The 144179-nt window shown below is 36.8% G+C and overlaps 4 protein-coding genes across 9 annotated transcripts; 1 reads left to right on the plus strand and 3 right to left on the minus strand.

Annotated features, from left to right (window-relative positions):
* Window positions 1–2910: 2910 nt before the first annotated feature.
* LOC306842785 (secretory carrier-associated membrane protein 5-like) lies at window positions 2911–10686 on the minus strand. Of its 2 annotated transcripts, XM_079373849.1 has the most exons (8): window positions 10479–10660; window positions 9728–9747; window positions 9563–9611; window positions 9305–9424; window positions 6713–6869; window positions 6215–6316; window positions 6017–6134; window positions 2911–4637 (listed from the first exon to the last, which is right to left on the minus strand). In XM_079373849.1, the coding sequence occupies exons 3-8, from the start codon at window positions 9567–9569 to the stop codon at window positions 4461–4463; spliced, it is 681 nt and encodes a 226-aa protein (XP_079229975.1). In that variant the 5' UTR covers window positions 9570–9611; window positions 9728–9747; window positions 10479–10660; the 3' UTR covers window positions 2911–4460. The 2 variants fall into 2 exon arrangements, with proteins under 2 accessions (XP_079229975.1, XP_079229974.1); XM_079373848.1 differs by lacking the exon at window positions 9728–9747 and having other exon boundaries at window positions 10479–10686.
* Window positions 10687–11361: 675 nt separating this feature from the next.
* abcc8b (ATP-binding cassette, sub-family C (CFTR/MRP), member 8b) lies at window positions 11362–50372 on the plus strand (the record flags this gene model as incomplete). Its single annotated transcript, XM_079373587.1, has 40 exons — window positions 11362–11382; window positions 11786–11945; window positions 14040–14181; window positions 14980–15101; window positions 15245–15411; window positions 19227–19469; window positions 20760–20948; window positions 23123–23287; window positions 23431–23586; window positions 24500–24634; window positions 24814–24976; window positions 26885–26925; window positions 27031–27182; window positions 28067–28175; window positions 28969–29100; window positions 29249–29321; window positions 29403–29508; window positions 30165–30197; window positions 32651–32683; window positions 32771–32869; window positions 33740–33824; window positions 33928–34008; window positions 34096–34233; window positions 34475–34588; window positions 35320–35404; window positions 36734–36978; window positions 41981–42147; window positions 42480–42549; window positions 42672–42829; window positions 43825–43917; window positions 43998–44100; window positions 44911–45024; window positions 45110–45230; window positions 46920–47050; window positions 47136–47214; window positions 47305–47413; window positions 47538–47641; window positions 48631–48764; window positions 48846–48908; window positions 50121–50372. The coding sequence occupies 40 exons, from the start codon at window positions 11362–11364 to the stop codon at window positions 50256–50258; spliced, it is 4773 nt and encodes a 1590-aa protein (XP_079229713.1). The 3' UTR covers window positions 50259–50372.
* Window positions 50373–51422: 1050 nt separating this feature from the next.
* On the minus strand, window positions 51423–93962 carry mob2b (MOB kinase activator 2b). 5 transcript variants are annotated; one of them, XM_079374709.1, is made up of 5 exons: window positions 71687–71875; window positions 56838–56998; window positions 55655–55748; window positions 53318–53442; window positions 51423–52692 (listed from the first exon to the last, which is right to left on the minus strand). In XM_079374709.1, exons 1-5 carry the CDS (start codon window positions 71767–71769, stop codon window positions 52421–52423), a joined length of 735 nt encoding a protein of 244 aa, XP_079230835.1. In that variant the 5' UTR covers window positions 71770–71875; the 3' UTR covers window positions 51423–52420. The 5 variants fall into 5 exon arrangements, with proteins under 5 accessions (XP_079230835.1, XP_079230837.1, XP_079230838.1 ...); XM_079374711.1 differs by lacking the exon at window positions 71687–71875 and adding an exon at window positions 93560–93962 and having other exon boundaries at window positions 51426–52692; XM_079374712.1 differs by lacking the exon at window positions 71687–71875 and adding an exon at window positions 86868–87029 and having other exon boundaries at window positions 51426–52692.
* Window positions 93963–100704: 6742 nt separating this feature from the next.
* dusp8b (dual specificity phosphatase 8b) lies at window positions 100705–112444 on the minus strand. The gene is made up of 5 exons (XM_079374534.1): window positions 112212–112444; window positions 104782–104948; window positions 104090–104249; window positions 103721–103844; window positions 100705–102712 (listed from the first exon to the last, which is right to left on the minus strand). The coding sequence occupies exons 1-5, from the start codon at window positions 112318–112320 to the stop codon at window positions 101662–101664; spliced, it is 1611 nt and encodes a 536-aa protein (XP_079230660.1). The 5' UTR covers window positions 112321–112444; the 3' UTR covers window positions 100705–101661.
* Between the last annotated feature and the right edge of the window lie 31735 nt (window positions 112445–144179).

The following is a 144179-nucleotide window of genomic DNA, read 5'->3' on the forward strand; positions in this document are numbered from 1 at the left end:
CTTCAAATACACTTTATTCCTCGTCTCCCTCCGTTATCCAACCTCTCTGCACCCCCATCACGACCTAAAACCATATTTACCGTTCTTGAATTCCCTGCCATGTTCCCCCTGATAGTTTATCACAATATTGATAAGGTTCAGGCCACTGGGCCGGCCCAGAATGAAATCCTGTTCTTTTGAGTAATGGCTGTTGATTTTGGGGTAGTAATGCAGCATTCTGGAAGAGCCAGCTGTTGTCTCACACTTGCCATGGAGATCAGAAAACCAAAACAGACAGATGAAGTCATGTCCCAGCCACCATTACTTTATCATGCCTTCATGCCCAGGCCAAGAATACTACACCGAATGTCTAACGGACTTTCTCAAGGGTCAAAGAACCCTGCAGATGAACTATGTGAGTTGTGTATTTTATACACTGTGCTGCACCATGTCCTGTAATGAATAATACCTATAAACCCTTGTGCTTGTTAATTATAGATGCTTGGGCAAAGAATGAATGGCCAGAGATGGGCTGAGACTATAACTCTGGGACCTACTCTTATGAAACAGAAGTGTGCTTAACTGTATTGAATTTGCACTTGTAGTGTACTTCAAATTTAAGTAGGCTATATAAATATAGCCTACTTAAATTAAATTATATTATATTATCTACTTTTCTTGTAGATAATATAATATTGATGAAATAAAAGGCCACTTAAGTGACTTAAAGATAGACACATTCATGACTGTTTCTTAATACACTTAAGTAGACTTTTAAAAAGTGCCCTTTGTAAAAAATAAAATTAAAAGTTTTACTTAAAAATCATCTTTTATGTATCTTGTATGTGTTGACTAACATAGTAAAGCACATGAAAAGCTTGATTATTATTTTATTGTGTAATTTGATATTGCACAATTATTAACAATTGTTAGATACAATATGTTCTTATATGTGACCCCGGTCGCAGCAGCATAAATGGCTGCCCACTGCTCCGGGTGTGTGTTCACGGTGTGTGTGTGTTCTCTGCTGTGTGTGTGTGTGTGTGTGTGTGTTCACTGCTGTGTGTGTGTGTGTGTTCACCGCTGTGTTTGTGTGTTCACTGCTGTGTGTGTGTGTGTGTGTTCACTGCTGTGTGTGTGTGTGTGTTCACCGCTGTGTGTGTGTGTTCACTGCTGTGTGTGTGTGTGTGTGTTCACGGTGTGTGTGTGTGTTCACTGCTGTGTGTGTGTGTGTGTGTGTGTGTTCACTGCTGTGTGTGTGCACGTTGGATGGGTTAAATGCAGAGCACGAATTCCGAGTATGGGTCACCATACTTGGCCGAATGTCACTTCACTTTGTAGCAATAGCCAAAATTATTGTATGGGCCAAAATTATTATGCCAAAAATCATTAGGATATTAAGATCATGTTCCATGAAGATATTTTGTAAATTTCCTACTGTAAATATATCAAAACTTAATTTTTGACTAGTAATATGCATTGTTAAATTAACACTGAGTAACTTTCAATTTTAAGTCAGCGGAGTAATAAATTATTTTAAGTTGAAACAAGTTTTTGATTTTTTATTTTTTTTTACAGTGTTGCTTTAAAGCGGCAGAGATGTGAATCTTTAGTTATTGTTAATAGTGTTGTTATCACGTCGCCTATAGCTCGTTATACACTAATTTAACTTGAATGCTTTTCAGAATGACTTAATTCTCTTTTAATACAAGCAACAGAGGAGCAGTGTGGTATCACGGAGAAAAGGATATGCAGATATAAACCCTAAAGCAAATCTTACTGTAATTTCTCATCTGCACTCTAAGTGAATTTCCGTCTTTATGTTCACTTATACAGGAAATACCACCTACTGATTTGCAATACGGATAAAACTAATATATATGTTCAATATTTGATTAGAAATAGCGTTACATCAGTTCTTTTATGGCCATGTTCATTGTAGGCAACTAAAACAGTTATAAATGCACTAGGTTGTTATTCACAGAACTGTATCATATAAAGTGACATATGTGTTATTATTATGTGTTTCCTTGGGAATCCAATCCATGACCTTGACCTTTCCTGTGTCATTTACCAGTTGATCTATTGGTGCACTAAACACTCGGGCCCTTTGCTGTAAGTAATATAATGTAGCTACCTTTACAAGCCAATTTGAGCAGAGCCCGGGTTTGAGATGATATAATAGTCAGTATGCACTGATATAAGGAACATGTTTCACTGTGATGGCGCTGACTTTATGGGTTATACTGTATAAAACAATTTGATTTAAGCTGGGAAATATGCTCATCTTCGTTATATGATCTCTGAGTTTTATTACGTCGCCTCTGTCTTGGTGCACATCGTGTCTCTTCATGCTAAAGCAGAGGACGTCGCTGATGTTTATGGCGGTGGGTAGTGCTGTTGTCTTCTGGGATGCTCCGTGTGTCAAACTCTAATGCGAACGATTCCATCAATGCTGTGCAGGGAGATACAAATGATGAGAAAGAAAGGGAGCATGAGACAAATCCATGTGGTCTTCAGCAATCTAATCTGGGGGCAGACACATGTCCACGCTCAAAAGGCGCCTGCTTAAATTTGCAAGTGAGAATCAAGTTATTAGCCTGACTAAGTAGTGTTGTTGTCCATTTGCAATCTGCAAGTCAGGGCTGTTGGGTGATGTGTGTCTGGGGAATCCCAGGCTGCAAAGAGAGGGATGATAATCATATGGAAATATCTGAGCACAGAACAACACTGCGCCCTGCTGGACAAACACGCTTTGAATCCTTTATCCTTGCAGCATGCTGTATTTGAATGAGACTGATGACATTTTTAACAACGTTAAACCAAATATAGTTGGAGTTTTTAGCAAAATATACCTGATATAGTTACCATAAAATGCTCTTGGCATGAAAATAGCCACAGAAGCTGCCATGGCATTAAAAACAAACAAATAGATGTCGGTGCTTTATTTAAATTCAAATTATGAATCAGTAACATTTGCTTCATATCAAATGGAAAACAAATGTATAAAATGAACGGAAAGTTGGAGTCAATTCCCTTTTCACATACAGGTATAATAAAGACAAACATTAGCAGTGTATTTCAAACAGGACTGCTTCTTCTGCATTCTTCAACATCCATGTTTAAGTGACAGACAATACAAAGAGGCCTCTCATACTAAATATGTTCTACACATATCTCCAATAAAACAAGTCTAAGGGTCCATTTACACAACAATGACGCACTAAAAATAGACACATTTATTCTTTGCATTCTTGATAAGTTTTGTGTACAGATGACAACGTTATCAAAAATGGGAGCCGTGTAAACAACTAAAAACACTGTATTCTGGTGGCAATGTGCATGACATACTGTAACTGTTTTCAGAAATCCATGTTTTTGTAGTTTACATGGAGATACATTTATGCATTTAGCCAAAGCGACTTACATTCAAGTTACAGTTTTTACATTTTATCAGCTCTTGCTTTCCATGGGAATCGAACCCATGACCTTGGCATTGCTAGCGCCATGCTCTACTATTTGAGCTACAGGAAAGAGAAGTTTTCAGGCTTCTGAAATGCTGCTGTCGTGTAAATGAACAGCTAAACTCACCAAAACATTTACTATTTTTAGTTGAAAACGGTGTCATGTAAATTACTGAATACAGTCATCTAGTCGTTTATGAATACTAAAATATTTTTAGAAGTAAATTAAATGACTTTTTTAAATAACTAGGAAAATATATATTCATGACAAAAATGCACATAGATTTTTAGTCGTTTGTAAATAAAATATACAAACGTTTCTATCTTTTTAATTTCACAGACAATTTCTAGCTGAATTGATATTTTAAAAAAGACTTGATGTATTAAACATGGTATTACTGTAATTTCCATGACTAGAAATCCCATTTTTAAAATGCCCTGATATTTCCAACTTTTCCATGACCATGGGAACCCTGATTACACATTTTAATCTACATAAACTCCATTCATAATTTAATAAAATCACATAAGAGCCACCCAGCTAACAGGACATGTTCTCTGTTATGAACACACATTCTTCCAGTAACATTAATACAATGTTCATTCAAAGTTACAGTATCTGGTCTTGAATAGTGTTCTCAAAACATTAGCACACAAACGTTATTTATACGTTATTCATTGGAATGTTTAATTTATGAAACATTTTAGTTTGACATTTATCTATATTTATTCTAAATAAATCTTATTTCAGAATGTTCAGAGAACATTCAAATGTAACATTCATGGAATGTTTGGAAAATGATACAATTAAATGTTAAAAAAAAAGTTTTAAAAACTGGATGTTTTGAATGTTTTCATAACTCAATAGGAACGTTAGAAAAACGTTCTCAGAACATATTTTACTTAGCTGGGAGTAAATAGGCCAAAATAGACACAAAACATAAACCAAAAACACAAACATTTACAAAAACTAAAAAATCGCAAGCATCACTTGGTTGGTTCCACCTGGAGTGTGTTTCACAGGGTGTTGTCGGAGGAGGGAGTGGAGTAGGGTGGTGTCTGCGGTCCCTGCATCGCTCCGGCCGCTGCGCTCAGAGCCGCCTGCTGGACGTGAGGGTTCTTCCAGGCGCCGGAGACCCACTCCTCCTGCGCTTTACTCACGCTGCCGCCGCTGCCGCGGTAGAAGTTATGAACCTGACAAACACAAGCAATACTCAATTTAAACCAGGATACTTCAAAAAGAGTACTTATTACAGAAACAACGCTCTTTAAAAGAATAAGTGTGAACTGAATTAATGTTTTCAGACTCTTCATTACACTTAGTTAAATGGAAATATAGTATGTATGGTTTGTTATGATCGGACAATATTTGTCTGAGATACAACTATTTGAAAATCTGGAATCTGAGGGTGCAAAAAAATCTAAATATTGAGAAAATCACCTTTAAAGTTGTTCAAATGAAGCTCTTAGCAATGCATATTACTAATCAAAAATGAAGTTTTGATATATTTATGGTAGGAAATTTACAAAATATCTTCATGGAACATGATCTTAATATCCTAATGATTTTTGGCATGAAAGAAAAATGGATAATGTTTACCCATACAATATATTTTTGGGTATTGCTACAAATGCGACTTCAGACTGCTTTTGTGCTCCAGGGTCACATGTGGTTAAAGTTACGGCTGAATTTACTGAGAAGCATTTATGATCAACTAAAATATACTTTTTCATGTAATTTCCATTGAAACTTGTATGTCATATTTTCAATTACACGTGCAATGATGAAGTAAAAGTTTAGTAGATTTCAAATATATTAATTTTAAATGTAACATAAAACATAATTTAAAATGTACTTGAAATCACTTCAAAGTGCACTTTACAGTGTATTTAAGTGTTAAAAACAAAGTCATGAAGGTTTTTTTAAATATACTTTTAGGATTTGAAGTACACTACAAGTGCACATTTTTTTACAAAAGGGAAGCTGAGAATATCTTTATAATATAATAACTGTAACCGAAATGCAATAAGATATAAACAAAACTGAAACGTATTTCATTAATTGCCAAGGCAGCATTTCTAATTTTTATTAAGTTTAACTTTACATACTAAAATAACTACAATTGAAATAATGAATAAAAATAGTATAGACACATTTTTTTAAAACAAAAACTAAAAAATTAAAACATTAAATAAAACTAAATTTTTAAAATATAACATAATTAGAATAAAAAATACAACCAATTCAAAAAAAAAAAAAAAAATGCTAATTCAAAATATTAAACTATAACTGACTGCGGTCTCAATCATAATAAAATAACACTGGTAGGTGGATTATCACCCATTCTGCTTTTCAGGCACAGATACTAAGGTAAATGATTTATTTACTCTCACATCTAATTAACAAGCACTACATGCTCCAGCATCACATTTAATGACACGCCAGACAACAAAGCAGCCCCTCGTCTTCGATATACATGTCAGCTAAACGAGCTGTGACAGACGGGCCGACTGCGCAGGCAATGAGGCAAACCCAGGCCTGTCCCGCTTTAATAGATCAGAGAGGGCCGTACCTTCGTGAGCACCACGAATGAGATGACAGCGACTGCGGTGAACATGAGGGTGGGGATTAACATGATGATGGAGGCAAAGATACTCGTGCCAAAGAAGGAGATGGTGCCCAACCAGCCGCTGAAACACAGAGATCAGACCAGAGAAGAAAACAGAGAAGAGTGTTCATTCGTTACGCATAAATCTTAGCATAATCTTACCAAACACCCCATCCTGGTATGCCAATGGCCTGAATTATAGCAATGAACAGCTGTGCCATGAAGACAAAGAAGAACGCCATGAAGTAGAATGAGCTGTCGGTCCTGAAGAGAAACAAATAGTAAATGTGTAATGAACCCTAAATAATAATAATAACATTATGAATGCACTATATGATGATGATGATAATTAACAAATACTAATACATTTCATAAAATACAAAATAGTATTAATAATAAATATATTATTGGATTCATTACACATTTTCCATATTATTATTATGACAGTTGTATGATGGTGCTTATTATTATTACTTACAATTACTTATTATTGTTGTTGTTGTTTTTATTAACAAATATTAATACATTATATACATTATATAAAATTCAAATGATCAAATGATAATAATAAATATTTTTATATATATTTATATATTTATATATATATATATATATATATATATATATATATAAATAATAAACAGGTAGAGTGATGCTCACTTGAATGCATTGTAAATGGGTCTGAACCAACACACATAAGAGCAGGGGGTGAAGAGAACAACCCAGATGATGGACATGCCAAAGTTAGTCACTCCTCCACCTCCAAACATCCACACCATACAGCCGAAGAAATTCACCAGCAGCGTCACTCCATACACTGGAACAACAGCAGACTATTAAACCATCACAAACCCACCCGGATATCTGCACAGATGGATCTGTGTGAGAGAGTCAGAGATTAGAGAAACCCTTCTGTTACAGAGAGTGTACAAGAGAATAAAGCTCCTCCTTTCACCTTACACCACTTCAGAGAGAGAGAGAGAGAGGAGAGACAGAGAGAGAGAGCTTGCATTTGCAAGAAAATGCAGCTTTAACAAACAGAGTAACCAGAGGACCCACAATCCAGCATCTCAGCTACTGCACTGCATTTGAACAAAGCTTATGAATGTCATATAAGCTGAAGACACACACTTACTGCCAGAGCACTTTAGCCAATACGAGGTATCACTGTTCTCAGCATGACCCAAGGAATCTATTAATACCAGTCTCATTACAATAGGCAAAATTCACAGAAAGCTATTAGCATCTATTTGACATATCATTGTAACTTTTGACCACAAAGTGGCACTGTTTCAAAACTTTTTGAGTACTTTCAGGTCATGGTTTCAGTGGTACATATAAAGTTTCGTAATGGTACACCAATGCATTTGTAAAATATAGCATTTTATATCATAAAACTCCATTATAGTCAATTGCAATTTCATGTTTTGTTCACCAAACGTCACCACATTTTTTACATGTCCTTACGGTGTGCCCATACATATGTGTGTCAAATTTGGTGAAAATCTCATTTTGTTTTGGAGTTATAGACATATTTGTGTGTAAGTAGATGAAAAATGACTGACTGTTGACTTTGTTTGCATTTTTGTGCCACTTACTATCAAAATTTTGGCAATTGGGCATTAGTACACAGCCGGGACACCATGTTTTCGAATTTCCTACGGTGGTTTCGTGTCGATCGGAATAACGGTTTCTAAGATATTGGCAAATGTTTTTTTAAGCGCTAAAATGCAATGTAGCACAAACCATGAGGCAAAACCTGGCAAGTTGTGTATCGCTGAACTCGAAAAGAATTCAGGTGTCTAAAAATGTAAGTCTCCATAAAATAAGTCAACCACACTCAAAGTTATAAGCATGTGAAAATTAGATTTTACCACTAGATGATCGCTGCCTCAAAACTTTTCAGACTCCTTCAGGGCATCGTGCTGATGACCCATACCAAGTTTCGTAACGATATGTCAATGTGTTTGTAAAATATAGCATTTTACTACAAAATTCAACATGGCTGACGCCCACAATGGCTGACATGGGAAATCTGGATATGGTTAGACTTGGCATGATGCACTGAATCCAAAGAAACAAGTTTTATGATTTTTGGCCAAACCATTCACAAGCTAAAATTAGCATTTTTCATATATCCGGACCACTAGGTGGCACAGAACCGAAACACTGCAGGTAGCCTCAGGTCGTGCTTGTTATAGCACACACCAAGTTTTGTCTCAATCCGTCAAACCCTTTCGGAGATATAGCCTCAGATCCATTTTTGTGTGCTTTTCGGCAAATTCGTTAGTGTGGTATTCGAGAACGCTTGGACGAATCGACTTGAAGATGATCTGTAGATGATCTGAGCCAGTTTTGGTGAGAATCGGACGAACCGTCTAGGACGAGTTCAACAAACTAGGTTTTACGAACAACTGAAGATAGCGAAAAAACTAAACCTTACAATTTTTGAATTTTGGACTTGATTCCAAAGGAAAAATAATTTTCATTTTGTGACTTACGGTTCAAAAGTTATTAGCATAACAAAATGAAAATTTTGTACAAGTGGTGGTGCTAGAGAGTTTGAGTTAGAGACTCCAAGTTTGCTGTGGTTAGTATTGAGACTGTTCTCTATCAGTGTGCCAAATGTTACAACTTTCCCACAATCGGTTCTATGGGCTGCCATAGACTTCCACAGCAGAAGAAACGGAAGAATAACAATGCTAACTGATATACCTTCGGTGCTTGGTCCCTAATAATAAATAAGTATAATTTGTAGAAAAGCATGCCATTTCACTCAAAAACAACAAATAGAGGATACCTTTGGCAGGAGCAGCTACAAGTATAGCATCTACAGCAGGAGATGAGAATTATTCATGTATATGCAGCACAGCCTGATATGCTGTCATTCACAGCAGTTTGTCTGTAATATATAGGCCAGTGTTTCTCAACATTATTGGATCCCCATTATTTTTTAAACGAAAATATGCTTACTTATTTCATTAGTGCAGTGATTTTTTTGGTTTTTGATCGGCTTTTCAGGCAAAAAATACTTCAATAATTAAATATATGTAAAAATATACAAATACTTAATGAAATATTCTAATCTCAGACCTACATTGGTTTTAAGAGATGATTCCACGGACTCCATGCAATCACAGTTTACACCACTAGGGGTCCGAGACAGAAAATGAGTCGATATTTTCCCAGCAGAATCTCTGAATTAGCCCTGATTATTATTTTAGGTTGGTTTGGTGTGTTTTCCAGACTCACAGATCCACAGGTGGTAGAGTCTCTTGCACATGGTCCGGTGCTGGTCAGGAATCTCCTCAAAGTCCTGATAGAAGCACGGCTTCAGAGGAATAAAGCCAGGCAGAGGAGGAAAGTTGTTTTCTACAGGAAAAATAAACAGAATAATGCATAAATGTAAAATGCACTTTGTTATCGTTTATGTCTTTTGCAATGAATGAATGAATTATTATTCTCATTAAGAATTTATTTATTTATTTGGTTTTGATTTAGGGTCCTTACCAGCCATTGGGAAACTGGTGTTGGCTACTTGTTCTTAAGAGCTGTGAATCTATAAGTAAAAAACATGCATATGATCAGCCCAATGCACATCCTGAACATTTACAGAACAATGAGCACTGACCAACAGTAGGGAGTGTATGGGGCAAGTTGTCACATAGTTTGTACCTTTTTTTCTGCTCACAAGGCTGCATTTATTTGATCAAAAATACAGTAAAAATTGTGAAATATTATTACAATTTTAAACAGATGTTTTCTATGTGAAAATCTGTTAAACTGTAATGTATTTCTGTGATGCGCAGCTGTATTTTCAGCATCATTACTCCAGTCTTCAGAGTCACATGATCTTCAGAAATCATTATAATATACTGATTTACTGCTCAACAAACATTTCTGATAAATATAATAAATGAAGCTTTGTTAAGCAGACATTACAATATCTTATCTTAAACACATTAAACGATCTTAATGACTTCCAAACTGACACTGCAGCCTAACACAATATTATATATATAGTATGTGGGCATTTGAATATAGTCTTGGACAAACAGGAGTCAAAAAGAGCTCTGGAATCGTGTTATATTGAAAGTCCAGCTGAACAACTGTATGTTTTGTTTAAAGCTATGAAACAGTCTTGAAGCTAATAGTGTTTAATGTCTGGATGTCTGCAGGCTGTGTTAAGAGCTCCTGGATTAAGAGGCAGGATCACAGATAGGCTTTAAGTGTCTGTTTTCTATACTGGCACATTACAATATGCAACATTTATCCTCGGACTATTGTTTATATCCCTAATGCTGCATTTGTTTGTTTCTCGCCTATTTACTACAAACAGTGAGCAAATGAAATCCATCCATCATGTGAGCTCCAGCTAAGCTCGAGCATTAACAGAGACTGAATGGAGGGGAAATAATCTCCTTACCTTCTCCTGCACACCGAGCAGCCTACAGTAACATGACTTCTAGTGCATACTTAAACACTCATTCAACCCAATCAAACACCAGCACAAACTAAAGGAAGCAGAGGCGCTCGTTTCTTCGGATTCTTTCTAAAGTTTGTAATAATCTTCATTGAGTTAACATTCCTCGCAGATCCAGACGCATCAATGGCTACGCTGACGGATTTTAGCCAATAGGAGTGCAGTATTACGTTCTGAACACGCCCTCTTGCACCTCGTCGGCCAATCAGCGCGCTGGATGGCGGTTGCTCTCCGCGGTGCTGAAGTGGTTGTTGACTGACCTCATTATCATTATCAAGTATTTGATTAAGTATGTTCATACATATAAACGAATGCATGTTATAATCGTATTTTAATCACAAGACATTTTAAATAGGCTAACCTCAGAAAATGAGTTAACAAGTGCTAATAAATGCCCAAGTAAAGACTAATATCTTCGTTAAAAACAGATGCCTTCTGTTTCACATACTTTTATTGGCATTTCCTCACTGTAAAAAGTAATGTTATATTAAATGTGATGCTGTTTCTTTGTAGTTATTTGTGAAATTTACTTGCAATTGAGTGAAAATTGTATGTTGTAAAATTGTAATATCAATTGTAAATGATATTTTTCAGTGCTCGTGCATTTGCATAGTTTTACCACTAAGTGGCAGAGTTTCTGTGTCAGGTCATGTCTACTTTGTCGCTTCATTTCTTAGTTCTGTCATGCTTATAAATGAAAGGAGAGAGGATGAGGGTGGAGATTAATGACTGATAATCTCTGCTGTCAGTCAGATCAGAGCCCAGCATCACACTCTCCGTCTGCTTCAGTGCTGGAAGACCACCTGCTCTAGAACTGCTTCTGAAGATGATGCGAGGATACAGACCGGTGAGGAGCTGCATTTGCATTCATTTTTTTATTTATTTTTTTGCATTCAAAGTTGTAGTTTGAACAGTTATTCTGTGAATATCACGCATGTTTTGTTTGTTTGTTTGTTAGAATATGACAGATATGTCATATTCACATTCAGAGCAATACATGGTTTATATATTAAAGTGATATGATGTTTGTAGTAAGACTGAAGCTGCAGCTGTTGCAGAAGGATGATTTAAAGATGTACATATTGCAATATGGCTTTTTTATTCAAACCGTGGATCGGAGGATTACAGTAGCTTTACCTCAGGACACCCAGTGCTTCAGACACAACAAATCCTTTATAATGACTGGTCTGCTGCATTCATATTGTCTCAGAACTGATGAACAAACTTCTTTGTCTGTTTGGTCCCCACAGACTCCCGTCTCCAACTCGACTCTGTCCTTCTGTGGCTCTGATAACTCCTCAGCTTACAAGGTTGATAATGGCCTGCTGAATAACGGCTGTTTTCTGGATGCTCTCGGTGTCGTCCCTCATGTCTTCTTGCTGTTTAGCACCTTCCCCATCCTCTTCATCGGTGAGATGCTTTCTCAGATTTCACAAATAATGTTACAACATTATTTGAGATACGAATATTGTTCAAGTGCATTGAGCAAAACCACAGGAATACTCTTACAAATCATGTTTTCACAGCGATGCCTTAGAAGAACCCCAAAGAACCTTTCAATTAACTTTTTGTTTTAGCACGAAGAACCTTTTGTGCAATGGAAAGGTTGCATTGATGTTAAAGGAGTCATTGATGTGATTTCATGTTTTCCTTTCTCTTTGGAGTGTTACAAGCTGTTTGTGCATAAATAAGATCTGTTAAGACTCTGCCACGCCCTCCTAAAACGCCTCATTCAAACACGCCCCCACATGTCTACGTCACGATGTGGGAAGATTTGCATAACTCCGCCCAAACGTATGAGCAATGAAAGAAGGTGGAGCTATTATTCTGGCTGAAGTGTTGCTGCCGCCGGCACCATGTCCTGGAGACGCTGTGCTCTGCTGTGAAAGCAAAACTGCTTTGTTTGGGTTAATAAGTTAATACTTGTTCAAAACAATCACTTTAGCAAAGTGTACTGTTTTTGTACTGTTTTCTGCTTAATTTGAAAAAAAACAATAATAATAATAATAATTTTATGCAATAAATACACTGTCATTAAAATATGTTAATATAAAAATATATTTTAAAATACAGAAACAAAATAATTTCAATAAGTAAAGATTCTGAAAGTATTGAAAGAGAACCCATAAAAACTGACAAATATATTTAAACAAAATATATTTTATTATATGATATGATTAATATGTTTTTAAATCTGATGGTTTCATTCTGAACATGGTGATTATCTCTAATTGGGACACATAATATTTATGATATTTATAACAACATAATATATGATATTTACCATCTGAATCTAAAAATGTCATGTCAACAAATGGATAAGTCAGCGATCTATTAATTATGATGTTAATTACTGCGCCTTTAGCCCCAACAGCAGGGGCGCTTTTTACCCCAAATACCATACTTTTACAGATTCTTTCGTTATTTAAAAACTGTTGCTTTAATTATCTTTGTTTGGAGACCTTTGTCTCAAAATATATGCTACTTAAATCTACAACATTTGAAAAAACATAAATATTATCTCAAGTAAGCACAGAATCAGCTTTGAGCTGCTGCGCGCGATCACATCAAAGATCAGACAAATAAACACCTGCTTCTTGAAAAGCGATGTTTTGTAAAGTGCTAAGCCATGTTTATGTGCCATCTAGTGGTTTAGAGGAAAATAATATCAAAGGCGCCTATAGCCCCGTTGTACCCTACATAAAATCAGTGGTTAAGTTGTATTTACAACACTGTTCCAGAACAGTTCATCCCAAATATTGGAGTGTGTGCAGCGCATTTTACGGAGGACTGTTTCCTGATCCTGGGAGAGTAGCCTACAATGTGAACATTATAAAGTGGGGCAATTCCAACTTTGCAAGGACAGTCTGGCGCTTCTGACTCACAGCCTGTAAGTACGTTTCAATATCTAAAGAGTTACTGACGATTCAAACGCGAGTTGTGTAGAGTAGTGCTTTGGCGTTTCTACGATCACATATGCAGACATGGTGTTATGATTACCCGGCGTGGCGCAATGCATAAAAAAGACTGTATGAGTCATTATAATCAGTAATTATGTCCCCACTGGATGCAACAAATGCCTCGTTTATAATGGGTTTTATTGTTTCATCGCGCCAGGACACGGCATCACAGTACGGTAAGGGGCGTAACATTTCCGTCTCACGCTTGAGGTATTCGGCCAATCACAACGCACTGGATAGCTGGCCAATCAGAGCACACCTCGCTTCTCAGAACGATGAGCTTTGTAAAAATCAACGCATTTCAGAAAGACGGGGCATAGAGGAGCAACAATAATGTACAGTATGTGGAAAATAATGTGTTTTTTAACCTCGAACCATGTAAACACATTGCATTACACCAAATACACAAAATAATGTTCTTTTTAGCAACGTCATATGACCCCTTTAAAGATTCCTCTTGGAACCATCAATGCTGATAAAGAAGCTTTTATTTTTAAGTGTGTAAATGAATGAAGACGCTGTGGTTTTGTGGTTGTGTTTGTAGGTTGGGGCAGTCAGAGCTCTAAGGTTCACATTCATCACAGCACGTGGCTTCATTTCCCCGGTCATAACTTGCGCTGGCTGCTCACCACTGTCCTGCTCTTTGTGCTGGTGTGTGAGATCGCTGAGGGAATCGTGTCGGACGGGTGAGAACAACGACTAAATGATGGCTTCGCCTCAGTGATTATCAGCCCATTTGTGTTTGACAGTTTTACACAGTTATTTAGTCATGAGGAATCAAATAGATAGATGCAACATTTATATATATATATATATATATATATATATATATAAATAAATAAAATAAACCTGTATTTAATATTAAAATTGCTTTTAAAATTTTTAATTGAGATTTTTTTTTTATTCAGTTACAGGGCATTTAGTTGATCAAAAGTGACTGTAAAGACATGTATGTTACAAAATATTGATTTCTAGTTCAAATGTTGTTCTTTTGAACTTTCTATTCATCTGTGAATCCTGAAAAATAAAAAAAGTATCATGGTTTCCATAAAAATATTGTGCAGCACAACTGTGTTCAACATTGATAATAATCAGAAATGTTTGTTGAGCAGTAAATCAGTATATTATTATGATTTCTGAAGATCATGTGACACTGAAGACTGGAGTAATGATGCTGGAAATACAGCTGCAGATCACAGAAATACATTACAGTTTAACAGATATTCACATAGAAAACAGCCGTTTAAAAGTGTAATAATATTTCACAAATTTTCACTGTATTTTTGATCAAATTAATGCAGCCTTGCTGAACAGAAGAAATATGCATGTGTATATATATATATATATATATTTCTTAGTCATTTAAACGTTATCTGCATTGAGATAATAATAATTCATATGTAGTTAAAGCCCAGTTTTCATCCCAGATGAAACGAGTGTGATTCTTCTGCAGTATTTACTGACTGAGTGAAATTCTCCACCAGGTTCAATCAGTCCTGTCACCTCCACCTCTACATGCCGGCAGGACTCGGGATACTGGCTGCCATCACGTCCATCGTCTATTACCACAACATAGAGACCTCCAACTTCCCCAAACTGCTTATAGGTACAAACAGACCCTGACAGCATGATTTCACACGGGACTGATGATAAACGCTGAACGTAGTGGAGCTGCGGTGACCAGACAGTATGCAAACAGGGGAAAAACATCTCAAAATATCCTCATTAAATATTTCTCTTCTTATCCAGCGTTGCTGATCTATTGGACTTTGGCCTTTATCACCAAAACCATCAAGTTTGTGAAGTATGATGATCACGGCATCGGTCTGAGGCAGCTGCGTTTCTGCATCACAGGACTGCTGGCGCTTCTGTACGGCCTGCTGCTGGGAGTCGAGGTCAATGTGATAATGCGGAGGGTAAGTACGGGGTCAGTGGATTATTTATAGCGGGTGGGTTTGTGTAAAATAATGCATATCTGCCACACAGAGAGTGGATTAATGGAGACAGCGTTTAAAGGGACAGTTCACCCAAACATTAATTTACTCAGCCTCAGGCCATTCAAGATCTGACAATATATTCAGCAGCAGAGGTGGGTAGAGTACCCAAAAACTCTACTCAAGTAAAAGTAAAAGTACTTCTAGAAATATTTACTCAAGTAAAAGTAAAAGTATAGTCTGAATAGTTACTTGAGTAAGAGTAAAAAAGTATCGGATAAAAAAACTACTCAAGTAGTTAGTTACTAGTTACTTTGGATCATATATATACTGAATATAGTCTATTTTTATTTAGATATATAGATTACATTTATGTAATGTGTATACACACACACACACACACACACTGCCGTTCAAAAAAAATTTTTTTTTTTTTTTTATGTAATTTATTTCAGTGATGCAAATCAGAATTTTCATCAGCCTTTACCCCAGTCTTCAGAGTCACATAATCCGTCAGAAATCATGTTGATTTATTATCAGTGCTGCTCTTTTTAGCTTTTATTCATCAAAGAATACTGAACAAAATGTCACAGGTTCCAAAAAATATTAAGCAGCAAAACTGTTTCCAACCCTGGTAATAAATCGATATATTATAATGATTTCTGAAGGATCATATGACTCCGAAAACTGGAGTAACAGCTGATGAAAATTCTGATTTGCATCACTGAATTAAATTATATTTTAAAGTAAATTAATTATGTATTATCCTATAACCTCACTGTAACCTCTGAAAACGCCTCACATGACTGCTCTGAACATAACGAAACAAATGCATATTGACGGATCTTCTGTTCTGCAAAATGTAAACAAATGTAGCCTATATTTTTGCAAGCGTAAATATTGTAAAAATATGAATATTAATTGTGTCTAGAACAGGCCGCGCGCCGCTGCGCAGAGCTAACGCGGGTTCCGCGAGTGTTCATTTCATACTCTGTGACAGCTCATTTAATGTATAAATTATACATTGTATTTAATGTAAGGTACATGTACAACAAACTGGTAATGTCTTAGTGGTATCGTGTCCTATACCTGTGGAACAGTAGACAGCACACGCGGTGTTCATCTAATAAAAGATCTTTATATAGCTCAAGCAAACAAGCTTTTGCAGATTTGCTTTCAACTGACTGTAGATCCAAAGCCACGTCTTCAGCGCTCTTGATGTTCTTAAACTCTCTGTTATCTGAGAGAGAACCGCTTCAGAGACTCAGCGCGTGCGGCAGGGAACTGAACGAATCATTCAAACTGATTCGCGAACCGATTCACTGGTTTGCCAACTGGTTTGATAAAGCCTTTAAACAGAATCGACTCAAAAGAATGAATCATTCGCGAATGGGCATCGTTCATTGCCCAGAGAAAAGTAGACGGCGCGTTTGGAATAAACTGAAGCATTTTTAACTTGTATTGCATTCAGATACAGTAACGAGAGGAGAGTCGCCCACAGTAACGAAGTAAAAGTACCGTTTTTTCTCTAAAAATATACTTGAGTAAGAGTAAAAGTACCCATTTTAAAATATACTCTAAAAGTATTAGTTACCCAAAAAATGTACTCAAGTAAATGTAACGAAGTAAATGTAACTCGTTACTACCCACCTCTGTTCAGCAGGCACGTGCAGAAGGGGGGGGGGGGGGGGGGGGGGGGGGGGGCACTTTTTTATTCAAAAGTGCCCCTCTCAGACAAATAGCAATGATATTGTAGTAAATAAAACAAAATGCATTTGAATTATAATTAACATGACAATATGCACAAAACGGCAAATAATCGTTCCAAAGTCTGAAAATTCCTGTTTATTTTTACATATCAGTCAATCTGAGGCATTGCTATGGGTTGCGTGCGTTTTGCTCGACCGACTGATATTTCACAGTCTGTTCAGAAACCTAGGCTCTCAAGCCATATCTGACCCTGGAGAGCCTCAGATTCAAGATTTTCAAATAGTTGTATCTCAGCCAAAGTCAATTTTGAAAAAAAGTATGAAGCAGCTCAATGGTTTCCAACATTGATTATAAATCAGTATATTATTATGATTTCTGAAGATCATGTGACACTGAAGACTGCAGTAATGATGCTGAAAATACAGCTGCGCATCAGAAATAAATGATATTTTTGATCAAATAGATTCAGCCTTGATGAGCAGAAGAAACGTCTTTAAAAAACATTAACAATCTTACTGATCCCAAACATTTGAGCGGCAGTGTATATAAGAGAAAATATATATAAACATTGTGTGTGAAGTGCATTTCCTGAAAAACTACCTCGTTTCCATTTATTCCCTTCCATGTCAGACTATAAATTAAGCCATGAGGACATTGACATTTTACCATAATTATTGCAAACAATAAATAAAATAAAATAAAATATATGGTACTACTACTACTACTACAAATATAATAATAATAATAAACATGTACTTTATTTATTTATTTATTTTTACTGTGAGACAACTGAAATCTTCTGGGAAAAATATATATATATATATATATGCTTAGTAACATTCTCCTCAATGTCAGACAATAAATGACGGCATGAGGACACTGGCGCTTTAGGTACGGCATGATCCCCTCTGTGTGTTGCGTAATCGTGCTGCTCCGGGTCCATGTGAGATTAAAATACGGAGAACCTGTATCCAGCTGAATCAAATGGCACCGCAGCCCACAATGAACTTCTGTTTGTGTCTGACAGCTGTTCGCGAGCCGCTTCTCGCTGGGCGGGGGCAAATCCCTCACTTTCCGCTGGCTTTGCTAAGCTGTTTATCAGGATGGTTGTGTTCTTCTGAGGAGAACAGAGACTCAGTCCAGCTCTTGAATTTATGACTGCTTAGAGATTAATGTTCATAACTCATCACTGGGGATAATCCAGTCTCGTAATCGTTCCTCATTTGGCATCATGTTTTTAGGCTAAAGTTTCAGGTAATTAGCAGATGAATCAGGCTGTTTGGGGTGGAAGAACAGCTAGGCTACATGCTGATATATATAACTGGTGTCAAATTATAGTTTGTCAAGAAAATCATGCATCATCTGTTTTTGGACATAAACAGTAACATTAACTACTCTTTTCACAACATTTAAAATTCCAATGATTTTATTTTTTATTTTTTTATATAAAAGCTAATGAAAATGAGACATCTGACATTATAGCTCTATTTTATTATTAATTGTTTTTTTTTTTTTTTTTTTTTTTTGCAAAACAAATTTTTCTCATTGCTTCATATTTATTTTATGATTCTTCATTTTTGTTTGCAAAAAGCATGTTTATTTTTTGCTAAATACTTTTCTTTTGCAATGCTTCATTCTTTTACAAATATCTGTGGCATGGTTTTGACTCCATAATGAATGTGTTTTCCAACCCTAGTGATGCTCTTGTAAGAGGCAACGGCTTAAAAACACAAAATGTTGATTTGTGTGACTGAAGTACACTACATGGTCAAATATAATGGGTAATTCCTGTTATTGTAGAGAAGAAAAATATCAATGCTGTGAAATACAGAGTCTGGGGAGAGACATTTTTTGTGTTGTTTCAACATGTGGTCTTTTAAAAGATGTTTATATATATATATATATTTTTTTTTAAACCAAGCTCCACTGAGCACATCCATGTTCCAATATTAAAAGTAAAGCTTTCCAAAACAGTACAATCTGTTACAGCGGCAAAAGAGGGAATTAATGATGGTTTTGAATCCAAATTCACATTCGAGTGTGGTGTCGATGCTTGAATAATGATTGTGTTCTCGCTTCGGTTTCAGCGCTACATGTGGTTTCCGTATCCCACAGAGGTCAAGCCGCCGGATGACCTCCAGGACCTGGGCGTTCGCTTCCTGCAGCCGTTCGTTAATCTGCTGTCTAAGAGCACATACTGGTGGATGAACACCTTCATCACCTCCGCACACAAGCGGCCCATCGACCTGAAAACCATCGGCAAGCTGCCCATTTCCATGAGAGCTCTCACCAACTTCCAGCGGCTCCGCAAGGCCTTCGACGCACAAGCGGTACAGTAACTTCCATCACTGCGCTAGAGGGATCTGTACTACATTATGAGGATTTACCAATTCCGTCACTTTATTGTATTGGATGTCGGAGACATTTAGGATTTAATTCGGAGGATTAAATTAAATTAAATTAAATTAAATTAAATTAAATTAAATTAAATTAAATTAAATTAAATTAAATTAAATTAGTGATAATATGATTATAATTTGTTTGCATAATATATATAGTATATACAGTATATATTTTTTTAAATATTTACACGTATTTACATGTCTATATTTATATTATATTCATATTATAAATATATATATATATATATATATATATACTGTATATATATATATATATATATATATATATAATAATTTCAGGTTTTAATTTAAGTTAATGCCAATTTGAAAACGTAGTATTGTTCATTATTACATATTATTTTGGGGTTGGCAAGATTTTCTTTTAATGTTTTTGAGTCTTTTGTTCATATATGTGATCAAAGTAAAAATTGTGAAATATTATTACAATATAAAATAGTTGTTTTCTATGTGGATATCTGTTCAAATGTATTTTTATTTTATTAACATTATAAATGTCTTTACTGTCACTTTTGATCCATTTAATGTCTTTGCTGAACATTTCTGTACTTGTTGACCCTAAACTTTGAACAGTAATATATTTAGAAATGTTTAGTATATATATTATTATTATTTTATTTTATTTTATTGCATGAGTTATGTATTAAGTATGAGGTCAGTGCATTAAGGAACACAACAAAGTGCACTTGAAACTGAAAAAATAAGGAGTGAAAATAGACAATATCACTCAGAATTTGTGCAAACTGTTCATGAAAGGCCAACGATATGTAATCTGGATTCCAGGAAGAGCTGCATATAAGCAGATATTACATAAATTTAAACAGTTGGATCCTTTACTCTGCCAAATTCAGAGATCTGCAAACTCTCATTTTCTGAGTTTTCATGCATCTGTGTGTGTTTTTGGCTGATCCAACCTGTTTTGTGTTGACATCCACTTGTATAACCAGACTGCTTATGTCCTTAATACAGCAGAATAGTTTTTATCCCCTTTGTCCTGAAAAACAGAAGGGACTTCAGAAACACTTCAGATTAAAGCCCTTATGTAAGATACGCTAGAACATGTGTTTGGGTGTGTAATTTACACCATCAGTACATCAGTTACTAAATTGCCAGTTTAGAGATGATAAAATGAAATATAGTGACTGAATCTCATAGTCTGTCATAAACACAGTTTTTCACGCTGAGCTCTGTGTGGCGCAGGAGAACGGTCCGGTCCCTCTGAAGAGCTCGCGGTGGATCTGGCTCGCTCTGCGTCAAGCATTCGGCCGGCCGCTGGTGCTCAGCATCACCTTCCGCTTCATAGCTGACCTGCTGGGCTTCGCCGGGCCGCTCTGCATCTCGGGGATTGTTCATCACATCAGCAGTGACAATCACAGCGCTCTGCCTCCGGTACCATTGCAAATAACACAGTATATACAGTAGCTATTGTGACAGTTAAGATGTGCTTAAAGCGTTAGTTCAACCAAAAATGAAAATTTGCTGAAAATGTCCAAACCATCCCAGATGTAGATGAGTTTGTTTCTTCATCAGGTTTGTATAAATGTGTCTCTGCATCAGTGTCTCAGCAATGGATGCTCTGCAGTGAATGGGTGCCGTCAGAATGAGAGTCCAAACAGCTGATAAAAACATCACAATAATCCACACCACTCCAGTCCATCAGTTAACATCTGGAGAAGACAGAAGATGACACAAATCCTTCATTTTAACACAATTATGAGTCTATAATCCATAATAATGCTTCCTCCAGTGAAAAAGTCCATCTGCTGTTGTCTCTCACATCAAAATCCAGCCACATATATCTGTTTAGAGCTGTTTTGGCTTGTAAACGCTGCTTGATCTAGGGGCTCGTTCAGACTCGCACCGGTGTCCAATGTTTTGCTCCGGTTTCCGGGTTGAACGACATGTTTGCTGGAAACAGTGTGCAACCGGGTTTGAGATACGTTTTCTCTTGTTTGGTGGCTGTGTCAAAAATGTCCCAATCAGCAGCAACGTGTTTATAAACCACGAGGTATTAAAGAGACAGATCACAGTGGGTCCAAGTGAAGTCATTTAATATGTGTCCGCTGCAGCTCTGTATACATAACAATTGAAGATATTAGAAGACATGTTTGTCGTCAGAGTTTTATAGTAACATAGCATATCAACATGATGATGATGAATTTGTAAATAAATGTAATTATCATCTAAATAAATTCACAAGAGCATATTGTTTGCACATGCTTATTTACATTAAAGGCAAAATAACTGAAATAATAAGAGCACAATAGATCTGGAACTTCTTTAAGTCTGTCTAAATATGCAGTAATTGTAATGTCTTCTGGTCCATATCCTTTCCTCAGGAAGCTGTGCTAGACACTGATTAATGTAACATAAAAATACTATACATATTTATATATGTTGCTATTGTATTGTGGAGTGACACTTTCATAAACTTTTCTATGCTCCTCTGATTATATAATGGTAAATATTACAACAACAGTGATCAGCAATAATGATAAGCCTAATACTCATAATAAAAATATTAAGGTCATATAGATCATAACACAGTCTCAGAGTTAAGAAGTGGATTATCCTTCTCCTGAAATGTGAGGCAAATGTTGGATCACAATAATTAGGAACCACAGTTTCCACAAATCCCTTCACTCCACTGGGATGTTCTCTTTTATTCTGGACGGCAGTGACTGTAACATTGAGCATATTTTGCAGTATTAAACATGTATTTATACCGATTTTATCAGGCTCTGAAAATTCTTCAAAAAGCTGCCATAGTTGCAACTCTTGCGTCATCAGAACAGGGTGTTCAACGCATCACCCGTTTCCGTTTAATAAACATTTTGCACCATTTTTTCAGGGCTGAACGCAGCCCAGATGTTAAGTGATGGACTGGAGTGGTGTGGATTATTGTGATGTTTTTATCAGCTATTTGGACTCTCATTCTGACGGCACCCATTCACTGCAGAGCATCCATTGCTGAGACACTGATGCAGAGACACATTTCTACAAACCTGTAGTGTTACCGATTTGATGACCTAAAATTGCATAAAGATTCTTTAAAATTGTTCCTATGAAAAAATAACATTTGTATGCACGACTGAAGTGTCCGAATAACTTTATAAAGTTTAACCATGACATGTTTGAAAATCTATTCACATTTTAAAAGAGTGTGGATCAGCATTATTGCTGCAGAAGTCCTACTGCAACAGCTGGTAATGTGACATCTGTATCACTGCATCATTTTAAATTCTACTCAGATGCCACTCTGAATGTGTAATATATTCATGTTCCTGAACACTGAGTGCAGACAAACACTTAGGGGAACTGCTTAGTGATTCTGTTCATTAATTCAATCAGGTTGTGTGACGCTGCATAATATGCGTCACTTTATATGCAAGAACAACCAAAATGATTTATGACATTTTATCTGTATTTAACATATGCTATTTTCATTTAGTGGCTTTTTTTATTCTGTGATGAAAACAGGCTTCCACAGAAATGTGAGCTGGATGTGTTTTTGCAAGATTCTCCCACTGCTGGATATTTGACACGCTTGGCTCTGTTTGCAGGTGAAGCTGCTCGGAGAGCACTTCATCTCGTCAGAAGCGTTCCTCGCGAACGCTTATGTTCTGGCGGTGCTGCTGTTTCTGGCGCTGCTGCTGCAGAGAACCTTCCTTCAAGCGTCTTATTACGTGGCCATCGAGACCGGCATCAAACTCAGAGCAGCCATTCAGGTGAGATTCATTCTGCTTGTATGGTCAGTGTTCTGCTGAAGCTTGAGCTAACTGCTTGAATGGCTTCATTAGACATGTGTCTGGTAACCTGGAAACATTTATTTGTGTGTTTTTTTGTTTTTGTTTTGTTTTTTCCCGTACAGACTAAGATTTACCATAAGATCATGCGTCTGTGCACGTCTAACATGTCGATGGGTGACATGACCACGGCTCAGATCTGCAGTCTAGTGGCCCGAGACACAAACCACCTCATGTGGTTCTTCTTTCTCTGTCCCAACCTGTGGGCCATGCCGGTTCAGGTTAAGATCAACCATAGATCAATTATACCACGGGTTCCCAAACTCACTCAAGCCAAACACATTAGATGTAAAATGAAGAATGTGTTGAGTATAATTTGAACCAGCAGGCCTGAAAAGAAAGATCGAATTGGTTTAGAATGGGCCTGTAGAAATAACCTTTCTGTCATCATTTAATCATCCTCAAGTTATTCCAAACTCATATGACTTTCTGTTGGTTAATGGTCAAATCAGAAGCAGGTAAAGAAATAAAATATTGAATATTTTTTCAGTAAATATTTTATTTTGTTTTTATTTTAAAAATAAATTCTATATATGCTGCATAACTTTAAAATTATAAAACAAATATTTTGATATCTCTTTTTGGGTCATTATTATTATTATTATTATTATTAATATTAATATTATTTTAGCAGTGTGATTATAGTTTCAATAAAAGTAAAACTATAAAAATGGTGCTGCTTGAAATAAAGTAAATATATAAAAAATATATATATGTATAATAAACAAACTTTAAGTTTCAGTTAGTTCATTACTCATTATTAATTAAAAATGAAGTAACAGAATATATATACAAATAAAACCTAATTAAAAATATTAATATTAATAAAAACCATAATAGTTTCTCAGTGATTCTAAAATAACACTGATTATTAGTTTTAACTAAAAAAATACTGTTGTAAGTTGCACAACAAAAAATAAATATATAAATAAAATAAAATAATTGTATTATAAGTTACCAATATTTGTTTTATATTCTTCACTTTCAAGCATTCAAACGACCGAGCTTTGAACACCTCTAGCTTTTATTTTGGAGGAACACTGGTGTAATTTGGTAAACCCTGTATTATATATACAGCTAAGTAACTAGATGGTGAATGCATTGTAAGTTGTGTGGTGTTGCTGTGCTGTGTAGATTGTGATGGGGGTTTTGCTGCTGTATTATCTGCTGGGGGTCAGCGCTCTGATCGGTGCGACGGTCATCGTGGCTCTGGCTCCTCTGCAGTATTTTGTGGCCACTCGACTCTCACGGGCTCAGAAGAGCACGCTGGTGAGCAATTTACTGATATTGATTTACCATTGAGATATATAGATGCTGTCACTACACTGTAAATAGCTTAAATAGAATAGAAAGAAACCTGCAATGTTCTGTTTCTAACCCTGCTTATAATGAGATGTAAATCACCTTGATTGCATTCTAATATCAGTCAGATGCTGTACACGTTACAGGAGTACACCAGCGAGAGACTGAAGAAAACCAACGAGCTGCTGCGGGGAATCAAGCTGCTGAAGCTGTATGCGTGGGAGCACATCTTCAGATCCAGCGTGGAGGAGACGCGCAGACAGGAGCTAAAGAACCTGCGCACGTTTGCTCTCTACACGTCCCTCTCCAGTGAGCCGTCACACACACTTCACACAGAGCATGTGCTAGAGTTCAGTCGTCAACACAAATAAAACATATCATTCATATCTGGAAAACAGAGATTAATTATACTATAAAATATACAAATCAGAAAATTGCACACACAAAAAAAATGAAAATTAAAACAATTTAATTTAATTAGCATATTGTTTCAAAACACCTGCACAAGAACATGCTACAATTAAACTGAATTATTTAAATAATTTTATATATAAGTGTATCATATGTATACAGTATGTACTGTATATACAGGCGCATCTCAAAAAATAGAATAACGTAAAATTATTATTTTTTTTACTTATTTTCAAAAATGAAACCTTCATATATTCTAGATTAATTACATGTAAAATAAAACATTTAAAAAATTTTTTTTAATTTTGATGATTAGAGCTTACAGCTTACTCATGAAAGTCAAAAATCAGTATCTCAAAATATTAGAATATTTACGTTTGAGTTTCATTAAATGACCATCTCTACAGTATAAATTCCGGGTATCTCTTGTTCTTTGAAACCACAATAATGGAGAAGACTGCTGACTTGGCAATGATCCAGAAGATGAACATTGACGTCCTCCACAAAGAGGGTAAGTTACAGAGGGTCATTACTGAAAGCTGTGGCTGTTTACAGAGTGCTGTATCAAAGCATATTAAATGCAAAGTTGACTGAAAGGAAGAATTTGGGTAGGAAAAGGTGCACAAGCAACAGGGATGACCGCAAGCTTGAGAATACTGTCAAGCAAAGCTGATTCAAACACTTGGGAGAGCTTCACAAGGAGTGGACTGAAGCTGGAGTCAGTGCATCAAGAGTCTCCACGCTCAGACGTCTTCAGGAAAAGAGCTACCAAGCCACTTCTGAACCAGAGACAACATCAGAAGCATCTTACCTGGGCTGTGGAGAAAAAGAACTGGACTGTTGCTCAGTGCTCCAACGTCCTCTTTACAGATAAAAGTAAATTTTGCATTTCTTTGGAAATCAAGGTCCCAGAGTCTGGAGGAAGAGTGGAGAGGCACAGAATCCAAGCTGCTTGAAGTCCAGTATTAAGTTTCTGAAGTCAGAGATGATTTTGGGTGCCGTGATGTTTGCTGGTGTTGGTCCATTGTGTTTTATCAAGTCCAGAGTCAATGCAGCCGTCTACCAGGAGATTTTAGAGCGCTTTATGCTTCCATCTGCTGACAAGCTTTATGGAGATGCTGATTTGCTTTTCCAGCAGGACTTTAGCACCTGTCCACACTGCCAAAACCATTTCTAAGTGCATTGCTGACCATGATATTACTGTGATTGATTGACCAGCCAACATGCCTGACCTGAACCCCATATGGAATCTATGGGATATTTTCAAGAGAAAGATGAGAAACAGTGGATCCAACAATCCAGACGAGCTGAAGACTCAATAGTGCCTCAGCAGAGCCACAGGCTGATCGCTTCCATGCCATTCCTCACTGATGCTGGAGTTTGTGCTAAACGAGCCCCGACCAAGTATTGAGTGCAGAAATCAACATACTTTAAACAACTTCAACTTTTCTGCTTTGCAAATCCTTGTTTTTTTTTTTTTTTTGATTGATCTTAGGAAATATTCTAATATTTTCAGTTACTGGATTTTTTACTTTTTACTTACTAATTATATATTTACATTTGGATTAGTGCATATGTTATAAAATATCAAATACAATTGCTCAGAAAATTACAAAATTTCACAGTACATCTTATTTCAAAGCAGTTACAAAAAATGCTACAATCAATGTTATAATTGAATAATTTCATACATGAAAGTATAAATATATATTATAATATAAATACATTTAAATGATAATATTAATTTTATTGCATTTGTATGTAAATCAATTAAAAGTGCAGTTTTTCTTTTATTTGTGTCCTCAGTCTTCATGAATGCTGCCATCCCAATCGTTGCTGTTCTCACAGTGAGTCTCCCTCTTATGTAATGCTCTCTTTCTCTCAGCTCACTGGTTTGTAAATGCAGACACTTGTATGTCAGTGTGAGAGCTCAGTGTGTGTTTGGCTGGCAGATCTTTGCGGTTCACGTGCACGTGCACAGTGCCACAGACTTCGATCTGTCTCCCGCTGTGGCGTTCGGCTCGCTGTCGCTCTTCCACATCCTGGTGACGCCTCTCTTTCTGCTCTCCAGCGTCCTGCACTCCACCGTCAAAGCTCTCGTCAGGTGACCCACACCATTACCATGCATCTGACATCCATACACCTGAGCAACTAGGGCTGGGCCATTTGGCAAAAAAATATTTTTTTTCTTTGACCGATTCTCGATTTCTTGCGATTTTTAACTAGTCAACTTGAAAATGTAACTATAACATGATTCAAGTAACGTTTTCTTTAGTAAGCCTCGAGTTAAAGACAATTCTATTGAGGTTCTCAACATGATGTAAATGTTAAACAAATCACTTATTAAATATCTTTGCAGAAAAGATGTATGAACTACAGCTACATCTTTTACAAACTTGACTTATACATATAGTTTGTGAGCCTGGAGCACAAAAGCAGTCATAAGCAGCAACAGCCAACAATACATTGTATGGGTCAAAATTATCAATTTTTCTTATATGCCAAAAATCATTAGGATATTAATTAAAGATCATGTTCCATGAAGATATTTAGTAAATTTCTTACCGTAAATATATCAAAACTTAATTATTGATTAGTAATGTGCATTGCTAAGAACTTCATTTGAACAACTTTTAAGGAGATTTTCTCAATATTTAGATTTTTTTGCTCCCTCAGATTCCAGATTTTCTAATAGTTGTATCTCAGACAGATATTGTCCGATCATAACAAACCATACATCAATGGAAATATTATTTATGATTGGTTTTGTGGTCCAGGGTCACAAATGTTCAGAAATAATACGAAGAAACTACTTAAGTTCAAGTTTATTTGTATAGCGCTTTTTACGATACAAATCGTTGTAAAGCAGCTCTACAGGAAATTAAGTTTCCACAATATATTTATATATTGCAGAACCTTAATATATTTAACTTATGGCAAAATTAGGTAATTCTGTATGTTGTTGTCTCATCTTTGACCTCTTCTCAGTGTGCAGAAGCTGAGTGAATTTCTTGGCAGTACTGAGATCGAGATCGATCAGGATCCTGTAGTTCAAACTACAGCAACAGAAAACAACGACGGCAACATTAAGTCTGTGGTGAGTTCAGCTTCATGTCCTTCCCAACAAAAAATCCCAAAACAAAAGGATAGAGTTTAAGCAAGGATACAGTGTAGCTTTAAGTTAGAGGAAGATTGAGTATTGCATTTATGATTGTTTCAAAAGCATCTGCACTCAACACTAGGGCTGCATGATTAATTAAAATAAAACCAAAATCACTGCGATTTTTGTATTTTTTTTTAATTAAATAAAAAAAATATTTAAAGGCAGACAGAAATTACGACAGCCATAAATGTTAATATTGCAATTTTATTTTATTTAGATTTTTTCCTAAATACATGTTTTGTTTTTTTATATTACAGTCATAATATTTTTTATCTCGTTTTTATTTATACATTTTTATGTTTTCATTTAATAATAATAATTACAACAACAACAAAACAATTATTTATTCATTTTTTCGCTAGAGTTTTCAACCCTACAAACAAGCACAGCAAGCCATAAAATGGCATTTTAATTTTAATTACATTTTTTTATCATAGAAATCACAATTTGATTAATCTCCCCAAATGGTGCAGACCTACTCAACACTTTATTGACATGAATACCAGTTTTGCAATTTTATAGTTGTAATATGTAAAATAAAAATGATTATTTTACACTATTTTATTTTTTTTAAATATTTTTATATGACAAATTTCACATCTTTTTCATATATAAAATATTTTTATCCAATGATTTTTATTTAATCATTTATTATTATTATTATTATAGCTTGTTATGAATAATTCCGGCATTGCATGAATGGAGAGTTTTGTTTCTCTGCCCTCAGTATGCATTACAGCTCCAGGCCAAACTGGTCAACCGTAAGAATAAAGCCAAGCAGGACGTGAACAGGAACTTTGAGCAGCAGGACCAGGAGCTGGCGGCATCAGCCAATCAGGACGAGGACGTGTGCATAAAGGTCCAATTCATATGATACATGCTTTATTGAATACTGAATGTTTTGAATATTGAATGTCTAGAACATTGATAGATTCTGTTGATGTTGATTTTTTTTATAATCAAATTACTTAGTATAGTTTTCTGCGTATTAAACTTTTTTTCCCTAGATTGTGAACGGCTACTTCGCATGGACGCAGGGATGCCCGACTCTCACCAATATCGACATAAAGGTTCCTTTCGGTGAGGTTTTGTCTCTCAGTTGCTGTAGTGCTGTACTAGCGTCTTTTACAGAAGCACTGAGTGTGAGTCCGTGATCTGTAGGTCAGCTGACGATGATCGTAGGGCAGGTGGGATGCGGGAAATCCTCTCTTTTGCTGGCATCACTGGGAGAGATGCAGAAGATTTCTGGAAACATCACATGGAACAGGTAAAAATCAACATAATGCCGTATTATAATATAAGATTATGAGAGGCTGTGCTTTATTGTGAATGAAGTCATCATGTCAAAGGCATTAATACAATATAACGAAAGCCCTTCTTTCAGCTTGTTTATTTCATGGTTATTATTGTTAACTAATTTATAAATATTATGCTAAAATAAACTATACATAAGAATTAAATAAATAATTAATGAATTAATTGAAAATTGGGCAACAAAAACTGAAGGAAATAAGTTTGTTGAAGCACTTAAATTACTAAATAAATAAAATAACAGAATAGTAAATAAATAACAACTTAGAAATAAATGAAAGCTAAAACTGAAATAAAGATAAAACATAAATAATATTTAAAAAACTAATAAAAATGACAAAATCACAAAAAAAAATTAACCAAAAATTACACTAGAATTAAAACAAAAATTAATATAAGAAATTAATATAAAAAATGTAAAATATATATAAATAACCCTAAAATAACTATAACTATGGCTGGAACACTGTATTGACCAATCAGCATTTATGCATTTTATAATCTGTTTTTAATCCACTTAATAATTTTATATGACTTTGTTTTGTATTTTTAAATACTGGATCGGATTGTAATAATCAGATTTCATATGAATACTGCTTCATTTTCTCTCAGTTTACCCAAGAGTCATTCTGAATTAGATGCGAGGTATGTATTAAATGACACACATATATATATATATATATCAAATGTCAAAATGATTAATCACGATTAATCGCATCCAAAATAAAAGTTTTTGTTTATATAATATATATGTGTGTACTGAGTATATTTATTATGTATATATAAATACACACACATGCATGTAAATATTTAAGAAAAATATGTTACTTTTATATATTAAATATATTTATATATGATATAATTTATATGAATATAAATATATACATGTAAATATTTTCAAAATATATGCTATATATACATAATAAATATACAGAGTACACACATATATGTGACCCTGGAGCACAAAACCAGTCATAAATTGAGATTTATACATCATCTGAAATAATATTTCCATTGATGTATGGTTTGTTATGATAGGACAATATTTGGCTGAGATACAACTATTTGAAAATCTGGAATCTGAGGGAGCAAAAAAATCTAAATATTGAGAAAAAAAATCTAAATATTGAGAAAATCACCTTTAAAGTTGTCTAAATGAAGTTCGTAGCAATGCATATTACTAATCAAAATTGAAGTTTTTATATATTTACGGTAGGACATTTACAAAATTTCTTCATGGAACATGATCTTTATTTAATATCCTAATGATTTTTGACATAAAAGAAAAATGTATAATTTTGACCCATACAATGTATTTTTGGCTATTGCTACAAATATATCCAGCGACTTAAGACTGCTTTTGTGCTCCAGGGTCACACATATTATGTAAACAAAAACTTTTATTTTGGATGCAATTAATCGCGATACATTTTATATATACAGTGCCCTCCATAAGTACTGGAACAGTAAAGACAAAAGTGCTCTGTTGGCTGTGGAGTCAAGACATTTACAAATATGATTAAAAGATGAATATGAGACAAAACTACAGAATGTCACATTTTATTATTAGCCGTTTCAACACATAGATGTTTTACCAAATAAAAAGAACAGCACTTTTAGAGTTCATCCCTCTATCTGATGAGAGCATAAGTATTGGGACAGTTGCCTCTCAGGTCTTTCTAAGTGATCAGCTGTGTCCTGTTGCATTAATTCTTCAGATATTAAAAGCAGGGAATGTGTCGTATCAGTTATATCCATTACTTCTGTATTCTGAATCTTGCATTCGATGATGACACACAAACCAGGATGAAGACGAGGGAGCTGACTTTGAGAGAAAAGCAAGCAATTTGGATGCTAAAAGAAAAGAGGAAGTCAGTTAGAGCTCCAGCAGAAACAAAGGGCATGAAGAAATCAAGAGTTTGGAAACCACCAGCAACCAACAACGACCTGATCGGCTGAGAAAACAACAGTAGTTGATGACAGACAAATCATAAAAGCTGTGAAAATGAACCCTAAAAGACGTGTCTGTAAAATCAGCAACAACTTCCAGAAAGCTGGGTGATGCTCTGACAATCTACTGTCCTCAGGAGACTTTGACACAGAATTACAGATGCTACACAGCAAGATGCAAACCTCTGACCAGCACCAAACATAGAAAGACAAGATTAGAGTTTGCAAAAAAGCACAAAGGTGAGCCAGAAGAGTTTTGGACTGTGTTTATGGACCGATGAGACAAAGATGAACCTTTATCTAAGTGATGGGAAAGCACTAATGTGGAGAAACAAAGGGAACTGCAGTGATCCCAAGCATACAGCCTCATCTGTAAAGCATGGTGGAGGTGGTGTCATGGCATGGGCATGCATGGCTGTCTCTGGAACAGGCCCTCTCAACTTTACTGATGACTTAATGTATGATGACAGTAGCAGAATGAATTTGGAAGGGGACAAAACCATCTTGCCTACCAATATTCAAGAAAATGCCACTAGATTCATTGGGAAGTGCTTCATATTGCATCAGGACAATGACCCAAAACACCCTGCCAGTTCAGTCAAGGAGTTTATAAGAGCAAAGAAATGGAAAGTGTTAGATTGCCCAAGTCAATCTCCAGATTTAAATCTAATTGAACATGAATTTCAGCAGCTGGAGAGGAGAGGAAAGGCAGAAACTCCCCAAAACAAGCAACAATTGGGATTGTCTGCATTAAAGGCTGGGAAAAGTATTTGAAAGGATGAGAGCAAGAGTCTGGTGATGTCTATGGGTCACAGACTCACTGCTGTGATTGTGTGCAAGGGATCTGCAACTAAATAATAGCTTTCAATCTTTAATATCTGCCTTATGTTCAACTGTCCCAATACTTATGCTCTCATCAGATAGAGGGATGAACTCTAAAAGTGCTGTTCTCTTTATTTGGTAAAACATCTATGTGTTGAAACGGCTAATAATAAAATGTGACATTCTGTAGTTTTGTCTCATATTCATCTTTTAATCATATTTGTATATGTCTTGACTCCACAGCCAACAGAGCAATTTTGTCTTTACTGTATATATATAATTTCTGTATTTATTCATTTCAATCATTGATCTGTTTTGTGTTACAGAGCCCAGTCTACGAGTGGAAGACAGTCGCTCAAGTAATTAAATGATTATTTTAAATGCACTCTGATCTTCTGTTTTATAGTTGATCAGCTGCACAGTTTCCTCACTGCTTGTGTTTTCAGGAAGAGAGGTTCGGTGGCGTATGCTTCCCAGAGGCCGTGGCTCTTAAACGCTACGGTGGAGGAGAATATCTTGTTTGACATGGCCCCCAATGAGAAGAGGTAAAACGGCCCCGTGAGTCCCGTGTGTTCAGTCGTGTGAGAGATGCGTGCGGATGAGAGTCTGCACAAACACAATACTCCTGCTGCTGTCCAGAGGCCACAGCAAAATGCTTTTATCTGAGAAAAGAACCGGCCAGGAATAAACAGCGGCATCTCAATGGGATTCCCGGTGCTGTCAGTGGGAAACAAAACCCACAGCTCGTCCATGAGGCTTTGCTGTTATATAAGAGAAGCTGCAGATTCAGGATCTGTGTTTAATGCTGGCCATCACATTGCTGCATTCAGAAACATGCTGGTTTATGTGATTTGATGCAGTGCTATTTTACTACTCATTAACTAGTTTTTGTATTTTTTTTTTAATTCGAGTTTATTTGTATATTTCTATTTTAATTTTAGGTAAAGTTTTAGGAATTTTGTTGTCTTTTTTTGCCATTTTTAATATATATTTTTTTATATGTTCATACATTTTTCTTAGTTTTTAGATTATTTAGTCTTAGTTTTATTTACGTTACTGTTTACTACTGTTTTTATGTTAAGTTTACTACGTTAACTTAAACTTATTTTGTTTCAGCTAGTTGCCAAGGCAACATTTCTCATTTTTGTTTAGTTTAAGTTGCTATATATGCTTATTTCAATTAATTATTTTATTTTAAGTAATGCAAATGTTTGTATTTTACTTTAATTGATCTACTTTATTTTATTATTGATAGTTAACCAAAGACATCTTTTTATTATTATTTGTATTATTATAAACTTGGCAAAGAAAAATACTGTAATAATGATTCTGTTATTGCACAACTGTAACATTGCAATACTATATGTGTGGCTGCATTGAGGTTTCACAGGCTGTTGTTCCTGGTCTCTCCTCAGATATAAGGAGGTGATTGAGGTTTGTCAGCTGCGGCCGGACATCGACACGCTGCCGCAGGGAGACCAGACGGTGATCGGAGAGAGGGTATGTCACGTGAGTTATCATTATTACAGCACAAACTGAGCAGAGTGCATGTTCTGCGTGTCTGTGAGCGTCTCAGTCATCGCTGTGTGTCTCTGTGCTGCAGGGCATCATTCTGTCCGGCGGCCAGCGGCAGCGGATCAGCGTGGCTCGAGCTCTTTATCAGCAGACTAATGTGGTTTTCCTGGTGAGTTCAGACCCGTGTTGAGCTTCATCATCCACACGTTCAGCAGCTGTGTTCGTATAACATGAGCAGCTTCGTTTGTGCTTTCAGGACGACCCGTTTTCAGCTCTTGACATTCACCTCAGCGATCACCTCATGCATGAAGGAATCCTCAAGTTCCTCCGGCAGGAGAAGAGGACCGTGGTGTTGGTCACTCACAAACTGCAGTATTTACCTCATGCAGACTGGGTACGAGCTTTTAACACTGTGCAGTTATTTCACAAGTCGGCCTGCATGGGTCAAACTGGGTAGAGAAGTGGCTTGTCATACATTCACATTAATGCATCAACTATCTCAAACATTTTGTCAAAGCCATTTAAACAGCATCTACGGTGTTTATATTATTATTATGTGTGTTGGTTAGGGATCAAACTCGTGTCATTTGTTTGCCAGTCTTGTAAAATGTGCTTTTATTATATCGGTCCTGTAGATTATAGCCATGCGGGACGGGACGGTGCAGACACAAGGGACCTTAAAGGACATCCAGTGTGCCGAACCTGAACTGTTTGAACAGTGGAGAACCCTGATGAACAGACAGAACAAAGTAAAGGAAAAAAAAGAAGCTTATTTAATAAAATTTATAAATATTACATTTGATTTATTTATGAAAATTACTGTTTAATAGATGTTCTTTTAAAAATAAATAAATATATTTTAAAATATTTATGTATTTATAAAATTGATATGATGATATTGTAAAAGAAATACATTTATATATGTGACCCTGGAGCACAAAAGCAGTCTTAAGCCTCTGGGGTATATTTGTAGCAATAACCAACAATACATAGCATGGGTCAAAATTATTGATTTTTCTTTTATGCCAAAAATCATTAGGATATTAAGATCATGTTCCATGAAGATATTTAGTAAATTTCCTACCGTAAGTATATTAAAACAGATTTATTCAATGATGTATAAATCTCAATTTTGAAAAATTGACCCTTTATGGTCCGGGGTCACATATATAATTATTTATTTATTTATTTATATTTTTCTATGATATGATAATCTTCTAAAGTAAATTAATCATTAAATATATTTTTTTAATTATTTATAAAATCGCTTTGATATGATGTTATTCTAAAATAAACAAATACATGTATTTTTTTTTTTATTAATTAATAAACATACTCCTTTGCTATGACGTTCTTCAAAAATAAAAAAAATTATATATATATATATATATATATATATATATATATATATATATATATATATATATGATATTTTAGGGCTATATTTATGCAGTAATGCAGTATCACAACATGTCCACAGGAGAACTCCACAGAACTGAAGAGGAAGAGTTTCAGGCGGGCCATGTACTCTAGAGATACTCTGGCCACCGAGGACGAGGATGAAGGTAAAACATCTCTTTCATCCAAGCATGAAACTCAGTGTCAGTTCTAATAGAAATGTTAGCCATACAGGGTTATGCTCTATAACAGCTGACAGGTGGCTGTCCTGTAACAGTTGTGATACGTCGTTGTGTCTGTGATGCTGTGCGTTTGTCTTCAGTGCTGCAGTGTGACTCTGATGTTCTTGTCTTCATATCTATGATGGCTTCTCGTGTGTGGACTTCATCCAGCTGCTGATCTCACTGTTAGTGAAGTCAAAGGTCTGGACTCGACGGCATGAATCCTCTGATGAATAGCATGCAGCCCGAGGATGTTAGAAACACAGTGAAGCCATTATAACGCTAGTCTTATGTAACACATCCACAACAAAACAGCACACAAAACATTCACTACGCTCCTGCGAGCTAGAGTTATCACATCAGGTATTCAGTGTGTAGGGGGTCAGTAATGCAAAGTGTCTTATATCCACAGGAAATCACATTAGTGATAACTATTTAGCATTGTGAACGTAGAGCCGACCTGCATGATTTTCCTGCTCATTATAATGCACTGTGCTTGAGTCTCAGATGCATGAAATGCATGAAGCTTTCGGAGAAACTGATGCACTTTCTCCTCGTTTCTCTACCTGACGCCATACAATACAAGAGTGCATGGAAATTAATAAACCGCTGCAGTTATTCAGCATGTTTGTTTACTGATTATCCAAGCTGCCTTCTGATAAATTAACTCTGATTATTGTTTATCACAAACGTTTCATTCTTAAAGGTGAAGTGTGTTATATCTGTGCTACTACGAACAACCAGAACTGCAAAATAAAGTTTCAAGCAAGTTTAGAACAACATTAATATAATATAATATTATATAACTGCTATCTTTATGTTCAGGTTTTACTTTAATTTTAGTTAAAGTTTTAGTAACTTTGTTCAGTTAATTTTTAGTATATTTTTTGTTTAGTAATTTAGTTACTGTTTTATATATACATATGTACCATTTTTTACAAAAGATAAGACTGAATGTACATGAAAATGTCAAATGGTGTAACCGCCAAAGAATGAGAAATATTAAATATTTTATCTATAATATAGATAATAAGTAATATATTTAAAAAAATAAATAAATATGTGAAACTAAACTAAACTAAATAAAATAAAATTAAATTAAATTAGTCCCACACTCAGAACTACTCAAACAACAGAATGCATTTCCAAAATGACACGCTTCTCCTTCATGTAATTAATTCCGGCTGATCTGAGTGTGTTCAGTCGAATGAACAGGCTGAACTCTGCTTAACCTCCTCCAGAACGAGATTGGATGGTGTTTCGTTGTGTTTGCAGACAGCTCCACCAGCACTGATGAGGACAGCCTCAGGGCGGAGCTGCGTCACAGGACCACTATCCCCTGGAGCTCGTTCGCGACATACCTGCGCTCCGCGGGTCTGCTGCTGCTGCCGCTGCTCGTCCTCTCGCAGCTCTCCAAACACTCGCTGATGGTCGCCATCGACTTCTGGCTCGCGCACTGGACGTCCCGCGTCATCGCAGCGCAGATCGAGAGCGCCGAGAGGAACTGCACTGGCACAAAGGTCAGAACACTGAAACAGCAACTTGGACAAATTTGGAACATTTTTGGAATTCTTAGCTGCTTTTTAACTGAAGTGCTGTTGTGTGAATCCACAGAGACTGTGTCACATATGCTTGAGCATAAACACACGTACACACACACACACACACACACACATTTGTTTCTGTGAATTGTGGGGACTTTCCATAGACTTCTATTACTTTTGTACTGACCAAACAATGTTTTCTATCCCCTAACCCTAAACCTACCCCTTACAGAAAACCTGTTTGCATTGTTACTTTCAAATAAACATCATTCACAATTTTTAATAACCGCAGGCCACTCCCCACAATGTCAAAAATTTCAGATTTTACTATCCTTGTGGGGACCTTGTCCGGTACAAACAAGTACACACACACACACACACACACACACACGTATACTCTCTCTCTCACACACAGCCCCCCCCCCCACACACACACACGTATACTCTCTCTCTCACACACAGCCCCCCACCCCACACACACACACACACACAGACACAAACAGACAGAAGTGCACTGTTGAATTCTCGAGGGTTTGATCGCAGCTGTTGGAGTCTCAGTCTCAGTCCCAGCAGACCGTCAGTTCACTACAAACACTTTAGTCTTTAGTCTCAGCTGAATGACTGCTGTTTTTCTTTGGTGAAAGAGTCTTCATGTTTTCAGAGAATCAGTTTCATAGGGCAATTACCAGGAAACAATGCCAATATTTTAATTTCAAAGAAATACAGTACCATTCAGGACTTTGGGGACTGTAATATTTTCTGTTAGTTTTTCCAAAGAAATTAATACTTTTATTTAGTAAGAATGCATTAACTTGATCAAAATTGACAGTAAATATATTTATAATGTTACAAAAGATTGCTATTTCATATAAATGCTGTTCTTTTTAACTTTCTATTCATCTGTGAAAAAATAAAACTTATCACAGTTTCCAAAAAATATGAAACAGTCAGTGTTGTTTTAGAACCATATATATATATACACACACACATACAGTGCCCTCCAAAAGTATTGGAACAGTAAAGAAAAAATTGCAAAATTGCTCTGTTGGCTGTGGAGTCAAGACATTTACATTCGATGATGACACACAAACCAGGATGAAGACGAAGGAGCTGAATTTGAGAGAAAAGCAAGCAATTTGGATGCTAAAAGAAAAGAGGAAGTCAATTAGAGCTATAGCAGAAACAAAGGGCATGGAGAAATCAAGAGTTTGGAAACCACCAGCAACCAACAACGACCTGATCGGCTGAGAAAACAACAGTAGTTGATGACAGACAAATCATAAAAGCTGTGAAAATTAATCCTAAAAGACATGTCTGTAAAATCACCAACAACTTCCAGAAAGCTGGGGTGATGCTCTGACAATCTACTGTCCTCAGGAGACTTTGACAGAATTACAGATGCTACACAGCAAGATGCAAACCTCTGACCAGCACCAAACATAGAAAGACAAGATTAGAGTTTGCAAAAAAGCACAAAGGTGAGCCAGAAGAGTTTTGGACTGTGTTTATGGACCGATGAGACAAAGATGAACCTTTATCTAAGTGATGGGAAAGCACTAATGTGGAGAAAAAAAGGGAACTGCAATGATCCCAAGCATACAGCCTCATCTGTAAAGCATGGTGGAGGTGGTGTCATGGCATGGGCATGCATGGCTGTCTCTGGAACAGGCCCTCTCAACTTTACTGATGACTTAATGTATGATGACAGTAGCAGAATGAATTTGGAAGGGTACAAAACCATCTTGCCTACTGTTACTCAAGGAGCAGCAACATAAATGGAGAGGCCATACCACATGATCAAATTTGCACATAAGTCTTTTAATTATAAAACAGACACAACTACATTTAAAATAACAGAAAAAAAAACTACAAATACAAAAACCACAACATCAAGCCTTGGACTGGAGAGGAGGAAAAGTCAGCATGTCCACCAAGCCGCGAGACCAGCAGAGACCAAACCCAATTGTTCCCTTTCCTTTTTCCCCTCAGGGTGAAAAGCCAGCATCTTAAAAGCAGCCTGGTTAATCAACCAATTTTCCACACCTGTGACACAATTAACCTGGAGACACAAAAAGTGTTACCTAGAGACACCTGCTGGACAAAATAAAGTACCACAGCCCCTTGGATCATCTTGCCTACCAATATTCAAGAAAATGCCTCCAGATTCATTGGGAAGTGCTTCATATTGCATCAGGACAATGACCCAAAACACCCTGCCAGTTCAGTCAAGGAGTTTATAAGAGCAAAGAAATGGAAAGTCTTAGATTGCCCAAGTCTATCTCCAAATTTAAATCTGATTGAACATGAATTTCAGCAGCTGGAGAGGAGAGTAAACAAGCAACAATTGTGATTGGCTGCATTAAAGGCTGGGAAAAGTATTTGAAAGGATGAGAGCAAGAGTCTGGTGATGTCTATAGGTCACAGACTCACTGCTGTGATTGCGTGCAAGGGATCTGCAACTAAATAATAGCTTTTAATCTTTTATATCTGCCTTATGTTCAACTGTCCCAATACTTATGATCACATCAGATAGAGGGATGAACTCTAAAAGTGCTGCTCTTTTTATTTGGTAAAACATGTATGCGTTGAAACAGATAATAATAAAATGTGACATTCTGTACTTTTGTCTCATATTCATCTTTTAATCATATTTGTATATGTCTTGACTCCACAGCTAACAGAGCAATTTTGTCTTTACTGTTCCCATACTTATGGAGGGCACTGTATATGTATATATATATGCGTTTATGTAACTTCAATGCTGTATATCAGAGCACTGCCTTTGTACTTTTGACTGATGAACTTTTATCATGGCTGTTGTTGTTTATTACATATTATCAGTCAATAAATAATATTGTATATAAATAATAGTAGTATTTAGTATTAGGAAAATGTGTGAGTTCATGATGGTGATTTTAGTTTCATTGTTCCGCCATTAGGTGACAAGAGACTGTTTTACGAGTCAGCAGTAAAGACTTTTCAATTGAAAAATACTAAAGCACAGTTTTGAACAAAGAAGTATTTTTTTTCTTTCAAAAAGCCTATACTCAGCCAACAAATGCAGTGAGCAGCGCTATCACCGTTAACAGATGAAAGGATAGTATGACAAAGATATCGCTTCCTCAGCGGACATTCAAACTAATGTTTTATTGTGAATATGAGGTAGATCTGAAGAATGAATGCTGTATCAGATGCAGGCCACACTCGTTCAGTCTATCTCTCTCTCATAATACTGTAACTATACATAATACACCGCTTTTAATAAAGTAATACAATAATCTTTTAATGAAGCAACTCAGTGTTCCTCCGTTACAAGCTCTAAAGTGATGTTTTGGAATTAGTAACGGAGGCTCAGCTGTTAAACGGTCAACTTTAGATTTGAATCCGTGGCAGAAGGAAGTAGTTCTGCACAAAAGAGGGCTTTTAAAGACACTCTGTTGTTATTTTGTTATGTGTTTACACACTCGTGACGTCAAACTGTTGTATAAACGCCATATCACACTCTTAGACGTGAGATATGGCTGTATGTTGGCACGCTGTGATTACCTGCGGCCATAGACATATCTCATGTCTACGAGTGTGATATTGTCCATATATATAGATTTAATTGTGACGTTTTTCTATATAATTTAACATTTCATTAAAATTTAGGTTGTTTTAATATATTTATAGTTTTTATTAAGTTTTAGTTTTTTAGTACATTCAGTTAAACTAAATCAAAATGAAAAATGCAACTATCTGAAATAAAATAAGATAAATAATAAAATATTTTTAATTTATAATTTGTTTTGCAGTTTATGTTTTTTTCAAGTAATATATAATCACCATCCTATAATCACCCTGGAATATTTAAATGTTTCTCAGGCAGCAAATCAGTATATTAGAATGATTTCTGAAGATCATGTGACACTGAAGACCGTAATAATGATGCTGAAAATACAGCTTTGATCACAGACATAACTTACAGTTTAACATAGAATAACATAGAAAACAGCTGTTTTAAATTTCATATGCTTACTGTATTTTAATCAAATAAATGCAGCCTTGGTGAGCAGAAGAGACTTCTTTCAAAAACAATAAAAAATATTAAGACCCCAAGCTTTTTAATACGCTGTTGCAATTCCTTGATAACCAGTGACTGTTTTATATACTGTATATTAACCAGGACATTTTCACATTTACAGCAGTGGCCAAAATGATGAGAACACTAGTATTTTCAGCGGCTAAAATGGTATTAAGTCAGTTATTTCTATCTTTTGCTGTGAATTGTAATAATCCAGTGAGATTTGTGTCTACAACAGCCAGTGCTCCACACAGAGATCTGATCTGATCATCATCAGTCTGTCTGGAATGACATGAAGAAACAGAACAAACTGAGACTAAATCCAGAAGAACTGTGTCTCCAAGACGCTTCAGGAAACCTCCTGAGAAACTCTGCTCAAGAGCACCGAGGACAAAAGCTGATTTAAACACAAAGGATGCTCACAACAAATGTTGATTTAGTTAATAGAAGTTAACTGATAAAAAAAATAAATTAATCTATTTATTATTTTTAATCTAAAACTTTTAACAGTACTGTAGCTTTGCAGGTAGCTTTCACAGTTCTTCTGTCTCTAGTCTGTCTCAGTTTGTTCTGTTTCTTCATGTCATTCCAGACAGACTGATGATGATCAGATCAGATCTCTGTGTGGAGCAAATCATCTCACTGGATTATTACAATTCATAGCAAAATTAATGTTTGGAAATGTAAACTGATATTTCCCACTGACACACTACAGAAAAAGATTTAAAACCATTTTTCTAATAATGTGTTCTAATAATTTTGGCCACCACTGTACTAAAGAAGTGAAGAAGCCATGGTATGAGTATCATGTCTTGCTTCTTTCAAACATACTGCCCCCAGACTCTTGAACAGCACTGTATATTGGTCATTAGTGTGAGTGGAGCTGAGTGTTGTTGTGTTGTGCTTCTCTCTCAGGACTGTGAGTTCAGTCACTCGTCGTACCTGCAGGTTTTCTGCGGTCTGTGCGCTCTGGGAATCGTCCTGTGTCTCGTCACGTCTCTGGCGGTGGAGTGGACAGGTTTGCGTGTTTCCCAAGAGCTTCACTGCAGCCTCCTGCGCACCATCGTCCTCGCGCCCATGAGGTCTGTGTGAGTTCAGCAGCTCATGATCATCCTCTATAGTTGTTAGCCGCAACGTGTCGGTGCACTTGTGTGTTGTTTTTAATAATAATAATAATACATTTTATTTGTAATGCGCCTTTCTTAAACTCAAAGTGCTACAACATGTACAAACAAAATAACAAAAAACAAAAAAAAAACGCCATAATATCAAAATAAAATCACAGTAAATAATCACAAATTAAAAGCTTTACTAAAAAGATGTAAAGCCATATGAATAAAGGCTTTGTTCACTACCATTTCGAGTGCCTTTGATTCTAATTTTGAAATACATACTGATCTGTGTTTCCCACAAGGTTATTTGAGACGACGCCCCTGGGGAACATCCTAAACCGATTCTCAGCGGACACCAACACAATCGATCAGGTACTGGAGGATAAACAGACTTTACATTTGACAGGACACTTCATGCATTTCATGATTGGTTTGGTCAGTGCTTGACTAGGATGGATGTGTGTGTGTGTGTGTGTGTGTGTGTGTGATTGCAGCACATCCCTGTGACTCTGGAGTGTCTGAGCCGCTCGACTCTGCTCTGTATGTCTGCGCTGGGCGTTATCTCATACGTCACGCCGCTCTTCCTCATCGCTCTGCTGCCGCTGGCCGTCGCCTGCTACTTCATTCAGAAGTACTTCAGGGTGGCGTCCAGGTTAGTTGCAGAGTATTAAATAAAATAAAATAAATAAAAACAATGTCTGTGAAGTTTCACCACTGATGTCTGGAAAAATTCTAGCAGGTTACCTGAACTATAATTTTCTTTAAGTTGTAATATTTTGTATTATATTTCTTATTTCCCCAAAATGTTAAAAATGTTTTCAATTCAATGTTTCAATGTTTTTAATTATTAAAAATAATTTCAATTCAGTTATTATATTAAATATTTAATATTAATATATTATATTTTTATATATTTTATATGTAATGTTATGTTTTGTATTTTATATTATTTCTCAATGTTTTTTATATTATATATGTAGTATTGTATATTATATATTGTATTTATACATTTAGTTTAATTACATATTTAATTTTTATGATTAATTTTTTTAAATATGTTTTATATTAAATGTTATATTTCCTAATATTTCTCAAAATTTCTAAATATTTAATATTTTGATTTTTGTTAAATTTGTATTATTGTTTTATTTTACATTTTAGTTTTATATTTCTTATTATTATTGTATTCATTGTATTTAGATTTATTATATTTCCAAAATTTTACAAATGTTAAAAATGTTTTAATGATACAACATTAATTGAATTTATATTTAATTTCGTTAATGTAATTATTTCTCAAAACATATAAATGTTTAAATGATACAACATTTTTATAGTTAATGTTTATAAGTTGTTTGAAGACTTTTTTTATTTAAAAAAATTATTAAATGAAATTATAAACATTAACTAAACATGTTGTTAACTAACTAAAATTAACTAATGTTGTTAAATTTAATTTATTTAAAAATATATATATTTAATGTTGTTTTATGTAGTATATTTCCTATTATTTACCAAAATGTTTTAATGATACAAAATAGTAATATTAAATGTTCTAGTAATTGATTATTTTAGTGGTGCATCTCTTCTTTTATGATTATTTATCTTGCGTTATGAATGTTCTGTTTTCTCTCTGTTTGTGTGTAGAGATCTGCAGCAGCTGGAGGACAGCACTGAGATGCCGCTCCTGTCCCATTACTCACAGACCATAGAGGGCCTCACCACCATCAGAGCGTTCAGGTAACACTAACACACACACACACTAACACACACACTAACACACACACACACGCGACTGACTGGACTGTGTTTTGTCTCAGACACGAGCAGAGGTTTAAGAAGAAACTGCTGGAACACACAGATGCAAATAACATCTCCTCTCTCTTCCTGATGGCAGCCAATCGCTGGCTGGAGGTTCGCATGGTAATGAAAACCATTTCATTACTACTCTAGCACAGATTTAATTAACATATAAAGTTAAACCAAAATTTACTTAAATTTTTGAAATGTTTTACTAGTGGTGCAGGACACTATAGTTCATTTATGTAAGTGAGGATAGCAAAATAAAGTAAACTGTGACAGATTATACCCAAAAAATATTCATACAGTGGACTAGCAATAAAACTGATAAAAATTTGGGACCCAAAATTATTCAGACACTTTGACCTGACTATGTTTTGCTGAAGTGTTTTTCTTTAATTGCTAATGCAATCTTTTTACACCACAGACTGAACAAAATGAAGCATTGCTTGGTGATTGGTTGACCTAAATTGGTCTTATCTAATTGTGTACTTAAATTTAACAGCTCAGTTGTCACAGAAAAACAACCAGATTTTACCAGATTAGACTTTGTACCTAAAAGAAGAATTTCAGTTGTATCACTATTAAGTTTAAGGAAATTAGATGAAAACCAATTTTGACAATTTAACAGAGAGAAAGGAAATACAAAATTAGGCATAGAAGACATATGGAGCTGGGTGTCGTCGGCATAGCAATGGAAATAAATTCCAAACTTCCTAAAAATTTGACCAAGTGGCAGTAAATAAATGATGAATAGAAGAGGCCCCAAGACTGAGCCTTGGGGAACACCGTAAGTAACATGCGATAGCTCAGATCTGAAGTTTTTAAGTTGTACAAACTGAGTGCGACCAGAAAGATATGATCTTACCCAAGACCCAAGGTGTCCATAAATTGTTAATGAATGCATATTATTTTTGCATTGGCTGTGTGCAGGAGTACATCGGGGCATTTGTGGTGCTGATCGCGGCGGTGGCCTCTATAAGCAATGCTTTATACAGTCAGCTCTCAGCGGGACTGGTGGGTCTGGGACTCACTTACGCTCTCATGGTAAACTGCAGAAACAAACCTGCTGCTCATCAGTCTTCATTAGTGAGTGTTCAACTCTAACTGCCTCTGCTCTGCCTCTGTGAAGGTGTCCAACTATCTGAACTGGATCGTGCGTAATCTGGCAGACATGGAGGTGCAGCTGGGCTGCGTGAAGAGAGTCAGCGGTCTGATCTACACGCCGCCGGAGAACTATGAAGGACTCATGAGTGAGACACTGACACAACGCTGGGAAATAAGAGGGAACATTCCTAAAAACAAGAATAAGAGAGGGAAATTAAAAGGAATAACAACAATAAATATGTATATTTTTAAAAATTATAATAATAAAATATGAACATATGGATCAAATATCCGGAAAAGGGTGGAGTGCTCACTCCGGGTCAGGGATGAGATCCTTCCCCAAGTGGAGGAGTTTAAGTATCTCGGGGTCTTGTTCACGAGTGAGGGAAGGATGGAGCGGGAGATCGACAGACGGATTGGTGCGGTGTCAGCAGTGATGCGGGTGCTGCATCGATCTGTCGTGGTGAAGAAAGAGCTGAGCCGAAAGGCTAGGCTCTCGATTTACTGGTCGATCTACGTTCCCACGCTCACCTATGGTCACGAGCTGTGGGTAGTGATCGAAAGAATGAGATCGCGGATACAAGCGGCCGAAATTAGTTTCCTACGTAGGGTGGCTGGACTCTCCCTTAGAGATAGGGTGAGAAGTTCAGTCATCCGGGAGGAGCTCAGAGTAGAGCCGCTGCTCCTCCGCATTGAGAGGAGCCAGATGAGGTGGCTCGGGCATCTGGCTAGGATGCCTCCTGGACGCCTCCCTGGGGAGGTGTTCCGGGCATGTCCCACCGGGAAGATACCTCGGGGGAGACCCAGGACACGTTGGAGAGACTATGTCTCTCGGCTGGCCTGGGAACGCCTTGGGATCCCCCTGGAAGAGCTGGACGAAGTAGTCGGAGAGAGGGAAGTCTGGGTTTCCCTGCTTAGACTGTTGCCCCCATGACCCGATTCCAGATAAGCGGGAGATAATGGATGGATGGATCAAATATTAATTTCAAATTTCAGTGCATTTTTGCTGACATATATGCCAGTTCATATTCATTCAGAGAAACAAAAAACATAACAGCATTTTTTGGTAATATAAAAAAAATTATATATGAATTGAAATAATAAATATAAATTAATAATCCTGTTAAAATATTTTTATACATTAATATACATAATATAATTTAATCTATTGGATTATTATTATGTTGTTGTCATTGCTATTTATAATTTAACTTCATATATATATATATATATATATATATATATATATATATATATATATATATATATATATATATATATATATATATATAAACATTGTTGGAAGCATTAAATAAAAAAATAACATGTGAATTAAATATTAATTTCAAATTAATTTTGTAATCAGTTGTATTCTTAATTTTTTTTTAAATAGTAACAATTTCTATATTTTAAAGATTATCTGAAGCAATATAAATGAGTGATCTATATTCCGGGTATATACATTAGTAGTTAATATTTATTCAGAAATAATAATAGATAATAACATTTTATGAAAACAAATAGTAAAAATAATAAAACTGAATATTAATTTAAAATCTTAATCAAATTAAAATATTGATAATAATAATAATAATAATAATAAATCAAATATTAATTTAAAATCATAATCAAATTAAAATCTTGATTTTTTTAAACACCTAAATATTATATGCATATAAATCAAATTATTTTTTATTATTTGTTTTAATTTATAGCATTTCTAACAATTTGAATGCACATTTTATATTCTGCTTCACGGAACATCAATGCAATATTTTAATTATTTTTGAAAGTTCTTTAGAAAGTGTTCATCAGCAGAGGTGATGTGATTGCAGCTCCTGCTCAGGTTCCTGCCGGATGGCCAAAGTACGGTGAGATCCAGATCAAGAACCTGAGCGTTCGCTACGACAGCAGCCTGAAGCCCGTCCTGAGACACGTCAATGCTCACATCAGACCGGGACAGAAGGTCAGTCTGACCCTCTACACAAACACATTCACAGCTTTCGCTGGAAGAGCAAATTACACGTGAAGACTGAGTGTTTTATGGCTAGGTGGGAATCTGTGGACGGACGGGAAGCGGGAAATCCTCCTTTTCTCTGGCTCTCTTCAGAATACTGGACACGTTCGAAGGTAACAGGAGCTTCGTAATGATCAAACTCATCATGTGCTGACCTCTTCTGGGTCTTTGTGATTCCATGGATGTGTTTTGTTCTCACACAGGGCAAATAGTCATTGATGGGATTGATATCGCCAAGCTTCCTCTGCAGACTCTACGATCAAAGTTTTCCATCATCCTGCAGGATCCCATTTTATTCAGTGGAACGATTCGGTGAGGCTTTTCACGTTTCTCCAGCCTTTTATACTGTATTTTCAATCAGGTTCCCTGTACAAAGATGCATAAATCATCCAGTGCAGTCTGTTCTAGTCTTTCAGCATGCACTTGTGTTCCTCAGGTTTAATCTGGATCCGGAGAGAAAGGCCACTGATCAGATGCTTTGGGAGGCTCTTGAGATTGCTCAGCTCATGCCAGTTGTTAAAGCTTTACCTGGAGGACTAGGTGAGATCAATGAGGACCGGATGAGCAGAACAAAAATAAGCAGTAAATGCTACCGGTCAAACATTTGGAAGAATTAAGATTTTCAAAAAACAAAAATCTCTTCTGCTAAAGGCGATTTTCTCAATATTTAGATTTTTTTGCATCCTCAGAGTCCAGATTTTCAGATAGTTGTATCTCAGCCAAATATTGTCCTATCATAACAAACCATACATCAACGGAAAGCTATTTATTCCAACTTTCATTTATCTCAATTTATCTCAATTAAAAAAAAAAAAAAAAGACCTTATGACTGGTTTTGTGGTATAGGGTCACATATTACAACTTCAAATGGCTGTTTTCTGTGTTAATATCTGTTAAAATGTAATTTATTTCTGTGGTCAAAATTGAATTTTCAGCATCATTACTCCAGTCTTAAGTGTCACATGATCCTTCAGAAATCATTCTAATATGCTGATTTACGGTACACGAAACATTTCTGATTGTTATCAGTGTTGAAAACAGCTGTGCGGCCCAATATTTTTTGCAAAAAAAAAAAATCAGCAAACATATTTGTTATTTAGACATTTTCTAGTTTATTCATCAAAGAAGCCTGAAAAAAAGGATAATGATTTCTGCAAAAAAAGAAAAAAAATACGAAATATACTTAATAACTGAGCAAAAGTAATAGCTGATAATAAATAGGCATATTAGAATGATTTCTGAAGGATCATGTGACACTGAAGACTGGAGTAATGATGCTGAAAATTCAGCTGCGCATCACAGGAATAAATTACAGTTTAACACATATTTAAATAGAAAAGAGCTATTTTAAATTGCAAAAATATATCTTTTTTTTTCTGCATTTTTAATTACATAAATACAGCCTTGTTGATTTTTTTTTAAACATTAAATATCATAATTATTCCAATCGCTGGACTGGTCTTGTAAATATCTCATAAATCCATTAATTTGATTTAATAAGCGATTCACACAAATTCCCCGCTCCACAGATGCAATGGTGACAGAAGGAGGAGAGAACTTCAGTCAGGGCCAGCGGCAGCTCTTCTGTCTCGCTCGAGCCTTCGTGAGGAAGAGCAGCATCCTCATCATGGATGAAGCTACAGCGTCTATCGACATGGCCACAGTGAGAACAAGACCGAAGTTATACAGCGGCTTGTTTCTGTTGTATGTAAAGTTTGGTTAATCACTGTCTTTGTTCCTGTAGGAGAGTATTCTGCAGAAAGTAGTCATGACGGCGTTTGCAGACCGAACAGTGGTAACGATAGCTGTGAGTCCCTGCACCTCTTTAAACTATACTATACAAAACTACACAGCCGGGGTCTTCAACTCTGGCCATCGAGGTCCTCTTTCCTGCAGAGTTCAGCTCCAGTCCACAGGACAGTGGACCTCGAGGGCCAGAGTTTAGAACCCCTGCTATACAGCATAAACTAAACCTAAAGACTGTCATCTACTCATGCCAGTCCACAAAAACCTTAGCAACATTCACGGTAATATGCTCGATTATATGGAAGCTTATTTCTGCCACTGTATTATCTCATAATTCTGATTTTCCTCATTGCTGAGTTTATATCAAATACTGAATTTATATATTATAATTCTGACTTTCCTCAATGAGTGTATATCTTATAATTCTGACGTTCCTCAATGCTGAGTATATATCTCATAATTCTGACGCTCCTCAATGCTGAGTTTATATCAAAATTCTGAGTATTTTGAGATGAGTTTATCTCAGAATTATGATATAAACTCATTGAGGAAAGTCAAAATTATGAGAAACTAATCTCAAAATACTCAGAATTTTATATGAACTCAGCAATGACGAACGTCAGAATTATGAGATATATACTCAGAATTATGATATAAACTCCGCATTAAGGAGCGTCAGAATTATGAGATATATACTCAGAATTATGATATAAACTCTGCATTGAGGAGCGTCAGAATTACTCATAATTTTGCCTTTCCTTAACGAGTTTATATCATAATTCTGAGTATATATCTCAAACTCAGCATTGAGGAACGTCAGAAATATAATTCTGACTTTCCTCAATGAGTTTGAGATACATCATAATTCTGCGTATATATCTCATAATTCTGACTTTCCTCAATGCTGAGTTTACATCCCATAATTCTAAATTTCTCACAATTTTTTTCCCTCAGAATTCTGATTTTTTTTCCTCAAGCTTCAGTTTGTATCCCATAATTCTACATTTTTCCTTGAAATTCAGTTTATATCTCGTAATTGGCTTTTCTCACAATTCTGAGAGGAAAAGTCTAAAGGTTAGTGTTTTTTTTTGTTCCCAATTCTGACTTTATTCACAACTCTGAGTTTATTTCTCACAATTCGGCCTTGTTTGCCAGAATTGTGAAATAAAAAGCCACAATTACCTTTATTTTATTCTGCGGCAGAATCCAGCTTCCATAGGGTTAAAGGGTGAGGCTCACTGTGATCTGATGGCTGATGTTTTGTGTCGGACAGCATCGCGTTCACACCATCCTGGGCTCAGATGTGGTGATTGTGATGAAACACGGCGGCATCTTAGAATACGATGAACCGGACGTCCTGCTGGAGCAGAAGGACAGCATTTTCGCCGCGTTTGTGCGAGCGGACAAATAAAGATGGATGGATGGAGGCAGAATCATGCAAAATTCAGATGTGTATGGCTGTATCCGGTTTGTGTAATATTTGTACAATTCATATCCTGCAAACTAATAAAATGATGAATTCCACAATAGCCTATTGGAGATCTTAAGTGAGGCTCTGTTGTAAAAACATCAGGATGTGTGCTGTAAGTGAATTTTATTTTTTAAAGGAGAAAAAAAAAAGAAATTCACTCAGTTCTTTACATACCGATACCACAGTTGTGTTTGACCCTGTACTGCCATCTATCATCACGATTCAGCATGATCCACTGAGTTTCATGCAAATTGTACTGATACTAGTGCGTTTTAGAAAGTGCTTTACACAATAATTAATCATTTTCTTTAATAATAATTCCCTTACCTGTCCAACAAAGAAACAACAACATGGGCATCACTACTCAGGATTTTCTCCATCAAGTCTTTCCACCCATTTGCCATAGCAATCTTTATGCTTGTGTATTTTGTGTTTCCCATTAGGGAGTTATAAATCATGAACCGAACCAACCAGCTACGAGGAGAATCACATTACAAACTTTGATTTGAAGCAAGAGAATATCAGACAAGCAGGCTTTAATGAGGGAAAGAACTAATGATGAAATGAAAGAACTATACAAAAAAAAGAGATGGAGATATAAAACCATGATTCAAAGATGTCGATTAGATGTGTATAGAAAATATTTCACATATAATGCAAAATAAGCACTCAAATAAATAGTTTGAGCTCATAGGGAGAATGAACTGCGTCACTCGGAGCTCCTTTGGCATGATTTGCCTGTTTCTGTTCTCTGATTGGTGGAGATTTATTTGCAGAATCATGGGTAATGTAGTTTTCCCATCAGAGATTCTGCTGTTAAAAATATTACAATTGTTTAAAAATAAGGCTTTAATAGAACTACTGTGATGTGCAAGGTGTGCTTTTGTCTTTAAAAATGTATAAATAACTACTATGGAGAATATGAATGGGATTTTACTTCCATAACCTGATTGGCTGACGTGTGTATTGTGGGCGGGGTTATCATGACAACTAAAACCACTTACAGCACCTTCAAATAATCAAAACACATGAAATTGGAGTTGACACTTCTTGATAATCACAGATGAAAAAGGCAAAAAGAAAATAAAGACACCGCATGCAACTGTTTGTGACTTTTAAATATTTTATTAGGTTATAATTTGCAGAGCTTAAAATATTAAATCGCTTTTAACTTAAAGTATTATTAAAATACATAAAACAAAAGCCAGAACTGAGGAGCCCTGAAAAAACGTCAACTAAAACCGAAACGAAAAGGAAAAAGAAAACCGAGAAATAAATTAAAAGCAAAAAGTCAGATTCGCAACACAAACTCTCTGAACAGTGATGAAGGGAGAACTAAAACATCTGTCGCTCTCTCAGTCGCTCTAAGATAATAATCTTTGCAATCGATACGTAGAGACTAAGCGTTCATTCTCTTCCATTCACAAATCGTCTTTTCAGAATGAGGCTAGACATGATTACAAGCCGTTTCCAGAGCCTGGAGAGCAGGCGTTCGGGTTCAACAGCAGACAACACGAATGTCCTTGTCATTCTCGAGGGAGAACGCCTGAAACCCAGGCCCTGGAGCCAAAATGACCGCCCGAATCAACTCGGCTCTCCTCTACGGTGGTTAACATGCTAATATGCAACAAGTCTGTCCCATATAAGTAGAGGATGGGATTGCTATATGATGAGTAAAGTGACACCGAGAGGCTTGTGGGTGAGCAGGTAGCATTGACAGCTCTCTCAGTTCCTGAGTGCAAAAGCCTTGAACACACACACACACCCCTTTTACCCTATAAAAATGAAAAAGAAACCTTTATACCGTACACAAGGACCAGGCCGACACCCTTATGAAACCAAGAGAGGGGAAACTGCTGCTGCTAAGACGAGGGAAGACGCCAAAGAAAGCGCAAAACGGGAAGGAAACCGAAGCATGGTCAGGTTGTTCTTGGTTAAAGGGTTAGACGGCCGCGTCTGAGGTCATTCGGCGAGAGGCCTGGCTGAGCGCTCCTTACACTGGGTCCTAAAGAGAGCAATGTTCTGGGAGGGTGAAGGTCTGTGAGTCCCAGCAGTCCTTCTGAACCCTGGCTTGGCAGGCCAGAGATGGAGCGGCGCCGGACTCATCTCTCCGTCACGTGGTTCTGTGGCTGAGGGGGCAGCGGAGTGCACAGCGCCTCCGTCAGATCGTCCATCATGGACGTCTCCTTGGGGTCCATCAGATTGAATTCCCTTATAAAAACCATGAAATGCGTGTAGAGTGTGTTTAGGTGTCCGTGCAGGTCCATGGCCACCGTCTCCTTGTAGTGGGACCAGTAGATGTGGGCCAGAACGTGGAAGAGATACCTGCAGAATTTCTTGACCAGCGAGTCGAAGGTGTTGGGGAACTCTTTACCTGCAGACGAGCAGACAAACTACATCAGTGTCCACACATTTAGACCAGTGCATTTGATAAATACTCCAGCCATTTGTAGTGTAGTGCACACGTCATGTATGTTTTTGAAGGAAGTCTCGGTAACACTTTATTTTAAGGTGTCCTTGTTACACATTTTACATGTACTTACTATTATAATAACACAAAAATATGCATTATTACATGCAAGTAACTCTAATCCTAACCATATAGTAAGTACCAGAGGTGGGTAGTAAGATTTTGATATTAGGTCATATCGCCCAGATTCTATTATATTTTGTATTGACTATGTTAACAGAATACTGGAACAAATTTATTGTTAGTTAATATTAACTAATTAGTTAAATAGTTAACTAATGGACCTTATGGTGAAGTGTTAATGTTTAAATGTACAGAATGTTGCACAAAAGCTAGTAATTTATGCCCACATCCTTTGTCTTGCATCCAGGCTTTATTAGTGAAACATGGGTCCTTTGCTTTCAAATAAACGCAACACAAGTGAAATATATTAAGATTATATTTACATTTGCAATATCTCCATAAATGTTGGAAATGAAGTGGTGCGGTTTGCACATGCATCACCAGGTGGCGGCAGACACTCACTCACCGTATTTGGTGGGAAAGATGTCCTCATCGGTCACCAGCTTCTGGACTGAACTCATGACGAAATCCACGTACTGCGGCGCTGTGCATTTCGTCTTCTTCCCTTTTTCATCATACCAGTAGTATGTCCTGAGACAAATATTTTATTGAGAAAATGTCAGAATCAAGTTGATTTTGCTTTGATCTAGCAGTAGTCTGTGTTTCTATCTAAAACAGAAGTACAGCATCATCATCCTCATCGTTTCCTTCGTGCACTGCTCTTTCTTCCTACAGCTCACAGTAAATGATGTTCGTCCCTCCATCAATCGTCTGTCTGACACACTTTCTGCTCAGCGGTTGTTCATTAACCAAACGGTCTGATAGAGAATCTTCCCATAAACCTGACCAGGATTTATGACGTGTCAGTTATTCAATAAACGCTTCGGTAAACACTCAGTTATCATCAATGGCTCATTTAAACAGCACAGAATTTGTAATGGTTTTACTGGTTATAATAGGACTTGTATTGGTTTTAAATGGAAACTGTAATGCACTCTGTTGGTTTCTACTGGTAATTGTTCACCTTCTATTGGTGACTTGTTAAAACCAATAAACCCTAATGGAAAAACACTACAGGAAACCATTTGTGACCCGAGCTGGCAAAATGAGTCTCAATGAGCAAATTTTCCAAACTGAGTTACTTTTATTTTCTCATTGCCCATTAAAATGCCTTCAATAATGGATTTGTTGGAATCGGACGAGAAATGACTAAGCTACACCTGTTTGAAGTCGACAAAGTCAGTTTTGAGAAAAATCAAGTTCTAAAGGTTCCCAAGCAACATTGCATTGTTCCCTCCACTTCCTTTCTTAATATTACTTACTATATTAATAATATCAATATAGCTGTTTTTTATGGTATCTTCGTTATTAAAAATAAGAACAGATGCACAAAAACAAGAACAACAGTAGAACAAATATAAGAATCAAATAGGCAGTGCGTTACTTTTTTTTTTTTTACCATTTTACATCTAAAAAGCATTAATAAAAATAAAAATCCCTTCAGTGTGTTCATTACAAACACATCAACACTACAAAAGCAGTTTAATCAAAAGCCCTCCTCTCAGAAAATGTTCAAATAAAGATAGTTTTAGATGTTTAATCACTATTTGGAGCATTGGGATCACTAGAAGAGGGCTTAATGAATTACATTACTACTCATTTTGCCAATACGGGTCGCATTTTTTAATAGTTTTAATGGTTTTAAAATGTATGTTTTGTAATGTTTGTAAAGATATTTGTAGTGACAAGTATTATAATTTCTGTGATGGTTTCTATTGTTTTTTTCACTCAACCATTCCTCTGACATAACAGGAAGAACGAATCAAATAAAATCGGATTAAAAATTAGCGATGCACAATATTGAACTTTTGCCGATATTTTTCAACTCATTTTGACCGATACCAATATATTTCCTTGTGTTTGGCAACAACACCAAGTCTCTCTTGTGTGGAAGTTATAAGCAAATTATTATTTTAAAAAATTTGGTTAGTTTTAATAAGAACTTATTTGTTAGAATTAAATAAACAATAATGAAGTTATTTTATAATGACAATACATTTGAAAATAACTATAAATAAACTATATATCAATTACAGCATTTTAATTTTTTTTTCCCAGAAAGATGCAGTGATAGCCTTAACATTTTATTTTAAGATTTAACATTTAAAATACTGAAAATATTTTAGAGCTCATAATTTGTTTAAAAATTTAACAAATTAAATAATTTTATATATACTGATTTATTGTGTAATATAAGTGTCATGTTTGTGATTTTTTTTTTTTTTTTAATTAATACAAGCTATAGCTTCTGACCTTTGAATCAAAACATACTCATGATTTTATGGCATCAATTACTATATTTAATCAGAAACAGTCTAAATATTATTTGTGAATTTTGCTTTCATTTTATTAGAAGTAGGCCAACAGCGCCCCCTTACTGGACGTGATATAATCGCAAGCACACCCTGAGCACATGTGAATTAAATATATATTAAATATATTCCTCTTATCGGCAAGACATATTGGCATAATTTTTCATATCGGGCCAATGCCGATATTTACATTTAAAAAAGCCGTTATCAGATATTGATTCTGATATTGGTCCGATAATATCATGCATGCCTATTAGAAATGAGAACTTGTTCTTGTTTGATCACATCTCTCTCTGAGGTCGAGCTGGACTGCGGGTCGTGACCTGGTCCCCGGGTCGCGACCCCTGAGAGTCTAGTTTCCGCTCGGCGCGTCTCTGAGAGTCTGCAGGCTTAATAATGGATAAGAGGGTCAGGATGAAGACGACACTCACGTATTGCAGGCGGTCATGGCCGGACACGTCTCCCCCGTGCAGAACTCTGAGATTGTGCTGTACTGCAGGTTAATGAGATTGAAGAACGTCGTGGCTAGAAAAAAACAAATAAATAAAATAATCACACAGATAATGCAAAGATTAACGAATGATAAAACACAGCAATCCTTTAGTAATCAATCGTATGAGAAAGAATATACATTTCACAATATGTTCCAAGTCATTCTATAAAAACTAATGCCTTTGTGTAAAATATGCATAAACAACGATCAGGTGACGATAACTTATACCATGTATAATAACCATTTTTCAGCAAAAATCTTTACACCTTTTTCATTTTTATAAAATGGATGCAAATATGCACATTTAATACAATTCCGTATATAATTATTACAATGTTTTAATGATAATTTATGAACATTAGCTATTATTGTGTCTATTTATATTATGGCAATATATATAACTGTTTTCAACATCAGAAATGTTTGTTGAGCAGTAAATCAGTATATTATTATGATTTTTGAAGATCATGTGACACTGAAGACTGCAGTAATGATGCTGAAATAAATTAGTTTAACAGATATTCACATAGAAAACAGCTGTGATTTGGTTTAATAAGTGCTTGTGGAATTTGAAAGTTTCCTAAATTAAGCCATACTTAGTTTTTTTCTTCACGTTTTCTTTCAAGATAAAATGAAGGGAAATGCAAACAATGGTGTGATTCTTGGCTCTGGAATGTTATTCTGAGCTGATTTATCATACGGTTATATAACAGATGAAATCATGCATTCCTCCTCTGATGTTTTCAAAACACACCTAGTAACTAGACCCAACAACAGCAGACGGTCCGCCGCGGTCGGGGTCAAGGGTCGGCCGTGTGCCAGATTAAAAACAACCAACATTCCGCGACGTGAGAAAATTATACCTAAATTACACCATTTCTAAAATTCCTATGGCCAAGTAAAGCATACTAATTATTAAATTTCACAGATTAGAAATGCTGTTCTTAGATCACTTTTTGACTTTTAAAAGCATCTAAATATAACTAAACAGCATTCCGGACACAATCCTGGCTTCAGATGTGATCTTCTACCAAAGAGCATCAAAAACTGCATTGTGAATTTAATTTGGTCTTAATTCTATTGAAGGATTAATTCTATATGAGGTGCTGTGAGTCACTTACTGTTGCAAGCGAGCCATTCGTTCAGGTCGATCTCCCTCGGCAAAACCACCAGCTCCTTGAGGTCGAAGTCGACGACTCTTACTTTGGTGCATTCTGCTTCCAGGTAATGCTTCTTCTCCTCGATGGGCGGCTTCTTTCCATTGGGCTTCCCTTTGCCCTTCCTGTGCGGATGAAACAAGGGCAAACTGAGGTTACTTAACCTGATAGAGCTGTGAACAATGTCTTAAACTCTTCAGAGCAGCAAGAGGGCCTGAGCAAGAACAACTAAATAATAATAATAAATGTAATTCATCTATGTAATCGAATGGATGAATCATATAAATCATACCAAAAAACATGCATATCATATATTATAAATATATGTAATATTAGGGCTGCATGATAAATCGCATGTGATTGTCACGCGCATCTCATCAGTAAAGCCAGTTCTGTGATTAGTAGTAAATCTCCTTCACATGCTTTCAGATGGAGCGGCATTTAATACACAGAGCTGTAGATCACTGACAAACTACGCAATATCGTGTCCATAATCGCAGAAGAAACAGCTCTGTGTAGTAAATGCCGCTCCATCTGAAAGCAAGTGAAGGAGATTTACTACTAATCACAGAACTGGCTTTACTGATGAGATGCGCAGGACAATCACATGCGATTTATCATGCAGCCCTATGTAATATATAATTAACCAGTATCAAGGTCTTTTTTCCCCCACATCATAAAAAAAAACTAATATTTAATACACACACACACACACACACACACGCGCACGCATGCGCACTAGGGATGTGCATCTCATAACTGAGGACGATGCAATATACATCTCGATGCATTGCCAACGATACGATACAGTGAAAATATACAGTGCCCTCCATAAGTATTGGATCAGTAAAGACTAAATTGCTCTGTTGGCTGTGGAGTCAAGACATTTGCAAATATGATTAAAAGATGAATATGAGACAAAACTACAGAATGTCACATTTTATTATTAGCCGTTTCAACACATACATGTTTTACCAAATAAAAAGAGCAGCACTTTTAGAGTTCATCCCTCTATCTGATGAGAGCATAAGTATTGGGACAGTTGAACATAAGGCAGATATAAAAGATTAAAAGCTATTATTTAGTTGCAGATCCCTTGCACACAATCACAGCAGTGAGTCTGTGACCCATAGACATCACCAGACTCTTGCTCTCATCCTTTCAAATACTTTTCCCAGCCTTTAATGCAGCCAATCCCAATTGTTGCTTGTTTTGGGGAGTTTCTGCCTTTCCTCTCCTCTCCAGCTGCTGAAATTCATGTTCAATCAGATTTAAATCTGGAGATTGACTTGGGCAATCTAACACTTTCCATTTCTTTGCTCTTATAAACTCCAGTTTCTAAACAATAAAAGTGTAGCGCATCCACTAGTAATTATATATAAATAAATCGGTTTTTACCGATGCAAATATGTTAGAAACGATGCAAGTGCCAACTGTATCCGATGCACACCTCTTTAAATCGATGCATCGCATCGTTAACTTTTTTTGCCGATGCACTGGAATTGGTGAATCTTTCCATCCCTAACACACACACACACACACACACACACACACACACACACACAGAGAGAGATAGAGTACTGGGTAGTAACTGATTACATGTAATCTAGATAGATTACATCAGATTCCAAAAGTTAAGTACTTCTAATCAGATTATATTACATTTTAAAATGCACATAATCAGATTACAGTTACTTTTTATGCATTACATGATTACATATCCACACAATGCCAGCAAATTATTCATAATTTACAGACTCTCTCCTAATTCTTCTTTTATTCTCCACCGCAGTATGGAAAACCCTGATGTAATGTGATGTTTAATGCACATAATGTTGTTGATAAAGAATGGAACGTATTTTCTGTGTACGTTTTTTTTTTTTTGTGTGTGTGTTTGTTTCAGTATAGGATAAATGAGATAAAGAAAGTAATTGGAATACATTACCTAAAACTAACTAACTACAATTTCCCTCATGTAATCTGTACACAGTAACGGACTACAATGTGTAAGTAATCTACCCAGCACTGTATAGATAAGATATATCAAAAATATAATACAAATAAAATTAATTATATAAATTAAAAACACTTCTATATAAAATCCCAACACTGAAATGTCCAAAAATAATTATTTGAAAAATCATTGCATATATTCAGTATTGACTAGCTGACAGCCAGGAAGTGTATGTGCGGGGATAGTAGAAGATACGGAGTTATGTCGGCACATACGGACACCTCGTGCGTCGCAGCAAACTACGCAACAATCTGTGCACATCCATCTTTCCACTGCAGGTTTGCTCGGTTAACTTTGCTCTGTAATTAGCGCAGCAGACCACAGACATCCAGGCTTTTCCTTCCACATCTATTTTTAGCACAGGCGGGTTATATTACCATCAGACCCCGTCCTCACACCACACCCGTCCCAACATCAAACGCCTGCGCTAATACAGTAATAACACTCCACTCCAACACACAAGAGCTGCGTTCAGCTTCAAGAGCCAACAATTACCTCACAGCACCTTTAAAACGCAACGCTTCTGACAGGAGAGGCTTTGGAAATCAAGCTTTCATACAAAACCACTTTCACAAACTTTTACTGAGTCAAAGATGACCGAGTAGGCCAGGAAAATGTGCTAACAGAGCACAATTGTGTTCATGCCAGTTACCTTTAATCTGTGAGGAGTAGACAGACTTATGTCAACAACAAATTGGAGTGGAAATATAAGTATGTTACGAAACGAAAAATTAAACCAAAGTAAAAACTAAATTATCAGCACACTGAAAAATATAGCTCCAAAAATTGTTTGGGTCTTTTGGATGTGCACACCTTTTTGCAATTCTTCGTTATTAAAATGTTTATATAAATATATTTGATTAAATTTGATTAAGTAAATATATTTTTAGTTTGATAAAAATCCTGCAACAATATCAATACTATTATACAAATATATACTTTAAGTTTTGGTCTTCGGCCAAGTGCATCCAGAATTATGTCAGTGCATCATTAATAATAATAATAATACTTTTCTCTGTTAATATTTATTATTATTATCATTTTAAACACTTACAAATACTTTTACCACCCCAAAAAAATTAAATAATAATAATACTAGGTTACTAAGTTAATGTTAAGTGATCGCTGACGTTATTCTGTTATTACTGGCCATATTTGTTATATGGAAACATTTGCTTCATACATATATATTTTAGTATCTTGCTGAAATATATGAGCAGAACATGAAAACAACTCTCTTTAACTTTGACAGGGAGATTCTCATATCAGCTGTGTTTCTGATATCAAATGTGATGCCAAGCAGTTAGAAACAGTAAAGAGGTCTCATATCTCGTGGCCGTCCAATAACAGCAGCGCGATATAAAGCCACGTCTGTGTCCATCTGAAAGGACAAACCGGCCTGCTCTTTAGACAGCTGCTCCCATGTTGTTTGACTCCGGGGCCCGGGGCCAGTTCAGGCTCTCCACACAGAGAGTGGCCTTGTTGCTTTAATGAAGAGGCCTGACAGAAACCCTCAGCCAGAGGCCAGCGCTGCTAAACACACAGAGACTCACGTCCACACGCTGACCACTAACACACCAGCAACCTCCAGAAACCGGCCTGCAGTGACAGCAGACATGGTCTGGGGCCGTCTTCTGGAGGATTTCATTACCTGAAGCAATTTTATATGCGCAATAAAACAACATTTATATCTAAACAAATGTTGGGTATCATTTGTGACCCTGGAGACCAAAACCAGTCATAAGGGTCAATTTTAATAATTGAGGATAGGACAATATTTGTCTGAGATACAACTATTAGAAAATCTGGAATCTGAGGGTGCAAAAAAATCTAAATATTGAGAAAATCTCCTTTAAAGTTGTTCAAATGAAGTTCTTAGCAATACATATTACTAATCAAAAAATAAGTTTTGATATATTTAAAGTAGGAAATTTACAAAATATCTTCATGGAACATGATCTTTACTTAATATCCTAATGATTTTTGCCATAAAAAAAAGATGATAATTTTGACCCATACAGTGTATTGTTGGCTATTGCTACAGATATACCCCAGAGACTTCAGACTGCTTTTGTGCTCCAGGGACACACATATGAATTGATTTTCCAGTTTGCAGCATCCACAAATTCTCTCCGTCTCCATGCAAAGTCAGTCTTCTTGGATTCTTTTGTTCCCTTTTCAGCCCATTTAGACAAATCGTTCCTGATTCCTGGAAAAGCATGGCAGTAAAGCCAGGAAGTGCCCTCTGGAAACAGCCATCGTGAGGTGTTTAATGGTGCGTTTCATCTTGAACGGCACATAATGAACGTCAAGAGTTTGTGGATAAACACTGGGAGAAACCTCAAATCCTTTCTTTCAGGGTTTCACAAACTTTCTTTTTGTAAGCCAAACTTGACAAACTAAATTTTTAACTTAAATTAATATTTTAATAATTCACAAATTCATGTTCACGGTTCTCTTGATATAAAATAGTTATCTGTTTTGTTTTTATTTAAAATGCATTTATACTGAATATTGCTGCTGCTGAAACCTCTTTCAGGGTCTTTATTTTTATTTCAATGATTAAAATGAAGACAAATATATGTATGCTGCCTGTATAAAAATATTTCATGTTACACTCCAAGTTACCAAACTTTATATCTTCAATTCTGCACTTTCAAACGCTCAAACATTTTAAAATCCTTAAGCTTTTATTTTGTGGAATAACTGGTAAAATTCTGTAAAATTTGGGGAATTATGTAAATAAAGTCAATCAAGCACACGCTGTGTTTCCAAAATGCACTTTAAACTGAGCGTATTAGGCATGTAAGTGTATTAAACTTTCATATAACAATGCTATACGCTATTTTGCAACTTTATTTTGATAAATTGAGGATTTGATTTTTCAAATGATAAACAATTTGTGAAACCCTGCATTATTTGACAGTGATTTAAGGGCACTTTTGGTTTCCAGATTTGATATTGCATTCATTTCTTTTTTTAATGATACATTGCTCCTTGTATAAGCACATCTGTCTGCCATTCATGCAATCTTCTAAGAGATACAGAAACAAAGGGCGACTGAAACACTTGAACGTCTGGAAGCCGGCGAGAGAAGCTGCAGCCGTTCAGAGCAACTGCTGTCCAACGGTTAAAGAACGCAGCTTCATTCATTCTACGATCACAGAGTCACTTCAGATTGAAGAGACATCCCACTGTAGACGTTCAGTTTCACACTTAAAATAACTCATTTAAATTACTAAAACTCATTTATGTGATGCTACTTTATAGGACACATTATGCACTAAATATCTAAATATACTTGTAATATACCTTCAATATATATATATATATGTGTATGTGTGTATGTGTGTGTGTTTCACTGGAAGGGCTCAGGCACAAAATGATGCGATACGTTTTTTTTCCACTCCATTAAAAAGTAACATATTTCAGGTAAATTAATGAGCATAAAAGAAAGCTGTGTGTAGGTAAACTTTAACTTTTATTTTTTTTCTCTGAATTGCACATTAAACATTTTTATACGCTGCACTACCAAGTGAGACCGTACATGATCTGCTCTTGTTTTTCACACAAAAACAACTCAAACCTGTTCAACCTACAGAATAATCATAACTGTATATTTACAGTATTTTTATTTTTATTTTAATTGCCTTGCCATTTCCTGAAATTCATATACTGTACAGATCCAAGGTTGCCTGCATTCTTTTGAGATTACAGCGGGAGCTTTTTCATTCCTGCGCTTCCAGACAATGATAACCATCTTGACTGTTCCTCACGGAAGAAGCTCTGAAGCACTCAACATCTGGTGGCTTTTAACTTGCAACTACCAAAAGTACAAAAAAAGGTGCTGAAAATCATGATGTATTTTGCACCAACTGCTACTTTCCATGAAGTCTAGTAGGTTAGACTCGTGCGCGTTCAGAGCGTTCTTTCACTGCGTGATGCAGTCTATTAAAATACACTGATCACAAAATAAGGAGGCAGAAAAATTTATTTATATAATTTCATATAGTTAATATCACACAAAGAGTGCCATTTTCCCCCAAAAAAATCAGCATGATTATAAATCTGATATTGATTTTATACAACAGTTTAATAAACAAGTTAATATTAAGAGACTTACGTTTTAGACACCATATTGCCTGTTTTTTGCTCTATATCGCCAACAAAAATACCTCCAAACACAGCCACAGCATTGTTTCACGTCTCTGAGCAACATGACGATGAGGAGTTGGGTTCCTTAATAAATCAACCGTTAAAATGATTCGGTTCAATCGCAATGGCTCATTTATTTACAGTGACTTGCTGCCACCTACTGGCGGTTTTAATTTCACATTTAAAGTACCTTCTCATTTTCAAATATCAAAACATTATTTATGCATTTATAGCTGAACGTTGAATGCATTCATGTCGTGCATTAAACGGAGTAAATCAATTGTGTTGATACAGATTTAATTGGCCTTGTAACAGCCCAAATGTTGTATTATTCGTCTAATCGACTGATTAAAATGGACTTGACCAAAAAAAAAAAACAGCACTTTATACAGGTAAACATGCCCATTAAAAATGTACAAATCAATTAGATTTTATTGGAAAATATTATTTCTGTCACTGTAGTGAACCACCACACAGTGAACTGTCCACGGTAGTCCTTAAGATATCAGCACAATATCACACTCAGCTAAATATTGGTATTGTTAAAATCCCAGAAAATATGGAGATGTTTTTTTTTTGTCAATAATATCGCACACCCCTATAGTACACAGTCCAATTATGCATCCAAAGGCTGACTGTGCCACAGCCATTAGGCCAAGTACAAAACATACATGGAGTGACGACAGTCAACTATCGCAGATGACCGCTCACAGTGTGGTCTGATTGCTGACCTGCCTGCGTTTGACTCCATTTATGGTTAATAAAACAGGGAGGAGGACATCAGACTCTGGCATGTTTCTCTTCCTCAGAACAGTCTCTCAGTCATGCATGCATTTTCAGGAAAAAGTCAAATGATGCAATAGACGTTTCGGCTTAATCGCTGCACCACTTCCTTCCCGGGATCACAATCTAACAATGAACTACAGACTCCCACAAGGAGATGTAGATTGCAGACAGACGTGAAGTCTGAGAAGGCTTTTCTGATGCTCTCTGTGGGAACAAGACGAGCTCTGCTGTTATGAATGGCTGTGTAAGATACGATCAGAGACTGGTGTCGTTCTCAGACAGTGAAACGTGAAAAGTTTGTGCAATTAGGAACGTATGACAGGGCAGAATCGAGCCTATTTTTATTCTCAGGGCATGTTCTCTGGCAAATACTCAGAAGCTACATGCCTAGTCCATTATGGGCGAGACATGCTGAAAAACATTCCACTGACTCGCTGACGCATTTTCCTTCGTTCAGAGTCAAGACGGAGATAAAATACATTCCGTGCTTTATTAATGCATTATGCACAATCCCAAAAAAGCATGGTATTTGACTAAAGTAGTAGTATTTAATGCATAGAACAGCAAAGGCATAGTGACATCTTGATCCACTAAAAAATGCTGGGTTTTTTTTTGCAACTTGGTGCATTTATATAAACCTAGCAGAATCTCAACTATTTGAACTATTCAAAAACATAAGAATCCTACGTACGAACTGACCTTCAGGTTCAGAAACATGCCAAACATATCAGGAATAAACCTGACTGAGGGGGTAGAAATCATGCCTTACATCCCAAATTAATAAACAAATATTTTAATGGTCATGAAAGAAGAAAGCAATGCGGTTTAATTTGCTAACTGGGTTCATTCTTTCGCTCTATTGCAAGACTTAAAAGGCAAAGTCACTTAGCAAACCTCTTCAAACTAGGGAGTCTCCACATATTTCCTCAGACGTTGATCCCACCTAAAACACATTAGCAAATCTGCGAGATTAAGTTGAGCCACGGCCGATATGAACAGAGCTGACGGAACAGCTTTCTGACTCCAGACTGGCTGACTTGAGCCGCCACCGATGCTCCAGGCCCGAAAAGTGCCATTTAAAAGACTATTATAGAAACATCAAATTAGTCCTTTCTCTGAAAAGCCACAGTCTGTGGGAACACAGGAACGCCAAGACTGTTTTTCAAGAGACTAAAATTAGAAGGATGTTAGCTTGAGGCTGATGCTATAGTATACAGCTATAAAAGAGCAGTGGTTTATTTCACCTGCAAAGCTGTGCATTAAATCACAAATCCAGACGTTTACAGTTGATGCAAAGTGTGGCATTCTTGGTATGGCATAATGCTATAATGTTGCCTAAGTGCAAATAAATGCAAGTCTATAAACAATTATATATAACCTTTCTAACTGGTTGCAATTTATTTTAAAGACAGACTCTCCTCACAAATACACTGCAAACATCTCACTTAACACATTCACACTTGCATTTATCAAGTATGCAATAATCCCTAGAGTTGACCATTACCAACACTAATGCTTCACAAAGAAATATGCTGTAAAATGAAAACACAAGCATATATCAGATAGTTATGGCTGGCCATGATAATCTCTGAAATCCCCAACAAACACGCTGTATGCGATCAGTGCTCATTGCAGCGGTGCACAGTTTGTTAAATGATTAACTGATGGACAGGAAGAGCTCTCTTCTTTCAGTCGGTCACCTGAGATCCCAGACTCAGAGCCAGACTGTACCTGTTCACTTATTCACTAAAGCAGTGCACCTGAGCATTAATCAACAAGAAATTAGCTTCCACTGTAATCTGGAAAACAGACAGCCAAAATTTAGTGATTAAACTGTGTTCTGGATTAAAAGTGGCAACTACATAAAACATTTGGATGCATCTCAAAACCCACTGTGCTGCCTACCTAGACAACATTCTGGGGACTGCATCCGTATGCATATTATATATTATATACAGTGGAGTCTGAAAGTACATGCAAACAATAAATAAATAATAATAAGTGAAATCAAGCAGCTATTTGTAATGCTAATATTTATTAGATTTTTTTTAACTATAATCTATTTTCATGGAAATTAGTCTTTTTGTCTCCACTGCTGGTACAACATACACATACAACTTATTCATAACACACACACACACACACACACACACTAATGTCAACAACAATTATTCAAACTGATTGACAATAGGACAAATGACTTAAAATAAATAAGAAAGACAAATATATTCATTGCTCTATGCACCATATAGCACTTTCCCTATACAATTTAATGTATGAAGGTTGCAAAGACAATTATTTTCAGTGTTATATATTATTCCATAACATTATTTATATCCATATTTGACCCTGGATCACAGAACTTCGCTGGGGTATATTTGTAGCAATAGCCAAAAATACATTGTATGGGTCAAAATTATCCATGTTCTTCATTAGGATATTAAGTAAAGATTATGATCCATGAGGATATTTTGTAAATTTCTTACCGTAAATATATTACAACTTTTTTTGATTAGTAATATGCATTGCTAAGAACTTCATTTGGACAACTTTAAAGGTGATTTTCTCAATATTTAGATTTTTTTGCACCCTCAGATTCCAGATTTTCTAATAGTTCATCATCAAACCATACATCAATGGAAAGATTATTTATTCAGCTTCCAGATGATGAATAAATCTCAATTTGGAAAAAAAAAAAAATGACCCTTATGACTGGTTTTGTACTCCAGGATCATATATATCTGATATATATCTCACATTCATTTAATTTCTTTAAAACATGGTGCTTTTTGAAAGTTGTTATTGATTCAGTGAATACTGCATTTGTTTTATTTTTATTAAAAATATTCATATTAGCTCCACTTTCATCAACACAAACAGTGAATGCAGACAGCAACAGGTCAACAAAGCGGTAGTAAACTCAGCACTAGATGGACTTAAATATCGTATCATATACATAACTCTTTTGGGCACTTTATAAAGCACTTTTGGGGTAATTTATATATAAACCGCCTATATGGTGCCTAAAAATACCGGTGCAGGTTTTTGTCCACTGACAGAAATAACCGCGCTGGCCCTGCCGCAATTCAGCCTAATAATAACTTATACTATCTTTCCCCGCGGGGCTCATATAGATATCATTACAGCTTGAGGAAACCTGGCAAACTTGCCAATCACACGCACAATATAAGTGCGCTGCTCACAATTAAAAGTTAGTGGAAAGTTCCATTCCGTCACATTGACGCGCAGCGCACCGCGAAGAACTTGAGCAGAAATCATTGCAATCATTAGAGGAGCTCAGGAGACAGATAACGATACCTCAGCACTTTGCCAACCGCCTGAAGGACCATTTTACAGCTTAATCCGTTTTTTGGGGATCTCTGCGCGAGCGCGCTGTCGTCTCCGACCATGTTTCCAGACGCCCGCTTTGAACGCCTCCGAACGCGCTCATAGATTCTGATCAAGTGAACCCAGAGTTTGCAAAAGAGTCGCTCTGCTGTGCTTCTCCTGCGGCTCAGCTTCTGGCCAATCTCAGAACGGATGGGAAGGGCCAAGGCGCAATATTCGGAATGTAAGAAACCTCATGCATGTGACTCTCCACACACACTGGACGCAGAAAACTGTGCTGGATCTGGGTACAGTAGAACCGGCTTTCCCCCCAAAACACCACCACAGCAATAACTCACACTGGGGAACAAATAGTTATGATTCTTGTAGTTCAACTGGAATAATATAAGGCATATTTGCATATGCTTTCCCACTATATTCATCACATATCTGAAAATGTACAGCTTCCTCCTCACTGGAAACCTCAAGTTTTTTTTACCATTCTAAGACTAAACTATTTCCTTAATTTATTAAAGTTTCTAATAGCATTTTGCCTGGCATTTTTATAATTACACATATACACACACACACACACACACACACAGTGCCCTCCATAAGTATTGGATCAGTAAAGACAAAATTGCTCTGTTGGCTGTGGAGTCAAGACATTTACAAATATGATTAAAAGATGAATGAGAGGCAAAAATGTAAACAGGTTTGTGTTAGCATATTGCTCAGTGCAAAGAAAGAGAAGTAATGGGAGCCTGTATATTTATTTTTTCATGTGTCTAATAGTCATGAACAAGTTCTCTGAAAAACATGCATGACCTTTGAAACATGTCTAGTCTTCATGCTCTGTTGACTACGGCTTCAATAACAATAAACATACATTTACAGAAAGCATCCATATTTATCCATGCACATGTTGATTAGAGAATTAAAAACTTGAAAAGTATTAATTTAAGGTACATTTAGAACAAATAACGTGTGATTAAACTGATTAATCGTGAGTTAACTCATGACAATCATGCGATTCATTTTTTTAATCGATTGACAGCCATATACACACACACACACACATACATATATATATATATATATATACACATCTTACACAGGGCTGGAAATGGTGGGGGGGGGGGGGGGGGGGGCTGCGTTTCATTTCCAACTGGTTAGGTTTATTTGGAAATCAAAGTGACTATCCATTCAAAAGACTACGAGAGCGATCCTAGTTCTGCCTAGCACGATATATTTGTGTCTATGGCTCGCTACGCAATGCAGTCTTTTGTGATTGGCCATAATACCTGCTGACCTATACACTTTCCTGTGTTACGTTATCAGTACGCAGACACCGTAGTTATTGGAGTAGTGTCTTTGGAAGGAAATAAAACGGCAAGCATTAGTTGAAAGCTCACTCTCATCTCACGTGTATTTCTTAGAAAACACAAGTAATACATAATAGTGTGATTTTACAAACACAAACACACAAATGATAATAATACTAATACTAATAATTAGGGATGCATCGATCCGATACTCAGGATCGGTATCGGCTCCGATACGGTCATTTTCTGCGATCAGGTATCGGTCAGACGAGACAGATCCAAATCCGATATTGTGCGTATACTATTGTGTGTTACTGTTGAGCCCCACGAAAGGCACAGAAACATTATAAAGCACCATGAAGTTTCCGTGCACTATATTTCAAGTGTTCTGAAGCTGTTCCACAGTTTAATCTGAGGTACAGATGAATATTTAAGTCTTTAAATTCAAGTTCAGGTAAACTCTTCTCTCCGCCGCGTCTGTCTGTCATCCTCCATTCAGCGATCAAGCTGCGTGTCTCGTTCGGTTTCTACAGTCAAACTCTCTTCAAGAGCGCTGTTACTGAGGTTTAAAACTGTTAAAAGAAAAGGCTTAATACACTTACGCACAGATTGAATACACTATGCATCAATATCTCTTCCCTTTGTACTTTGAATGTTTCTATGTGGACTCAGAGAGCTGCGCTGTGACTCCGTGTCGCTTCAAGCGCATCATTCTCTCACGGGATGCACATAAGCGCTTTCTGCTGCTCTATAATGGAGTCTTACTTATTATAATACTTCTGCGCAATGAAAGATTATTAACAGTCTTTCTTGTTCTGTCCTATCTATCATATGTTGCTGCCTTCATTACTGTGCTATAGAATTAAAAGAAATGTCTTTTAATTTTATAGTAGCCTATATATTTATATATAAATATATTTGCTTGTTTTTTCATGAATGTATTTTACAACAATACAAAGAGCAATGTGTATAATTTCACCAGATTTAGTCCTACACTTTTGTAAATAAAAATGTTTCACTAGGTTTTATAAAATTGTCCACCCGTGATTTTTCTAGAGTATATTTTGCTGTATTATAAACCATGTTTATAATAGTATTTTTGTCATAGATTATGATTATATATTTTTCATTAAAATGAAGTTATCTATTAGTAGTAGACTGTGTTTAACACACACAGAAGTATATAACTTCATATTTTCTTAAATATGTGGGTATATAGTATTTATAGAGTTGTAACTTAGTTTTAGTTACTTTTTCTTATTTGTAAGTCGTTTTGGACAAAAGCGTCTGCTAAATGACAAAAGTAAAGTAAAAATCAAAGTAAATAAACTAAAGCTAACTATTAAAACTTAAACAAAAACATTGAATATTAACAAAAACTATAATAATACATCAGTTCGGTCATACAATGAATGCATATTAGCAGAATTAACTAAATGTTTTTTTTTAATACCTCTATACTGATTACGGTGCATGACACTGCTATAACCACTCGATGTGTCAACTACCACTGAAGCATTCCCTTAGCTTGCTTCACCGCAGTCGTGACGTACTGGATGCTGCAGTAATTCGTGTTATGACAATGTCATTTACAGTGGAACATCAGGCTGGAATTTTCCTGCAGAGCTCGAAGGCATGTTCAGACTCCACACTGGAAAGCTAGAAGGGCCGGTCTGGCCCCGGGACTAGTATTTTAGTCATCTAACAGCATGCCAAGACGGACAAAAACATGCTAGAGACTCACAGCCTCTCTGGCTCCATGCATCGGTCCTATTTAGCTTTTCTGCTAATATATCAAATAAAAATAAGCATGCATACCCTCTATATTTATATATACAGTATATGCATGGAAGTCACCAGCATACACAGATGTCAGCTTATTTTCAGAAGGTCAAAATGCTAAAAGTGTTCAGCGCTGTTAATATACTGGCTGCTTCTTTCAATCCAAACACTAGCGTCAGCCTTCAATTATTACTGTATAAGCCTTAAAAGGTCAGCCTGAAATAAATGCTGGAAAAAGAGAGTGGAAAAAGTGCTTTCTAAAATGAGGCATGGACGTCAGGTTGTGGGAGGGAGTGGTGAAATAATGAGGCCTGTGTGAGCGGGACGGGACAGGGGCCTGACGCTGAGCCTTCACAGGCTGCGTTTGTCCAGGAGGGCAAAAAAAAAAAACAGGGGCAGGGAGGCAGACAGAGGAGGCTTTCATGGCCTCTACAGGTGAGAGAAAATGAAAGAGCAGCTTGCGAAAGCAGTGACGCAAACATGTAGATGCCGCGGCGTGGTGAATGTTTTCTTAGTGTACTCAATGCTGCAAGAATTTAAGATTGGCCACGTTTTTATTTTAACTCAGAAGACCAAAATATCTTGGATATATGGACACACATTTTTATTTTATATATATATATATATAGTTTGTTTATCTCCCAGCCCTATTCTGAACCAATATTTTTGTAAGAAAAACACTTATTTATTCCATTAATCATGGATCGTTTTAGCCATGACTCTCAAATAGTGAGTATATCAGCTCTGCTGCGTCATGATGGGTCACATGACACAAGAACCAATGGCGTCTGGCATCACTGACGTCAAACTTGCACCAACTCATCTTTGAAATGCATATTTAGGTAAAGGAGATTTGAAAGCTCGACTGTAATAATCTGCATTGCACAACAAACATCTCATTTTGTGATTCAAAGAAATATGGAACTTGAACAATTAGGTTGAGTAAATGAACAAATTAAAAGAGTTTGTAAACAACTCTTATTTTAAGGTCCAATTCTCGCTATGAACAGACCATTAACTTCGACTTTTGCCTCAATACACTCCTAATTTGCTGCTTATTAATAGTTAGTAAGGTATTTGTTAAGTTTAGATATTGGCTAGGATTAGGGATGTAGAATATGGTCGTGCAGAATAAGGCATTAATGTGCTTTATAAGTACTAATAAACAGCCAATATGTTAATAACAGGCATGCTAATAAGCAACTAGTTAGCAGTGAGAATTGGTCCCTATGCTAAAGTGTTACCCAACACCCTAAATAAGCAGAATTGTGAAAATACTCCTAAGAAATGACGTAGTCCATCTGAGCTGATCCCAGATATACAACAGTTCTCAACTTGTCAAGTTCTCCTTTGCAAGCATTGCAGTGTAGATCTCTATACATTGAATATGATAATTGTTTGATTGCCTCTGAAGAAGCAAGTACCTGTAGAAGAGCATCCACAGAAGACCGAGAGGGTTTTCAATGCTCTCGGATTCAACCGGCGGATCTTCTTCAGCTTCAGCCATTTGTGAACCTCTCAGATCATTCCTCGCAACATGAACGACTTTTCCTATCTATTTGCCCGAGACAAACATCAACACGTCTGTCCACCCAGCTATACGTGCATCGAGTGAAACGAGCTGAAGTTACGGCTGTGGTTTCTGGATAAGTTCCTCTCTTGTCTGCTGCTGCTGATAAGGAGCCCTGCATGAAGATTAACATGCACTTGACCGAGACGTGAAGTCATCAACCATTAATGGACAGCAATATGCATCCTGGGAACAAAAGTCATATTGAGAATCTGTACTTTGAACTTCGGAACTAATGTTTGTGTCACATTGTTATATAGCCTAATGCTTACAGAGTGCAGTGGGAATATTCAGGGGTTAAAGTTTGCCTTTTGAGGGATTGTACTTTCACTTCTTCCTGTTCCTTGAGAAAAAGAAAAGCAGGAATGCATTGTTTGGCCTCCGCCGAGCCATTTCCTGAGTCTATCGCATGCAAATGAACCTTTTTCTGTATTTTTAGTCAAATAAATGCAGACTTATTGAATGAGTGGATGTGTATTTTTCCTAACAGACTGTGACGTTTCTCAAGTCACCAGCTCAGTCTCGCATCTCTCCATCTGTGTGGGTAACTGACACCAAAGCACTCGGACATCACACTGAAGACACAATACAAAAGCAAAGCTAACTACATAAAGGAGGAATTACTGTCGATACGGCATGTGCCTCTTGAGCAGCAGTGGGTTAAAACCCTGTCAGAGAAAACACAAGTGCATAAAGAGAAAGTTTCCTGCAGAGATCTTTCACAGTCCATTGGCAGTCCATCAGAGGAAGTTATGCAACCGTCTGATACTTGCAATATCCATCAGCGCAGCGGCAAAACAATGGCCAAACAGGAGCTACGTGTGAAAGGCCTCTCGCCGAGAGCGCTTTACCAAACCTTACCTGATCAGAGAGTAAGATCCCGACCTTCTACACTTCATCTATCTCACCAGAAACGGTCCAGAGCTAGCAGTTAACACTGTCCACCAGATAACAATGATGCTTCAATAAAATTAAACACATTAGTGTTTTTTCTACTCTTTCAGATAATAAAGTAATAAAACAACCAAAAAAACCCAGGATATTAATGAATAAATGGCACAAAGTCAACAAAGCAGCAGTTTGTTACATCAGGCAGTCTAATGTGTATTTATACTCCAAACACAGCTGAGATAAACAATCCAATTAAGATCATTAATCTCACCATTAATCCTTGTGAAAAAGAAGTGTGCTTAATTATATTCAATATGCACTTATAGTGCACTTAAAAAAAGTACTTGCAGATAATGCAATATTAATGAACTAAAAGGCCATTTAAGTGCACTTGAAGAGAGACACTTTCATGAGTGTTTCTTAACACACTTAAGTAGACTTTTAAAAAGTGCACTTTGTAATAATGTCAAATTAAAGCATTGAAGAACAGTCCAAGTCATTGTTTTAATAATCTTTTGTCATGCTTTCAAGAAGTACACTTTAGATTTATTGTTGACTAATATACTAAAGCACATGTGAAGTACTTGAATATCATTTCTACTGTAGCGTGTTAGATATTGCATTTAATTTAATATTTTAAATATCTAAACTGCAACTTGATTATTACTAATGTGTAAATAGACAAGTTTTAATAGAAATGAGATTTAGAAAAATATTTTAGTTGATCATAAATGCTTGTCAGTACATTAACTTTAACCATATTTCAAAGACAAAGAAATAAACAAATACATAAATACATGCATATATATATTTATTAGGGGTGTAACGATATCACAAACCGAACCGAACGATCGCGATACACCCCCCACGATACGAACCGCGGTACTCTCACGCCCCCTGCTGCTCATTGTTGAGGTTAATGGCACTTATCTCTAACTAACTATTAATTTAAACAAATTTTTCTTTGCTTACATTTGATTCAATTGTATTAGTAACGACTAATAAGCGATTTTTAAATTTTGTTCTAAATATTCTATTCTAAAGTTACTGTTTTAAAGTGCATGTCATTTCCGTGACCTGGGAGAGAGCGTCAGACTCGGTTGCTAGTATCTGCAGGAGGCTGCTTCACATAGCACTGAAACTGCAGATCCCGGACACATTTCAGTCTCCTGTGTGGGAACACTGGTTTTCCAGTGGAGTACAGGAATGGAATTCGTGTCGCAGACAAAGCTGTCGTAACTGTTACACAAAACTCTCTTAGGGCCCGTTCACATATCGCGTCTTTTGCACGCTCAAGTTCGTTATTTCAACGCGCGGTATGCGCGCTCATAATGGAAGCGACGCGCTCGTTTTTTCCAGGCGCATCCGCGCCGCATCGAGATAAAAACATCTCAACTTTTCAGAGCCGCAAGCGCACCGCGGGTCATGTGACAAGAACCAACCAATCAGCTTCCTCACCTTTTCCGTTACTTGGTAACCTCAGCAGCTTTTTTGAAGTATGGGGTGCACCCAAACACTGCGGCGTTTTTTACTTTTCTTAGTAAATAAACCTTATAACAGAGTTACAGCAAGGGTTTTTCGGTGGTGGAAATCCATTGCTGAAATGTCCTTGTTGTAACGGAGAGCGCAGCTGATGGTTGTTTAGCAACGACAGACGCCTCCGGAGCGCAACCGCCTGAGCGCTTTGGAAAAAAGGAGAAAGCGGCGCGCCGAGCGTTTTTAGGCGCGATATGTGAACGACAGGAAACACATCTCATGGTGCGTTCACACCAGACGCGAATGAAGCGTTAAGCGCGAGTGATTTACATGTTAAGTCAATGCAAAGACGCGATTAGACATCCTGCGGCGACCGCATTTCAAAAGAACTTAACTTAATTGAACTTCCAAACGTTTCTTAGAGTGGACAAGCCAGTGTTTATTTCTGACTAGAGTACATTGGAGTTATCTCATTTTAGTTTACTCTGTTAAACTGGCTGCACTAAAGAGAGAAATGTTTTATTCTGACTAGTCTATATTGGAGGTATTTATTTCATATTTGTTTAATTTTTAGTATGCTGACTGCACTAAAAATGTGAAGCCAAAGTTAATAAAGAAAAAGTTAAGTCAAGTTAGTTATTATTGAGTTAAGTGAGTCTATTGTTCCTTAGCATTGCTGGTGAGATGACATGAACCCCCCCTCTCAGCAGCTCCACCCAGACCAGCCTGTGCTATAAAACTGAACATTGCAAATTTTAGCATCAGTTCATCCCAAACGGGAATACGAGGACGTGCTAGACTCGACTCCCTCTCGGGACGAGGGCCACAGACTCCGGAGAGAGTCCTGATTGGTTACGGAGCAAGACATGCTAGAAGACGATCTCGGGCACAATGTGACTAAATCAAAGATAAATCAAGTCTACAGCACATCTATCTCATTCACAGTTTACCATGACACGGATTCCAAAAATAGAGCCATGCTAATGAATCCCACCCTGGAAAACAACAGAGGATTTGTGTAGCGCACACACACACACACACACACACACACAGAAAGGCAAAAATGTGCACAGTAATCGCTGATTGAAACAGTTAACAAACCAAGAATGCTATTAATATTCATTATTATATTGCCGGGAATAAGACATTTAGGAAGCTTTGAGGAAAAGTTCAGATGATAATAATAATAATAATAATTATTATTATTATTATTATTATTATTATTATTATTAGACAGACACTTTAGCACTATTTTCACAAGCATAATCTCATATAATCAGATATTTAGGACACTTAAAGGAATAATTCCAAAAATATATATACATTAATGTTTATGATTATTATTATTATTATTATTATTATTATTATATAACAGTACTGGGAAGTCAGCCACTTTAGCATATTTTTTTATGAGCATTAAGTAGTCTTAAAAGAATAGTTCACAAATAAATAAATGAATAAAATAAATAATTTATCAGAGTGTGTTTAGTGTTTGTCAGAGCTGAGCAGTGCATGATCAATATGAACACTGGAGGTAGAAACAAACACATCTGAAAATCTAAGCAGCAAAAGTGCTAAACTGTGTAAAAGATGCTCTGCATTGTGTGTTATATTATCAAACACTCCCTTGAGGGCTGACTGGTCATACTGGCTACAGATATACTGCTCTGACCCTCTTTGATGACACCCTGAGAGGTCAGCGGCTCCACAGTCAACTTCTGCTGACACACTCCCATCCCCATCTGATCCCTGTGCATTATGAATCTCAGAGATGATAGGATCTAAATCTATATGTGCAGCATGAAGAGAGCGGATGCAGCCTCAGATGATCCTGACTCAAATATCAATGAAGCCTTTACTTCATCTCAGCACAGCGTTAATGCATTGTATTAAACATTGCTCTCATTGCACCGCACAGTCCTCCCTGCTTTAGCCACAAGCCCTAGATAGGGAACACAGCTGCTCCAAACCCACAGCGGAAGAGCTAGAGGTGGCCTTTCAGCAACACTTTGCTTTCTTGAAAATACACTTAAAGGCAACAGAACTTAAATTGACATTTTATTAATCTACATTAAAATATGCACTCATTATGGATAGAAGTAATCAATTAGTCAAATTAGCGCATATTTCTTAACATGTATGCTCATATACCGCACACAGCAGCATTGTCTGGAAGCATGTGGCTACAGTTTAGAGCGCAAAGCATCAGTGTTTCAGCTCCATCTGCTGGATCAGTGCCGTTTCACAGCAGATTCAGTACAAGCTGGCACAACAGAGAGACATCTCAACCTTTACCACTCCTGCATCAAACAACCAACCATCCCATAATGCACTGCACACAATCTGACCTTCTCTTTCAAATGTGACAAATTAATCCAGATCTTTCGTCTTCCATTAACTAATCAGACTTTATTTTATTTACCAAATTAGACTAAAAAAGGGACATTTTTGTTTCAGAAATGAGAACTAGATGGTACTCATTTAAATAAAAAGTAGCATTAATATTTTAATCAGTTACTTTCAATTAGTTTTAATAACATTAGTATTATGATTAATATTATTAAATGCCATTTAATATATAATATAAACTATTAATCATTTTAATTAATAATAATTCTAAAAAGATTAATAATTTAGAGTAATTAATTATATTTTGACAAATTACATTCAAAACATGTTTATAGATGTAATTATTAATTTTATATAAAGCCAGAATACACCACTCTTACTGAATTAAAGATGTTAATTGTCAATTATTAAAAATACAATAATAAATAGAGAGCAACTAAAATGCATTTAAAAAAACAAAAATAATAGATATACACACACACACATCACTAACTCGAGTGCCCATCTCTGATAGATGTAAATTATATTTTTTAATTGTTAATTATTAAAATTGTTAAAAGCCTCATAACTAAACAGTACAATGTACATGTACACACACACACACACACACACACACACACACACACTACCATTTAAATGTAAACATGACCAGTGTCTCAAAGTCTGCTTGTGAAGCTGTCAGTCTGATCCTGGCACTTTGGTTGGATTTCAATTTTACTGACATTTCACTACAAGAAAATCCAAACGCAACGCCAGTCATGACTGATTCACTGCAGTGTATCCGAGAGAGCCAGGATCTGGATGTAAATGATATAGTTAACCTAATCAGTGGCATTTATGCTCTCGGTACCACACAGCTGAAGGTCATTCGTCGAAAGCAAAGCAGCAATCTGGGGACGTGCAGCAGCCTGAAAGGCCTTTGAAGCTGTACAAACTGAGCCAGTTGTGAAAAGTGTGTTGTGAAAGAGCTAAGGCTAATGACCTCCCATGCCCCACTGCCAGCCAATCAGCCCAGCCGCAGCGCTCCTCTCCGGCAGGTGGCTGAGGGAAAAGCACAAGAGACTGTGTGGATATAAGCCTCAACAGCAAAACAAGCTGAGCCTGAACGCGGCGTCTCTGCATGCCCGGGCAGAGCAGGCTGTGTGTTTGTGAGGCCAAACCAAACGCTATTACACTGCTTTAACACACCCACATGTGTTCAGTGTCTTACACCAAAAGTACATCATTATATATTACAGAAATGATGTTCACATGGGCTGGAATGACATCTCAAAGCATTTTAATCAGTTTCTCTAAAGAAATTATGCATCAAAATGGTTTAAAAACAAAATTAAACTTTTCTCAGAACAGTTAAAAGCCTCGTCTATAACTAAACAGTGCAATGTTTCTACAATGAACCAATGTACTGGGAAATTGATACTTAATACAGAAATGTTGAAAATGTTGTTAATGACAAGAATAGCACAAAAGCTTGTGAGAAAATCGCAGACAGCAACAGTTACTAAGGTATGATTGGATAATTGGTAGGCAGGACTTAGAGAAGGGTCAATCAGGTTAGTACTTGCTAAGGAATTAAGCAACCCCCTAAAACCCAGTAAAACAAGAATAAACATGAATGCATGCATAAATAAATAAATGCATTTATGCTTGAATAGATAAATAAATAAATGCATTAATACACTTATAAACAAATGCATGAATGCATAAATAAATAAACAGAATTAAACTATTTTTCAATAAATAAATACATAATGCATAAACAAAAAAATCATCAATTAAATAATATTACGTTAACATCCCATTTGTAGCCAATCTTTAAATGAATCAGGCTGTTTTTGCTATACTGCACCTTTAAGACTATAAGCGCATGAGCTCTGTTATAATTAGCCTAGCTCACCTTCATCTACTGGCGCAGTTCACAGTTCAGGCCAAATTACTGATATACAAAGCAGGCGGTCATAATGTCCTGATGTTGTGATGTCACATGAATACAGCGTGCATATTCTATTTTCAATAATATGCGAAATCACTAAAAGCAATGCAGTGAGAAATGATGGTGGGGCGGCTGCATTCTGTGAGGACAGATCTGTGCTCTAATCCTACGGGAAGAGGGTTGGGATGAGAGCTGGAGGCTGAAGAGAGGAGCGCCATCTCTACACGACCACCATCAGCAGCAGTGCTGGATTACGCTGGCTAACGCTTACATAACGCTCAGACAATGCTGTGCTCCCTCCGGGGGGCCTCGGCAACATGTAACATACACAGAGATATGAAGTGCACACATGTGCAATCCTAAACCAAGGAGTGCCAGACACACAGACTTGCAGATGGTGACTAAGGACTAAGCACTGAAAATCTACAAGAAATAGCAAACACAGACAGTATGCAACGCTGCTGAGAAAGCAAAAACTAACCAGATTCGCATAGATGAAAGGACCCAGATACTATGACTGCGTCTCAAAGCAAAGGTGATGATCTAATGCATTTTGCATAAGGATACGAACTAATCAAACTGGTTTTGGATGGACCACAATTAAGCAAATATTTATCGACTACAATGCTTGCTTGAAATCCAATTTGAAATTGAATTGTCAAACGATCCGTCAAACATCTTTAATTCTTTCCACTGACTGCCAGACCAATGGGCTCCAATGTTGTTTGGTTCCCAATGTTCTTCAAAGCATCGCATTTTGTGTCGACAGAACGAACGTCACAGGTGTGGAACGACATGAGGTTGAATAAATAATGATCATTTTCACTTTTGGGTGACTTTTGTTCATCTTTGAAAGACAAACCAAGGTATTTCTGTCCATTACACCAAAATATTTTGCTTCAAAAAGTTAAAATAAAATAAATCCATATGAATGAAGCCATTTAATCCACTGTTCTAAAGACAAAGGCTTGCTGGATATGATGAACAGATTTAATTCAGTCTTTCATTCACATATAAACAATCAACGCAGAGCACATCAAACATGCATGAGCTCAAACCTGGTCCAAATGCATCAATATCAGCATCTGTTTACCAAATTTACTTATTACAACAGTAAAAATATCCTCTTATGAGTTTGGAACGGCATGAGGGTTAGTAGTTGATTTTCACTTTTGGATGAACTAAATTATTAGATAAATATAATTGCTTATGCAAACTTGAGCTATAGTTGCACATTAGTAATATTTTAAAGATGCCTCAAACTCCAAAAGAGTCTCTTGCTCATACACTCATCTTCTTTCAACATCACTGCTTGCTTTATGAATTAATATTCATATTCAGAGATGTATCCATTCATCTGCACTAACAATATCAGATAAGAACTAAATCTGAACTGGATAATGACACTAACTTTGCAACATCAACACGGTTATTGAATGAACTGAATCAACGCTGAATAAAACGTAGCTAAATAATGACAATATTGTCTTCTGTAGAACTGAGATTTAATTAGTTTCATAATTGACAAATTCTACAACATTAATACTGTGATTTTCCTGTTTGTTAATGTGAAGCTGCTTTGAAATAATCCGTATTATATAAAAGTGCTATACAATTAAATGTGACTTGAAGTTTTCATCCAAAAGAAGTAGTTTTATTTATACAGCGCCTTTCCATTGCTCAAGGTCACTTTACATAGTTTTATACAAAACATTTACATACCCAAAATACAATACAAGCATATAGGCCAAATAAAGCCACATTATCCCAAATGCAAATTAAACTATATGTAATTAAAATTAGATATATGTAAATGATAAACAGAAGTGGTCCAAGAACTGAACCTTGAGGAACACCCTGTGAAACTGGAGCAGTGGCAGATTTATACCCTTGTATGGTGATATAATATTTTCTATCGCTAATGTAGGAAATGAGCCAGGAAAGAGCTGAGCCAGTGATACCGATATCAGAGAGACGAGAGATGAGTATTTCATGGCAGACTGTGTCAAATGCAGCGCTTAGATCGAGAAGAATCAAGATGTTTATTAACCCAGAGTCCATGGACAGAAGAATGTCATTAACCACACAAAGAAGAGCAGTTTCAGTGCTATGTGATGAACGAAATCCCGACTGAAAAGGTTCAAAAAGTCCATTAGCATTCAAGTAAGATCTTAATTGTGAAGCCACAACTTTTTCAAGAATTTTACTTAAGAATGGTAAATTTGAGATTGGCCTATAATTGTTCATGTCTAGATGGTCAAGAACCGTTTTTTAAGTATGGGAGTCACCGCAGCCATTTTTAGTTCTGCTGGAACAATGGCAGAAACTACAGTTAATCATATCTGTTATGAAAGATTCAACCTCATGAACACACATCTTAAGCAAAACAGTAGGTGTAGGATCAATCTGGCAGGATGTAGAATTTGACTTCACAATTAGATCTTGTGGCAGCAGAAGTAGTGAGAGTAAAGGCAGAAAGAGAGTATGTTGGGTGAGCCGAGTCAGTTGTATGAGCGGTGTCTTGGGAAATGGAGTCAGTGATTGACTTCAGTTTGTCTGAAAAGTAATGAGAAGTTATTCACAAGCTCCTCAGAGCCAGACATAACATGTCCAAAGCCAAGCCAGAAACTTTTAATGAGAAAAGAATAGATTTCATGTGTCTAACATTTGTCTAAGTGAACATTTACACCACCAGATTTACTAACATTAGAAATTCATGCTAAAATAGACAATTAGGGAAGCAAGGAAAAATATACTATGGAAGTCAATTTTGTGCCCAACAGAATAAAGAAACTCATACAGGTTTTGTACAACTTGAACTACCCCTTTAACTTAAAATGAACGAGGCATGATACACAGCTCAACCAATAACCGATCAGATTTCCGTGCCTAACAAACGTTCAGTATGCATTTGAATATTTAATCAGGACCAAAACCTCATGCAAAAGAGAATCACAACCACACGAAAGAAGTGCTAGGAAAAAATGCATGCTCTTACTCTGAGAAACGGCTGATCCCTGAACAGCTCAGAAGTGATTTTACAGGAGATTATTTTGTTCGATCTTATCCGTTCAAGACTGAGAAGGCTACTACAGGTCAACCGCATGCACAACCTTCCCTGCCCTATACACACAGCAGCTTAATCTTACCGCAGACGGTCTTGAACAGTCTTAGAAAACTGCACAACATTAAATCTTGACCTCCAAGGTCATTTGGTAAGAATAGGCCAGGATTTATCTGGACATGTACATGAAAACTCCTGTCATTTAGTTGACACTTGGAATTTAGATGCCAATTACAGGAACAAATCCCTCTCTGTAGGTTTATGACCTTTCAGTTTCCAGACCCAAACTTTAACATGTACGGTATGTTGCAGAACCTACCATACGTGCCTCTACCTACAATTCTGCAAAACTCAAAAAACATACCTATATGTACGAATCACTGCAGTTTCCTGTTGAAATGAACACTACAACTCAAACCACTTTTATTAATTTTCACACAAGGCCAGAGTTCTGATTAAGAAAGCTGAATTTTCACAAAATATTATCTTATGACTTCAAAACAATTCCAGCATGCAGTGAGATTTGAAAACTGATGCTTTTGAATCTTAGCATCACACATCCAGCTTCATATGCATGTTTTTTCTGACGCAGTACGTTTGCTCTGTAGCTCACCCGATATGAAGTTGCACTTGTGCGGTGAAGCGCTCCGGTACGAATCCTGTGAAACTACGGTTCGACAAAACCGCTCAAACCAGCATATAAGGAAGTTAAAACAGCAGGGTTGCATCAGCAAATGTGTTTTTACATCACTTGTGCATTCAACCACTCTATCAGGTAGGTTTAGGGGTTGTGTTTGGTGTAGGGGGATGTTATTTTCCAACATAAGAGCTAGGGCTGTCAAAATGGCTGAAAAACTACATTCAAATTTTGTACTTAAATATTATCAATATTCGAATTTAAAATGCATCATTTCAGTTAGGGTGAAAAAAAGCTTTTGGCTTCTCTCCTGAGGCCACAAGAGGGCGCATCGAGCAAAATATTACTAATGGCCATTTATTCAAAGCAATAAAATAACATGACTATCAGTGACAATTTCCATAATGTTTAAAATAATGTTTATAAACCAATTATAATTAAAACCTGCCATAAAGTTGAACTTGCATTAATTTTACATGGCTTTCTAAACACACTCCCTGCATCCCAATGTGCATACTATCCACTCTATCTGCCCTAAATAGTATTGAAAATTACTAATATCACACAGAATTTAGGATAGATTGTATGCACATTGGGATGCAGGCAGTCTTTGAGTGAGACGCGAGTGCAACGCTGTGAGAAATATGTGTTAAGGATGAATGGCTTGGTTTCAGTTTTGACGTAAGCAAGATCTTCTCCGCATTGATGTTCTCTTTTTCTGCAATATTTTTAATGAACAACACAGCAGCGCCGCATCTGGAGGGTTCAACTGGATAGGCCAACGAAAACATTTTAATGCAATGACACTTACATTGTCATCGCATCTCGTGCGCCACTGATAAGGATTTTTATTTTAAATTCAACAAATATTAAAAATTCAATTTTTTTTTTTTTGACAGCCCTAATAAGAGCATTAACCTTTCAGCGGCACTCACCGGACATTTCAATGAACTGCTGCGATACGTACCTGAAGCAACGTAATAAAAACGTGATGCAGTCACATATTGAACGTGTGTTTTAGCGCTACTCACTGGACATTTCTCTTTGAAACTGCCACGAAACGTGCAGTAAGTTACGTAATAACATGTTGTAGAAATGTTGCCACAAGCACGTATTTCCAGTGAGCCTGGATTGTGCATAACATGAGAGGAAGCTCTTCAAATCCTGCAGTCATGTAGATTTTCACACACTCACCGTTGATCTGTGAGGTATAGGGGAAGCCTGCAGGATGCCTGATATCACACTGCATTAATCCAACTAAAGCCCATTCCTGCTCCATACAAGGAAAAGACAAGCTTCAATCAGAATCCCTCTCTCTCACACACGCTTCGTTTGCATTTTCCTCACTGCATTTAAGTATGCAAACCCTAAAAAGGTGATGTAAGCCATTCCAGCCCTTTTGCAAACTTCAACCACACACACACACACCTTTTCCAAAACCCTGCTGTCCTCCAAAAACGAGTCAGCACACCCAAATGTGCAGAATGTGTGTTTCTGATTGACTAAAATACTTATTTCAGTGATTTCATAAACTGTCCCAACAGCCTGACTGCTCAGACCTGCAAGAAATGCCCCGAGGTCATGCTGAAGGACACGCAAGACGAGAACAGCCAAAGAAACAAACGGAGGAAGAGGAAAAGATGTAAGGAAGAAAGTGACGCCCTTGCACACGCAGCGATGGAGGATGCAATGTAGGTCATCAGAAACAGTAAGAACTGAAAAACACATGAGAGGAAGAGAACGGCAAGACAAATGCAAAGACAAAAGCTTCCACATCAACCCTTTTGGGTCGCCACAGTTCAGCTTGTTTGGTTGGTATGAAAGTGGTTTGCAAGTTTTTTGTGTATAGACAGTCTAAAATACTAGGCTGGTAAATCCAACTGGACAAAATCATGAATAAAACAGTGAAGCTGGCATCTTCTTATCATCAGTTGTTACGAAGAGACATTGGTGAAAGGCTGCTGCTCATCACACTGATTACAATCATGCCACAGTTTGGAGGAAAAAGTTAAATGGCTAAAGAAAGAAACTAAGGCCCCGTATTCGTAAAAATGTAGTATCGGCGTTTCGTCCAGACGGATCCAACATTGGGTTTATGCGCCTGCTCCAACTCTTCTCCATTTTTAGTGCATCTACTACAACAACAAAAATAAAATAGAGTAAACATGACTAAATGAAATAGTAAAAGACTATAAATAATAAAAAAAAAGAATATATATATATATATAAAGTAGCATTACTGTTTTAATACTGTAATTTCACTGTAAAATAATAATTGTATTTTGCATTGCAACTGTAAAATTACAGTATCAATATTTATGGTTGTCTTAATTCGTTACAAGTATGTGAAAACGTCTGGCATATATGGCGTTTCCAAAGCGACTCAAACTCAGAGCAGACGCTGAAAACACCAGATCATGAGCTGCTCATGTGTAAATGAACACAGCTTCACTCTAAAACACGCAAATTAATGAAATCACAGCCTTTGCAATATGATAATCGCACGATTTGGGTTTGATGCTGATTAATCAATGCAGCTCTAAGCTCAGCTTCAAACCAAGCAATTAAAACTAAGTGTGATAACAGCCTAATTTAAACACGAGGCCTGATCTATAGATAGTGGCTTCCTGTTTTAAAGGACAACGCTCTTAGGGCGCAGTGTGTGATTTCCAGAAGAATAATGAGAAAGAACAAATGAGATACAGTGGTGGCCAAAATGACTAGAACACTAGTGTTTTCACCAGCGGAAGTCGGTCATTTCTATCTTTTGCATCCAGTCTGTCTGGAATGACATGAAGAAACAGAACAAACTGAGACTCAATCCAGAAGAACCGTGTCTCCAAGACGCTTCAAGAAACCTGCAAAGCTACAGAACTGTTAAAAGTTGTAGGCACTTGTGTAAAAATGCTGTAAAATGAGGAAGCTGTCAAAATAATGTCATAAATAGATTTTCTTTATCAATTAACTTCTATTAACTAAATGAAATCAACATTTGTTTTGAGCATCCTTTGTGTTTAAAGCAGCTTTTGTCCTCGGTGCACTTGAGCAGAGTTTCTTGAAGCGGAGACTCGGTTCTTCTGGATTTAGTCTCAGTTTGTTCTGTTTGTTCATGTCATTCCAGACAGACTGATGATGATCAGATCAGATCTCTGTGTGGAGCACTGGCTGTTGTAGACACAAATCCCACTGGATATTACAATTAATGGCAAAACAAATGTAAACTGATATTTCCTACAGACACACTACAGCAAAAGATAGAAATAACTGACTTAAAACCATTTTAGCTGCTGAAAATACTAGTGTTCTCGTCATTTTGGCCACTGCTGTACATCCTCATTTGTCATTTCCTTCACCAGCATCTTTCTTTAAACTCTCTCTGTGTCTCTGTTTAACTGGCTGGGATCTATAAAAAGCGGCAGGCCTGCAGGGAGGCCCGATCCGTGTTAATCTCCTCATCCTTCGTGTCCCGTCAGAGGGGACACATGTTCCCAACCAGCGTCCGCAGGCTACAGCAGTGACGTCAGACCCGGGAAGCCAGAGATGCGAGAACAGAGAGAGAGAGGAGGGATGAGTACCACCAGCTCACATGAGAGAGAGGAGACAGCGCTTCTGTCTGTGAGTCACGTTTATGCATCCAGCACAGCTCCATAATCAGACATTATTACACGCTGCATTGGCTTTATAATGCAAGGCTCTGGATGCCAGTGCATAGCGATGCATTTGGTTCTTCATGTGATAGTTTGAAGAAAAATACATCATTTTTCCATTTATTTATTTACTCACCCTGTCCAAACCTATGACTTTCTTTCGTGTAACACAAAATAAGAAGTTTTGCTCAACACAACGAAAGTATCTTATTTGGGTCTAAAATGACAAAAAAACCTTAAGAAATAAAGTTAAGAAATTCCTTAAATTCTAATAAGTTCATAAAATGTATTAAATAATTTCTTAAGAACATCTTATTTTGTCCTTAAGAAGAAAATGAGTGGTTTGTCTTTAGAACGATCTTAAGTAAAAATATATGTTTTTTTGTTTGTATTTTTAATCTTCTTCTGTTATTATTATTGTATTTATGTATGCATTTATTTATTTGGATTTTATTAGTTAAGAATCATTTTATTCTTAAGATTTTTTTTTTTTTTAACAAACAAAAATCACAAAATGCATAAAAACAAATCATGAAAGTGGTCCATACAAACCAAGCTTCTGAAGCCAAACAAATGCATTGTGGAACAGTCCAAAATTCAAGCAGTTATTTAATTAACTTTCCATAATTTATACAAAATGCCATAAATCAACAGCCAAGGAACATAAATAAAATTGAAGATGCAGATAAATAAGTGATTTGAGAGCTGTGTGTAGAGTATCTGGTGAAACACTGGATAACATTTTTTTAAAAATTGTTTCTCACACAAAACTATTGTTTGGTTTCAATACTAAATATAATGTACAAGTCATACAACTGGTGCATTTGACCTTTCTGAAGACTGTCAGCCCGGTTCAATAAACTGAAAAGACCAGCATGAACATTCGGTTTAACATCTCTTGTGTTCAATTGAACAAAGTCATACCGGTTTGGAACGACATTAAGGTGAGTAAATGACGACATTTATCAACTTCTGTCAACTATTCCTTTAACATCGTTTATCTCTAGAAACCTCCAGCACAACGGCAGAAAGACTGACCTGATAAAGGGCATCCTAACTTGTTAGATATCCAGGGTAAAAATCATTCAAACCCTTTTGAACTGCATCAAAACTACCTCTGAAAATAAAAACGCTAAAACTGGAGAGGAAACAAAACAGCGACTCTACCCACACCTGACAGAGGCTGTTTGCCTTCACCACAAGCACAGATAACCAGAGGATGCTTGTTTTTTTCTTCTGTTTTAGAGAAAAGGAAGCACAAGGTTACATATGTTTTCTGCAGCAGAAATAGGAAGTGAAACATTATACAGCATGTTGTTTTTCTTCATGCAGTCGACGTGTGCATCGAAACACATTCAGCAGGAAAGGGATAATTCCACAAGTTTACTTTCACTTTCAATTCATTCGAAACAGACAAGCTATAAACACTTTACAAAGCCATTACTTAAGGTGAGTGCTGATGTAACCTACTTCTGGGTTTATCAGTTAAACCATAAAACAGAGTGATCTTCGCCATTCTGACTCGGTGGAAAGCTCTTGAACTAGTTCATTCACATAACCGGCCTCTATGAGCAGAGACCTTCACACCCAAAACCAGCTCAGTTCATTTCAGAGAAACATGCTGCAACACTCAAACACGGTCCCAGACAGGAAGCACATGAACAACACAACAGCAGGAAACAATTTAAGCAATCGCAGTATACTTGTGTTCCCTTAAGTAACGTTTAATTCATTGATAAATATGTACAGGCTAAAAGTTTTATCATTTAAAATGTTAATATTTACATCTAAAAGGTCAGAACCATGTTTGTTATGGTATCATATCAGCCAGTGAATTTTTGGTATTGTGAAAACCAAATAATAGTAATAAGACATGCCCAAATAACTTTTTATTTTATTTGTAACTTTTTTTTTTTTTTTTCACATCCACACACACACACACACACACACACACACACACACACACACACACACATTAAAACAAACAAACAAACAAAAAACGTACATTGAAAACTTACTACTACAGGTACATCTATCCAACCAACATTTTACAGATAATATGTCAATCTACGACTAGCCTACTTAATGGCCCTATGATTTATGCAATCCAGAAAATACGGACGCAACCAAGACATAATTTACCGTATAATGCGAAAATGTGAAATTTGGCTAATTCCAGATGAATAAATAAAAAGTAGGGCTGTACACAGCTGAATTTCTGGAAAAAATAAAAAATAATAATAATAATAATAATAATTATTATTATTATTTCACATGGCCCTATTATTGCAAAAAAATAAATAAAAATACTGAGATATTAAATTGTTAAATTTCAACTGATTAAATGTTATACTTTCATTGACTACCATAATTTTCCTTAATAATAATAATTTGTATCCAATCATAAATCTAGAAAAATGAAAACTGAATTTCTGAATAACTAAACATTTCATAGAGCCCTATCATTGCACAAAATAAATAAATACAAATTAAGACATAAAACAGTTCAAGTTCAACTGATTACACTTTTTGATTAACAAAATATAACTAAACCATTAAAGTTATACCCAGAAAAATGAAAACTGAAAACACAGAACTTGGGGTAAAATGTTAATAAATTGTTATTAAATTGTATCTGTTTTGTGAATTCAGCTAGACATGCTTTTTGATTACTAAAATTAAATTCAAACCCTAAAGCAAAATCTAATCAAAACAAATGGAAAAAAAAAAACAAAAAATACAAAAAAAATCTAAATTTCAGATTTCATAGTGTCCTATTCCTTACTAAAATACTACAAAATTCAAATCTAAAGCAAACTTGCATATATTCCGGCCGTATTCAGGTACAAGTAAAAGCCCAGCTGTCTCTACAGCCCCTCAGGCCCTACATAGGCTGCACACTTTCGAGGTCCGTCACTCCTCAGCTTTCCCTTCTTTGGTCTGCGCAGCTCTTTGTTTTTCCAGCTACTGGAAGAAACTGTCAACTAATCCCATCACACTTACACTGACCAGCATCAGAGCAGAACACACAACAGATCTGATCCACATGAAAACACAAACATTTCTTCAGTCTCTCTCGCTTTGTACCAACACTACCTCCACAAGCCCAATTATTCAGCCCTAAGAGGTGTGGGACAGGAGACAAGCTCTGCTGTAGGCATTCAGCTGGGTGCTGTGCTGGGAATTCAACACTTCTGCACTTCAACTGCAGAATAGCAAGCCTAGTTTCTATCAGGGTCAACTGGATGCATGTCTTCATATCCAGTTGAGCATATCTGGTCCTGCAGTGAAGGCACTGCTGACCTTAACTGGGAGGAACGCCAAGCAAATGGCATATCTGATGTTTTGCTTCACTTCTAGCAACCGCATTTAAGATCATCGAGCTCAGGGTTGACGCTTGACAGTATGCAAATAACTTTAACATGTTTTGGTTTTGAGGTCTCCTTGGAAGTCACATTTTGGTTTTGCATCCCGGACGAGCCCCCGATTTGTCTCTCGTGTAACATAAGCGGTTGTCAACTAGTGAGTCACAAAAAAAATAAAATAAAATGGGTTTCATGTTTGATAGAGAACAACCAGACATACAACTAATCACAAAACTGTTCATACATAAATATAAATAGGCTTAGCTTTAAAAAGGGGAAGAAAATTCTTCGCATATCGTTTGTTGTTGAGATCTAAGACTTAAGTGTGTCCAATCAAACTCTATGGTATTGTTGCACAAAATTATCTAATTTGGTTAAAATTGAAAAACATTTGGCCCAGTGTTTGTCCCATTTGCTAGACTGATTATATCACTCTTCTGCTGTCATTCATTCATTTTCAAAATTGACAATTTTCTTATCCAGTTAATACATTGTTTATTGTTGGGCCTATGCAGATGACCGTAATATAAACATCAGGGCTCAACAGACTCAAAAGACTATTATTTGTATGTGTCTTAAAATATTGCCAATTTAAAAACTCAGAGATAAATCAATTTGGTACTCGCACAACCGTCTGATTTGTACCTCTCAGAGAGCGCTTGATACTTTGATAAGGATTTATCTATAAAGTTAAGATTATGCTGTGATATTTTATATTTGATTACCCAAATACTATTCTTAACCATACCTGTAGAACTTTAAACACTGCTTAGTTTATAGTATCTCTGTGGCATTTATTTCTGTTGTTCCTCACAATTCAACTGTTTACTTGTCTTTAATAATGTCTGAACTTTAAATTAGCTTGGCTAATAGTTTTTGCAGTGGTATCAAAATTGGGAATGATAATTGTGAAATGTCACTAAAAAAACTAAAATATTGTTTTTGTAACAACATTATTTATGCAAGCTTGCATGGTCAAAAACAATGAAACCGATGACTTTTGGTGGTTATTGAGGTCCATAGTTGTTCAGCCCTAAAGATATTTGGTTGTTTTGATTTTAAGGACACTTTTGCACATTTGACTATTTTCGCTGAAACCAAACCAGCTGAGAATCACACTTAAAGGGTTAGTTCGCCCAAAAATGAAAATTGTGTCATTAATTACTCGCCCTCATGTCGTTCCAAACCCGTAAGACCTTCGTTCATCTTCAGAACACAAATTAAGATGTTTTTGATTAAATCCGAGAGTTCTCTGACCCTCCATAGACAGCAACACAACTGCAATGTTCCCAGGTCCAAAAACGTAGCAAGGACATCAGTAAAATAGTCCATGTGACATCAGGGGTTCAAGCGTAATTTTACGAAGCTACGAGAATACTTTTGGCGTGCACAGAAAACAATTAACAATTTATTCGCTGAACATAAACAACGCTGATTACGTTCTGTGGTACTCTCTAAAACGGCTGAAGACAGTAACTCGGGGAGAAGAATTGTTGAATAAATTATGTTATTACTGTTTTATTTGCACACAAAAAGTATTCTTGTTGCCTCATAAAATTACATTCGAACCCCTATTTTACCGAAGTCCTTTCTGGACCTGGGAACATTGCAGTTGCATTGCTGTTTACAGACAGTCTCAGATTTCATCAAAAAATATCTTAATTTGTGTTCTGAAGATGAACGAAGGTCTTACGGGTTAGGAACGACATGGGGGGGGGGGGGGGGGGGGGTGTAATCAATGACAGAATTGTCATTCTTGGGTGAACTAGCGCTTTAAAAAAACCTGGGTCTGGTTTTGTTTTTATTAATCTTTATAAACACCACCATCATTCAGAACGTGGCGTCATTGCCGCAGGTCTCAGTCATGAATCAGGATTACTTTACATTTGCTATTCATCCTACACGCATTCTTCCCGAGGAGCGCTGAACTGCCCAAACCTGTGCTCGATGGAGTCACACCCGCATCAGAGACGCCAAACAACTGATAGATGGTCAATAGCCTGTGCCAGCAGCTCTCAAACAGCTAATTGTGCTCCACCTCAGACGGCAAATCTGGGCACGGCAGGCTCACATTATGAACCTGAATATGCCTCCATGCTTAGCAAGGAAACATGAACTTTGGAGTTATTTCTGCATTACAGCTGGGAAAGCTGCTGCCATAATGCTATTTGCAAGGTTTTAGAAAGCCTCACCAGGCTGAGAAAGGGCAGTTTATATATCTATAATATAAATCTTCATGGAAGAGGAAATAAATGTCTTTAATTTGAACTAATTTGCTGTAAAACAAGTCCGTAAAAGAGGATTAGAAACACTTCACTGTCTCGTTTGATGGGTGACCACCGTAAACACTGAACTGAAGATGGAAACATCCTTTTATTCATATTCATATTTGGAAGCATCTTTCATCAGCGTCTGGGAACAGACAATGAACAAAATGCCACAAGACATGCAACAGACATTATCGGTCACCCTTCAAATGACGCAGGAATGTAAAGCTGTCGCCAGGTTGCATACCATATACGCCGGAAAATACTGGGTGAGCTTGTTTCTTCATCAGGTTTGTAGAAATGTGTCTCTGCATCAGTGTCTCAGCAATGGATGCTCTGCAGTGAATGGGTGCCGTCAGAATGACAGCTGATAAAAACATCACAATAATCCACACCACTCCAGTCCATCACTTAACATCTGGAGAAGACACATTTCTACAAATCTGATGAGGAAACAAACTCATCCTAACCTTGGCCTGAAGGTGAGCAATATTTTCAAATGATTTTAATTTATGTGTGAACTATTCCTTTAATTATTCCCCTAATACAAGTCTATAATCCACTTTCATAGCATCTCTTTTCCAGACAACCACAAAACTAAATCAAGAAGCATTGTGAAAACCCACCGCTGACAGCTGAACATTGCATAATTTAAATACTAAAATTCATTGCTGTTATGAATCTCAATGCAATGCAAGAATTGCACAAATGAACAGCAAAAGCTCTCTTTTTTGTTGTTGTAAGGTCAGCACAGAAAGAAAACAAGCCTTGGCTATTTGACTCCTCCACAGATGTCTCTGTCTCTGCAGGTGAAGGTTAGGATCCTCGCTGGAAGGGTTTAAAGGTCAAAAACTAGCACAACAAATAACCTGACGGTCATATTATCATCACTGGTGTGCGTCTATATTCGACTGTTTCTAAGCAGACATGCTGATGACGATGAGGATGAAGATATGAAGCAGAATCAGGCATGTGATCAGTTCATGTTTGTGTCAGTGAATTCTATACAGTCTGAACATGTTTTAAAGGCGTGTAGAGTTGCATCTATCCAGGAAGCACCTTGACAGAGCTCAACCGCTTTTATTAATAGCTCAACCAGACCATTACTTTTTTTGGCAACAGTTTGTTTGACAAACAGCGGGACGCAAATTAGACTTCAAGTTACTCACCAATCAGGTTTAATGTCAGTGAGAGGAGATCAGTCACTAGATACAAATACCCACATTCCATGAGGGTTGGTGCACATAATTCTGATAGATCATCATTAAGATCTAATTATTAACCAGAGCTGCTGGATATCAACAATTGAACATGTATTTAGTGTTTCCCAGCTTTACTAGTGTTCGATGTAGCTCCATATAAACACGTACTAGCATCTATTCCAGCTTTCAAAGCAGGCACTAGTTGTGATTTATTATTACTAGTAAGATTAATGGTTCAGTTTTATATTAGGGGTTTTTAACCACTGTCAAGTGCTATCGGGGGGAACACGGGTAAGTTAGCGGCGGGTTTCAAGGACAGAAATTACAGACATTTACATGCATGTTTGTGTTTTACTTGTCTTTTCAAAAAAGGAAATGCACGTATACAATAAATGCATCGTTTCAAATTATTAATGTAAATATTAGTCCATAGAAGTTAAAGACACCTAATATAAAATTCAAAACAACTGCAACTAGCAAAATAATACTCGGGATAGATATGTGCCTATTAGAAGCAAGCGTAGCTACTACTAAAACTATTGAAATATTAGCTAATAATAACCAAACAAATAAATGTATGTGCTACTAGCTACTGAATAGTTCTAGGAACTGAAAAGGATTGAAATATCTACTAATACTAGCAACTGAACGATACATTATATAACAGATGCTCGTTTTAAAGAACACGTTCAAACGGACTGCCTGATCATAAATGATGATGATGATGAGTTTAAATGCGCGTGCACCGGTGACAGTATTGCGTCACAGTTACTGTAAGCGCATGTAAAAGCACTACAGGATGATACATGTTTATATTCATCCAGAAACAAATCCCTCGCTGCGTCAAGTTACAGGATCATAGGTCAATTAGGACAATGATCTGGAAGCATACTCACCCCATTAACCAGTCCATGATGACTGAAAGAGATAAATCTGCCGGTGGCCCGAGCTAACAGAGTCTGGATCGGTTTAATCTCCGGAGAAAGCGCGTTAATGATCGGCTCATGAGAGGTGGATGAGCTCCAGCGCTCCGATCAAGGACCGCATTGACTTTGACGTTTGGCGAAGGGTGGCAGAAGGATACTTTCTGTGTTGAATGGTCGTCTAAAGCTGCTGCGCCGGAGTATGGCGGCTCTCCGGTCACCGAAGCATCGCGCTCCACCGGAGACGGTCTCGGGTCGGATCGGGACACGGGGCTCTCGCTGAGCTTGTAGGGCAAGTGGAGCGGCTGTTTGCGAGCTCTGCCATATACAGGAAATCCGGAAGTAAACACAGGTTCGACGCCGACCCCCTCTCTCCCGGGATGTGGTCGGGTCACCGAGGCATGCTGGGATATGTAGTTTCCCGTCAAAGCTGAAGACTACACGCAGACGTGACGTACTGCAACGTAGTTTTAAGAACAAAGATATAAATTGCATCAAAACAAATACAATAATAAACCAAAACAATAAAAATATAAATAAATTAAATAAGCAATAAGAGAATCACATGTCCGTAAACAAGTACAAGTTATTACAAATTATTCAAAGAATAGATTTAAGTGTTTTTTTTTTCGCTTTGTTTCTTTTAATGTATACATACACGTAGTCACATATTTCTATTTTAAAATGAATAAAAAAAAAAAATTTCACTGCCCAGTACATTTGTGAAAAATAATAATAAATCCATGTATAATGAGTAAATTCACAATATACCAAATTTTGAAGGCAACGGTATATTCATAAAAAATAAAACATAATTTTATATGAGTTGCAATTAAATATTTGTACTTTGTTTAACAAAAAAATAGCAAATCACACCAAAATAATGTTGTAGCTATAAATACAATCATAAAATTAAATGGACAATACTCTGTTTTAAAAAATAATAATGACTAAGTACAGTTATCTAAAGTTAATTAAACAACAGTAGAATTAGCAGAAACAGCAGGACTGTAATAGATCTTATATTTACAAGAGCATATCATAAAAACGTATGATCTACAGACAGGTCTATCAGATCATGGTGTTAACAGCAAGGAAATGAGCTAATCAATGATTACATCAGAGACCCAGCTGAATTAAGTGTGGGAGACCAAAATCAAGAGCAAGGCTGTTTCAACTGCAAATGAGCAACACTGATTGGGCTAATATTATACATTTAAATGAAGTTTAAAGATTTTGTATTAAGGAGATCGATGAAAATAAAATAACTGAAATTATAAAAATGTTACCAATTCAACCGCAATTGGCTATTTGTCTTTTTTTCTACTTCTTTGGATCAGGGACATAGTTAATGTAGCTGACAAGGTGTTTTTATTATTATTATTATTATTATTAATATGTAATACTAGTTTGATTGGAGTAAAACTGCATACCAAATTGTGCTGTTAAAAATACAAAAAATAAAAAGGCCTGTATAAAATATTATAAGAAAATGTTTAATTTCCCTGCTATATTATCTCAATAGGCCTATATATTTAACATTACATTTAAGTGCTTGAGTTTGACAAGAGCATGTTTTGTTTTAAAGTGTGGCATTTTAATGCTTCATTTAAAAAGTTGAATTCATTTTTAAATTACAGAATTCAAACTGAACAACATGAATGATTTGTAAGTGTTCCTGTGCTTTCCTGAGTATGTACTGCTATTTGTTTTAAAGGTTGTAACAGTAAGATGTAAGTAATGCTGTTTCCTGGACAATATTTGATCAAATCCACCAGAGGGCGTCATCTATTATCAAAAGAAACTCCTGCTCTGCTTTTAAGAGTTTATTCTGTTGCCTTACTGTGAATGCAACACAATATTAAAGAATACAGAATATGAGAGACTTAAAACTAAAGTTTGGGTACACATTCTGGATACTGAGTCATTCATATTGTTGGTCTTTTTTGTCAACATTTAAGAATATAGATCAAATCAGAGCTACTGTACAGGCATGGACTAAAAACCACAAAACACCCATTTGGTAGGACTGCATTATATTTGTCCATCGCACTCCCCTGCTAACACTGAGTGACTGTGAACAGAGCAGGAGCTGCTGTGAAGAGTTCCTCCTGGAGTCTGATGACGCCGAGCTCTCGGAGCAGGGCTGAATATAACACCAAGGTCGTTCAGATCGATGGAGAAACATCTGAGCCAGCAGCCTCCGGCCTCGTTCACAAACACTCACGCGTCCATTTAGGCCCAAAAGCTGATCCTTTATTATTTGTGTTCAATGAAGGTCACATTAAACTTGTTTTATTATTGTTTTAATGCATTATGTATACTATAAACATAGATTTTACTGCTGTACCCTGTCACAGATACAGATTTTCAATCGTTCCAAAAATTATGAAAAATTATGTAAAGCCATTATACAATTTTAACTATAAACTAATGCAATATTTATTTTGTGAAATGTTAATATAGAGGCCAGAATACTATAAAAGGCCAGACTATTTTCTCTTTGCTAATACATAAGGATTTGTGTATTATATATGTTAGAATATTATATATAGAGTATATTATATATTTTATATTAGAACATATTATGAAATACAGTTAAAAAGTTGACCTGAACAAAGAAGAGTTGAAAAAGGGTAAGAAAAGGGTTGATGGTGACAGTTTTAATTTGTAAAAAGTATTAAACATTTTTATATTATTTATAATTTTATTTTATTTTATTTTATTTTATTTTATTTTATTTTATTTTATTTTATTTAAAATTTAATTTAATTTAATTTAATTTAATTTAATTTAATTTAATTTTATTTTATTTTATTTTATTGTTTTATTTATTTATTTATTTATTTTGTACTGTGTTCAGTTCCAAGCTGCAATTTTGTCAAATTAAGCAAAAATAACATCAAATTCAAATAACACTTTTATAGATATGAATTTATTTATGTTTTATATACATAAAATGCTACATTTCTCTATTAGCAAAGACAAAATGTTGTCCCTTTTTGTTAATAACTGTTATTTCCACCACCGTTTCCATCACAGAATGATACTAAACGCAGTCAATTACTTCAGATGTGCTGAAAATTAAATTATTGGACCAAAAAGAAAAAAGAACTACACTAATTCACACATTGTTGGACATGTGATGAATGACAAATGAAACTAGAAAAAGCACCAGCTGATAAACATACTCATATACAGCTGCATGTTTGAAGGAAAAGCCAAGATACATCTCACAACTCAGTATGGCCCTTACTGTCAATATTAGCACAATAAACAAACTGCTCTGACTTTTATCTGGATCAGTTCCATTGTATGATCTATTAAAACTCTTTTATTTTTTTCCAGTAAGCAGGTTGTGGACGGTCCATCTGTGCTCTGTGACCCCGCGCTGATATCTGACCGCATGCTGACCATTGCTGTCCACTGCGGAAGCTGCGAGCTGCAACACTATTACTTATTCATACAGAGAGCTTGTTGTGCAGGGGGCCATTAAAGGACATGAGACTTCAGATAGCATTGCATTACCTGCTCATATATTATGAATGGAACAAAAGATGATCACTCTGTGCTGTTACTGCAAAAATAGATGCACTTTAGAAAGTGTTAAAGCGCTGTTGGGAATGGTTCGAGACCCAGTCAGAATCTGAAAGTGGGAGCAAAACATGATTGTTAGGCTACCCGATATTATTTACTTTCTTTATGCATGTTTCTGGTATTATTATGCATGATTTATTGGCCTACATTATAGATAGATAGATGGATAGATAGATGGATAGATAGATAGATAGATAGATAGATAGATAGATAGATAGATAGATGGATAGATGGATAGATGGATAGATGGATAGATGGATAGATAGATAGATAGATAGATAGATAGATAGATAGATAGATAGATAGATAGATAGATAGATAGAAAATTGTGATGGTTGTGGTTGCAGTTTTAGTTAACGATAATAACCCTGAACTGAGCCAAATCATAATTCCTCACATCCTGTAGAGCTTCATGGGCCATTTCAAAAGTAATCATCCCCCAAACTACCAGCCATCAGCTGTTTAATCTCTATTTATTCTGACATTTAAACCAATTAGCTTCGAATGAAGTTTTTATTCATTTATCATAATTACCCTGGCCTGTATTTGTTGAAAGAAGAGTAGTTCAGTGCGTGCTGCTTATGTAAGTCCAGAGGAGCAGCGAGAGAGGAAAGTGGGATGAGAAGTGTTGTTTATTTTTAAAGCAGCATTATTCACTTGCTCTAGATCACGGAAAGGGAGAAATGTCCTGATGACATCATCATTCTTTAACAGTTTCCATACCGAGGATCTGGGCGCCAGGGCTCCACATTACTGTGTCACGTCTGGATATAATCAAATGTTCTCTTTATCGGTTGTTCACACGCTCTCTCACGCACAGGCCTAAGAACACACCGTGCATTTGCTCAATCGAGGTGAAATCAGCTGCTGTTCGCCTGTTAACACATTTTACACATACAAAACAAAAAGTAAACTCATATCAGTAACCTAATATTGCATGTGGAGCAGGTCTCCTCATGACAGACGCCATGTTGAGATCACATGACGTGCTCAATATCACTCACTTTATTTGTTTTATAGGAAATCCCTGACTTGATTTTGCTCATGGAATAAATGAATCAGGGCTCAGCATAGAGTGTGTCCACAGATGCGCAGTAATCCACACCAGGTGTCAGTATTTCAGTGCAAGGTGACACCAAACCCCTTCCTTATTTGCCGGAATTGATGTGAATTAAATGTGAATTGGAATTATGTTATGCGCATGTAGATCAGTTTTAATGAATAGCTAGCACAAAGTAGTGATTCTACAAATTTTTTTTTTTTTTTTTTTATCTGGTAGTGTGATGACATTTAGAGTTACATTACTATTTTTTCTGTTGTTGCTTAGGCTCTTTCATATTAAAGTAAAAAAAAAAAAAAAAAAAAAAACTGATTAATCTGATTCATCAGTGTCTCAGCAATGGATGCTCTGCAGTGAATGGGTGCCGTCAGAATGAGAGTCCAAACAGCTGATGAAGACATCACAATAATCCACAATAATCTGTCTTCTCCAGATGTTAACTGATGGACTGGAGTGGTGTGGATTATTGTGATGTTTTTATCAGCTGTTTGGACTCTCATTCTGACGGCACCCATTCACTGCAGAGCATCCATTGCTGAGACACTGATGCAGAGACACATTTCTGAGACATTATCTGATGAAGAAACAAACTCATCTATTCCTTTAACATTAAAAGTAGCTATACTCTACTAAATATATATATATATATATACACATATATATATATATATATATATGTGTATTTATTTATTTATTTATTTATCTTTAATAAGGTAGTTTTAAATACTGCATCTTAATTAACTGTAGCTTGGAAAGCTAGTTTAAAAGTATAGCTTCCACAACACTGATGCATATTAAAAAACTTATATAGACACAACATGAGCATTTATAAAAGCACATACTCTTCTAAGGTTGCTCAGTGTTTTTGCAGTCTCTGCATTAGTCGGTATGTTTTTGCCAAATAAAGCCAGAGGAAGATACTCTACTTGCGTGACTTATATTTCTAATACGCTCGTTATTTTGTCCTTCTCCTAATTACACTCAAATCTAGCATGCAAAAGACAATTAGAGCTCATAGATTTTGAACCACTCAATCAGTACAGTTATAAATGTAAGTGTCTATTGTGTGTGTGTTTGTGGCTTCAGTAAGGTGCAGATCATTAGAGAGTGAATGGTTGCCTTCATTAGTGCTGAGCTGTCTGAAATGTATTTGCTGTAACTGATGTGAAAGTCTTTTCATTGACCACACACACACACACACACACACACACACACACACACACACACACACACACACACACACTTACATGGACTCCTACAGAAACATGGCCTAAATTAGATCCTGACCATATAGAATACAGAACACAAATCTTGGCCTGTCAAGCGGCTTAATAGAAAATCTATAACAAAGCATCACAAATCTGTCTCCTCCAAGCAACACCTACCAGACCAGACTCTAACACTTACTGATGAACGTCACTTATACGCAATTAGATTTAGATGTTGATTGCAACTTTAATATTTGGATATTAATATTTAATATCTGTTGTAGGGTAGATTCTTGTCTCAGTTTGGCCCTAATTGGCCCTTCACAGTCTTTGTCAGTTTGATATTCAGCATTAGTGTAGACACAGTTTAATAAATGGGATATGTTTTTTTATATATATATTTTTTATGCGTCATATTCACATATAGCATGTGTCAAACATATATATATATATATACACACACACACAAATATATGAAACAAAAAAGACCACTAATATTAGCTTTCTCTGTTTTTTTCTATTCTTTCTTTCTATCTGTTTTCTTTTTTATTATATAATAAAAAAAAAAAAAATTAAAAAAAACGTTATACATGTACTGCATTAGGCTAACTGAGACTTGTTATAGCACTCGCTTATTATTGCTCTTTTGTTGATTTTGATTGGCTCCGTTATCTTCATTTGTAAGTCGCTTTGGATAAAAGCATCTGCTAAATTACTAAATGTATATGAATGTGTGTGAGTGTGTATCTTTTTGCACACGTTACATTTAAATGTTCTCTGAACATTCTGAAGCAAGAACCAACTTTAAAAAATGTCTAAATAACATTTTGGAGAACATTAAAGACATTGCATTAATGTTCTATTAACATTACTTGAGGAACGTTTCTTCATAACTTTAATGTTTCCTGTTAGCTGGATCTCTCTCTCTCTCGCTCTCTCTCTCTCTCTCTCGCTCTCTCTATATATATATTACCTTCAAGACAAAATTAAAAATCTGAGAAAGCCTCCAAATTTTGACACACAGGGATGTCCTCATTTGTTAAAATTTTGAAATGAGGTAAATAAAGTTTTTTTTAATTATTATTATAATATTGTAAAAGTTTAGCTTGTTAGATATTGAAAGTATGTTTTTTTCTCCTTTTAGAAAACACACAAGTAAAGTGTGTGTAGGTGTATTGTAGTTAAAAGCCATTATAAATGTGTGTGTTTGTGTTGTATTTGCACCAGAGACTCAGACAAAGATCAGAATGTTTTCATATAATATATTATTGCTCATTGCCAGAATGAAACCAATACAATAAATTAAAGCAACAATGCATGAAACTTTAAATAGACCATTTAAATTGAAGTAAATCTCTTTTACATACATACATACATACACACACACACACACACACACACATATACATATATATGTGTGTATGTATGTATATGTAGCTATGTCTAGATTTACATCTTAGTACATAGTGCTGCTGGATGCAGCTTGTCTGTTTGTAGGTAGCCAGCCATTCTGAGCATGCTCAGTGCACAGTAGTAGGTCTGAGATTATCTCAGCTTCAACATACACTTCATATTTTCACTCTTTTATTACACTGTTGATAAAATATATAACACTGAATAGTGACATTATTGAATGCAACTGCCCTTAGTAACTCAATTTATAGCTAAATAGAACATTGGGCAATGACAAAAAAATAAACGTCGCACAGCAATTACATCTTCTCAAAGTTGGGCATACATACAGTTCTCCCTCAGAAGTCACCGTTAAGTGCGACTGCCCTAATTTGCATCAAAACCAGCATAAACACACACATTCACACACTCATTCTTTCATGTTTAGTGTCTTTGTATGGTCATGCTAGAAGGATATCCTCCGTCGTGCTGCTTCATTTTGAGTGTACCATAAGATGACATGCCAGAAAAAGGTCACTCTGTGAGGTCTTTGGTGTGAGTGCATGTCATAATCTATAAGCTCCTTAAAAACACTTGTAGTCCAGAACCATACCAGAGACTTGCCGTTTTTGCAAAACCAAATGGACAGTGTCTTTAGTGTATGCTTTTATACCTAAACTACACCCTTTCAACCCTAGTTCGAGAAAGGCATCAGACACGAGTCCCTCTTAGATGCAAAGCTCTTTAACAACAGAACTCTGTAATAAATTAACAGCTTTAGCTGGAGTTATTGCCTTCGTGGTAGATTGTCATCTTTGTCAGGATACCTCGATGACCTCCATGCTACCAGAGAAACTGGACTGCTTGCCCAGCTTCCCAAATTCCTCGCTGCTTTGAGTTGTGTTAATACCTTCTTCAAACTCCATCTGGCAGCTGCGGCGCTTGTACTTCGTGTCCACTTGTGATACGCTGCACACTACTGCTTTCCCGTCCTCGAGCCAACTGTTTTGAAAGTCCAGCGACTCCAGTGTTTTGTCTCTGGGCTTGGAGTTGCCAGCTTGGCCAATGCAACTGTAAGCCGCGCAGGCAGGACCGCTGCCAAAATGCACGGTGCTCCCTGTTCCAGATGGTGCCAAATTAGTGCCTATGAACCAAGGACAGTCACCCGTGGGTGTGTTAGGGGTGGTGGCTTCATTCGAGCCTCTATGCATGGTCCAAGAAGCAGATGTACCCAGCGGCAAGCTGAGGAAAGAAGGCGCCTTCAAGTTGGTCTCGCAAATGGGATCCTGGGCTCTTGGCCTGCAGTTACCCTGCTTCAGATTGAGAGAAAGTGTTAACCTCTCCAAGCCACCATTTTCCCACCTCTCGCTTTTCTGGCTCGTCCTGGACTTGCTAGTACATTGTGACTCTGTAGGGCTTGGGTGGTTCATTGTTGAAGGGTACTGGCATACTCCATTGCTGTTCGTTAGACTGTCAAGTCTGCAGAGTTTGGGTATGCTTTTCAAGTCCGATGAGGAGTTGGGAGAAGATTGCTGATTTTGGTTCGGGGAGTAGACAGACTTGATGTCAAGGGAGAAGGAGCACTTGAGCCGTTTGTTTTGAAGGATTCGTTCGGTGGACAGGTGAAGGGAGCTTAGGTCTTTCTGCAGAGAGGTTGGCGATGGAGGCTTTAGGGTGATCTCTGCAGCTTGTGGAGTCCGATCGCTCTCCATCTTTCGGACCTCTGCCACCTCTTCAGTCGGCTTCCCTGCAAACCTTACAGGATCACAGGGTAGAGTCTTCTTCATCTGCAAGCCTCTCTCGAACTCCAGCAGCTGACCCAAGAAGTTGAAGTTCGGTGATATTGATGGCCGACGGTCCTTCACAAACCTACAGGAACATGGGATATGAACAAATTCAATTGGATGCCAAAATTCAACTGGTTTTCAATTTTTAGCCAAGTTTAGAGACATTTATGCAATTGCTGGTCTGGTCTTGATGTAGCTGGTGGACCAACAGAGGTTTGCTGATTAAGCTTGTTAAGAATATCTCAAGATTGGGACCACAATCCAAAACACAACTGCTATACACCATATTTTATTTGACAAACAATATTGTGGTTTGGATGACCCTGTTGAAAAAAATAAATAAAATAAAAATAATGCTGTGCTGGTTAGCTATGTTTTGAAGCATGACAACTGTTTTAAACTGGTCCTGAGCAGGACCTATTTGCTTAGGACTGCTAAAACCAGCTCATGAGCAGTTAAGGACCAACTAAGAACCAGCTTATGCCTGCTCAAAAAAGCTACCATGCTTCAAAACATACCTAACCAGCATATGCTGTTTTTTTTCAACTGGGGATGGTTCCAATCATGGGATGCTGATGTTTCTACCAGGCTCCGCGATTAGATTAATCAGCATTTTTGGTTAGTGAACAATATGTGACCCTGGAAAAGTCATAAGTAGCACATTTACATTTGTAGCAATAGTCAATAATACATTGTATGGATCAAAATGATACATTTTTATTTTATGCCAAAAGTCATTGGTATATTAAGTAAAGATCATGTTCCATGAAAGTATTTTGTAAATTTCCTACCGTAATTATATCAAAACTTAATTTTTGATTTGTAATATGCATTGCTAAGAACTTCATTTGGACAACTTTATATGCGATTCTCTCCATGTTTAGATTTTATTTCTTAATAAACCATACATCAATGGAAAGCATTGATGTATGCATCTCAGTTTCAAAAAATGTCCCCTTATGACTGGTTTTGTTGTCCATGGTCACATATGAATATGTTGCTCCAGCAGCTAGACCGGAAGCAAACAAACTTAGAGCTTGGTCTAGGCTAGGTCCATAGAGGATCTGAACATCCAAAAAGCTGCAGTTACCTATAGGCATCATCTGAAGACAGGCCCATAGTTTTCATGATGTAGGCAATGGCAATGGTTGCAGAGCGGGATATGCCAGCCAAGCAATGGACGATGACTCTGCAGTTTGACACCTTGGCTTTGTCTGTGGATACAGAGAAACAGCAAACTGGTCAAAAGCAGTTCCACTGTTAAACTGAACAAAAAGCATGAGGTCATCTCAATCGCCCACCTCGAACGCTGACATCACTCAAAACTCCCTCAAATGCTGATGCACTGATGGCTCGTGTTAACCAAACCTCTAACCTTAGAGTTCTCTAACGTCTTACTAGTGTGCTTCTAGAATACTCCACTGTCCATTCAGCAAACCACAAAGTCTGACATTCTTACCAATGAATTCATTGGTTTTTTCCAACCAAGGAAGCAGCTTCTCGCAGTAGCTGTCGTTGACGGGAATGCGCATGAAGTGGTTGTCGCTGATGAAGTCAGGTTTGGGGCAGGTGTTACTGGCATTTAGAACATAAGTGATTCCATTCTGAGTCATCAGTTCCTGTTAAAAGATGGAAGTTTTGAAGAATTTTGTGCAGTCGGACCAATTCCAAAGAATTCCACCGACAAATATAGAACTAGGGGAAAAAAAATTCCAACATCTTCCTCGAGCAGATTCCGGCTGTATCAGTGAGTCTGTCATGCATGCTGATGCTATTGTAAATAAGAAATAAGTCGAAAGATAATCTGTCAAAAAAAAAAAATGTCAACTTGACAGGGCTAACATTTAAATCAACCCTACATCAATGAAAGTATTTTCCCGGAATGCATTCAGCTGCCTGTTATCTAAGTAAGTGATGAGATACGCTATAATTGAGTTGTTCCAAGGTATGCGTAAACACCCTCCAGGTAAAAGAAAACTATTCCTGGTTATCTGATCGTGCCTCATGAATTTGTTATGTCTTCACGACAGGAATTATCGAGCACTAGAAACTGACAGCATTTCCTTGATATGGCTATATTCAAGGGGTCTGTATGCAATAGTTATAGAACTTATTTTTTAAATTTTATTTTAATTCTTGAGGTCTACCAACCTTATTGAGTACATCTCTCTGGGAGCCCAAGTACAGGTGGGGCAGGATGCGGGTGGGACCGATGTTGGCCACAGGTAAACAGGGTTGGGACAGGCTGAGAGGTAGAATAGTGGCTGGTTTACTCTCACACAGGTCAGGAAAACAGGAAGAGAAAGCTGCAAAGCCACCTGAAAGAGAACAGAGAAGAAGAGAACTGTTTTAGGATGAATATATTCGGATATGATTCAGCTTACCACACATCGAGACCATAAAACACTGTGTGTACGTACATTGTTCTTACAAACACACACACAGTTTGCTGCAAACTCAATTACTTACAGTAAGAATGGAATAATAGTAACAATGAAGGGGGTTTCCAAACATCCTAACCGACTGAATTACACATGAACCCCAAACACAAACTCCACTGGGACCAAGAAGCCTTTCCGCCACAACAGAAACATCCTGCCATTTCAATTCTTCCTCTAGAATATCCAGTGTACACTTAGTGTACAGTAGATGACCCTCCGCCAGGATGAAGACATCTTTGGTGGTAGTGTTTTTACACTCTCTGAACCCATGCTTACTCTTTCACTCAAGCAAGCCAGTTTGAAGTGTTGGGGAGTAACTAGTTGCATGTAACGGAATTACGTAATAATTACAAAATAACTGAGAAAAAAACGTGTAATTAAATTATGGTTACTTATGAAAATGTTAAAGTTTACAAAGGGGGTTACATTTGAATATTTTCACACACATAACGATTCGATTGACTTCTTTCCCAAATTGCATTGACTGCTTTAAAATATGAGACCCCAAAATTTCAGGAGTTCAGGAACAGGACATATGCTTATTCGACAACCGTTTTATTTCTTACTTGGGTTTATGTATATAGTTTAATTTTGTTTATTTTTTAAGATTATTTTTTATTTTGTTGTTTTTGTTTTTTTTAAACAACTTTTTATAGATTTCTTTTTTTTTCAGGACACATTAATTCAGTGCAAATTTAGAACCCAACCCATCCCACCCCTGGTAGACTTCAGAAAATAATATACAATGTAGAGCTTAAAAAAAAAAAAGAAAAGAATCAATCCATCAATAAATTAACTGTTTTTTCCAAGGCATTGTTATGCCAGTGTTGCCTCTATGCAATGATTTGATTTCAAAAACAGCATCACAACTATTAAAATATATTTTAAATCTGTATTTAACCTCAGAATGATCTCAAAGTCAAAAGAGGTATAAGGTATGATTTTGTGTTGGCTGTGCTTTAAAATGAATTTATTATAATCTTAATTCAAGTGATGAAGGATTTTGAAAATCGGACCGTATACTGTAAGGTTAACCCTACCTGCTTTAAATGTTTGAAAGTGATTAAACAGTTGAAACATCCTTTAGAAATTTAGAAACGTAATCAAATAAAGTAACTGAAATAATTACACTACTTTTACATTTTAAACAGGGTAAGCCAATTACATTTCCAAAGTAACCGTCCCAACACTGCCACTTTGAAAGCACTATAGCTTTAGCTGGCGTATCGGTTGACGCTGGGTTGCATGAGTGGCTAACCTACTCTTTGAAAAGGAAATAAGAAAAGCAATGGGCTGCATGGTGAAAGCCGAGGCAGATAGGGTGCCAGTGTCTGGTTCTCCGGTCTCCTGCTTCCTGCATGATCTCATCTCCTCTCGCTATGACCAGCATCACACAGAGGGAACGAGGCAGGCCACAGGAACACTGACACCCAACCAGAGCTCTGAGGAAGCACACACACACACACACTCTCACACACTCTCTCACACACACACACACACACACCCACAGCCACACACTCTCACACACACTCTCATTTTGAATGATTCCAGCCTAAAGGCCCGTTCACACCTGGGACGACAAATATAATGATATAAATGAGATATAGTTTTAAAGAATAGTGAGTCTAATGATAACACCACAGAGGGACCATATTGTTAAAGCCACTTCCAGAAAGATTTTATGAAACATTGACAACCAATCAGAAACCATCCTGATTGAAAGAGCTCAAGCATTTAAAGCAGCAGACGACAAAACTGCTGCTCAAGCTTATAATAAAACAAACATTATCGTGCATTGCTGTGTTCTTGGTGCGAACGAGACTTTAGTCTTTGTCTAGTATAGAACATTTAAACGTTTTATTGCTAAGGACTTCCAAACAGCAATATTATAGACTTTTGGATGTTATATGTCATTGGGCTAAAATTAATCATAACACAACTGCTAAAAACAAATTATCAAAATATCATAAATCATATAAATATCAAATAAACGTCAAAATATCACACATACATTTTTTTTTTTGTATTCCACACAATAAATATAATTCCAAAGCACATTGACAGAAGGGTTTACTCTATAAAATGCTTTTGCATACAACTCATATCATATACGTAATTAAAATTGTTTGCATAAAAATTAATTTGTGACATGCTTAACATTCGCCTACCCATGTACTTGCCTTAATATTTATTTGTTTGTTTGTTTTTGGACAATGTAAAATATTTTAACATTTTAACTATGAAATATTTTAACTATTTTCTATTCAGTGCATTGCACCAAATTTAGCCAAAGGCCTATTTCCATCTGCAATTATTTTGGGATCCCTAATGAAGCCTCTTTTAGCCCTTTATTTGGTAACCTCAAACACAAACCAACACTATTCAGATTCACTGTGTTTGTGTTATTCCTTTAAACAACTGAAATAATGCCAAAAAAGGAGCTGCTGATGTGGAATCAGTCCTTGCTCATCCAGAATCTGAGACATGTTACCCAGACGAGGCAATGATGTCACTCTGAATTCGTGTTTTAGGTCACCTGGGTCGTTAGTCTGAGACATACACAGGCAGATGCAAATCAAGCTGGGAGAAAGACTGTTACGAAACAGGGAGAGATCGAGAAACAAATAACGACAGAAGAAGCACAACATTTGAATACAAGCAATAAAAGCAGATGAGCTCATCGGCATGAGTCTGTAAGCAGATGCATGTGACTGGAGACGACAATTATTCATCCATCAATCCATTCGTTTCATCCGATTCAACATTTACTGACCCAGTTCACAGCAGAGAAAGAGTTCTGGACCTTTCAATGCAATGTTCACTTGACCACACTCGGCAAGGCCATTAGATATGCTATGTGAGTCAAACCAAACAGACCTGTTTAAATACCTTTTCACATGAGTCACACATGACATCATGACCCACTCTTGTCACGCAAAGAAGTGTCAGGGTTACTTGATGTACACCTATGGCAAGCCGTTTTGACTTATATCCGGAGAAAGAATAAGAATTCTTGATATCAACAATTCAGTTTTTACTAGTTCAAATGTTAGTTCTTGATATCAGGAATTAGATGTCTACTAGTAACAATGGCTATTTTTGATATCAGTCATTGTATTTCCACTAATAACAATGTTAATTCTTGATATCAACAATTTAATTGTCATTAGTGACAATGTTAATTTCTGATATCAAGAATTAAATAGTTATCAGAAATTACCCTCCCAATTGTTGATATCAGAAATAAATTTTCAGATATCAGAAATGAACTTGTTACTAGTAAAAACTGAATTGTTGATATCAAGAATTCATATCCTGAGAAGGAAAATAATATTTCTGATTATGTAATCCGTATGAAAGTAAAGGGAGACCTTTCCTGTATCTGAAAGCTTGAATTTGACTTTTAAATGAATGAATTCAAATCGAAAACAAATATTATCTGATTATGTAGGCCTAATCCGTATGAAACTGAGGTAAACTAGTCTTTCCCGTATCTGAGCTCATTATATGCAGTCACCTGCACGCAAACTTAGATACAAAAAATAAATTCAAGATTCATCTAATTTTCATCATTTTTGAAAGAAGACCTGCTATGATGAATTTACCTCATAACAGCTTGATCTGACATGACTTTATTCAGCAGAGAAGATCATTCCTGTCATGTATTCTTACCTACATTAACGTGTTATTTTTACATAAACCTGCACGGATTTTACTAGTTGGGCTTTTCCTGAACATCTTGCCAAACTGAAATGTATTGTTTAACTTTTAAGCGTATTTCTATTTGATAACTAAAGAAGATTACATTTTTATGAAAAAGTTTAAGTATTACAGTTGTTTTAAACTATTCTATGTTTGACTCAAATCAAAATTAAAGAGTTTAATTTCTATTAAGGTTTATAGGGATTTCAAGCTGTAGCCTAATTAGCAATTTGAATAATTAAGTTACTTTTCAGACAGAGTAATTAGTAAAGTAATTTAAATACAATATTGATGAAGTAATTAATTACTTTTTGAAAGTAACTTACCCAACACCAAGATTTCAACCAGGAAGCTGTTTCAAACCACTCGCTCGGGGAGTTTTGACTATAGAAAAGCTCAAGCTGAATACTCAAATCAGCACCGTGCTTTGTTTAAAAGGAGCGCCTGTCCCTTTAAGGCCCAGCTCCAGGGCTGCCTGTTTCCAGCTATTAAAAGCAACCGCCAAGCAGGATGACATCATCGCTCAACATGCGGGTGGCCAACTCTACGGGATACACACACACACCCCAGAGGTTTTGACTAGTACCCGGCGCGCAAACATGCTCTGACACGAGGCTTTAACATCCCACGACTGAGTGGCCTGCTTTATGTCATCCCAAGCCAAAGTGAAATCAGTTTCCAGGCCGTGCAGAAAAAGAAAAGCATGTGGAAGGACAGAGACATAGAAGTCGAGCAGACTTGACTGAATTAGTGCAGACTTGGTTGGCTGACATTCCACAGGCATGATGTCAGCGTGTCCTAGTGTGGACAGAGGAGCCAATCCGCTCTGAGGGTTGCATGACTCGCGGCTCGCTGAGATAAAAATGACTTCATTATTGATTTTAGTGTAGGATTAACACACATTCTGTGTTGCAAGCAACCATCTTGTTTTGAATTGCAAAACTTACAGAAAGTGCCTGCATTGAAAAATCTGATTTGAGTGTAAACATTTAAACTGCCCCCCCCATAAAAAAAAAAATTATATATATATATACACATACACACATATACTGGTAATATATATGTATATGCATTTAAACTGCCATATATTATTTATATATGTGATCCTGAAACACAGAAGTCTTAAGTGTACATTTTTTGAAATTGAGATTTATGCATCATCTGAAAGCTGAATAAATAATCTTTCCATTGATGTATGGTTTGTTAGGATAGGACAATATTTAGCTGAAATACAACTATCTGAAAATCTGGAATCTGAGGGAGCAAAAAAATCTAAATATTGAGAAAATCTCCTTTAAAGTTGTTCAAATGAAGTTCTTAGCAATGCATATTACTAATCAAAAATGAAGTTTTGATATATTTACAGTAGGACATTTACAAAATATCTTCATGGAACATGATTTTAATATCCTAATGATTTTTGGCATAAAAGAAAAATTTATAATTTTGACCCAAACAATGTATTTTTGGCTATTGCTACAAATATACCCCAGCGACTTAAGACTGCTTTTGTGCTCCAGGGTCAAATAATATATATATATATATATATATATATATATATATATATATACTTATAAAAAATAGAAAAATAAAAGAATGTTTAAAACTAAGTATATTTAAATTATCTCTTTTTTTTTTATTCACTTCCATATATATGATTTTGTTTTACCAGTATTTCTGTCATTTTTCAGAACAGATATCTATTTTAAAATGTTACATTTACTCGAGAGGCAAAATGACTTCAGAAGTCTTGTTTTCTGAGAAACAGATCAAAATAAAGTCCGTTTATGCTTGAAACAAGAACAAATATATGACAGTGGGGGTTCTGACTCTGTTGGCAGATATTTGTTCTTGTTTTAAGTGTAACTCTCTTCAATTTGATCCGTTTCTCAGAAAACAAGACTTCTGAAGTCACTGTACATCTCCATTAAATTCATCTTTATTTAATAATGTTTAGTTTTTTATACTAAAAACAAACAAACAAGCACACATACTGAAAAAGAACAGCAGTGTACCTCAACAAGTGACTTAGCAGCAAGATCCACAAAAATGTGATTTGGTTTTCCTGAACATCTGGTTTGAAATAATACAGCTTCTGAATTAGGATTTCGGAAAAAGCAGCGTAGATCCCCTCTCTGGTGAGCAGAGAGATCTCAATGATATCAGTCCCCAAAAATATCCTCAGCGCTCCACATGGTGCGCAGGAGTTACACTTATAGGCTGAAAACTTCAGAGTTTATACTGGTGTGATCCTAATATAGTTGTCTAATAAACCTGCCATTGTATATTACGATTACTGTTGGCTCTCTGACAAATTGCTTTTGTTTCTCTTTTGTAAGTTGCTTCGGATAAATCTATTTTGTTTTGTGCATATAGTTTTTTTTATAGAACAAAAGCAGAGTTGTGTCTGCGCTTTTTTGAAAGGAAATAAAAAATGAACAATGTGCATTATCTGAGTGTGTGAGGACTAAAGACATCTGTAGTATTTAGGGCCTTGCTTAGTCGGAGCTTACAACAAGCCTGCTAAATTTGTCGAGGGGGACATGATACTCCAGCAAGTTCAGACACATTCAGATTGATGGTATGACACACTGTCATATTTCAAATCTCACAGCCATCGGGTTTCCATATTTCTGCTGTCGATGTCAGAGCATGATGGATCGAAGGCAATTAAAATCTGCTGAAACAGTTCTGCAAATCTTCACCTGAACTTTTGTCCTGCAATGTCCCTAAATTAGATATGTGTGAGAGATGTTGCAACAAAACAGATGGCATTACCTCATCATTTGGGACCAGCTCCTTGACTATCACACATGCAAGACCCAAAGGTTTCATTTGAAATAATTAAATATTTATAAACATTGGAAATTCAAATGCTATTCATAAAACATCGAAGACAGTTTCTATTTCGTAAAGTACCTAAAAATACATGTTTATTTAAAAATGTATATATACTCAAAATACCCACCAAATTTCCATTTGTTTTTATTTATATTATGTAAATGATACTCTTGTTTGCATTCACTTTCACTTTGCTCATAGTAAACAATGTAGTCGATCTTCTGTGCTGACCGTTAAGTCAAAGATTGAAACTCACGATGACAGGTAACTAAAAATCGACTGCACCCCCCTGAAGCAACTTGTCATCAATGTCCAAATATAAGAAGGAGGTCAGAGAGATGTAATAACAAGGAGAGAATGAGACGCACGCTTGCATATACACATGCCCATATACTGTAAAGCAATGATGCACTCAGTCTGATACACTTCCCAGAGTGGCAAGGTAAAGAAATTAAGGGGGAATGAATCATGCAAGTGCATGCACCCACACTAATAGAGGGGCAAGGTAAAAATGAAAGGGACATGAATCATGCAAGTTCATGCAAAATCTCCATGTGTGTCTAAATCCCACACGCGCACGCTCTCTGTCCAACTCACCTCTAAGATCTCGCCCTTCCTTGATGCGCCTGACGCGCATCTTCAGCCTCATCTCGCTCTCGTGCATGTCTGTCCACAGCGGAGGAGGGATCACCAAGTCAACGGGCATCCAGGCGACGCGCAGAAAACCTCCACAATCCACTCGGAGCTCAGACGAGCGCTGGACAGGGATCAGAGGTGGAGATGTTTCCTCTGAAGATGAAAAGGCACTCTTTCCTCTTGCGCGTCTCTTCGCTTCTGACTTTGGCTAGGCGCGCTCCTGCCTCTCTATTGTTGAGCCTCCTCCCTCTCGCTCGCTCGCGCCCTCCCCGTCTGTGAATGAGCGCACTGGCTGTGCTCTACTGGGGCCTGTGTTCAGTAATAGCTCATATGTAAGGCATGCAACCACATTCCTGACTCATCAGACAACTATGCGGCCACCGATGGGGAAGAGCGGCTCAGTGCGCGCGCTGTGTGTGTGTGTGTGTGTGTGTGTGTGTGTGTATGCGCGTATGTTTGCAATCAACAAAGGAGCCCTTGCTTTTGAGCGACCCCTCTGCTTACTATATAGTCATCGCCGTTGCTTATGTAATGGTACATCATAATCACGCGCATGATCTGTGTCACTGGGAAGTCCGTGTTGACTCACGGCTATAGCGCTAGAAGAACAGTTTGTTCTGGAATCAATAGGCGTTAATCACGGATGACATCATTCATCAGTCATTAGCACTTAATCATGCATAATCATATCATGATGAGATAGAGCCAATCCATTGTATGTTCTTTGCTCTATGACAGATGCATATGCAAAAACACCTAAAGTGCTAAAAGCTTTGTTAAACCGCAGCATTTTGGTGATTTTGGCCAAAAAAGGTTCTTTGTCATATAACGGCCTTTAATTATCCATGCATGATGAGAGAGATGTTGCCCCTTGGTAATATTATTAGGAAACATGGGGTTAGTTTCCATTGTTATGCTGTTGATACTCAACTATATATTTCAACAAGACCAGATGAAACTTTTAAATTATCTAAGCTAACAGAGTGTGTTAAAAATGTTAATGATTGAATGACCAATATGTTTCTCCTATTAAATTCAGATAAGACTGAGATATCACTTATTAGACCAAAAAACAGTACACAGAATCTCTTAGATTACAATTTGCAACTAGACTCCTCTACGGTCAAAAATCTGGGTGTTATATTAGACAGCAACTTGTCTTTTGAAAATCATATTTCCCATGTTACAAAAACAGCATTCTTCCATCTTAGAAACATTGCCAAGCTTCGAAACATGCTACCTGGTCCTGATGCAGAAAAGCTAGTTCATGCATTCGTGACCTCTAGACTGGACTATTGTAATGCACTGCTAGCTGCTTGTCCTGCATCTTCAATAAACAAGCTACAGATAGTCCAAAATGCAGCGGCTAGAGTTCTTACCAGGTCAAGAAAATATGATCCTATTACTCCAATTTTACAGTCTCTGCACTGGCTACCTATTCAGTTCCGTATCATTTACAAAATATACTTGCCTATAAGGCCCTAAATGGTTTAGCTCCTGCGTACCTAACTTGTCTTCTATCTCACTGCAATCCATCATGCTCTCTAAGGTCGCAAAACATTGGACACTTGGTAGTTCCTAGCATAGCCAAGTCCACTAAAGGAGGCAAAGCTTTTTTTTCATTTGGCTCCCAAACTCTGGAATTGTCACGGAGCACACACGAGGAGGATACAGGAACACACAGACAAGGAGCAAACTCAAAATAACAGTCTTTAATGACTCCAAACAAGGCAGGGCAAGACAAGGCAAGGCTGACACAGACAGGAACACTAGACCAGACCACATGAAACTGAACAGGCAGGAACTTAAATACACAGGCTAATTACACAAACAGCTGGACAAGAATGAACTAATAATCCCATTAAACAAGGACAGGAAACAAACCAAATATGGACACAAGAGGCGGGAACACATGACACACACGACAGAGGACTGACAGGATTAGCCTTCCTGATAACGTTCGGGGTTCAGACACACTCTCTCTGTTTAAATCTAGATTAAAGACACATCTCTTTAGCCAAACATTCAATGCATCTCATAACTTTGTACTCATGTTATATCTGATCAAATGCACATTATTATTCTTATGCTTGGGTTGAACAGCAGCTACACTAATTGTCTCTATTTGCTTCTTGGTTTCTGCCACGGGACTTGCATCCCGAGGTAACTAGGGATTACACAAGCTTCAGTCTGGATCCAGCCCTTACGAAGATCTGAGAAGAGATGATGCTAACCCCCCAGAAGACCTCAGATGATCCCTCAAACAACATACAAAACTACCAAATTTTAAGTTTAATCGCAACATATAGTGAAGTGAAGTGAAGTGAAGTGAAGTGAAGTGAAGTGACATTCAGCCAAGTATGGTGACCCATACTCGGAATTCGTGCTCTGCATTTAACCCATCCAACGTGCACACACACAGCAGTGAACACACACACACACACACAGCAGTGAACACACACACACACACACACACACAGCAGTGAACACACACACACACACACAGCAGTGAACACACACACACACACACACAGCAGTGAACACACACACACACACACACAGCAGTGAACACACACACACACACACACACACACAGCAGCGAACACACACACACACACACACCGTGAACACACACCCGGAGCAGTATAATCATTGCAGTTAATAGTGTTCACCGTCTGCTTGATCACATGTCATTAACGCTGTTAAAAAAAGAAAAGTTGAGCCTAGTTGCCTTAAACTTTTAAGTTTGCCCAACTTTTTTTTTTTACAGTGTAACTGCATGATATATACTTTACATTTCTGCCGTGGACATCAACCTGACAGTCACCACCGATAAGCTACTACTAAATATAATGTAGAAACTTTAAAATAGAAACTTAAATTTTCTGTAAAGCTGCTTTTCAATTATTTGTTTCATGAAAAGCGCTGTACAAATAAACTTGAGATAAATTGAGAGATGGAATCCATTACATGTCCTTTTATCTGTGACAGATGCATGCGACACACAACAAAGTGCTAAAAACTTGGTTGAACTGCAGCATAAAAAGGTCCATTGCCAATCAATCTACTACCTCATGATGTCAGTATGGATGAATCCATTATTTGTCTATTTCTCTACAACAGATGCATATGTAAAAATACCTAAAGTGCTACAAACTTTGCAGAATAATGGTGCAGTCACTTTGGTAAAACCTGGGCGAAGTTTCACAGCAAAAAACATAAATTTTCGAACATCATGATAGAATAGTTAGAATTCATTACTTGTCATTGTTACATAACTTGCATTGATTGTAATGCGTTAGCCCCACACTGTCTGTGCATACATAAAAATATGCATAGTGCTAAAAACTTTGTTAACTGCAGGATAAAAGTGCATGAGCTCACTAATTAAGTTTCAGGAAAGTTTCACAGGCAAGAAAGAGTCATTAGCCATTAATCATCTTGCTAACATCACAATGGGATAAATCAAATCCATAATTTGCCTATTTCTACTGTACAGGTGCATCTCAATAAATTATAATATTGTGGAAAAGTTCATTTATTTCAGTAATTCAACTCAAATTGTGAAAATCGTGTATTAAATAAATTCAATGCACACAGACTGAAGTAGTTTAAGTCTTTGGTTCTTTTAATTGTGATGATTTAGGCTCACATTTAACATAAACCCACCAATTCACTATCTCAACAAATTAGAATATACTTCATAAGACCAATAAAAAAACATTTTTTAGTGAATTGTTGTCCTTCTGGAAAGTATGTTCATTTACTGTATATGTACTCAATACTTGGTAAGGGCTCCTTTTGCTTTAATTACTGCCTCAATGCGGCGTGGCATGGAGGTGATCAGTTTGTGGCACTGCTGAGGTGGTATGGAAGCCCAGGTTGCTTTGATAGCAGCCTTCAGGTCATCTGCATTGTTGGGTCTGGTGTCTCTCATCTTCCTCTTGACAATATCCCATAGATTCTTTATAGGGATCAGGTCAGGCGAGTTTGCTGGCCAATCAAGCACAGTAACACCATGGTCATTGAACCAGCTTTTGGTACCTTTGGCAGTGTGGGCAGGTGCCAAGTCCTGCTGGAAAATTAAATCAGCATCTCCATAAAGCTTGTCAGCAGAAGGAAGCATGAAGTGCTCTAAAATCTCCTGGTAGATGGCTGCGTTGATTGTGGACTTCAGAAAACACAGCAGACCAACACCAGCAGATGACATGGCAGCCCAAATCATCACTGACTGTGGAAACCTCACACTGGACTTCAAGCAACATGGATTCTGTGCCTCTCCACTCTTCCTCCAGACTCTGGGACCTTGATTTCCAAATGAAATGTAAAATTTACTTTCATCTGAAAAGAGGACTTTGGACCACTGAGCAACAGTCCAGTTCTTTTTCTCCACAGCCCAGGTAAGATGCTTCTGATGTTGTCTCTGGTTCAGAAGTGGCTTGGTAGCTCTTTTCCTGAAGACGTCTGAGCGTGGAGACTCTTGATGCACTGACTCCAGCTTCAGTCCACTCCTTCTGAAGCTCTCACAAGTGTTTGAATCAGCTTTGCTTGACAGTATCCTCAAGCTTGCGGTCATCCCTGTTGCTTGTGCACTTTTTCCTACCCAATTTCTTCCTTCCAGTCAACTTTGCATTTAATATGCTTTGATACAGAACTCTGTGAACAGCCAGCCCTTTCAGTAATGACCCTCTGTGACTTACTCTCTTTGTGGAGGGCGTCAATGTTCATCTTCTGGATCATTGCCAAGTCAGCAGTCTTCTCCATTATTGTGGTTTCAAAGAACAAAAGATACCCGGAATTTATACTGTAGGGATACTGATTTTTGACTTTCATGAGCTGTAAGCTCTAATCATCAAAATTAAAACAAAAAAACTTTTGAAATGTTTTACTTTACATGCAATGAATCTAAAATATATGAAAGTTTCACTTTTTGAAATAACTTACAAGAAAAAATGAAATTTTTCATGACATTCTAATTTATTGAGATGCACCTGTATATAACAGATGCATATGTAGAGATACATTACATGCATAAAAACTAGCAAAAATTTGAGCGAAGTTTTGCAAGCCAAAAAAGGTAATTTGTCAATCAATGGGCATTAATCATGCATATACTGAGATCACGATGGGATAGATTGAATCTACTGTGTGTCCTTTACTTATCTTACATCTGCATCTGTGATGTAGAAAAGTTATAATACATTCGTTAAACTGCAGCATAAAGGTGCAATCACATTAGCTAAATTTATCATGCAAAAAAGCTCCACTGTTAATTGTTGATGATATAGGGATGTATGAAGCACAGCTCACACAGAAGTCACAGACTTCTGTTGGTCGGTGTGGTGAATTTGGTGAACAACTTGAAACTGTTGTGAAATCTTTCACACAATTGCATGGATTCCTACTGAAATGATTTCCTACGAAAATTCACTGAACAATGGTTTAATGTGACTGGACCTTAAAGGCTTATTAAGAGATAGTTCATGCCAAAACTATAATTATTTTATCATTTACTCATCGTCATGTCATGTCAAAAGAAGATATCATGAAAAATGCTTAATTTACATAATTTTTTCGTTCATACAATTAAAGTCAATGGGATCCAAAGTTGTCAGGTTACCAAAATTCTTCAAAATATCTTCTTTTTCGCTCCGCCTACAGGTTTGGAGCAACACGAGGGTGAATAAATAATGACAGAATTATCTGTTTTGGCTGAACTGTCCCTTTAAGTGTTGTTTGTTTGTTATGAGATGCAGGTTCAACCTTGCCTTTTCCACCACCTCCCTGTTGGCCGGCTGTAATGGTGCAGTTTTTCAAGGTTGCACAGGTTGCCAGATCAGTGAAACTGGAGAAAGCAAATTAGGACCCGGCGGGTTCATGTACCAGTTTTAATTGAGGGGCTTTTCGCTGACCGGCCTGCACGTTTCTGTTCGTCCAGAGTGTGTGTGTGACTGCAGTGCCGGAAATAGTTGTGCGAGTAAGGTAACTATTTCTGTACGTGGAGGTGTTGAGGGAATATACTACATCTTTAATGCAAGGACAACTACACTGACTGCTGGATGACTGCCAGAGTTCTTAACAGAGCCCCTATAGACACACACACACGCACACACACACACACACACACACACGCATGCTTTTGCATGCAATTATAAACTGATCTAAAAATGAGAAATATGATAATTGCCTGAATGTGTGCAGACATGAGGGAACACAGGTGCTAATTCACACACACACACACACACACACACACACACACACACACACACAAGCAAGCAATATGTGCTGCCCAGCAACAGAGGACAATAATAACAAAAAATTTTGTGATTTTTTTTTCTTTGCAAAACTGAATGTAGAAGCTGTGAGAAGCACTAGATGGCAGTAGACTAACATAACACAGTCTCCCTAGCAACTGCTTCTGGAGTCTCTGGCTGTGTTCAGAATGGAAAACTAGTTTACCGAATAGTGAATTCTGCACAGGACATGCTGTCTTTTTAATGCATTTTTTTCATAGTATGTGAAACAGAATTCATAAGCAGCAATAAATGTTTCAAACAAAGAGGTCTAATGCTGTCATCGTTGCTTCATGGGCAGCTGTTTGAGCGAATTCCCCGAGCTATAAATAACATCAGAAATATTACTGTTAAATGTAAACTTTACTGTATAGTTGCTCGCAGTTAAACTCGCTTTGGAGGAGTGGCGCCATTGGCTTGAAGGGCCCAGCACCATTTCCAGGTTCTAGCGGACCACAAGAACCTGGAATATCTCCAGCAGGCTAAGCGGCTGAACCCTTGGCAGGGCCGATGGTCCTTGTTTTTTTAATCGATTCCAGTTTCTCCTGTCTTATAGACCCGGCACCAAGAATGTCAAGCCGGATGCCCTGTCCCGAGACTACTCTCCCGAGACACAGGAGAAGCCTTTGGCATCGGTTATCCTAAGGTCTAGGATATCCCAAGGTATACCCCCCCATTGTTCCTTGAGGAAGAGTCACAGGTTGACGTTCCCTCGGCCCGGCGTTTTATCCAACACTGTCGGCAGACCTGGAGGAAGGATAGGCATGCCCTTCTTCAGACATCCCAGAGATACCAACATCAGGCTAATCGCCGCCGCCAGACGGCCCATAATTTCCGAGCTGGTCCAAGAGTCTGGTTAGCCACCAAGAACCTGCCCCTGCGGGTCGAATCAAGGAAGCTCTCCCAGAAATACATTGGCCCTTTTCGCATAGCAAGGAAAGTTAACCCCTGTTCCCTATCATTTGTTTCTTCCCCGTTCACTTAGAATTAACCCCACATTTCATGTCTCGTTGCTGAAACCTGTCTTTTCTTCTCCTTTTTCTCCCCTGAATTAAGCACCAGTAAAATAATTAAAATACATTATAGTATTTAATGTGAGACCACTATCAATATTACTTTTCATACAAAATATAGCTGTCGCACAGTATTGGTGTCATTTCCATCACAACACTGTAATGTCCCTTTAAAAAGTTTGTGTGAAAGATTGTTTAGGTGGTTTCTATGGAAATGTTCACTGACAACAGAGCACATGCTGGACATGGAGGGAATTTAAATCATTCAACAAATAAAGAAAAATCAAGGTAAATATTGCTTGATCAGTTAATATATATATTCTACGTCATTTCCAATCATGCTGTACCTTCAAGGGTGTTTTTAAAAAGCTAAACATTTGAAATTAAACTAGATAAAAAAGTTTGTCAAGACAAACTTTAAGTAGGCTTGAGAAAGCTGGACCAGAAAGTTTGAATAGTCTTGGCTCATCTGAACATTCCGTCAATGTAAGTCTATGGGATTTTTATGATTTTTAATTTTCATTTTTATGAAAACCGTGAGTCGGATCAGTTAGAAAAGATATAGCACATCCGGCGAGATCAGTCTGAAGAGCTGGGCTGAGTTTGGAGTTTGTAGAGTTAAAGCTCTAGGAGGAGTTAGAGTTGATAATTTTAGTCTCAGAAAAAAAATAATAAGAAGTTTAAATAGCATTTCAGTAAGTTAGCTTTCTCAAGCCAACTTAATCAGAGTATTTTGCATACATGAAATGCTAAGTATTAATTCAAAGCTAATCAGTGAAGCTATCTTCCATTTTTTTTACAAACAACTACAGAAATGTTATTTCCACCACAGTCATTTCCACCACACTGTACAAAGTACAATTGATATGTTTAATGACTTTGTGCATTGAGTTTAATGAGTGTGATGAATTTAAGACTTCTTCTAATAAATATCTCTACTGTTTCTCTACATTCACATTAATTCATTGTCATTTCCACAATACCCTGTCATTTCCACCACCACAGACATTAAAAAAAATATATTTAAAAAGTTCTCATCACACATTAAAAATGTACCCACAATTTATGAGATCATGCTCTAATTAATATAAAAATTCAAGTTATTTAAGTTATATTTATTTTCTAATAAGCTCTTTATTAAATAAAATTTCCGAGTGTGACGTGTACAGTTCAGCATTCGGTCCTTAGGACAGTTAATTTATCTCATTGACAGATGTATAATTATTGTACATTGTGGAAAAACTGGTAAAACTAGTTACAAAAATGCTCTTACACAATTCTTAAGTGGCATAAGTTATTATATTTTTAAATAACAGCTGTATATTGAGATGTGGTGGAAATGATATTTGTTCATTGCAGGTCGGAAAAAATTGTAAAATATTAACAATTTCTCTTGTAATCTAAATTTGTCCTCTTACAGACCTTAAAACTAGACAAATTCTTTAAACTTATGAGACTGTGTTATGTGACTTTTGAACAAGTTTTTTTATTCAACTTCACAAGCCTAAAAGTGCCCCTAGTTGAAGAAACTCCCATATACACATATATATATATATATATACACATTTATACATAATATAATAACAAATTATATATATATATATAATAACAACAGTTACATTTAATATTTAGGAATTCTCAAAAAGAATTACCATTTCCATACTGTGTATTATAATGACTTTAAATTAATGACTTTGGTGACTTTAAAGCTTTTAGGTAACATTTTTCCTTTATTAGGTGCATAACGTTATTGGCTGAAACATCAAAATAAATATCATAAAATATTTATCGGCTTATTGGCCAAGCATTGGCAAGCATTTTACTATCAGCCCATCACTATTGTACATGAAATCAATTACTTTGCATGTTTTGTCCAATTTTCAATAAAACATGTCTTAAGATCAAGGAGATTGTAGATTTAAAAGTTTCTGATTCATTCAACAAACCTGAAATGAAAATAAAGCAATGCATTATATGTTGCTGTGCTCTATCATATACAAATGCAGTAAGTAGGTCACTGTGAGACTTCATACATGCATATAATTTTCAGACACTGTGGATAGTTCACATACTACTGTACAGTACATACAGAAGAAACAGTATGAGAAACATGCTAGTCCGTGCTGTTTTCTAAAACAGAGCTCTGATCAAACATATGCAGCTCTATTAGTTCACTGCACAGCAAGCGAACCCTTTTAACTCAAAGCAAGAGCTTTCAGGTGGGATGATTGGGTTTATTTCTCTGATGTAGGCAGGAGATGTGGGAAGAAAAGGGTGGAGGTTGAAGGGAAATAAATCACACATTCTTGCACAGTGAGCTAACCTCGGTACATCTTTGCATGCCTTTGCCAAAGACACAGACTTTACGCCACCCACCAGGTCTGATGAGGAGCTTTATTTTAGTCTTCTGAAATATTACACGGATTTAGACCAGAATGTCTGCCGATTCCCAGTGCAGAGCATGCAATTTTCAGAAAAAAGTGTGTGCGAGACGAGAATATGTTTGAAGAAGATGTGTGTAAATCATACGAGCAGCCTCTCATCTCTCTCTCCCCATAAGGCCATGACACTCGGTAGCGTCTCCTAATCTTTGCATGATATCAGAGCATATCGGTTTCTTCATCTGTCTAAATTACCAGAGCAGGTAAATGGTGCAAGCATCCAGCGACAGCTCAGAGCCAGTGTTGACAGAGCTGGTTTTTAAGACTCTGGCAAACAAGCAATCAATATGTAATTCCAGCCGTGACGTGGCTCTGTCCTGGCGTGCCACGGACGTGATGTAGCGGACCGTCATTAGAAACATACCCCCTAATAAACCCCCTAACAGCTGCGGGAGTGAAGACGATCCCAAATCTGGCCGAAGGGTCACTGACTTGGACATTTGGAGAGGTTGACCTGTGAGGTCACTGGAAACCCAGGGAATTTTTATGCTGGGCTCTGTCAGCGCTCGCTGATGGATGTGCTCATGTTTTTGTTGTTAGACAGCAGTCGCAATTAAACAGACACTTAGAAGTGCTATTGCACAAACACACATAAACACACAGCTTCAAAGGTGGTATTGCAAAAATAAATGCTGCTGATTTGGAAAACCTTCACACTCTGGGTGTCTCATTCAGTAATTGTGTGCTATTTGAGAGTAAAACCGGTTTCCTTAAACAACCAGTTTCACACAGAAATCATTATTCATCAATAATTATGCATACAATAAAAAATAAAAGAAATAAAGGAATCAAATAAAACCTAAAATTACAATAAAATTTAGAACAAAAATTTAGAAAAAAAAAAATATTTGATGGGTTTGTAGCACATTGACACACACACACACACATACACACACATATATATATATATATATATATATATATATATATATATATATATATATATATATATACAGAGTATATATATCCCATTTTTTTCAACATGCAACAAACAAAACATCAGTATCAATAAATGATGTATGATTTACTGCCATTGTGTGGATAATGTGTAATCATGTAATCCACAAACAAATACTGTAATCTGATTATAAGCATATTAAAATATAAAATAATCAAATTACAAATACTTAACTTTTGTAATACGATTACATAATCCAGATTACATGTAATCAGTACTACCCAGCACTGTGTGTCTAAGTGGAAAACGTTTTTCTGTGCAAATTAATATACAAATTGTATGGAATTATTTCTGTGCACAAAAATATATGAATTGTATGGAATTACTAGTCAGTGCAGCCCAGTGTCTTCTGCAGATGAACAGTGGAATCTTCTTTTGGGAGCACTCGACTAACTAATTAGCCAATTTGCACTTTTTTGACTTTGCATGCCGTGTACGACAATGTATACAATTAGCTGGTTGCGAAGCACAAACAACAACAACAACAATTATGATTTTACCATTAACATTCTTGTGTGACTGGTAAAAACCTAATTTCTCAAGATATTAAAGGGAAAGTTGATAGATGCATCAGCCGCAGGGTTTAATTTGCATTTGTCTGTGCATGTTTCTGTTTTTTGTTTTTTTTACTCTCAAAGATTCGGTGCCCATTGACTGGCATTATATGGCTGACAGACTGCAACGGTTTGAGTTAAACATCTTTGTTTGTGTGCTACTGAAGAAACAAAGTCACCTACATCTTGGATGCCCTTGGGGTAAGCAGATAAACATAACATTTTCATTTTTGGGTGAACGATCCCTTTAAGAGTTACCTTCACATATCTGAGCCATTACAACACATGTGGCATCATCCAGGTACTTATACCATATCAACAGTTTAAGTTGTTTTAGCTAACCTGCTGATATAGATACTGTTGCTCCACCACGCCAGTGAAAGACACTGTAGAAGAAGAGAGCTTGTGAGAAATGTGCACTACAGCACCCCTTCTGGCACAACTGTGTGCATGCATTGTATTATGATGTAGTCACTCTTTATTTCATTGACTTCCATTCATATCCATGCAAATGCATGTGGGAGACTGGAAACACAAGTTCATGCAATTGTTGCTTTGACCCAAAGTTCAAGTCTGGTGAAGTCTGAGCTGTGAATTTGCATCACATGAAATCTTGTGAGCAATAGAAAAAATGCACATACTTTAAAGCTGGAGGTTTGCAGAAATGCAGAGAAGTGGAGTGGACTGTAAATGTTTAACATTTTGTATTTATCATTATTTTACGTGTTGAATGTACAGTTTTTTTAATGTCACGAGTACTGCTAAAATGTTGCATGCTAGTGTGACCAAGGCTTCAAAAGTTTGACATATATGTAACATCACGGATCAATATACAGAAACTGTTGGCATTCACATAGTTGCATATAGTATATTTGGGGACTTATAAACACACAGAGGCATGTGTTTCACTCTCATTGGCCTACATTAAGATGCAGAACAGGGCTCTGTACACTATCATTCATAGTGGGGTGTAAATATGGCTCTAGTGCCTATCCCAGGAAAAGTCTCATTTATTTATTCATCATTGTGAGATGCATTCCCTACTTCAAACTATAGAGCCAGACATAAATATGCTTTAAACAAATGACAAATTTATGGCAGTTATTTAAGTCACAATGTTTACAAAGCTCTCATCATGCTCACATTTGTGCGCTGAGGAAAATATGTACCAGAACAGACTGGAAGCAGAGGACTGCAAGCGCTCATGATGTTTAGAGAAGATGAATAGGTCCAGTCACAGAGAGCTTGCATGTGTGTTTACAGCCTGTTACTTAGAGAAATAAACACAGCATCTAATACCCGTGATAAAGACTGCATTCCTCTAACAGGAACTATGCACTCCAGATTACTGACGCAATGGAAAAAATGAAACCAAAATAAAAATCACAATACATCTCAGTCAGAGGAAACGTGTGCTGTGGATTTGGAAACTTCAACTCAGAGAGAGAGAGAAATTACTTTTTCACATCTTCTGCAGTAATTTTGATGGAAAACAAAAATTCAAAACCAAGATTAAGCCACAGCATAACAGAAATACCTCAGATATTTGCTCACACAATTGGACAATAGCTAGTATCCTCGTGTGTTCATTTTAAAAATGCACCTTAAATCTAAAACGCATTCACTTTACTCAAATATAATCTATTGATTGATTCTCAGATTTTGTATTAGAATCTGTGAATGTCTTTGTCTTCTCCAGATGTTAACTGATGGACTGGAGTGGTGTGGATTATTGTGATGTTTTTATCAGCTGTTTGGACTCTCATTCTGACGGCACCCATTCACTGCTGAATTTTCAATTTTGAGTGATATATTCCTTTAAATATGTTAAATTACACTCATATTGGTTTCTAAAAGCATTGTCAACCAACATATATATATATATATATATATATATGTACAAATAACTGCATTGAACTCCAGCTGAAAACTCACTGTACAGCTGATGTCTGTCCCTGAGGTCTTTTATGTTTGAATTTAGAAAAATAACTGGATAGTAAACATGGACATGACAGCATGCCTGATCCTGGTGAGAGGATCTCAAATAGTTTTCTCAGAACCTCTGCATGAGACATGAGCTAAATACATAAATAAATAAACACTTAAAAAAGACAAAATAAACCACATTTTGCCATTCTTGTACACGTTTATCTCTTGTTCACAGTAGAACGCAAAATAAATAAATAATTTGACGATCGAGGGAATTAACAGAGCAGTAAATTTCATATCCTTGTACAAAAATGTTCATTGTACAAAAGACTAGAACGGCCTATTATAACAGCTTCATTTTCAACAATAGCTCACTCTTTCATAACCTGTGCGGACTTAATATGTGACCCTGGACCACAAAACCAGTCATGTTATGATAGGACAATATTTGTCTGAGATACAACTATTTGAAAATCTGGAATCTGAGGGAGCAAAAAAATCTAAACATTGAGAAAATCTCCTTTAAAGTTGTTCAAATGAAGTTCTTAGCAATGCATATTACTAATCAAAAATGAAGTTTAGATATATTTACGGTAGGAAATTTACTAAATATCTTCATGGAACATGATCTTTACTTAATATCCTAATGATTTTTGGCATAAAAGAAAAATCAATAATGTTGACCCATACAGTGTATTTTTGGTTATTGCTAGAAATATACCCCAGCGACTTAAGACTGGTTTTGTGCTCCAGGGTCACATATATAAGCGAGGTAAGTGGCCGCTTAGGGCCCTGGGGAATCAGGGGGCCCATCTGATATTGGCAAAACATATTTGCAGCGTTGTAGCCAATCACAGACATATCTGTTGATTTCTTGAACGCAAAAACTAAAATAGTTTAAGTTAGAATCCACTCACTGAGTTTTTGTCAAGTGCTGAGTTCTACAAGCTCGCAAAAAGTGTAGATACGGTGCAGATAAATAAACTTTGAGAGCAAGAGAACAAAACAAGGGTAAGGAGTAAAAGAGCATGTAGTTTTTGTGTTGGGGCCCCATACCTGGAATTTGCTTAGGGCCCCCAAATCACTAAGTCTGGCCCTGTCCACAACATTGCAGCTCTTCTGTAACTCGGGTTCTCTCTCATTGCGTGTCGTGTTTCCTCAGCTGTTCTCGAGTAGTTTTCAGAGGATGATAAGAGTGTTTGTGTTGCCCAGGCCACTGCCGTGATTAAAACAAGGGGGCGAACAGGATTCGTGCGTCGTTAATGTCAACAGATGCGCTTCTATTTCAGGACGAGGAGAGAGATTCACTTACACACTTCTGATGGTGAGGTCTCCACAGTTCAACACCTCTACCTGGAGCACAGTTTACTGCTGAGATATATTTAGCTGACTTAGCAGGGTTATTATCAAAAACATGGGCTACAATCAAATACTAAACCATGGAAAATGCAAATAGTAATTTATTTAGTCATTTTGTTTGTGCTTTTGTTCATTTTCTTTCTTTTTAAACTTTTTTCTATTTATTTTTTATTCGTTTTTATTTTAGTCTCAGTCTTTGCTATTTTATCACATAAAGTTAAACTAAATGAAAATGAAAAATGATGCCTTGACAACTGAAATTACATGCACACACAAACCTTGTTTTACAGTTTATTTGGGGTTTTGTTAACTATAAAAGCCCTGAATTAAATTAACTAAATTAATGTTAATTAAAATAAGATAAAATAAAACAAAATAAATGTATTTCAAGTAACAGAAACTGTTTAATTGTTTTAGTTAAATATTAAATATTATAAACTTGCTTAAAACAAAATTATTGTTAACTGCAAAAAAATAAAAAAAAAATATTTAAACTTAAAGCTATTTCCAAGGCAATATTTTTATTTTAGTTAAGATTTTTTTTGTTTTTATTTTAGTAGCCTACATCAAGTTAAACTAAATCAGAATAAGAAATGTTGACAACAAGCTGAAATAAAATAATAAAATAATATATATATATATATATATATATTATTTCATTTCAGCTCGTTGTCAACATTTCTTATTCTGATTTAGTTTAACTTGAAGTACATACCCCCGGTTTCACAGACAAGGCTTACAAACAAACTAAAATTACAAATAAATATAAAAATAAATCTAATTCAAAAGAGTATATCAGTGATACTAAAATAGCACTGGCTAGTTTTCTGCAAACTACACGGGGTGTTTTCCTCTAAAGGAAGCCTGATCTGGCAGCGTTTGCCCTCGTTCTGGCTCGCCACCCATGTGCTGTATATCGCAAGCTGTTTGTTAGAAAGAATTAACTTATTACACCACACCACATGCCACGCTGTCAATCAGCAGATGTGACAAAACTTGGTCAGCATGTGTCCGTTTTAAAGACGCAATCAATCTCAGCCTCGCGGTCCCACTAGAGTTCATTACCAGCAAAACACATTTCATTGCCAGCAGTTACTGCTACACACTTTATTGATGTTCATTTGATAAATTAAACACTAAAACCATGTGGACCAGCACCTCGTATAAAAGAAAAATCACCTCAGTGTTGGGAAAAAAACTCAGTTGTTTCAGAGATGAGATGAGATTGAAGAGTGATTTCTGGTGAAGTATCTCACTTCTGGAGGAAACCCATACGGAAATATAATACATGACATATATTGTCCTATATCAACAGTGATATTGCCTAAGCTGTTATTTTTTTTGTATTTTCAAATAACAGCCAAACAGAAACCATATGCAGATGTTAGGGGAATGTTGCTAGAAAGTTCATTTTTGATCCCCAAAGACATGTGAGCTCTGATCTCAAGAGTATGCAGAAAAATGACTATGTACAGTACATTGAGTTTCATATCAAGCACTGGCAGATGTGAATGGATTGATCATCCGGCTGTATCTCAGCGTGTGCTTCTCTCAGACAGACAGAGAAGAAGCAGTCGCTCGCTTTGGCCAGGAATCCACAGAGATCCCGCCAGGAGTATGTGATTTTATAAGGCAGCAGAATTATTGGTCTTTTCACATGGGAAATAATGGGAGAAAATAGGACTTTCTTGAAGGTGAAGTCATTTTTTTTTCAATGCTAAAAAACTTTCTATCCCAGTTTAATCTGTAGATAAACTATAAATAACTGGTAACTATAAATAACATACGTTTCCATCCCAAAAAGTGCAAACAAAAATGTTTATTTTTACATTGCATTGCAGCAAAATCCACAGACTTGAGGAAACACACACACACACACACACACACATACATATATATATATATATATATATATATATAGAGAGAGAGAGAGAGAGAGAGAGAGAGAATAACAATACAATATATAAATATGACAATAACAATATGTAAAAAATATTAAACATATTTCACAATCATAAAACCAGTTTATTTTCAAATAATTAAAAACGTTTAAATAAATATATAAAGTTTACAAATAAAATAAATAAAACAAAAAACACAGACTTAAGGACCCCCCCCCCCCCAAAAAACAAACAAACAAACAAACAAACAGCACATTAGTATATTATTATGGGTGTAAAGTTCTATAAAATAAAGGTCACTTGACTGGACTTACCAAGCGTTGTCAGGTTTTAGGTTAACATTTCATACATGCACTAAAGCTGCATGAACTCCACCAGTGCTAAAACGTTAAAATAAAAATAAATATAAAATAAAAATAAATGTTAACTGCATAAAGTGCATAAATAAATGAGTAAATGCATGCATGCATAAATAAATACATAAATGCATGCATAAATGAACGAATGAACCCAAAAGTGCAAACACAAATGCTTATATTGCATTGCAGCAACATCCACAGACTGAAGGAAAACTCTAAAAGAACTCAAACCGAAGATCCTAAGGTAAGACTAATAAAATGAAGATATTCTAGACAAAGCGTTAATCCATGAGCAAACTCATTAGCAGCACATTAGAGCCGAGCGTTCAGCATTAATATGGGTGTGCTCCAGTTGGCATCGTGCCTCTGGTTACGTGCTCCTCTGAAGTGTGTGCCAGCCACGGATAAGGAAGCAAAACGCTGGATAAATGGACCAAAGATGACAGAAGAGTACATGGACACACTTTCTTCTGCAGGGTAAGTGGAAGAAGTGAGTTCAGCAGAACAGGGAGGGAAGAACGGCTGTGGTCTTGAGGAAGTGACACGATGGCCAAGTTCTTTTGTGGCTGAGCTCTTCTGTGAGGCTCCAGGAAACTGTGAACAACACCACCACCAAACAACAGAGTGACGCTGAAGAGGCTTGAATATGGGCCCAACTGTTGCTAAATGCAGAAAACTCCAGCAGTGCAAAGACCAAGAGAAAAAAGAAAGAAAGAACTTATAAAACCTTTCTGTTTTTCTCAAATCAGAATAAAAAAAATTATGAGTTAAGAAATAAATGCATGCATAATGCATCAAGAAGAAATAACTCATAAAACTTTTCTGTTTATGTTTTCTCAAATCAGAATAAAAAAAAAAAAAAATAAACGTGTTAATAAATAAATCCATGCATAATGCATCAAGAAAGAAAGAAAGTAGTAAATAATAAAATAACTAAAACCTTTTCTGTTTATGTTTTTTTTTAATCAGAAAAATAAATAAATAAACATGTTAATAAATAAATGCATGCAGAATGCATCAAGAATAAATAATTAACTTATACATTTTGTGTTTATGCTTTCTCAAATCAGAATAAAAATAAAAATAATTAAATGTATGCATAATACATCAACAAACAAACAAATACATCGTGCATATTTCAGGTGCTCTGACGGTAGCGCAGAACAGAGGCAGAAAGCTCAATATAACACTAGTGGACTCCTGCCATCTTCTGGCTGTTTACCGCCACTGCATCACACAGCGCGGGGAAATAAGCTGTAGCAGAAATCATTTTCTGGCCAATTAAGGTCAAACCTTATTAGCATGTGTCGAGAGAGATAGGGGAGGAATGAAAGGGACTCTCACGGCCTATGAAGAGCTGCTTTAACTGAACCTCCTCCAGGCAGACGAGAGACGAGCTCCAAACAAACTCATCTGATCATCTGTAATCAAGTCATCAGCTCCCTTCCTAATGAACAGAGTCCCTGTGGCCTTCCCACAAGCCCACACTGAGAGCAGCTCCTCTTCTATCTTACCCATATTTCACATTTTTCTTTTCGCCACCTCTTTCATTTTTATCGCTGTCACTTTTCTCTCTCTCTCTGATTCCCTCGCCCTCTAGCTCTCTTTTTATCTCCATCACTCCATCTTCTGCTGCTATTACCCATTGTGTCTTACTATCCCTCTCTCTCTCTGTCACTCGCTCTCCAGTTTTCCAGGAAGCTCAGCAGATGATGCACAATCTTACAGCTTGTGGAAGGAGCCCCACATGCTTCACAGGCTCAAGCCGTGGAGGAAAGCAGAGACACTAAGAAACGAAAACAAGATGAAGTGAATTGGAGGCCATCGGGTTTTGTGATATATCTGCAGAACCCCACAGTCACACTGCTGAGAGATATACTGTAATTATGAGATACATAACATACAGAAGGCAAAATATACTCTATGCAAAAATGCATTAAGCAAACCAAACATAGTGCATTTGCTGTAAATAAATACATAAATGCATTAAATGCATAAATCAGTTTAAATAAATACATTTATAATGTTACAACTTTCTATTTCTGCTGAATTTATCAAGGATGCTAAAATATCACGGTTTCCACAAAAAAATACATACATGCATGCATACATTCCATTCTTCCAGTGCAATGTTATTGCATTAAATTTCAGTATACAGATATAAAGTATAGACATTTCAGAGTAAAATGCAAATAATTAAATAAATACATACATAAATAAAGTATACACAGTAAGAAAACGCAGTGTCCATTTAACACTTAAAGTGTCAATTTTAACACTACTAAAGATCATATATGGTCCCAATCTATCTGGGGTTAACAGTACACTGTTCACAGTGTTGAAAAGTACACTCCGAGTGTAAAGTGTTACACTTGCAATTGTTGTTCAAATTTTACACTATGGGGTATTTAACACCCCTGGTGTTGCTTTAAGTGTTATTAATAAAGTATTCTTTTCAGTGCAAAAATAGAAATGCTATTGAATGGTGTTCATGTCCAAGATTATACATAAAATCAAGAGACTTCAGACAGATGTATAAACTTCCAAAATTTATTTAACAAATTGTCAAAGTGGCAACTTTAAAGCATATTCCAGATGTGCAGAGGTAAATTGGTCAGTCACATTCACTAAGTGTTGCACAGAAACATAACATAGTTAATAAAACACAGAAAATCATCAAATTTACCTAGACATTAACACATATGACAGGTAGATTTGAACAAGATTGCAGCAAGATACTTGTCAACAGTTATGTAGCATCTATGAATGATGTTCCTCATTGTCCCATCAGCGAGCAGGCATGGCTGTGTGGTCTCTTCTATGCAATAAGGTGTTCTTTTTGTTAGTGCCTGCAGATTAAAGACAAAAATAACACTCAGGGTCAGCTCTCCAATTGATTTTATTTATATTAGTCTTCCATCTACAACCCATCTGGCAATATTTTGAGGCAGACAATGGGTAGTGACAGAAATGTCCAAATGTACCTTTTTGAAGATGTTTTTCAGTTTGATTGGAGGACATTTTTCCAGGTCCCTTGCAGCCTTGTGGTGATGGTGGAATCAAATGAAGTAGGAGACAAATTGATGCAATATTGCTGCCCCATTCTAAATAAGACATATGACAACTTCTGCATGAACACAGAATATAGATAACAATAGATATAGATTATCTTATTCTGAAATATAGACTAACATTAAACATCAGTTTCATCCTCCTTTACAACTGATTCCGAGGTCAATCGAGTCCTTGAAGGTCTTGGGAGAAGCCAGGAACTTGGCTTCTTGGTGAAAAAAAAAAAAATGAAGAAAAAAAATAAAATAATGAAAACAATATTTCTCTGAATGTTCACACCTGGCATTAGCATGCATCTTGGGTGATGCACAAGTGAACCGACACTAGACGCATATGGCCACATTCTTTTATTACAGAAGAAACTTTTATTATTTTTATTATAGACATTATGAAAAAGTTACAGGGTTAAATGCACAAACAAACAAATAAAAAGCAATGAATAAATAATATATTAACAAAAGATATTTCAATTTTACCAGTGCACTGACATGTTATTGCATTAAATTTAAATTTATGAAGTTTAAAAAAGGGGTCCAGGAGTTAGTTTCTGAATCTGCTGCGGTGAGATCTGGAGCAGGGAAGGAGCTCGCATCTTCTGTGCATCTGGAGACATTTCTGTGTTTTCTGTGCATCTGTGCCTCCTCAAGTCCACAAAGAGAGCTTTTTTGTGCTCAGGTTGATTTCATTGGTCAGTTCTGGTGGTCAGTCTGCCCCAGTGAGATATACTATATATATATATATATATATATATATATATATATATATATATATATATATATATATATATATATACATACATATACCTACTATACTATACACTGAGATTATTATTGTTATTATTATTATTCATGTTTTTTTAGTTTTAGTTATTTTAGTACATTATTATTATTACCATTATTATTATTACCATTATTATTATTATTATTAGTAGTAGTAGTATTAGCATTATTACTGCATTTTAGTACAATCTAACTAAATAAAAAATATACATGTTGCCTTATCAACTAACTAAAATAAAATAAGTTAAAGTCATATATACATAGCATCATGAAACTATGCTTTCCATTTTAGATACAAATGCTAAAATGTCTAATATCTTCTCTCTGTCACTATCTATGACTGCAGAGCTATTGGCTGCTGGATACAGTCAAAAAAGAGCATGTATTTACTATATCATTTACATTGCTCATCTGGGATTGTTGAGTTTCATTTACATGTATGGTGTTATACCGTAATTACAGAAGGGCCTGCTTTCTCACAAACACTCCACAGAAAGGCCACTTTGCACACGCAGAGCCACATATTTCCTGCTGAAAACGTTTCTGAGATTAAACCATTTAATTCTAAACTGCTTTTATGAGCACATAGCATAAATATAGATGCTTTAAAGTAGAACAAAGGTATAAAGGAAGAGTCAAGAAACAGAGCTGAGCTAAAGCTGTCAGAACAAGATCATGTGAATATTGAGCAAAGTGGACAATTTACACCTTCTAAAGGACAATCACAAATCATTCTTTTATATAGTTTGATTTTGGTTTATTCCATTTATTTAAGATTTTTAAAATGCATTAATATTTTTATTCAATAGGATGCTTCAAATTTATCAAAATACTCCAATATTCCAATAAATTTCACAATATTTATTTTATTTTGATTTATTTTTATTAACTAAAAGCAGCCTTGGTGAGCAAAAGAGACTTCTGTCAAAAAACTATAAGTCTTTCAGATATATAAGGATGGCACATATATTGTTTTTTAATATGTTTTGCCATTTGTATGTTGTTTTATGAAATAAATAAGACAGTGTTAGAAAGCAGTAGGGGTTGCAGGCACAATGTGCACAGCTTGTATCTGATTGTATAATTACAGCTCAGAAACTGGAGATTTGATGGATCGATTCTCTTGTTTCTCTGATCCTAGTTTTAGTACCTATCCACATGATCATTTTCCTCTGTCTGTGGAAAAACACCCAAAGGTTGTTGTGTCTCATAAATTACAGCGTGGTGAAGTGCAAGCCTCTTTATTCTGTGACCGGCTGCAGTATCTGCGGCGTCCCATGCCACGATCGCATCAAAGTAAAACCAAACCGACAGAATGTTTGAGTCATAAGAAGCAGATATATGTGACATCTTACAAAAGCCGGAAGCACAAAAAAGTCTTAAATCAACAACTAATGTCAGAGCAGGTTGTAAAGGTCACACATTCATCAGGAACAGGCCTGCTGGTCTGAGCTGTCAAAGAGCTTCTGCCAGAGCCAGGGGAACGCTTCTCTTCCAGCTGCACAAAACCTTATTATAAAGCAACGTTCTCTGACATTTCCCTGTATCTTATTTCCGTCTGCGAAGAGACGCCTCTGGACGTTTCAGATCATTCTGATAAATGCAGGGCAGTTTTTAGGCTCATGTGAATCATTCGTCCCCAGTAACACCGACACACCTTCCACGCGCTTCTATCGGTGACGTCTTCATACTTTACAGAAGATAAACATTCAGATTTAACAAAGGTGCAGTGGGGATCTATAGTTTTCATATACAGTTGATTGATTACAGTTAAGGCAAGGCTGACACAGACAGGAACACCGGGGAGTAACGAGTAGACCAAACCACACGAAACTGAACAGGCAGGAACTTAAATACACAGGTTAATTACACAAACACAGCTGAACAGAATAAACTAATAATCCCATTAAACAAGGACAGGAAACAAACCAAATATGGACACAAGAGGCGGGAACACATGACACACACGACAGAGGACTGACAGTTAGAGGGTAAAATGCATATATGCATAAATAAATGCAATAAATAAAGAAATTAACATTATATTCTACCTGTTTAAACTTACAATTAATTAATTTAAAATTGTATAAATGTTAAAAAGTAAAAATTAATTAAATAATTTGAGTGTTCAATTAATGAATTAAATTAATGATTGAATTAATAAATTATCAAAATTAAACAAATTCCCCATATCTATCTATCTATCTATCTATCTATATATCTATCTATCTATCTATCTATCTATCTATCTATCTATCTATCTATCTATCTATCTATCTATCTATCCTTCTATCTGACTTGGTTTGTGTTTACAGTTTTTCCACCCAAGGCAGTTACCAATGATGGGAGACACAGGCTTCCGTACAAAATTACCAAAGATTTTATTTTAGAAAAAAGCAATTTAATAAAATGTAGCGCTTGCCCTCAAGCTGGAGCACACACACAGGGCTGCAGTCTTACTTTGGGACAGACAGCATCCCAGAGGGGAGTCGCATTCCTGAGCAATCGGTGTATGGCGCTTATGTACGTAGCACGACGCTAATTACTGACGTCACAACTATAACGCATGCCACATACAGTATATATATGCTTTCCAATTGAAGGGTCATGAAATGCACCTTTGAGCTATTTCAGAGAATTGGTTTATAATTGGTTGATCTATATTCTCTTCATTAGTGCACAATTCATGGCAAATTTATAAAAAGTCTAATAGAGATGTGTACAAAATATGCTTGAGAGTTTATGACAACTAGATCAACCATTTTGCATTTAACGACTTATACGATGAACTAATGACTAGATGTTTTGAGGGGTAAGACTATAGCACAGAGAACTATATAATACATTTTGAGCAACATGATATTAGCAACTAATAATGTAGGAAACAGCAGACAAATGTACAAAATCAGTTGCATGAATGTACCAACGCAATCACAACTTGTTCAAAAGAATGAGAAACTGCTTTTATGATGTGCACAAGTGACTGGATGATGTGGAGGTTGAACAAGTAGGTTTGAAAATTTCATTTCTGATCTGAGAAATGCCCCAAAGCAACTGAGAAAAACTGTAATGGAAGGAGGTATTAATAGTAATACAATCTGTGATATAGTTTTTGTGATTTGCGATCTGATATTATTTTGCATTCTCAAATCTGTAAGCTTATAGAAATCGGTTTATTTTCTGTCGCATGTGAGGAAAAACCACATCAGTTGCACATACAACCAGCCATCGCAAATCAACACATCATAGAAACCCTATGAGCGGCGTGTGAGTGTACAGCACTGTGGATGTTTGATGCTGTTCTTCTTTGATAGCTGACTTGTTTGCTCAGGTCCTGGGGCGTCCGTTCTGGTGTAAATGCAAACGGCAGACATTAGGTGTGTGTGTCTCACTCCAGGCTGAATTATTTAACCTCTCTCTCATGCACTTGTGATGTTTGGCTGAGGAAGTTCAGATGCATTAATGCAGGATCGTCAGGCCTCTCTAGAGGCTTCAAAACTTTTGCACTTAAATCCCACAAACTAAGAAAGCAGTATTTTGACCTGCAGGACATGCTATCAAAAAACAAACACACTAGAGGCAATTTAATCGCAAAACATGTTCAGAAATAAATGCAATGTCTCTCTGGGTCTCTTTTTGTCTCCTGCAAAAGACAGATGGTTAATATGACATAATGCACGATCGCTGGGGCAATGTTGACTGTGAAATCTGCTCATTTGGTTTTTGCATTTATGTTTCTTTTTGTCTCGGTAAAGATGAATGTGTTCATTGCTATATCTGAAAAATGCAAACAACAAACAAACTCAAAAATGACCAGCAGCTGTGAGACAGATGGGAAAATGCTGAATGTTGTCCTATAGCTAGCTGATGGCAGCCATACACTGCTGTAAGCTTTGAGACAGTACACACACACACACACACACACACACACACACTGGCATTGTTAAAATGTGAAAAGTAAATGTGCATTTAGCTGACATATGTGTTGACATATATGGGTTATTTTAAGTGAACCTTAAATGAGAAGTTTAAATGATAAATTATATTGTGCACATCTGATTTTTTTAATTGACTTTTTTTATTTATTTATTGAAAATGCATTTGGTTATTAGATTATGACCGACTCAGTGTCAGAGATACATTGGCTTCCAGGCTTTTAGTATGTAGAAATATGCTATAAATAATATAGAAATCCAAAAACAACTCTTATAGCAAATAACGTATCCGTCAGCTCTGTAGATTATCCTGATGCAGTGCTCCTTTGGGCTTAATGTATCTTCTAAGGGAAAAAATCAATTAAGACTTGACAGGGTTTAATCACAGTGTCGAGCTTTGCAGGGAACATCAAGTTTTTTCTCTATCTTGAAACACATTTAATGGTGTTTTTCTGCCAGGTTTAAAGTCAGAGAATATCGCTTTCATGATGATCTAAATCCACTGCAGCATTTGGGTGGAAAATGAGCAGTAGCTTTGGGAGCATTGTGTTGAAAGGACAAGGAATTGTTAGTCCTTTTGATGCCAGACGGCTTGGATTATTTATTGATGTATTTATTTATTTGGGAAGATGTAAATATCAGAACGAACAGCTGCTGGATGCAAATTTTCCTTTTTTTTTTTTTGCATGAAGTGGAAGATGTGACATAAAAGCTGTGTTTGTGTTTAATTTAACCCAGAAGGCTGGGCAGATTTACACATCCTCAGGAATATTTGCCCAGCTTTGCATGCACTTCTGTCTCCATTATACTCCGTCCAAATAATTACGGCGCAAACTTTCACGGCATGAAATGTTTATCAGGAGTGTTGTCTAAGCAAGTCAAATCTAGTCCAGGGCTCTCAAGAGCTGCAAATCAAAGCCTGGTCTAGAAAACACAAAACGAATCTCTTTCCTCATCTCTGTCCCCTCGAGGAGCGCTGAGTGAAGGCGAGATGCTGCTTTGCTCCGTCTAAACGCCTCTCATCCATCCAGCCTGTCACAGGATCTGCACTAATAAAAGAAAACAGAGCATCTAAAAAATTTAAACAGGGTCTCAAACAGGAGGAAAGAGCACGGGAGTCTGATTGGATCCTTCACGGTCAAGCAGCAAAGAAATATCAGGATGATTGAGCCTCGTCCTGTCGAACGCTACTAGAGTGAATTTAATTGGGGTGGGGATTTGATGTTATCTTTCTTAATAAAGGCATGTTGGCCTTTATTAGGATGAATATTAATGTTAATGTCATTTTGTTTCATTTTTGCAACCTTTTATTAATTTGTGAAAGAAAACAAAATAAAATTAAGTACATTTTAAAATAAAAGAAAATAAAGAACAAATGTCAGGTTGGCCTTTATGATGAATAATAATAATATCAATGTCATATTATATATTTTTAGGTCCCTTTCTTAATTTGTGAAATAAAATAAAATAAAATAATGAAAAAAAAAGAAGTAAAGTTGGCCTTTATGATAAGTAATAATGTCAATATGTTAATATATACCATCAGTTTTTAAGGGCGAGGGAAAAAACAAAGTGGACTGAACTGAATTCAAAACTTCAACATTTTATTTTTTTAGATAGAAAAGCAACTTTAATTTTTTTTGGTGCTAGTTTGGTATTCAGCATTGAGGACTGTCACTCCATCGTCTCCTTCCATCAGCTTCAATCTTTCACACACTCCTGAATACTGAGTGCTCCATCTCTCCAATTACCGTTTCTCTCAAAGCTCACACACACCGGAGCGGACAGAGCCCTCGGGACAGGTGAGGGTCCCCAGAACGTCAACAGCACTAGCTCGCAGGTGAAGTCACCTCAGATGAGCTGAGGCTTCACACCTGTGCCGTCTCGTGTTTGTGGCTATAGAGCTAGTGAAGTCAGGAGACCGCAGAGCTGCAGGGGAGGATGAGAGGCTGTCCTTGTCACGGCCAGTGGACGAAGCACCAGATCAAACACAACCTCGGGGGCTCCTCGTTTGCAGCGCGCTTGACATGGTGCTTGAGGTTTGTCTGGGTTTGAGAAAGTGCAGGTTACCATCTGATTGATTTAGAGAGACCCAGACTGAATCTTGCATTTAAAACTAGACAGACCTTGAGACTCTGGAGTTAAAGTGTGTCGTTTCTGCACCGCTGGCATTCCCAGAAACAACAGAACTGAAAACAACAGCTTCTCAAGAAATCCTAGAGCACAAGTGCATGGACAACTTTTACTGTGCTTTTGTAGTACGTTGTGTTAGATTTGGTGTTTGACAGATTTTACAAATGTTGTATGAAGATTCTTCTAAATTCTTCTTTTCTGTTCCCAGGAACACCAGCATGCGGGTTTGGTTTGTCATGAAGTGAGTTAATGAGTTAATAATAACTGAAGATTCAATCTTCATGTACTCTGCAGCTTACAGAAACAAAAAGATTTTAAACCATCAGCATTGGACACTGAAAGGCTAAATTGCGACAGCACCATCTTTCGTGTGTGTGAGAGTTTTTGTTATATACCGGTGGGGACTTAAACCTGAATACACACAGACTCATGGGGACTTGTGTCATGGTGGGGACCTAAATTGAGGTCCCCTCAGGTAAACAAGCTTATAGATCACACAGAATTTAGTTTTTTGAAAATCTAAAAATGCAAAAAGTCTCCTGTGAGAATATGAGTGTGTGTGTGTGTGACACAGATTCCTGCATGCAACAATTTCACAAAAGTCTGATACTTAATTAACGACTTAAATTAAAATACGAGATGTAACAAACACATCTTTGGTCCTGCATGAATCACATAAGCAAAATAACACATCTTTGGCTTCAAAACAGTAAACTTCTCCAAAAGGCAATGACTTTGGGGCACTATTTGTTTTTTTATCAACAGTAATTGTATAACTTAAAAATAAAGTTATACACTAAAAAGTATACACTACAAAAGATAAATTTAATTATTTTTATGTTTTTGAAAGAAATCTCTCTTAATGTCCACCAAGGATGCATTTTTAAAATCATAAATGCAGTAAAAACAGTAATATTGTTTACTATTATATATTATATTCATTATGCAATTGTATATTAAATAATGTTATATATTCCATTTGAATGTTTGTTTGTTTTGTCCTGTAACGGCAAAAGTGAATTTTAACTGAAAGCCCCCCCCCCCCCCATAAATTAATTATATTATTCAGCACAGACACATTAAATTGATAAAATGTGACAGTGTAGAGATTTACAATGATTCTGTTTTAAATAAATGCTGCTGATGAACTTATGTATGAATATGAATCAAATGGTATTGAACATAGTCAGTTTCAAAAATGTATGGCGGCACAACTGTATTCAACATTGATGATAATCAGAAATGTTTGTTGAGCAGTAAATCAGTATATTATTATGATTTCTGAAGATCATGTGACACTGAAGACTGGAGTAATGATGCTGAAAATACAGCTGCAGATCACAGAAATAAATTACAGTTTAACACATATTCACATAGAAAACAGCTGTTTTAAATTGTAATAATATTTCACAATTTTTACTGTATTTTTGGTCAAATAAATGCAGCCTTGGTAAGCAGAAGAGACTTCTTTCTAAATTATTAAAGAATTTGAATTATTCCCAACTTTTGAGTGTGCTTTCTTTCTGAACCCATCATGTAGAAAATCTGAGTAGGTGTACTCTTTGTGATTGATGAGTAACATGAACAAAGGCCAGCGCTTGTTCTACCATCTTACCACAATTCCCAAGATCTGGAGTTACATGCTCTCCATTAAATCCTCACGGTTGTATTACTGCACACTCAAGCCATAGAGAAGACAATCGGCGCGCGACTCCAGCGTTAAACGGATGATGGAAGGCTGGAATTGGACGCTCACTTCAAGGACTTGCTTATCACTCTCAGCACAGGAACAGTCTCGTTTCGCCTCTTTTCTTTTTTCTTTCTGTCTGTGTGGGGAATAGGACATTTCAACAGGAGTTTGGCCACCTGTGCCGTGTCCTCTTCACATACCACCGCAGAGAGAGTGATTAAATGAGAAACGATAGCAATCTCTCTCTCATTCGTGCGAGCCTTTTTCTCTTCCCTTGACCCCAAAATGCATTAACAAATCATGAGATCTTTATCCGTCTCATTCTGTCTGCGACTGTCCTCTCGGGAGGGTGACCGGAGGCCAGAATGCATTTGTAGTTTCTGTATTTGTGTCCAAAGTCTTTAAGATATCGCTCTAAATATTTAAAAAGCGTAGCGTTTCGAATGCGGCAAATGCCAATTACACACAAACGAGTCTGGAACAGAGCCGGCGTTTATGCTCTCTAACATCATTTGTGAAGCAAACAAGAATTGTGTCTGAATTCAAGGCTCAGATTTTAGGCCGGACACCTGCATCCATTGAGCTCTCGCCGGGGCCGGAAATAAGCTCGTTTGAGATTCTGCGCGCGCTCGGCGAGGGAGTCGCGCGAGACAAAGTTTAGCTTGTTTTATCTTCGGAGTTGAGGGTCTGACATGGGGCCAGATGGTTCATTAGCCCGACAGAGACTGAGATGCGAGCCGCCTGACACCGCTTATTAACTTCAGCGCAACATATCCTGCGATTCAAGAGGATTTCTTTTCCATATCCATGACCCTCGCGCCGCTCAGACCGATCAAAACTCACCGGCTCTCTTTCCTTTACCTGCGGCAATGCCTGTAATGATCTGATCTAGCTATCTGCAAAGAAACGAATGAAGGCAAGCTAATCAGATGCTGAGAATGCATGACATAAATCACAACCTCAGATAAGACTCTTCAGCCTTCCTGGTTTCTTAATTATACACAACATTGAACTGAAGTATCACCATGTTTCCGGGCTTTAACTATTAAAAAATATATCTAAATATCATAAATAAACAGACAGATCTATCTATCTATCTATCTATCTATCTATCTATCTATCTATCTATCTATCCGTCCGTCCGTCCGTCTATCCATCCATCCATCCATCCATCCATCCATCCATCCGTCTATCCGTCTATCTATCTATCTATCTATCTATCTATCCATCCATCCATCCGTCCGTCCGTCCGTCCGTCCGTCCGTCCGTCCGTCCGTCCGTCTGTCTGTCCGTCTGTCTATCCGTCTGTCTATCATCTTCAGTTTAAGTTTATGTACTTAAAAAATAAAGCTAAAATAAATAAAAACGAATTAAATCTAGACATAAAAAAACAATTAACAAATTACATTTTGAGCACAAATTACTGAAATTTGAACTAAATATATTTACAGTTTTTCTCAGTCGCTTTGGTGCATTTCTCAAATCATCCTTAATATTTGTAAAGAAGTATGTGCATTTCTAAAGATTTTGAGTAAGTATTTATGTCAATAAACATTTTAGTGCCATCAGAAAGAAAAGTCCTTGTGTCATTGTTCACAAGCAAAATGCTTAGTCATGTTGTCAATATAACAGTGCACTCTGTTACCAGGTTTGTATTTCCTGATGGAAACTATGGTAACAGTTTGATGATAGTTACTGTACTGATATGCAGAAGGCTGCTATTCTTATGTACGCCGTATATCCTTTCAAAAGTACAAATTTACTCATTACTGTATGTGGGATATTGATTGAAAGAGACTGTTTCGAAATGTTTGAATTATTGAGGATATGGTCGATTTCCCAATATTTATCTGGACCCTTCAGCCATTGCAAGGCCATGATTGACAACTGTGGTGAGTGGGGCGGGGCCGAGAGCCGTGGGAACGGAGCGAGGCCGGTGGAGTTAATGATAATGAGCGACACCTGCGACACTCACCGGTCTCGAGGAGGAGTGACGACAGTGGAAGACGAGAGAGGACCAGGCCTGGATTTTATTTTGTGTTTGTGTGCGGCAGTCGTCCGTGAGGGGCTGCCGCTGTACTTTTACGTTTGTTTATTTTGATTATTAAATTCTTAAATGTTTGCCGGTTCCCGCCTCCTTCTTCCCGACCTACGAACTTTGTTACATTGGTGCCGAAACCCGGGAGGAAGGAGGGACACGCTGTCAGAGAGCCCTCGCTGCTGAGGGGGATCGCGGTGCTGAGGAGATCGGGCAGCAGGGAGTAGCGGGGACGGCCGCTGGCTGCCCGAGGCGACGGTGGTGCTGGAGCGATGGAACATCAGGTGGGACGGAAGACTCGCTGCCGTGCTCCTGGGTCGAGGAGGGGGGCTGCCGTCCGAGAGGGAGCGGAGGAGTCGGCGCCATTCGCCGAGTGGCCGTAGCCTGCTGCCATCCGCCATGATGGGGAGGAGCAGGGAATGGGGGACTCGCTACCGGCTGCCCTCGACCGGAGGAGCCATCGCCGTCCGCCAGGAGGCGGGGCGTCGAGCCGTCCACCAAAGAGGTCCAGTACCATCGCATGGCACCGCGAGTGAGAGCCTCTCAGCTGGTTGAGGACCAACCAGCAGTGTGTCCGGGAACCGGACCGATTTTTATTTTTTTTCCTCTCTTCCCTCTCTCGTCTCTGTCACTCCTCATCCTTCCTTTTCTCTCGCCTCGTCTGTCCGTACCCCCAGGTACGCCGCGGCCGCCCTGACGGGTCCCCCCCAGGAAGGAGGAGGAGGAGGGGGGGAGTAGAGCGCAGTCTCGAGGGTACCCCCCGGCCTGCGAGGGGCGATGGGGGTATGTGGTGAGTGGGGCGGGGCCGAGAGCCGTGGGAACGGAGCGAGGCCGGTGGAGTTAATGATAATGAGCGACACCTGCGACACTCACCGGTCTCGAGTCCCACGGAGGAGCTCCGGAAGGATAAAAGGAGGAGTGACGACAGTGGAAGACGAGAGAGGACCAGGCCTGGATTTTATTTTGTGTTTGTGTGCGGCAGTCGTCCGTGAGGGGCTGCCGCTGTACTTTTACGTTTGTTTATTTTGATTATTAAATTCTTAAATGTTTGCCGGTTCCCGCCTCCTTCTTCCCGACCTACGAACTTTGTTACAACAACATTATTCCATCTGATATGCGCCTCTGTCCTTGGCCTCTTCTTCCTCTTCCTCTGTTTTGCCTCTGTACACTTCCATGAATACTTACTCCTCTTCTTCCTCTCGACTGTTGTCCCTGATCGTTTTCTGGATGTTCATCCATCGTCAGAATATGAAACTCTTGAGTTGTCCTCAAGATATGCATGACAGTTTATATTCAACCATTTTGCATTTAATGACTTATACGATGAACTAATGACTAGATGTTTTGAGGGGTAAGACTATAGCACAGAGAACTATATAATACATTTTAAGCAACATGATATTAGCAACTAATAATGTAGGAAACAGCAGACAAATGTACAAAATCAGTTGCATGAATGTACCAACGCAATCACA

The sequence above is a fragment of the Barbus barbus genome, assembly GCF_936440315.1.
Source record: "Barbus barbus genome assembly, chromosome: 23".
In the NCBI taxonomy this organism is placed as follows: domain Eukaryota; kingdom Metazoa; phylum Chordata; class Actinopteri; order Cypriniformes; family Cyprinidae; genus Barbus; species Barbus barbus.

Bases quoted from the DNA above. Each gene is read 5' to 3' on its own strand.
- LOC306842785 (XM_079373848.1), bottom strand. The intron at 6,870-9,304 runs GTGAGTCTGGAA...CTGTTGTTCCAG, and splicing joins ACTCTACCACCTGTGGATCT to TGTATGGAGTGACGCTGCTG. The intron at 4,638-6,016 runs GTACGGCCCTCT...TGTGTTTGTCAG, and splicing joins CATTCGTGGTGCTCACGAAG to GTTCATAACTTCTACCGCGG.
- mob2b (XM_079374708.1), bottom strand. From the start codon at position 67,238: ATGGTCGGAGACGACAGCGCGCTCGCGCAGAGATCCCCAAAAAACGGA. The intron at 56,999-67,146 runs GTATCGTTATCT...TCATCCGCACAG, and splicing joins GCGGTTGGCAAAGTGCTGAG to GAAGGGCAAAGGGAAGCCCA. The intron at 53,443-55,654 runs GTGAGTGTCGTC...TATTTGTCTCAG, and splicing joins GCCATGACCGCCTGCAATAC to GACATACTACTGGTATGATG.
- dusp8b (XM_079374534.1), bottom strand. From the start codon at position 112,320: ATGCCCGTTGACTTGGTGATCCCTCCTCCGCTGTGGACAGACATGCAC. The intron at 104,949-112,211 runs GTGAGTTGGACA...GTTCTCTTTCAG, and splicing joins GGAAGGGCGAGATCTTAGAG to GTGGCTTTGCAGCTTTCTCT. The intron at 104,250-104,781 runs GTTGGTAGACCT...ATCTTTTAACAG, and splicing joins AGAGAGATGTACTCAATAAG to GAACTGATGACTCAGAATGG.